The following is a 134,641-nucleotide window of genomic DNA, read 5'->3' as shown; positions in this document are numbered from 1 at the left end:
GTTTTGTATTTCCAAAGTAAAATTAAATGTTTGAAAAGCCAAAGTCAACTTACCAGTCCTGAAGAGAGAGAAAGAGGTTACAGCTTTGATGACTGAGGTTGAAGAGGCTATTGGAGAGAGTTTTTCTGTTGTGGCTCGCCTATTTTAGAATTCCAAAGTTGTTGAAGAGGTTGTTAGAGATGCTCTTAGTAACATGTCATGATCAAACGACATTGATAAATTAATGTCACGCCCCAACTCACGGATTTACGTAATCTTGAATTAAGACGTGATTCACACCTTAATTATATAATTTAATAAAAACTATAACTAAAATGTGAAGAACATTAAAGTAAATAAATAAATATTTCCCATAGAATTTTCAGCGGAAACAACAACATCCGAAATCTTACATTTTACAAGTTAGAAACTACTCAAGAGTTCACTAAAAGAGTAGCTCATTATTCAACTACAAGCTATGTACACAAATACACTATATAGACATGCCAAAATCATCACAAGTCCTAGATTTCAGGTTTAGTACCTGCAAAATCTGTTAGGGGATGAGCAAAACCACAGCTCAATAAGGGCATAAACCTTTTCATGGCAAATTGATATAACTAAATTAAGTGACATGCAATCACTCAGTCAATTATCATATCAATAATAATAATGCATGATTGACAGGACCCGACTCAAATTCCACTTTGGAATCCGAGCTGAACCCTGTGTGTGTCCAACATCTGGTAGGTGCCGAGCACAAATGACTAAAATGCCCTTCTAAAGCAAAATCCAATGAAATTCAAGCTTGACTTCTGCCGAAAATTCGGCAGAGTCTCCTCTGTAAATTGAACATTTCCCAAAAAATTTCCTCCTGTAAAACAAGCATATATATTTATATATAACCCAACTGCCAGAATGTATCAAATTATATCCAAAAGTCAAGCATCAGATCATTCTGGCCTCAAGCCTCAATAAATCGAATAAAACATTCTGCTAACAACATTCAATTCAATTTCTTAGAATATCCTCAGAACAATGTTAGATTTCATAATAACTTAACTGGACTACCTTTTTAATACTTGACCTCGCAGCTGCACCTATTAACTATAGGCTGTCTACGTACCCTTAGCAAGGGATCAAGCCACACGTAGTTCTTCCAAATATTCGTATCATTCATATACTGAATCTAAATATGCCATACACTGAACTCCCTTTATTTTAGTTTAAGAATATCTCAGAACTGCAACTCTCTCCACCTAGACATACCCCCATACTTGATCCTTCAATTCCATTAATTCTGTCAATTCCATCCTCGCAAGCCTCGGAGACACCAAGTCCACTCGAGCCGCAATCCTCGCAGGCCTCAGAGATACCACTTCTATCCGGGCCGCAATCCTCGCAGGCCTCGGAGATACCACTTCAATTCGAGCCACAACCCTTGCACCACACGGTTCAGGGGTCTTCGAAACACGTGGTGCATTATTTATAAAGGACATTGTTTCAAACATCTAGGGGGTACCCTTGTGATGAGTTTGAAAAACCGTATCCCAAACTTATCTCAATACCTTCCTTTATTTCACAATCTATTTCCTGGCCTTTATATCAACTTTCTGATAAATTGATTCAGATAACCCATTCCCGGTCAGGGCTCGTTTACATGGTCCTTCTAACCCTTCTCAAAGGATATAACTGCCTTGGAAGACTCACGGTCAACTGAGGGGTCAAACCGCCTAAACTTGGTCAACCGGGCAAGCGGGGCCCACGACCTCCTATCACAAATACGAGAGTCCCGAAAGTTTGGTCTCGATCGGACAGTCGGACTAATCACGATTGTACGATCGGACGGTTACTATAAACCTAGCCCTAGGGTTGGCGTTTCTGGCGTAACCGGGACTCCGTTTTATAATACGTCGAATCCTATACGATCCTGGAATTACCTAGATCAACATATATGAATTTGACCTTGATCCAATGGTTCAAACGTATCGAACCCGAAAATCGCACAATATGCGAGATTCGTTCAGGGTTCAAACGTTGTCCGAATTGAAATCCGAAAGTACCTACGCGCTCGTGAGGACCAGGGGATCATTCTGGAACCCTAGACTGGTCCAAGCCCTAACCCATGCGCTGCTGCACGCACCGGCAGCGCGTCGGTGCCCAAAGCGATACCACTCGATGGAAAATCTCAAAATTGAGGGCCAAGGTTCCTACCCTAGGTGTAAAATCTCATTTGGAGTAACTTTTGTTCTTGGACCTATCTCGAAAAATGGCGGGAAATGCAATCCCAAAATCGGCCAAAATCCAATTCGAATTTCAACCTATCAATGTGTTTGGGCCTAAATTTGGCACGCCCAGTTCAAAAGCAAAGGCCCACAATCATTTCTTCTAAAAGTCGCCTATTTGGGCCCAAAATTGGCACCTTCAATCCACCAAAAGCGCCCAGCCCGTTAAAACGAATAAAAAGATCAAAACAAAATGAACGCGGCCAAGAGGCCTGGGAACAGTGGGAATCAGGAAAGACTTGGGCCTCGAAGAAATTCAAATTAGGCTCAAAAGTAAACTAGACTCAAGCTGGTCTTCAAAGCAGAACAGTCCCACGTTACTCTGACTTGGAAAAGTCAATAAAATCGGCTCGAGTTAAAGTTCGAACAGAGGCAGGTATAAAGAAGAACGCTTCTGAAATAAAACTCTGCTGCCAGAGGATCAAATTCCGCTTAGTTTATCTAAAGATAATCTGATATTTTTGAAGGAACGCCATTTTCAAGGATAAACAGACTCTGCTTTCATAAAAAAAAGAGATAAGCGGGAAACAGGGAGTTGTTCAAAAGCTGAGAACTAGCTATCTCGAAACTCCAGATTCTTGCAAAAAGCAGTTGTAATGAAAGAACAGGCATGGCACCCCATCAAAAATACAGAAGCAGTCACCTCAGGAGCTGATCGTTGAGTGTTTATTTGCCAGAAAATGGATGGAACCCCTGTTTGTTTCAATTAAAAAATTAGAAAGATCTTTTGATCACTTGCCGCCCACTCTCAAAGAAAATTTCATATATATACAAGAGGGGGTGAACAAAAAAAGAATCAACCAACTCAACCAAAAAAACTCAGTCAAAAGACAAACACTCAAAATGATCACTTGATCACAAAAACTCCGAAGCTAAGCCCAACAAACCTGGAGTCTGAAGCATCTTAATCGCAAAAGCTTTTTCGACAAGCTTGCAGAATCATCCTATTTTCTCCCAGCAAAGACAGTTAGAATACTGTTTCGGATTTGAATCTCAGTTCACAAGTCAACAATAACGAGATTTCTCTCGTTACAAATTTGGTTCAGCAAAAGCCAAGACGAGCAGAGTTTGAGTTTTCTCAAATATGAAAACCTCAACAAATTTATGAAGAGCTCTGACTAAGCAGCACAGGTATTACAGCACATTTCCAGCTCAAGTCCAGCCACTTCTGCCCCTCTCAGACTGGAGAAGTCCCAATTCTGCCCATCCAAAAAGCCTTATAGGGCCTGAAATAGATTGAAGCTTTGCCAAACTCAAGCTTTGGTATCGATTTGCAGCCAAAACCTATCAGTTGAAGTTGTTCTAAAGTCCAGTCCAGCACAGGTGATCGGTTCATAATTGTATATCATTTTGTACCCTTCTAGCTTATGATTTGGTTACGTTTTTGAGTTAAACTTGTGCTTTTAATCCTTTTTGTGTTTATCTTTCAGTTCATTGAGCTTTAGGTAATAATGAGGGCTTTGGATAGTAAATGATGCAATCCATGCATGTTAGGGCCTAATTTGGATGAATGGATGAAGAGCTTAAAGACAAACTCAATTTTGGCTACAGCCCCCTGCCAGTCCAGTTCCGTAGGTCATATTGCAAGCTTTGTTTCAGCAACCTACACAGCTCGGATGAGGCAGCATTCTTCATGAAAGTTGTTCCAATGGGTGTGTACTATGACATATCCAAAATTCAGCCCCATTGGATAAATCTGGAGTCCGTTACCTAGCAAACACAGAACCATGCTCAGGATGGATCTTATCAGCGCGGAAAATGAGTTAGCAATTTGTTTCGGCCTTAACTTCTTCCTCCGACCTTGGATTGGCCCAAATAACATATGGCTGGAAAGAAGACATTCTGAACTTCAATTTCGAGTGCTTAAAGTCCTAATTTGATTAAGAGAAGCCCAAGTTGTAAGCCCTTGAAGTTGCTGGTCATGCTGACCTCAGCATGTGCTGGTTGGATGCTTGGTCATGGTGAGCTAGGTATGAGCTATCATTTCTGGTTGGAAGCTTGGTCATGGTGACATGAAGATGAGCTAGGGCTGCTGGTGGGATTTATTAGTGAAGTGCATCAACCATTTCAGATTTTATAATGGAAGTGTTGTATGCATTAGTGAAGTGCATCAACCATTTCAGATTTTATAAAACAAAGTGTTGTATGCATTAGCCATACTTAATTCAGATTTTCAGCTTCCTTAGGCCTATATATAGTGAGGTTTCCCAAGCTTGTAAAAACACCCCAAGGGGGGGAGCTCTCAAACACTTCTCTAGAGCTCCCTTCCCTTCTCTCCCTCAAATTCTCTTAGTTTCTCTTTCTAGTTTTCAATTGTTATAATGAGATCTTTGTGCTGAAATTCTCCTTAAGTTTTTCCAAGTTCTACTTAATTTTCATTGTTATGTAAATTCTTTTCTTTAGTTTCAAGTTTGATTAGTTTCCAAGTTTCAATTATGGTTTTTGTTCTTATTCATTATGCTTATAAGTTAATATGCTAGTTTGAATGATTGATCACCATTTAGGCTTGCATGTTAGCTATCTTGGTTTGAATTAAGAGTAGACACCATGCTTTAATTCGAATTGAACTATGAATAGGAAGAGTATGTATGGACATTCGACAACAGGGATTAGATACATACTTGGTTGTTTAAAATGTTCTTCTATGCTTAATGGGTTCCTAATGCTTAATTTTAGGTTAGACAACAAATGATCAAATTAGGGAATTAGGAACACAAGGTTATGACCACACACCATGGCTTAATCATACTTTAGCTAGAATCAATCCATTAATCTAATTGAACTTGGGAACTTATCTGCTTGAGTTAGTTATTTCTTTCTTCCTTGTTTTATTTATTTCCTTTCTTTTTCATTTCTGTTTTGTGTAGGAAAAATGAATTGGATCATTCAATCACCAATCCTCGTGGGATCGACCTCGCACTTACATATGCTATACTACCAAACGGCTCGTGCACTTGCGAGTATCACAAGTTGAGGATGCAACTGAATCCATTTTGGTGCAGCTGTATCTACGCAACAAGTTTTTGGCGCCGTTGCCGGGGATTGGCAACATAGTTTGGTTCTATTTCTTTTCCCTACTTGTTTTATTTTTATTTTTCATTTTCATGTTTTTCTAGACAATTTCAAGTTTTAAAGTTAATGACGTTAATGGACAAGTTGTGTTTGTAGTCCAACAGAAAAGGACAATTGCCCAACAAGCAAGAGAACTGGGTTTAAGTCCCAGCTTACACAACCCATTGGTGCTTGTTGCTTTGAAGCATGGAATTGGATGTGTGTTGATTTTCCTTTTCATTTTAGTTTTTATTTCCTAATCCTTTTAATTCCATTTCAAGTTTGTGTGTTTGTTTTAGCAATTTATGATAGCTTAATAAAAATGGAGAGAGATGGCAACCTCAATCATAAGAATGGGAAGTGTGGAGCAATGGGAGAAGTCGCGACCTCCAAGTGCATCACATTCGACCTAATCGCTTCAAGGGGGAGCATTTCAATCCTTTCTCTTCTTTGAATTATGTTTCTTTCCGTCATTGTTTTTACCTTTTGGTCCGCGTGGAGTTCTTTGTTTTTCTGTGCTGAATCCAACCATATAAAGAACGTAAAAGTTGGACTTACGGTTGGAAAGTTATAGCCTAAAAACTGAACAGAGGTCGAAGCTGAAAAACATAGAAACGAATCTGTCCAAATGGTGATAAACGGGTGATAGAAAGTGCTGTTTTTGTTTTTCTTTGGTTTATTGGTTTGTTTCTTTTAGTACAACAATTTATGTTGTTTGTTTGAATTTGTTTAGAGTACTTAGTTCATTTTCGTTTATGGTTTGTTGTTCCATTTTATCTTAATTTGTTTTTGTTTCTTATCTTAAAAATTTTAAAAAGATTTTTCATATGAGCCGACTTATGGTAACTCCAGTGAGCACTTCCGTCAATACAGTGTCTAGGAGTTCTATAGGCGACACCTTCGGTGTCTAAGAAGTTTGGGTTTTAAGCGGGACCATTGTGACCCCTCCAACCTTCCCGGATCCCCTGGCTGTGTTTTCTGAGGCCCTTAACTGGTCATCCATGAGTTGCTTGTATATTCGTGTGTTTTTAAATTAAGTTTTTTTTATTATTTTTTTTTTTTTTTTATTTTCTTTGTTTTCTTTTCTGTTAAGTCTTTTTTTTTGTTTTGTTAAGTTAGTTTATGTATTTATTTACGTGGTATGGTTAGTTAGTTTTTTTTTTTTCTCTGAGTGTTAAAAACAAACTTTATTTCAATTCAAACATTGCATAAAAACAAAAAAAAACAAAAAAACAAAATAACAACATCATCATCATCTTCATCATCATCTTCTTCATCTTCTTCATCTCCATCATCATCATGGCTTGCCTCTATTTTCTCGCACTTGTAGAATCTGCAGCAGCTCCACATGGTCCTCATTTTTTCTCTGCAGTGCTTCCACGTGCTGATTGGCACAGTAGAGCCGCTTCTGCAAGTCCGCCACCACAGCCTTCAAGGAAGCTATTTCCTCGCTCATCGCGGCACACTCCCTTGTCCTCGCCAGTAATCGCATGCCCAAATTGGTAGCGGAGACCGCGTGGAGCACAGTTAAATTGTGGGACTCCTCTACCGCTGCCTTATTAGACCTCTGTGCCACATGCAGATGATCTGTCGGAGTGAGCTTGCTGCTAATCATGCCTCCTAGCAGCACTGCTTTGTTCGACAAACCAAGATAAGGCATAATTTCATACATATACATTATTCATGAAAGTTGTTCCAATTGGTGTGTACTATAACATATCCAAAATTCAGCCCTATTGGATAAATCTGGAGTCCGTTACCTAGCAAACACAGAACCATGCTCAGGATGGATCTTATCAGCGCGGAAAATGAGTTAGCCATTTGTTTTGGCCTTAACTTCCTCCTCCGACCTTGGATTGGCCCAAATAACATATGGCTGGAAAGAAGACATTCTGAACTTCAATTTCGAGTGCTTAAAGTCCTAATTTGATTAAGAGAAGCCCAAGTTGTAAGCCCTTGAAGTTGCTGGTCATGCTGACCTCAGCATGTGCTGGTTGGATGCTTGGTCATGGTGAGCTAGGTATGAGCTATCATTTCTGGTTGGAAGCTTGGTCATGGTGACATGAAGATGAGCTAGGGCTGCTGGTGGGATCTATTGGTGAAGTGCATCAACCAATTCAAGATTTTCTAATACAAGTGCATCACCCAATTTAGATTTTCTAATACAAGTGCATCAACCATTTCAGATTTTATAAAACAAGTGTTGTATGCATTAGCCATATTGAATTCAGATTTTCACTTCCCCTAGGCCTATAAATAGGGAGGTTCTCTAAGCTTGTAAACACACCCCAAGGGGGGGAGCTCTCAAACACTTCTCTAGAGCTCCCTTCCCTTCTCTCCCTCAAATTCTCTTAGTTTTCCTTTCTAGTTCTCAATTCTAGCTTTCTTTAATGTTTTCTTAGTTGTAATTTATTTTTCTTGTAATGTACATTCTTTCTTAAGTATTCAAGTTTAATTAGTTTCCAAGTTTCAATTATGGTTTTTGTTCTTATTCATTATGCTTATAAGTTAATATGCTAGTTTGAATGATTGATCACCATTTAGGCTTGCATGTTAGCTATCTTGGTTTGAATTAAGAGTAGACACCATGCTTTAATTCGAATTGAACTATGAATAGGAAGAGTATGTATGGACATTCGACAACAGGGATTAGATACATGCTTGGTTGTTTAAAATGTTCTTCTATGCTTAATGAGTTCCTAATGCTTAATTTTAGGTTAGACAACAAATGATCAAATTAGGGAATTAGGAACACAAGGTTATGACCACACACCATGGCTTAATCATACTTTAGCTAGAATCAATCCATTAATCTAAATTGAACTTGGGAACTTATTTGCTTGAGTTACTTATTTCTTTCTTCCTTGTTTTATGTTCTTTGTTTTTGTTTCTATTTTGTGTAGGGAAACTAAATTGGATCATTCAATCACCAATCCCTGTGGAATCGACCTCGCACTTACATATGCTATACTACCAACGGTTCGTGCACTTGCGAGTATCACAAGTTGAGGATGCAGCTTAATCCATTTTGGTGCAGCTGTATCTGCACCAAAATGGATTCAGTTGCATCCTCAACTTGTGATACTCGCAAGTGCACGAACCGTTGGTAGTTTAGCGTATGTAAGTGCGAGGTCGATCCCACGAGGATTGGTGATTGAATGATTCAATTCATTTTTCCTACACAAAACAGAAACAAAAACAAAGAACATGAAAGAAGGAAGAAAATAAGAAAGTAACTCAAGCAAATAAGTTCCCAAGTTCAATTTAGATTAATGGATTGATTCTAGCTAAAGTATGATTAAGCCATGGTGTGTGGTCATAACCTTGTGTTCCTAATTCCCTAATTTGATCATTTGTTGTCTAACCTAAAATTAAGCATTAGGAACCCATTAAGTATAGAAGAACATTTTAAACAACCAAGCATGTATCTAATCCCTGTTTTCGAATGTCCATACATACTCTTCCTATTCATAGTTCAATTCGAATTAAAGCAGGGTGTATACTCTTAATTCAAACCAAGATAGCTAAAATGCAAGCCTAAATGGTGATCAATCATTCAAACTAGCATATTAACTTATAAGCATAATGAATAAGAACAAAAACCATAATTGAAACTTGGAAACTAATTAAACTTGAATACTTAAGAAAGAATGTACATTACAAGAAAAATAAATTACAACTAAGAAAACATTAAAGAAAGCTAGAATTGAGAACTAGAAAGCAAAACTAAGAGAATTTGAGGGAGAGAAGGGAAGGGAGCTCTAGAGAAGTGTTTGAGAGCTCCCCCCCTTGGGGTGTGTTTACAAGCTTGGGAAACCTCACTATATATAGGCCTAAGGAAGCTGAAAATCTGAATTAAGTATGGCTAATGCATACAACACTTGTTTTATAAAATCTGAAATGGTTGATGCACTTCACTAATGCATACAACACTTCCATTATAAAATCTGAAATGGTTGATGCACTTCACTAATAAATCCCACCAGCAGCCCTAGCTCATCTTCATGTCACCATGACCAAGCTTCCAACCAGAAATAATAGCTCATCCTGAGGTCAGCATGACCAGCAACTTCAAGGGCTTACGAATTGGGCTTCCCTTAAGCAAATTAAGACTTTAAGTACTCAAACTTGAAGTTCAGAATGTCTTCTTTCCAGCCATATATCATTTGGGCCAATCCAAGGTCGGAGGAGGAAGTTAAGGCCAAAACAAATTGCTAACTCATTTTGCGCGCTGATAAAATCCATCCTGAGCATGGCTCTGTGTTTGCTAGGTAACAGACTCCATATTTATCCAATGGGGCTGAATTTTGGATATGCTATAGTACACACCAATTGGAACAACTTTCATGAAGAATGTGGCCTCATTCGAGCTATGTAGGTTGTTGAAACAAAGCTTGCAATATGACCTACGGAACTGGACTGGCAGGGGGCTGTAGCCAAAATGAGTTTGTCATTAAGCTCTTCTTCCCTTCATCCAAATTAGGCCTTAACATGCTTGAATTGCATGAATTATGCTCTCTTGCTCTATTGGCCTACAAAACACACAAAGGGAGGCAAATCACTTAGAAATCTAGGAAACTAAGCAAAAGAAGTAAGTAAATAGGGCATGTATATGTATGAAATTATGAGCTTAACACACCCCCAAACTTAGATTTTGCTAGTCCTCGAGCAAAACAAAAGAAAAACAAAGATAAAAAAAATAAAAATAAAAAAAATAAAAAAATAAAAAAACAAGAAGTTAACTAGACCACTTTCGTAGGTAACTCGATTGCATTGAGCGTATGCAACAAGCCTTTAAACCTCTAGGCATCCCTAGTAGGAGGAGTTGTGTCTCCTGAGGGTTTAACAGATACGATACCCACAAACGTTTTACTGACTCTGTAAAACAAAGTAATTAGAAAACTTAAAAGATTTGTTAGTTCTTAAGAAAAACAAAAAAAACAAAAAAAACAAAAACGTTAACCTTCCAACCGGACAAAAATGTTAAACTTCATAGACATGGCTCAACAAGGAACAAAACAAGCACTAAGGAAGTTCTAAACATTATTCAAGTGCTACCACAATCTCACAAAAATCATGCTCAAGGTGTGTGTGTGTGAAGTAGCCATAAAGATACAACTCATGCTTCTCAAACAACGATATAAATTCTTGCAAGAATGAACTCAAGTTTGCCAAGCTAAACCAAAATCAATAGGACTTTACTCATGGATGTAATGTAATGGTTAGAAAAGGAATGGATATTGAAATACAAAGTCTAAGGAACAAAGTAGAGCATGTCATATAAACAAGATCATTGACATTTGAAATGTAAGGCACATAAATTGAAAAGCTCACAACACCAGATTTTGCAATTGAATCACTTCAAAATTTGATTTTGACATTTACACACTTTGTATAAAATTTGGCCCAATTTTGCGGCTCATTACCCTAGATCACCTTGATTTCTCCTTATATCACCCTAGGGTCGTGACTACATTGGCCACACTTCTTTTCTCTTTTTCTTTTGATTTTTATAGCTCATTTATTGCCTTGAATACATTACAATCTCAAATACAATCATACTCTACATGTCCCCTAGATGATAGGATATTTAATAGATGATAAGGTGATAGAAAGAAATGGCTAAGTGTTTGGGCACAAAAGGGTTTACAAGGGAATATGTACTGTATGGGTTGATGGAGGAAAAAGAAAGAGGCTTAACAAAGATGGCCTAAATCATATCTTAGTTATAAACTTGACATTCCAGTGAATCACACAAGCAAAAATGCATACAATTGGGTAAGACATGCAAGAGTTGTATAATCATGGCTAAAGTGCATAGAAAGCTCAAGCATAATTATGTGAGACTTAGCTAGCAAAAGAATAAGATTCAGACCTAACACAATGCTTATCAAATTCCTAAGAGCCATATTAGAAGTTAGACTCAAGATTTATCATTGGTGTGGGAAGGAAAACTGAAAATGACTCAAAGAAAAGAAACATAAAAGAAAAACGTGAGGTTTCAAATTGCTGTTCTGCTCAATTTCAACATATAATCTGTTTTGACATGTAACTTTCAAACCACTTGGTCAAATTTAACGTTCTTTATGTCGTTGGATTCAGCATGAAAAAATGAAGAACACAGCGTGGACCAAACTTTCAAAACAGTAGCAGAAAAAACAAATTGTAGCAATGAAGAAGCCTACGTTTTCAAACACAAACACACAAACTAAAAAAACTTTCCAGCAGTGTTAAGCTCATAATTTCATACATATACATGCCCTATTTACTTACTTCTTTTGCTTAGTTTCCTAGATTTCTAAGTGATTTGCCTCCCTTTGTGTGTTTTGTAGGCCAATAGAGCAAGAGAGCATAATTCATGCAATTCAAGCATGTTAAGGCCTAATTTGGATGAAGGGAAGAAGAGCTTAATGACAAACTCATTTTGGCTACAGCCCCCTGCCAGTCCAGTTCCGTAGGTCATATTGCAAGCTTTGTTTCAACAACCTACATAGCTCGAATGAGGCCACATTCTTCATGAAAGTTGTTCCAATTGGTGTGTACTATAGCATATCCAAAATTCAGCCCCATTGGATAAATATGGAGTCTGTTACCTAGCAAACACAGAGCCATGCTCAGGATGGATTTTATCAGCGCGCAAAATGAGTTAGCAATTTGTTTTGGCCTTAACTTCCTCCTCCGACCTTGGATTGGCCCAAATGATATATGGCTGGAAAGAAGACATTCTGAACTTCAAGTTTGAGTACTTAAAGTCTTAATTTGCTTAAGGGAAGCCCAATTCGTAAGCCCTTGAAGTTGCTGGTCATGCTGACCTCAGGATGAGCTATTATTTCTGGTTGGAAGCTTGGTCATGGTGACATGAAGATGAGCTAGGGCTGCTGGTGGGATTTATTAGTGAAGTGCATCAACCATTTCAGATTTTATAATGGAAGTGTTGTATGCATTAGTGAAGTGCATCAACCATTTCAGATTTTATAAAACAAGTGTTGTATGCATTAGCCATACTTAATTCAGATTTTCAGCTTCCTTAGGCCTATATATAGTGAGGTTTCCCAAGCTTGTAAACACACCCCAAGGGGGGGAGCTCTCAAACACTTCTCTAGAGCTCCCTTCCCTTCTCTCCCTCAAATTCTCTTAGTTTTGCTTTCTAGTTCTCAATTCTAGCTTTCTTTAATGTTTTCTTAGTTGTAATTTATTTTTCTTGTAATGTACATTCTTTCTTAAGTATTCAAGTTTAATTAGTTTCCAAGTTTCAATTATGGTTTTTGTTCTTATTCATTATGCTTATAAGTTAATATGCTAGTTTGAATGATTGATCACCATTTAGGCTTGCATTTTAGCTATCTTGGTTTGAATTAAGAGTATACACCCTGCTTTAATTCGAATTGAACTATGAATAGGAAGAGTATGTATGGACATTCGAAAACAGGGATTAGATACATGCTTGGTTGTTTAAAATGTTCTTCTATACTTAATGGGTTCCTAATGCTTAATTTTAGGTTAGACAACAAATGATCAAATTAGGGAATTAGGAACACAAGGTTATGACCACACACCATGGCTTAATCATACTTTAGCTAGAATCAATCCATTAATCTAAATTGAACTTGGGAACTTATTTGCTTGAGTTACTTTCTTATGGTGATCAATCATTCAAACAAGCATGTTAACTTATAAGCATAATGAATAAGAACATGAATCATGAATCAAACTTGAAACTCCAAACTTATAAACCCAGAATATTCATGTTAGGTTACATCGAAGCCCTAGTTATGGATTTAGCTACTCATAATGGAAAAGAGACTTGAACAGAAATGAGAAAACATAATGAATACAATAAGAGTAGAAAAACCCTTTTTCTGAAGTTCTTGTGGTGTCCAAGGCTTCTCCAAGTGCTTCTCCACTTCTAATGCTTCTCCAAGAGCTTCCCCACTTCTAGAAAGATGTATGAAGGATATGGAGGTGATTTGGGATGAGTTTGAGTGAGTGGTGATGGCTAAGGAAGATGAAATTCGTAGGGAAATGGAAGAGAGGTTTGCTGGAGTTGTTTTGGTGATTGTTGGAGTGTTTGGGATTTTGAGAGTGTTTGAGGATGGTTGGAGTGAATTGTGGGGGTTGTGAATCTCAGGATTTGTTGTGTCTTGAATGTGGAATGGATGTGGTATTTATAGGGAGAGGGGAGTGACAAATCTGAATTCAATATGGCTAATGCATACAACACTTGCATTATAAAAGATGAATTGGTTGATGCACTTCACTAATGCATACAACACTTGCATTATAAAATCTGAATTGGTTGATGCACTTCACCAATAGATCCCACCAGCAGCCCTAGCTCATCTTCATGTCACCATGACCAAGCTTCCAACCAGAAATGATAGCTCATACCTAGCTCACCATGACCAAGCATCCAACCAGCACATGCTGAGGTCAGCATAACCAGCAACTTCAAGGGCTTACAACTTGGGCTTCTCTTAATCAAATTAGGACTTTAAGCACTCGAAATTGAAGTTCAGAATGTCTTCTTTCCAGCCATATGTCATTTGGGCCAATCCAAGGTCGGAGGAGGAAGTTAAGGCCAAAACAAATTGCTAACTCATTTTGCGCGCTGATAAAATCCATCCTGAGCATGGCTCTGTGTTTGCTAGGTAACAGACTCCATATTTATCCAATGGGGCTGACTTTTGGATATGTTATAGTACACACCCATTGGAACAACTTTTATGAAGAATGCTGCCTCATCCGAGCTGTGTAGGTTGCTGAAACAAAGCTTGCAATATGACCTACGGAACTGGACTGGCAGGGGGCTGTAGCCAAAATGAGTTTGTCTTTTAAGCTCTTCTTCCATTCATCCAAATTAGGCCTTAACATGCTTGAATTGCATGAATTATGCTCTCTTGCTCTATTGGCCTACAAAACACACAAAGGGAGGGAAATAACTTAGAATTATAGGAACTAAGCAAAAGAAGTAAGTAAATTGGGCATGTATATGTATGAAATTATGAGCTTAACACACCCCCAAACTTAGATTTTGCTAGTCCTCGAGCAAAACAAAAGAGAAACAAAGATAAAAACAAAACAAGAAGTTAACTAGACCACTTTCGTAGGTAACTCGATTGCATTGAGCGTATGCAACAAGCCTTTAAACCTCTAGGCATCCCTAGTAGGAGGAGTTGTGTCTCCTGAGGGTTTAACAGATACGATACCCACAAACGTTTTTCTAACTCTACAAAACAAAATGGTTAGAAAAACAACTTTGAAATCAACTAATGAAAATGAAAGAAAGTTTTAGTCATACCTCCAACACCATAGAGTTGCCAAGATAGGTCATCAATCAGTGTGTACAAGTGGAAGCTATAGCTCAAAGGCACACAGTTTCAAAGCAAGCACACTCAAACCTTGAATAGAGAACATGCTTCGACTCTAATTCTCACAGATAACACTCAATCACTCAGAACCTATGTTTTAATTCTCTCAAGAAAGCATAAGTGAGTGTATGAAATAGAAGCACAAATTTGGTTAGATCTCATGAAAGGAATTAAATACTAAGAATAGAGATACACACATACTTACCAGCACCCATGAATACATCCTCAAAGATCAGCTAGGTCTTTCACAATGTTGTAATGAAAGGCTAAGGTTTAGGGGAAATGGAAGAATTGGAAGGAAAAACAAATAACTTAAGAACATACCAAGGTTGCATGCTTCATTAATCTGCAAGGCATCATTGATTTAGATTGGCATGGCAGCAAACTTCATGGTATCTCCTGGCATAGACTTTATTTTTCACACTTAGATCAAATCGAAACACTTTCATCTTCGTTGATTTGATCTGCATCTTCATTAACTTCATTGCACAGATTCACATCATCTTTATTTAGGTACATGGCTGCAACTTCCTTGCTTCAAACTTTATCTTGGCACACCTTGGTATATTTCTAAGCTATAGGGTATGGCTACAATAGGTCAAGTATCTCAGATTGAGATACAAAGGTAGGGAAATGATGAGGGTGATAGAAGAAAAGGCTTTAAGTGTTTGGCTTCAAGAGGGTTGATGGAACACACATATAGGTAGGGTGAAAAGAAAGCACATAGAATGGTTATGCACACATAGCCTAGCATCACTTCAATGAGTTCATTCATGAATGAGAGCAAGCACATGATATCTGCAAAAGAGAATCATCCTTAGTATTCAATCAAAATGGAATAATGAGATCAATTAGAGTGAATTGAAGAAAATAAGTATGGATGAGAAATAGAACACTTTAAACCCTCTCAAGAAAGCAATTAGGCTCGATATAGCTCACTAGGGTAGTCTCCACTATTTTCCTTCAAGAATTTGAGCGTGGTACTTTAGCCACCAGAATTCTAAGAGCAAAAGCTTTGTGAAGTGCAAAATTCTGATATGAAAACCTCAAATAGCAGCTCCATAGCATTGATTGTATGACATTCTTTAAAAAAAATAAAAAAAATAAAAAATAAAATTGTGACAAGAGAACGAAAATTGAAAACACAAATGGATAAGAAAATTGAAATTGAAAACCTTCCCCCCAGACCTGAATTGAACATTGTCCTCAATGTGAAAGCATACAAAAGATGATTGAGAACAAACAAATGATAAAGGGAAAAGTTTAGAAGAAGGTTTAGGAAAAATAAAAAATAAAAAAAATGAATATATAAGCAACTCATGGATGACCAGTTAAGGGCCTCAGAAAACACAGCCAGGGGATCCGGGAAGGTTGGAGGGGTCACAATGGTCCCGCTTAAAACCCAAACTTCTTAGACACCGAAGGTGTCGCCTAAAGAACTCCTAGACACTGTATTGACGGAAGTGCTCACTGGAGTTACCATAAGTTAGCTCATATGAAAAATCTTTTTAAATTTTTAAATTTTTAAATTTTTTTTAAATTTTTATAAAAAAAAAAAAAAAAAAAAAACCGAAATTTAAAATAATAACAAGTAAAGAGAAAGGATTGAAATGCTCCCCCTTGATGCGATTAGGTCGATTGCTACCAAGCACCTTCTTCTTGAACACATGGGTTGCCTCCCAAGAAGCGCCTTAGTTACTGTCTTGGCAAGACATTGTGCAATCAGCTAAGTTGATGGTACGAAGGGAAGTTGATCTACCACATGGCCAGTTTGGATGCCAGCTGAAACTCCCTCATAGAATGGCTTTAAACGTTGTCCATTTACTTTGAAAGTCGAGCCATCTTTAGGGTTTTGAATCTCCACAGCTCCATAGGGAGAAACATTGACCACGGTGAATGGGCCTTGCCATCTAGACTTCAATTTTCCTGGAAAGAGACGCAAACGTGAGTTAAACAAAAGAACTGACATACCTTTGGAGAACTCTTTCCGTTGAATGTTTCTGTCATGGTAACTCTTGGTTCGTTCTTTGTAAAGCTTTGCATTCTCATAAGACTCATGTCTAATTTCTTCCAATTCATTCAGCTGAAACTTTCTTGCATGGCCTGCCTTGTCTAGATCAAAATTTAACTTCTTGATGGCCCAAAAAGCATTGTGTTCAAGCTCCATTGGCAGGTGACAAGCTTTCCCAAACACAAGACGATAAGGGCTCATTCCAATGGGAGTCTTATATGCTGTCCTATAAGCCCATAATGCATCATTGAGCTTGGCTGCCCAATCTTTCCTTGTATTGTTCACCACCTTCTCCAGGATGTGCTTAATTTCTCTATTGCTTATTTCCACTTGACCAGAAGTTTGCGGATGATATGGTGTAGAGACTCGATGGGTGATGTTGTACTTCTTCATGAGTGCTTCGAATGGCTTGTTACAGAAGTGGCTGCCTCCATCACTAATGACAGCCCTTGGAGTACCAAACCTTGTGAAAATATTATCCTTCAAGAACTTCAGCACCACTTTATAATCATTGGTTTTGGTGGCTATGGCTTCCACCCATTTAGACACATAATCAACAGCAACAAGTATGTAAGTATAACCAAAGGAAGATGGGAATGGTCCCATGAAATCAATACCCCACACATCGAAGAGCTCCACAACAAGTATGTTATTCAATGGCATTTCATTCCTGCGACTTATGTTCCCCATCCTTTGGCACCTATCACACTTAACACAAAAATTAAATGCATCTTTAAATAGAGTGGGCCAAAAGAAACCAGATTGCAGAATTTTAAGTGCTGTTTTCTTAGCTCCAAAGTGACCTCCACAGGCCAATTCGTGGCTATGCCTAAGTATGCTTTCTTGCTCTTCTTCTGGAACACATCTTCTGATGAGTTGATCCGGGCAATGCTTGAATAAGAAAGGTTCATCCCATACATAATGTTTCACCATGGAAAAGAACTTCTTCTTATCCTGAGAAGTTAGATCATTTCTAAGAACACCACAAGCAAGATAATTAACAAAATCAGCATACCATGGCTCTTTGACTTGGGCAGCATATAGTTGTTCATCAGGGAAAGTCTCATTCAAGGGTAGCACAGCTCCTCCTTTTTCTTCAACCACAATTCTGCTCAAATGATCAGCTACCACATTCTCACATCCCTTCTTATCTCGAATCTCCAAATCGAATTCTTGCAGCAAGAGAATCCATCTAATCAAGCGTGGTTTGGCATCCTTCTTAGTGAGCAAGTATCTAAGGGCTGCATGGTCAGAATAAACAATTACTTTAGAACCAACAAGGTAAGAACGAAATTTTTCTAAAGCAAAAACCACAGCAAGCAACTCCTTCTCTGTTGTGGAGTAGTTGATTTGAGCATCATTCAAGGTCCGGCTAGCATAATGAATCACATGGGGCAGCTTGTTCTTCTTTTGACCTAAAACTGCACCAATAGCAAAGTCAGAGGCATCACACATTATTTCAAATGGTAAAGACCAATCCGGAGCTATGATAATAGGGGCTGAAGTTAGCTCCCTCTTCAAGGTAGAAAAAGCTTCCATGCAAGCTTCATTAAACTCAAAAACAGCATCCTTAGCAAGGAGATTACACAATGGCCTTGTAATGCTTGAGAAATTTTTGATGAACCTTCTATAGAATCCAGCATGACCTAGAAAGCTTCTAATTCCTTTAACAGAGGTAGGGGGTGGAAGATTTGAGATGAGGTCGATCTTGGCTTTATCCACTTCGATTCCCTTGCTTGAAATCACATGGCCTAGTACAATGCCTTGTCTCACCATGAAGTGACACTTCTCCCAATTCAAAATCAGATTTGTTTCCTGGCATCTTTTAAGCACTAGAGACAAGTGGTGAAGACAATTATCAAAAGAGGAACCAAAAACTGAAAAATCATCCATAAATACCTCAATGAATCGTTCCACCATATCTGAAAAGATTGACATCATGCATCTTTGGAAAGTTGCTGGGGCATTGCATAAACCGAATGGCATCCTTCTATAAGCAAACGTACCAAATGGGCATGTGAATGTGGTTTTCTCTTGGTCTTCCGGAGCAATGGGAATTTGATTATAACCTGAAAAACCATCAAGAAAACAATAGTAAGCATGGCCAGATAAACGTTCAAGCATTTGATCAATAAAAGGTAAGGGGAAATGATCTTTTCTAGTGGATGTGTTCAACTTCCTGTAATCAATGCAAACTCTCCAACCAGTGACAGTTCGTGTAGGAACTAGCTCATTCTTCTCATTCTTCACAACGGTGATTCCGGACTTCTTTGGAACAACTTGCACAGGGCTCACCCACTTAGAATCTGAAATTGGGTAGATGATTCCTACATCGAGTAGCTTTAAAACTTCAGCTCTAACCACCTCTTTCATGTTGGGATTTAGCCTCCTTTGGGCATCACGAGATGGTTTGCTGTCTTCTTCCATTCATCCAAATTAGGCCTTAACATGCTTGAATTGCATGAATTATGCTCTCTTGCTCTATTGGCCTACAAAACACACAAAGGGAGGGAAATAACTTAGAATTATAGGAACTAAGCAAAAGAAGTAAGTAAATTGGGCATGTATATGTATGAAATTATGATTGTTGAATTAGATTAATGGATTGATTCTAGCTAAAGTATGATTAAGCCATGGTGTGTGGTCATAACCTTGTGTTCCTAATTCCCTAATTTGATCATTTGTTGTCTAACCTAAAATTAAGCATTAGGAACCCATTAAGCATAGAAGAACAATTTAAACAACCAAGTATGTATCTAATCCCTGTTGTCGAATGTCCATACATACTCTTCCTATTCATAGTTCAATTCGAATTAAAGCATGGTGTATACTCTTAATTCAAACCAAGATAGCTAACATGCAAGCCTAAATGGTGATCAATCATTCAAACTAGCATATTAACTTATAAGCATAATGAATAAGAACAAAAACCATAATTGAAACTTGGAAACTAATCAAACTTGAAACTAAAGAAAAGAATTTACATAATGAAAAGTAAAGTGGAACTAAGAAAAACTTAAGGAGAATTTTAGCACAAAGATCTCATTATAACAATTGAAAACTAGAAAGGAAAACTAAGAGAATTTGAGGGAGAGAAGGGAAGGGAGCTCTAGAGAAGTGTTTGAGAGCTCCCCCCCTTGGGGTGTGTTTACAAGCTTGGGAAACCTCACTATATATAGGCCTAAGGAAGCTGAAAATCTGAATTAAGTATGGCTAATGCATACAACACTTGTTTTATAAAATCTGAAATGGTTGATGCACTTCACTAATGCATACAACACTTCCATTATAAAATCTGAAATGGTTGATGCACTTCACTAATAAATCCCACCAGCAGCCCTAGCTCATCTTCATGTCACCATGACCAAGCTTCCAACCAGAAATAATAGCTCATCCTGAGGTCAGCATGAACAGCAACTTCAAGGGCTTACGAATTGGGCTTCCCTTAAGCAAATTAAGACTTTAAACACTCAAACTTGAAGTTCAGAATGTCTTCTTTCCAGCCATATATCATTTGGGCCAATCCAAGGTCGGAGGAGGAAGTTAAGGCCAAAACAAATTGCTAACTCATTTTGCGCGCTGATAAAATCCATCCTGAGCATGGCTCTGTGTTTGCTAGGTAACAGACTCCATATTTATCCAATGGGGCTGAATTTTGGATATGTTATATTACACACCCATTGGAACAACTTTCATGAAGAATGTGGCCTCATCCGAGCTATGTAGGTTGCTGAAACAAAGCTTGCAATATGACCTACGAAACTGGGCTGGCAGGGGACTGTAGCCAAAATTGAGTTTGTCTTTAAGCTCTTCATCCATTCATCCAAATTAGGCCCTAACATGCATGGATTGCATCATTTACTATCCAAAGCCCTCATTATTACCTAAAGCTCAATGAACTGAAAGATAAACACAAAAAGGATTAAAAGCACAAGTTTAACTCAAAAACATAACCAAATCATAAGCTAGAAGGGTACAAAATGATATGTAAATATGCACCGATCAAATACCCCCAAACCTAGATTTTGCTAGTCCTCGAGCAAAACAAAAGGAAAACAAAGATAAAAACAAACAAGAAGTTAACTAGACCACTTTCGTAGGTAACTCGATTGCATTGAGCATATGCAACAAGCCTTTAAACCTCTAGGCATCCCTAGTAGGAGGAGTTGTGTCTCCTGAGGGTTTAACAGATACGATACCCACAAACGTTTTACTGACTCTGTAAAACAAGGTAATTAGAAAACTTAAAAGATTGTTAGTCCTTAAGCAAAAAAAAACAAAAACAAAAACAAAAAAAAAAACAAAAAAAAAAAAAAATTAATTACATTAACAAAAACAAAACAAAAAAAACAAAACAAAACAAAACAAAACAAAAAAATTACAAAAATAAAAAGAACTCAAAACAATCTTTCCGAACATTTTCTGAAGAGAAATGACTCATGCACATGACTCAAAAGTTTTAACAATAAAAGCTCAATTTTAAACATTATTCACAAAGCGGCAAAGTTCAAAACATAATATGCTCAAAGTGTGGTAGTGTGATAGCCAAATGCAACAAATTCCCCAATCTTAGTTTTCACACAATTTCAAAAATCATACAAAGCACAAGTTCAACTTCAAATCTCACCAAAGTTGTCCTCTCACAAAGGAATCACTCGGAAGAGGGCTATAATGCAACACTCAGTTATAAACATGAGATTAGAGTTAAACCATAAAGACTTAACTCGAAATAGAAAGATGAAGAACTTGCATTAATATGATCTCAAGAAGGATGCCAAACACTTAAAAGTAGAAAAATGAATGCAATTCAACCACATGACATTTAAGATCAATTTAGGTCTTTAACATAGGTTGTAATGGGGCCAAGGGTGTAAGGTGAGTAAGAAATGAAAGGTATGGATAAAACAAAGTCCAAGGAACTCAAAATATAAGAGCATAAAACAATTGTTTACAAGACTTCGAATCATCACAATGAGAATTTATTTTTCTTTTACATGATCAAAACTCCTTATACCTTCATTTACATTGATTCACTCATTTCCTTAAACACCAATTTATTTTGAAGGCCCAAAAATGAAACCCAAAAATGAAATTTCATTCAACCACCACTTAATCACAACTTTTCTCTTTTCTTTCACCAATTGTGTGATTTTTTTTTTTTTCCTTCAAAATGTAACACCAATTCCTAAACTTAGTATGAAAAACACATCCCAATTAAAGCTCATGAGTTCCTTAGAAAGGTAAATATTTGTTTTTCAGGCTAAGGCGAGGAAATATAATTGGTAAATGAAAGAAAAGGTTTACATGTAGGCTCAAAATGGTTAACAATGGAAAATCATGCTTAAGCATGCATAAGGTTAGCTTGAAAGTTACAAACGATCCAAAGAGGGCCTAATATCATTTCTTAAATGTCATGAAATCGAATTGCAAAAGAATGAATGACTTTTAAGTATTCAACCAAATCAATGAATAATGAGATCAAACAACAACTTTGATGACAAGAAAATAAGAGTATGTGTATAACACTCATGAAATGAAGCACAAGGCTCAAAAGCTCACATTTATGGTTATATAAGTCTAATTTATGCTTGATACAATTCTTTGGGTCATGCAAATCCTTTAATTGGAAAATTATGAAACAAATGGCAAGTGCAAAGAAGGTTTCGAACATATCATGCTAGAACGATGCCAAAATAATCAATTAATTAAATTTTTTTTTTTTACAATAAAAATTTACAAGGAAAAAAAATAAATAATAAATAAAATTCAATTTTCATTTAAGTCATGCAAACATTTATCACAATCTCATCAAATGTGTTCGGAAAGTGAATAAAATCAAAATCAAAATAAAAGCAAGACTTAACAAAATAAAATAAAAATAAAAACAAGCAAATAAAAAAAAAATTAAATAAAATTAAGGAAAAACCAATTTTACATGCTAAACTCCAATACCCCCAAACCTAGAAATGAACATTGTCCTCAATGTTTAAAAATTAGGAACAAGCAATGTCATAATAAGAAATGAAAGGTACTAAAGTAAATATAAACCACACAAAAAAAAAAAAAAAAACACAAATAAAATAATTACAAAAATAAAAATTACAAAACAAACAAACCAATAAACAAAAAAGAAAAAAAATGAAACAGTAAAACACTCGAAACAGAAAGCCCTAAACAGACAAAACAGTAAGCCCTAAACAGACAGTCTTACGCAAACCAAAACCCAAACAATTGAAAGCCCAACCCAAAAGAAAGTTAACCCACCTTGAAACCTAAACAACGGTGAAAACCCGACCCACAATGAAATCCGAAGCCCACACGTTTTTATTTTTTTATTTTTTATTTTTAAGAGAACATGGGTCATGATGTCTCGGTTCAGTGTAAGGGACCAACTGACAGGGCGAGACACGTGTTGACGCGTAGAGGCGCCGCAGACTCCACAAGCAAAAATTACGGGCTCATGGAAAGGCGCGAAGACTTTACTGAACGCGTTCGTTCAGAAAAGACACGTCGTGATAAATGAGTTGGGTATGGTTGGAAGGCGAGAAGGTTGTGGGACTCAAGGAATGCTGGAGATTCAGAAAATGCTCAGATGCTGTAATGGCTAGGGTTTGTCAAAGACTAAGTCTATAAGAAAGGGTGAAAAAAAAACGCAAACTCAGAAACACACAAAAGAGAAAAGAAAGAAAGAAAGAAAAGAGAGTGAGAAATCAAATGGCCTCTAACTACCCATTTTCGTTGGATCTCAACCTAGCTCCACCGACTCAGACACGAGGCCAAGCAGCGGCACCAGTATGGATGCCCTACTTTGCTTCCGCACGGGGGCCTGTGACAGTAACTGACTCAATACTCCTGGACAACGATGTTGCCATTGGAGTGGCTAGAAATTTAGTGACCCCTAAAGATATACGTGTTCTGGGGACAAGGGATGACAACCGGGTCGTGAGCGATGCCCTGGCACTGAGCGTGCAGAGTACAGCAACAGTCGCAAGTTTGGGTCATCGCCTACTTGCGAAGTCCCATGAGGTAGAGGTGCTGAAAGGTCAGTTGGCGGCGGAGCGAAGTATGGTTGAGGAGTGTCAGACTGCTATAAAAAGCTTGAAAAGGGAGAGGTCAAGGATAGTGGAGGTGAATCGACACCAGCTAGAAGTATTGCGGGACGAGAATAAAAACCTATCAAAAATGGTAGAGTTGTACTCTCGCGACATGCGAAAACAGCTGGAAGACCTAGACCGACCGGGTAAACGCAAACAAGCAGATCGCGAGAGTAGTTACGCTCAAGCTAAGATTGCGATCTTTGGGAGCTCAAGTGATGAGCCCCAAGAAGCTATGCGTGAAGCCCCGGAAGAGGACAGCCAGAGGGCCAAACTCAAAGCTCCAATGGTCGAGACACCAAGCATCGAGAAGAAATGATTTCCTACTGCATTATTGTTGTTTTTTTTTTTTTTTTTTAATTTTTTTTATTTATTTTATTCTTGTGTGTTTTGTGATTTATATTTACTTTAGTACCTTTCATTTCTTGTTATGACATTGTTTGTGGCTAATTTTTAAACATTGAGGACAATGTTCATTTCTAGGTTTGGGGGTATTAGAGTTTAGCATGTAAATTTGTTTTTTTTTCCTTAATTAAATTTTTTTTATTTTATTTTTTATTTGCTTGTTTTTATTTTTATTTTATTTTGTTTAAGTCTTGCTTTTATTTTTATTTTTATTTTGATTTTTTTTAGTCACTTTCCGAATACATATGATGAGATTGTGATAAATGTTTGCATGACTTAAATGAAAATTGGATTTCATATAAATAAATAATAAAATAAATAAAAAATTGGCATTGTTCTAGCATGATATGCTTGAAACCTTCTTTACACTTGCCATTTGTTTCATAATTTTCCAATTAAAGGATTTGCATGATCTAAAGAATTGTATGAAGCATAAATTAGACTTATATAACCAACCATATAAAGTGAGCTTTTGAGCCTTGTACTTCAATTCATGAGTGTTATACACATACTCTTAATTTCTTGTCATCTAAGTTGTTGTTTGATCTCATTATTCATTGATTTGGTTGAACACTTAAAAGTCATTCATTCTTATGCAATTTTACTTCACGACATTTAAGAAGTGATATTAAGGCCCTATTTGGATCGTTTGTGCCTTTCAAGCTAACCTTATGCATGCTTAAGCATGATTTTCCATTGTTAACCATTTTGAGCCTACATGTAAACCTTTTCTTTCATTTACCAATTATATTTCCTCGCCTTAGCCCGAAAAACAAATATTTACCTTTCTAAGGAACTCATAGGGAATGGGTGTTACATTTCGAAAGAAAAAAAAAATTATATTTATATCACACAATTGGTGAAAGAAAAGAGAAAAGTTGTGATTAAGTGGTGGTTGAATGAAATTTCATTTTTGGGTTTCATTTTTGGGCCTTCAAAATAAATTGGTGTTTGTTCAATTAAAGGAAAGGAGTATGAAATAATTGTAAATGAAGGTATAAGGAGTTTTGATCATGTAAAAGAAAAAATCTAATCGTGATGATTCGAAGTCTTGTAAACAATTGTTTTATGCTCTTATATTTTGAGTTTCTTGGACTTTGTTTTATCCATACCCTTCATTTCTTACTCACCTTACACCCTTGGCCCCATTACAACCTATGCTAAAGACCTAAATTGATCTTAAATGTCATGTGGTTGAATTGCATTTATTTTTCTACTTTTAAGTGTTTGGCATCCTTCTTGAGATCATATTAATGCAAGTTCTTCATCTTTCTATTGCGAGTTAAGTCCCTTATGGTTTAACTCTAATCTCATGTTTATAATTGAGTGTTGCATTGTAGCCCTCTTCCGAGTGATTCATTTGTGAGAGGACAATTTTGGTGAGATTTGAAGTTGAATTTGTGCTTTGTATGATTTTTGAAATTATGTGAAAACTAAGATTGGGGAATTTGTTGCATTTGGCTATCACACTACTACACTTTGAGCATATTATGTTTTGAACTTTGCCGCTTTGTGAATAATGTCTAAAATTGAGCTTTTATTGTCAAAACGTTTAAGTCATGTGCATGAGTCATTTCTCTTCACAAAATGTTCGGAAAGATTGTTTTGAGTTTTTATTTTGATTTTGTTTTTTTTGTTTTTTGTGTTTTGTTTTTATTTTTATGTTTGTTTTTGGTTTTGGTTTTGCTTAGGAACTAACAAATCTAATAAGTTTTCTAACCATTTTGTTTTGTAGAGTTAGAAAAACGTTTGTGGGTATCGTAACTGTTAAACCCTCAGGAGACACAACTCCTCCTACTAGGGATGCCTAGAGGTTTAAAGGCTTGTTGCATTCGCTCAATGCAATCGAGTTACCTACGAAAGTGGTCTAGTTAACTTCTTGTTTTGTTTTTAACTTTGTTTTGTGTTGTTTTGCTCGAGGACTAGCAAAATCTAGGTTTGGGGGTATTTGATCGGTTCATAATTGTATATCATTTTGTACCCTTCTAGCTTATGATTTGGTTACGTTTTTGAGTTAAACTTGTGCTTTTAATCCTTTTTGTGTTTATCTTTCAGTTCATTGAGCTTTAGGTAATAATGAGGGCTTTGGATAGTAAATGATGCAATCCATGCATGTTAGGGCCTAATTTGGATGAATGGATGAAGAGCTTAAAGACAAACTCAATTTTGGCTACAGTCCCCTGCCAGCCCAGTTTCGTAGGTCATATTGCAAGCTTTGTTTCAGCAACCTACATAGCTCGGATGAGGCCACATTCTTCATGAAAGTTGTTCCAATGGGTGTATACTATAACATATCCAAAATGCAGCCCCATTGGATAAATCTGTAGTCCGTTACCTAGCAAACACAGAACCATGCTCAGGATGGATCTTATCAGCGCGGAAAATGAGTTAGCAATTTGTTTCGGCCTTAACTTCTTCCTCCGACCTTGGATTGGCCCAAATAACATATGGCTGGAAAGAAGACATTCTGAACTTCAATTTTGAGTGCTTAAAGTCCTAATTTGATTAAGAGAAGCCCAAGTTGTAAGCCCTTGAAGTTGCTGGTCATGCTGACCTCAGCATGTGCTGGTTGGATGCTTGGTCATGGTGAGCTAGGTATGAGCTATCATTTCTGGTTGGAAGCTTGGTCATGGTGACATGAAGATGAGCTAGGGCTGCTGGTGGGATCTATTGGTGAAGTGCATCAACCAATTCAAGATTTTCTAATACAAGTGCATCACCCAATTTAGATTTTCTAATACAAGTGCATCAACCATTTCAGATTTTATAAAACAAGTGTTGTATGCATTAGCCATATTGAATTCAGATTTTCACTTCCCCTAGGCCTATAAATAGGGAGGTTCTCTAAGCTTGTAAAAACACCCCAAGGGGGGGAGCTCTCAAGCACTTCTCTAGAGCTCCCTTCCCTTCTCTCCCTCAAATTCTCTTAGTTTCCCTTTGTAGTTCTCAATTGTTGTAATAAGATCATTCTATTAAATTTTCTTTGTACTAAATATCAAACATCTCTCTACTTCCCTTCTCTTCCAAAAGTCTTCATGTCTCAAACACTTCACAAACACATTCCCTTCCAAAATCCTCAAAGCTCTCAAACACATGTTCTTCCAAAATTCTCTAAAGTTCCCAAACACTTTCTTCTCCCTCCTCAAAGTTCTCAAACACTTCCTTTCTTCCTCAAAGTTCTCTTAGTTTCCTTAATGTTTTCTTAGTTGTAATTTATTTTTCTTTGTTATGTAAATTCTTTTCTTAAGTTTTCAAGTTGAATTAGTTTCCAAGTTTCAATTATGGTTTTTGTTCTTATTCATTATGCTTATAAGTTAATATGCTAGTTTGAATGATTGATCACCATTTAGGCTTGCATGTTAGCTATCTTGGTTTGAATTAAGAGTATACACCATGCTTTAATTCGAATTGAACTATGAATAGGAAGAGTATGTATGGACATTCGACAACTGGGATTAGATACATGCTTGGTTGTTTAAATTGTTCTTCTATGCTTAATGGGTTCCTAATGCTTAATTTTAGGTTAGACAACAAATGATCAAATTAGGGAATTAGGAACACAAGGTTATGACCACACACCATGGCTTAATCATACATTAGCTAGAATCAATCCGTTAATCTAAATTGAACTTGGGAACTTATCTGCTTGAGTTAGTTATTTCTTTCTTCCTTGTTTTATTTATTTCCTTTCGTTTTCATTTATGTTTTGTGTAGGAAAATGAATTGAATCATTCAATCACCAATCCTCGTGGGATCGACCTCGCACTTACATACGCTATACTACCGAACGGCTCGTGCACTTGCGAGTATCACAAGTTGAGGATGCAGCTGAATCCATTTTGGTGCAGCTGTATCTACGCAACAACAGGCACATCCAGTCCAGCCCAGAGCAGAGGCAGCTATCCAGACAGAAATGGAAGCACAGCCCTCCTCTTGTCTCTGTATAGTCAGTTTTCCCTTTTTGAGTCTTGTAAAAGGGAGTTCTGCCTGAAATTAGTTCAATCGTTATCATTTATTCTGGCCAGAACTACCGGTTTTATATTGAGGAAAATTATAAAGTCCTTACCTGTCTAAGGCATAGAAAAGAACTTACTTGGGAGATATTCCTCACCCAAATTCACAATCGTTTGTTCAAATTCAATAGCTTGGGGCGCAAGTTATTTTTACTCTCGAGTCTGTTAGAATTGAAAAAGTTGCTAACAGTGGCACACTCAACACATAAAGAAAGTTAATTTATTGACCAAACAATGGTCTTTGAATTAATGGGGAACTTTGCCCTATTATTACCGGAAACAAATCAAAATGGGTAAACACAATGCTAGAAATTTCTCAAATCCTATCCACCCATAAGCTAGAGCTTGAAAAATAGGTGAGAAAGCATACCTCATTCGACTGAATTGGTGGCCGGAGGAGGGAGAACGACGTCGGCGAAGATTCTGTAAAAAACCGGTGGTTTTCGAGCTCCTTCCGGCGAAATCCGGCAGTGCCAGGGGCGGGGCTGGTCGGGACATGACGGGGAGGAGGTGGCGGAGCGATCCGGTCCGGTCCCGTGGCCGGTGGTTGCCGAAGATAGCGACTGCGAGGGTGGGGCTGCGGCTGGAAGGAATTGCGATGGGGGGGGAGGGGGGGGTTCTGCGACGGGGGAGAGAGAGAAAGTCAGATTTAAAAATCTGATTTTCCAAAATTACTATTTTGCCCCTCACCGTATTTCAATATGACTCGGATTTGAGCCCGCTACGTATCTCCAGACTCAACTCGATGTGCTCTACGCAACGGCACAATCGGAATTTCCAAATTCTTTCCCGAACTTAAAATGACATTTTTGCCCCTTTTTATATTAAATAATATCTTAAAATTTCATAAATCTTAATTAATTCAAATTATTTTATTTTGTGGTTTATTTCAATTTCTCATTTAAACTTATTTCCTCTTATTCTAATTATTTAATTTTCCCCGAATAAAAAGTTAACTCTTAAATCATTTAAATATTCCCGGGGTAAAATTGTCTTTTTCTTGAATAATTTAATATTTAACTACTAATTTAGGACCGGGTTGTTACATGAATGCTCTTCATCTAATGAGGTCTTTGGTCTTGCACAATGCCAAGAAAAAGACAACGGATTGGTTCGCAAAACAGTCTATTCGCAGATAATTATATATTCATATATAAAAAATTGATATATTTAGTCTAGGGTTAATTACTATAGACGTCCTTGAACTATGGCCCCAGTTGCAATTAGGTCCGTGAACTAATTTTTGAGGCAATTACATCCTATAATTAGATAATAAGTTGCAATTGGGTCCTGCTGTAACATAATCCGTCGAGATTGACCATGTGAGTGTCACGTGCTCTTGTTGTTCGGGGTATCTTCGACTTTTCGTCGTTTTGAATGAAACAAATCCAATTCAGCTCTGAAGAAAGGGGGAAAGCACGCAAACCATCCCTTCTGAGGCAGCCATTGGAGTTGCATTCGGTGAGCTATCCCTTTTGAGGCAGCCATTGGAGTTAAATTTGCTGCAGCAGTGACTGAGTTAGTGAGAAATTTTCTGTGTAAGCTTCGAAATTTGGGGTTGATCGGGGGTACAGTTAAAGGTTAGGGTTTCATTTTGGGGATAGTTGGGTTTTTCAACCTTTTGGCTGATAGTGATGGAAGAGTTTGACTTCCGTTGGGGTGGTGTTGCTCCTAAATACAGTAAGTGATTCTGCCTGTTTGAATACGTATGAGTTGGTTTTGTTTTCATCTGTGTGGTCCATAGCTTTTAAAGATTCCTTACACGCTTTGCTTTATACTGTCCTTGACTGCAACACTTAGGGGTTTTTTTTTATCCCTTATTGTCTTCTATCTATGCCTCACACTAAATGGACTGAAATTATTCCATAGCAATTAAAAAACTGAACGAAATGTGTACTGTATATTTTGGTTTTGGTGCAGAACATTGAATTAAAACATGGTTTTGTCTGATTTTATGATTCCAAAACAGGTGTGTGTGTTTTAGCATTGTTTTGACCCTTGTTTATTGTGCAGGTAACCATGAAAACTGTAGTTGAGAACTTCACCATGGGGGTGTGTTGGAAAGTGGGGAGTATAAAAATGGAAAAGTTTGTTACTTGGATAATGTTGTATAGGATTTTCTGTCATTGGTGGACTTAAGAAAGGTAGGGAAAGGGCTTGGTTACAATGTAGACATTTCCAACCCCAAACCAAATATGGAAATATGGCATAGGAAGGGTGGAACCCATGGTGTAGGTGGGCTTGAACTTATCAGCTCTGATGCTAAACTGGTTGACATGCTGGGCAAAATGCCATGTAATAGGATTGTTGTGTTGTACTATACTGAAGTGGGCAATTCTAATATAGTTTGGAGTCAAGCATCTTTTGGGTGCCAAGGTTTGGATGGTGCAGACAATTATGCAGAGGTGCAACACAATGTTCAGGTGGAAGATGAAACTGGGTGGAAGATAATGTTGATGTTGAAGATAAAGATGAAGCTGAGGTTGTAGACAGTGAAGAAGATGATGGAGAATTTGTTGATAGTGATTACGAGTTCAGTGAAGAAGAATTTGGGTTTAAGACAGTTGAAGTGCCTGTTCATGAAGGGGCAGAGGACACTATGAATGGTAGCAACAGGGGGCATGCTTTTGAAGCTCTTGGAGAGGTGTCATCAGATGGTGAGCACATCTCAGATTTTGATACTGAAAGTGAGGGTGATGGGGATGATATGGAAGGGGATAATGAAGGGACAAGTAAGGTGAGAAGGAAAAAAAAACTGCCTCAGTTTAAGCAGTATAGAAGGGAGGTGGACTTAAAGAATCCTGAGTTTCGACTTGGAATGCAATTTGAAAACAGACAGGTTCTTAAAGAGGCACTCAGGGAATATTCCATTTTTCATGGAAGGAAACTGTTCTTTGAAAAAAATGACAAGATGAGAGTAAAGGCAATTTGCAACGGAGGATTAAAATGTCCATTTGTGGTTTATGCTTCACAGATAAACCAGGATGTGCAAACATTTGCAATTAAGAAGTTGAGCTTAGAACACACATGTGGGAGGGTGGAGAAACTAAAGTTTGCTAATCCCAAATGGATTTGTGACAGATTTTCTAGCAAGATTAAGAGAAACACAGATTGGAATCTCAAAGCTTTCAAGGAGAAGTTTTGGAGTCCTATCATGTGAGGGTGTCCAAAACTCAAGTGTATAGGTCAAAGAGATTGGCTAAAGCATAAATTGAAGAAAACTACATACAGCAATATGCACGGTTGTGGGACTATGCAAAGCAAGTGAAGAATACCAACAAAGGTAGTACAGTGAAAATTAAGTGTGATATGGTTGGGGGTGAAGCAATATTTCAAAGAATTTATGTGTGTCTGGCTACTTGTAAAAAAGGGTTTTTAGAAGGGTGCAGGCCTGTAATTGGGGTTGATGCTTGCCATTTGAAAGGTCCTTATCCTAGGCAAATATTAACTGATGTAGGAGTTGATAGTAATAATGGTCTTTTCCCAATTGCATATGCTGTGGCTGAGATTGAAAACAAGGACTCGTGGATTTGGTTTCTGTCTTTGTTGATTGAAGATTTAGGTATTAGAAATGGTTTATCCTGGGCTTTCATAAGTGATAAGCAAAAAGGGCTCATACCTGCCATTGCACATGTACTACCAACTGCAGAGCATAAGATGTGCGTCCGGCATTTGTACAATAATTTCAGAGCAACACATCTTGGTCTCACTCTTAAACACATGTTGTGGGTAGCTGCCAGAGCCACTACTATTCCTTGGTGGGAAGCAGAAATGGAGAAGATGAAGGAAGAGGACTTGGAAGCTTGGAAATGGTTGGTGCAGAGACCACCCAATAATTGGACTAGATCTGATTTTCATCCAAGGTATAAGTGTGATCTTCTACTGAACAACCTTTGTGAGAGCTTTAATACAGCTATAATTGATGCCAGAGATAATTCCATTTTGATATGTTTGGAAAGTATTCGAATGTATGTGATGCCTAGGATGGCTAATCGAAGGGCTGCTTGTGGTAAATGGAAACACCCTGTTGGCCCAAGGATATTCAAAATAATTGAGAAGAACAAGATGGGAGCTTCTCAATGCATTCCTAGATTGGTTGGGGATAAAATGTATCAAGTCAGTCACATGTATGGTGGGGAGTTTGTTGTAGATCTTGCAGCAATGTCTTGTAGTTGTAGGAGATGGGATTTATGTGGCATACCCTGTGCACATGCTATTTCAGCTATATTCCACAGAGATGAAACCCTGTTGAATATGTACATGAGTGTTATAAGCCAAAGACATACATGAGGTCATATGCACCAATAGTTCACCCCATCCCTTCTTTGGATCAGTGGGTTAAGGGTGGCTTGCCTCCAATTAGACCTCCATTTCATAAGCGTCAACCAGGAAGACCCAAGAGAGTGAGGACAAAGGAGGCTGCTGAGGTTCAACTACCAGCCCCAAACCCACCAAACCCTTTGCCTCCAGGTTACACTACTCCAGTAGCAAAACTTAGAAGACTCTTCATTAAAATTAGATGTGGAGCATGTGGAAAAGAAGGCCACAATCAAAGAGGATGTGGAAGACAGGTTGTTTAATAAAAAAGGGTTTTGTTATGCATTTTAATTATTTGGGTTGTGGTCAGTTGTGGTTGTGATTCTGTATAGCTGTGCTTGTATGTTGTGCAGGCTGAGGCAGCCCAAAATGGGCATGTTGGCCAAAATGAAGTTCAAGCAGCTGACAATGGAAATGCAGGCCAAAATGATATTGCCCCAGCCCAAACTAATGCTGCCCCGGCCCAAACTGACACTGCCCCAATCCAAAAAAAAGCTGCCCCAACTCAAACTTACACTGCCCCAGCCCAAATTAATAGGGGCAGAGGAAGAGGAAGAGGAAGAGGAAGAGGAAGAGGAAGAGGCTTATGGAATCCAGCTGCAAGGATGTCATCTTCACAACCAGTTAGTTGCCTATTATTCTTGCACAACTAAGAATTTTTTATGTTTGCCTATATAGTAATATATTTTGTTTGTGGTTTTTATCTTAGGTGGTAAGTGATATCAGTCAAGGAAGGGCCAATCTGCCAATGACATACTCACAACAAGTGCCCTTGCAACCATCATCCTCTTCACTTACTCAACAAACCACACACCATAGAGGAAGATTCAAACACAGTGTCAAAAGAGGAGGACAAGTATAGACTGTGAAGACATATTTTGTGGACTTTTAAGACCTATTTTTGGACTCTTATGTACTTATTATGTGGATGTGTATTTTGGGTGAACAATTATAGACTCAAGTATGCTATTTGGTAATGTTATTTTGAAGACTCTTTTGCCTATTCTATGTAATGTTCAGGTGTATTTTGGATTGTATGTAATGTGCAGTTGGTAAATGTTAATTGGTAATTGAAGCCTTTTGGATTGTATGTAATGTGCCCCTGTTCATTTGGTATACACTACCAATTCAGCACAAAATCAGCTTATATAGCAAAACATCTGATACATTGCCAAAGAGGCACAAAATAACCTTAGCCCAGGTTTCTGCCCATTTCTATACTACCAATTCCTGCCCATTTCTACACTATGCCCATGCCATCAAAAGCTGTTCAAGAGTATATACAACATTATGCCCATTTTCTGCCATTTCTACACTACCAAATCATCCATATTGATGAACAATATCGCAATCATTAAACACAACAGAAAAACAACCCAGAACCACCTTTGTCTTTGTCGATAACTCAAAATTTCCCCTTATAGTACAACAACTTGTTGACCCATTCCCAGATTCTGCTTTTTCAAAATCTTGATTTCTTCTTCCTCTTCTCTCAGTTTTTGCTCTAATTTATTCTTCTCTTCTTCCATCAATCTGAAATTCTCCGCCGTTGCTCTCAATTCGTCCTCCATTCCTCTTACTCTTCTAAGCAACCCAGGCAAGATTTCCTTTCCTCATGGGCATGTTTCATTCTCCACCCATGCGAAAAAATGCAACCCCCTCTTACTGTTCTGCAATTCAAACAAAACGAAACACCAATTTCAGACCCAAAAAACCAGCAATTTCATTCTCCAACCATGCGAAAAAACAAAACACCAATTAACCCTTATGCAATTCAAACAAAAACTTACCCAATTATTGCAACATGCCTCAAATCTTCTTCCAGGATTCAGATCTGTCCATGAAGTCTGGCGTTTGATTTCCGACCCACACTCGCAGTAACGACGGCTGCAATTTGATTCTGTCGAACTCTCCGACATTTTTCCTTCCCTCGCAGCCCCTTCTCAGTTCTTCAGTTCTTCAGTCTTCATTTTGGGGTCGAAGCCAAGGGTTTAAAGCGAGTGTTTAGATTCGAAGGAGAGTCTTCAGGCTCAAAAGGACCTTTTTACCCCTCATTTTTCCTTCCCTCTATATGAAATGCTGGAGTTTGGGGAGAGTTCACTACTACATTTTTTAGTTTGCGCGACGCATACATATTCGTCGCAATTAGATGTTTTGCGCGATGAAAAAATGTATGCGTCGCCCAAACTTCCGAGGATAAAAATTTTATATTTTGTAAAGATAGCGACAAAAATATTTGTCACGCTAGTACACTTTGCGCGACAAATACTCCCACCGTCGCGCAAACAAAGGAAAAAAACCCCGGGAAAGTCGCATTTGGAGGCAAAACTTGCGCGACGCTTATATTCATCGCGCAAATATATTTAGCAAGGCCAAAAATGTACTTGTCGCTCTAAAAAACCGCGGGAAAACAAACAGTTGTTCAACTGCTTCGTGCCAATTTGATTGAGCGACGAAAGGGCTTAGTCGTCGCGTAAGGTGGATGTCGGCGCTGCATGCGTGTCAAAGAAGGGATTTGCGCGACGACACAGTGCATTTGCGCGACTAAACTTTGCGGTACGGATATAGGATCTTCGTCGCGCAAAGACGTGATGTCGGCACGTCTTTGCGCGTCGTTAAATTGGATTTTGAGCGATGGAATAGGTCTTTTGCACGACTAAGGTATTTTGCGGTACGGATATAAGCTATTCATCGCTCAAAGACGTGATGTCGGCACGTCTTTGTGCGTCGTTAAATTGGATTTTGCGCGACGGAAATTGTCTTTGCGCGAATAAGTTATTTTGTGCGACAAAAGAATGGATTCATCGTGCAAAAGGTGTCGTTTTTACCAGATTCAGTTTCAGCCATTGCAGAGGCAAACTGAAAAAATAGTTTTGCCTCTGCTTCTGCCCCTCTCTCTCTCCGTCTTCTCAGCCTGCAAATTTGAACCAAAGAGATTGGATTTCATTTCCTGCCTCTGCTACGTGCGTTGGGTAAGTTTTTTTGGTCGTTAGTGTAAAAGTATTATTGTAAATTCGTATTAATTTCGTTAATTTCGTTGTGTACAGGATATTATATGTGAATAACGCTTGGAACTGGACATATTGAAGAAGGTATGTTATTTGTTTTATATTTATTTAAAATATAAATTTAATTTCTTTATATATTGTTTTTGTGCCATTATATTTTTATTATGTTGTTAAATTATGCACGTTGATGTACGAAGTTAATTGAAATTAACTTCGTACATTTTTTTTTTTGTAAAGCTTAGTTCCCGTTCGAGATTAGTTGGATGTTGCGCATGGATGCATAAAGCATGACTGCGGTCCAATTAATTCTTAAATTGTCCCATATTTTGGACAGTGTGGAAATGCATAGTCGTGTCACGTAGTTTATAGCTACAGGATTAGGTTTCGATTGTGGAGATTTCGGTGTCATCTGGTACGTTTTTCGGGTGGTACGTAGGTATTTTATATCTACGGTACACCTCAAGAACTGTACCGAGATGCTGCCAAAATTCATCCACGTCGAAATCTAATCTCATGTAGCTGTAAATTACGTGACATGACTATGCATTTCCGAATGGGATAGGGCCCTTACCGGAGGCATAAGGAAAGATTTTGTACGAATACAACATAATTATTGTATTGTGATTGTGGTTCCAGGAATGATGAGCAGGAGGTGGATACAAAACCCGAATAGGTGCGCAGACGAATACTTGGATGGAATCGAGGATTTTATTGACTTTGTACGAATACACAACCCGGGTGCAACTAGAATCCGGTGTCCTTGTAGGAGGTGTAACAACGTGTTGTGGGATACAATTGAACATGTTCAATTTCATTTAGTAAGGAATGGAATGATTGAGACATTGCTTCGTCTTCAAGAGCCACAAGAGTGGACAATGTTAAACCTATTGTGGATCCTAATGAACAAGTCATGGATATTATAAATGATGTTTTTCCATTTGCATCGACCAGCAGCAATCAGGAAGGAGAAGATGACGTGCCTACACCAATGGATAGTGCAGAGTTTGAACAGTATGAAGAACTGTTAAGAAATGCCAACCAAGAGTTATATTCGGGGTGCGAGAGCTTTTCCGTTTTGACGGCGATTGTGGAGCTAATGCACGGAAAAATAAAGTATCGTATGTCGAACCTGTGTTTCGATTACTTCTTGGGGGTTTTCAAGAGAATGCTTCTGACGGACAATTGTTTGCCGAAAGACCACAGACAGGCGCAGAAGATGTTGAGTGGTCTTGGATTGGGTTATGAAAAAATCCACGCTTGCAAAAACAATTGCATGTTATTCTACAAAGAGTATGAAACATTGGATACATGCCCTATATGCAATGAGTCGAGGTTCAAACAGACGTCTCAGAATAGAATGACTAAGGTTCCACAAAAAGTCATGCGTTATCTGCCCCTGAAACCAAGATTGCAGCGATTGTATATGTCTACGCATACTACCACAGACATGAGATGGCATAAGGAAAAATGGGTAGACGACGATGTGATGCGGCATCCTGCCGATGGGGAGGCATGGAAAGAGTTCGATCGAACGTTCCCCGAGTTTACTGATGATCCCCGAAATGTTAGGTTGGGACTTGCCACTGACGGATTCAATCCGTACGGGGTTCTAACCCAACACCACAGCACTTTGGCCGATTTTCGTATTCCCATATAATTTGCCGCCTTTGAAATGCATGAAAAAAGAGTACATGATGATGACTGTTTTGATAACTGAGGATCCTGGCAGGTTAATCAATGTGTACTTAAGGCCGTTGGTTGATGAGCTCAAGGATTTATGGACAAACGGTGTGCGCACGTACGATAAATCCATTGGGAAAATGTTCACTTTGCGGGCGGCAGTTATGTGGACTGTGAATGATTTTCCCGCATAAGCAATGGTGTCGGGGTGGAGCACAAAGGGTTATATGGCATGCCCTGTATGCAAGGAAGATGTAACTTCTAGTTGGCACGCTGGAAAAGTGTGTTACCTTGGGCATCGAAGATGGTTGCCATGGGACCATGAGTGGCGGGAAAATGAGAAAGAGTTCAACGGGAACAAAGAGCGTCGCGCAAGACCTAGAGAATGGTCCGGTGATCAGATCTCAGAACAACTTAATCGTTTGGATTTTGCTCCGTTCGGGAAAACAGTTAGTCGGACAAGACCTGCTACACATATGAACTGGATGCACAAGTCTATGTTTTTTGAGCTCCTATATTGGTTGAAACTAAAATTGAGGCACAATCTCGACGTTATGCATGTTGAGAAAAATGTGTTTGACACATTGATGGGAACGATTCTAGATATCAAGGACAAGACCAAGGACACGATAAAAGCTCGTCTTGATTTGGAAAGAATGGACATACGAAGGGGTTTATGGCTAAAAAGGAGCAGTGATAAAGCTATAAGGGATCTTGCATTTTTTTCCATGAAACCGAATGACAAAAAGAGTTTCTACAGTTTGTATCGTCTGTAAATTTTCCTCATGAGTATGCTTCTAATATCGCACATTGCGTGAATGTTGACGGGGGTAAATTTACTGGACTCAAGAGCCATGACTGTCATGTGTTTATGCAACGCCTACTTCCTGTGGTGATTCGACACCTATTGCCGGAAGATGTAGTCAAGCCAATCATATTATTGTCCAGATTTTTTTTCCAACTGACGGCAAAAACATTGCGAAAGATAGATATTGATCAGTTGCGCCATGACATTGTCCAAGTCCTATGCAAGTTTGAGATGATATTCCCTCCAGCTTTCTTCACAAGTATGATTCACGTGATGGTTCACTTGCCAGAAGAGGCATTGCTTGCTGGTCCAGTCAACTATCGCTGTATGTATCAAATAGAAAGGTATATAATCCTCATCATTTATGTATGCATCTTTATCCCATGCTTGCTACTTGCTAATTTGCATCTTTTCGTCTTAATTTGGCAGACTTCTCGGAGAGCTGAAAAAAAGCGTACGCAACAGAGCGAAGCCCGAAGGATCAATTGTAGAGGCTTGGGTTCAATATGAGGCGCTTACTTTCTGTGAAATGTATTTAAAAGATGTGGACACGGCTTTCAATCGACCTCAGTGCAAGAATGAAGGAGGTGTGAGAAATGAGCAACTTTCTGTTTTTGCCTAAAGCGCACGACCCTTTGGAGATCCTGTACGAGGAGAGTTGTTTTCCAGAAATGACATGGAGGTAGCTCATTGGTTCGTATTGAACAATTGTGATGAGATAATGGCATACTTAGATGAGCATGAAGAGATGATGAAACGAGAACATCCATCACATTTGTGTTCCAAGAAACACCGTGAATTGTTTCCAAAATGGTTTTTGGAATATGTAAGTTATAAGTGTTTTATAAATGACATATATATTGTAGTATTTAATTTTTATAACCTAACATGTGAATGTTTTTGTATAATATTATGTGAATAAGTTGAAATCAGAGAATTCCCCCACTTACAGTGAAGAGTTATATAACTTGGCATTCGGCCCACTTCGGGTTGAATTGTTCTCGGGATGCCATGTTAACGGCGTCAAGTTTTTGGGGACTGCACGAGATGACAAGTTGTGTACGGACATTGATTTCTATGGCAAACTCACAACTGTCATGCAATTGCTTTAGAAAGACCGTTACCAAGTGATCATGTTTAAGTGTCGATGGTTTGATACGAACCCAAATAGGCAGGGAAGTGTTAAATTCGATCATGGGTTACTATCTGTGAACATGAACAGAACTTGGTATGATGAGGACCCTTACATTTTGGCAAACATGGCAAAACAGATTGTCTATCTAGATGACCCTAAAGTAGGGAGCGGGTGGAAAGTTGTTCAGCAGATGGATCAGAGGAATGTGTATGGTATACCAGAACTAGACCCATCTGACAACGACGTCGACGTCGCTGACCAACGTTTCGAATCTTCCATGGAAAATGATGCACAAACACTTCTAGTTACAAATGTTGTACAAGAACCTTTTCAGCTTGAAGGAGTGTCTTCAAGAGAAATACCGATTCAGTCAATTACAATTGACATCGGTTATCTTCGGCGATACGATCCAACAGTGGGCCCGAACAACGATGATGATGTACTTATGGAGGAGGAGGAGGATTGGGAGACCGAAAGTGATCATAGCGACAATAACGAAGATTATTATAGTTCAGATGATGAATAATGTAATTTATTTGCGACTTGCCATGTAAAACATAGTAAATGAAATTATTTGTAATTTAATAATGTGAGTGTAAAGATTTTGGCAAGTATGCTTGTTTGAATATATGTATCCAAACCTTATATATGTGGAGAAATGAAACATTGTTAAATAAATTGAGCTATATTTACTGAGACTTGCCTATTAAATTGTGTATTCTTTGGGATATATTTTTTTCATCAATATTCTGATGAAGGCAAAAACGTTTGTAGTAGTTGCATTTTTTGTCGTCAATATTGCGAGAATGCATTCCGACCATGATGTAGGGAACACTTAGAAGGTCTACGCCTTAGTTTTTTTTCCTATCTCTTGAACAATCTTGTTGATAAACTTTGACTCGTGTCTGAAAAGTTGCAATCCAAATGAAAAAAGAATTTAAACATCCTTGCAATAGTACAATCCGTCAACTAAGTTGATTTTTCCATCAATTTTGCACATCTTCTCATTTGAAAAACCAAACTTTCAGATTTGTTTGATTTGCTTAAAATGAGCTTGGGGTTTCTAAAAAACATTCTTATGGAATTCTAAATTTGTGTTCCATTCTGATTTCCATGGATTAGGCATTAAAACTTTCCTTGGATTTGATGTTGAAAATTTGGTAGTTTTTAAAATAAGCTTGATGCTTCATGCATATTTTGTGGTGCTTCGTAATTAAAATCCACAAATGTACACCTTTTTTTATAATCAATTGTACCTATCTTCAAATTTGAGCTTCCATTTATCTAATTTTAGTTATCTATCCTAAAAATATTTATTGGATAATTCAGAAGTATTATAACTAACACACCCTAATAGAGAAAAATCATATTAAATCTCCATTAACAAAAAAAATGTTGAAATAATAGAAAATCACCTTTGCACGACGAATAATGTTATGGCGTCGCTCAAGGGCAATTTGCGGGACGGAAATCTTCGTCACGTAGGGTAACAAATATGCAAAAAAATTTGAAGTAATAGAAGTAACCCTTGTGCGACGAATAAACTTATTTGTCGCGTATACATATTTTGCGCGACGACGATATTCGTCTCGCAAGAAATTTTGCCCTATAAAATCTGCAATTATAATTTCCATTTATTCCTATGCCTTAATTTGAATTTTGCCATGTAAATCATAAGCTTTTTAATGATTTTAGTTAAGCTCATCATTCATACCTTTTTAATTATGGGAGTGGTAGAAGAGAATCTTTTTGTAGGGTTATCAACTTCCCTACGAAGAGAAGTCATGGTTGAAGACTTGAAGATCAAAAGCGTTGTGATGTGTTTCAAAGTTGAGGGAAATTTGTAGTTTACTTCATTTGCAACTTTAAAACACAACTTAAACCTGTGAAAGATATCACGTCGCTGGCAAGAATGTAGATTTCAGTCAATTACATTTGAAATTGCATTTTGTTACAATTATTTCCATTATTTTACAAAATTTGGAGATTATGTGGGAAAATGTAAACCTTGCGCGACGAATACGATAACGTCGTCGCGCGACAACTACAGTTTTGGCACCGCTGAAGTACTCTTACGCGACGAGATTGTTTACGTCGCACATAAACTGTATGCGTGACGACGATATTCGTCTCGCAAAGATTTTCTCCCAAAAAATATGCAATTATTGCGAAATAATAGAAATCATCCTTGTGCGACGAATAAATATAGTGTCGTCGCACGTGTACTGTTTGCGCGACGAAGTTATTCGTCGCTCAAGGATTTTCCCCCCAAAAAATTTGCAATTATTGCGAAATAATATAAATCATCTTTGCGCGACGAAGTGACATATGGTCGTCGCAATTGTACTGTTTGTGCGACGACGTTAGTTGTCTCGTTATTTGTCTCGCAAGGATTTTTTCCGCAAAAAAATTGCAATTATTGCGAAATAATATAAATCATCTTTGCGCGACGAAGTGATATAGTGTCGTCGCACGTATACTGTTTGCGTGACGAATATAACGCCCTCGTCGCACAAAGTCGTTAAAAAATTAAATAATATCAAAATTTTGTTATTTTCTGTTTGACTTTGCGCGACGCAGTCATATAACTATTTGACATTGTTGGTCGCGCAAAGTCTTCACAAAATAAATTTAAGAAATTAAACGGGGGTATCCATTACTGTAAATATTTTAAAATGAACATCAAATTCAGTCATTGTATTCATATGGGGTCAAGGTGTGTAGACGTAAAAAATCATCAAATTTGGAGTTAAATTAACCGTTAAATTGTGATTTTTCGTTTATAACCGTCGAAAATTTTGGTCCCGTTACATCATCTATGAATGTATATTTTTTTCAATTTTTGGCGTGTAAGATCTCTAAGTATAAACGAACAAGTCTGCCGGTTGGATTGTTGAAACTACTTTCGTAGAATGCGTGTGTCATCAAAACAATATATTCAAAAAAGTGAAGAGTTTTTGTATACGTTTGTTAAATATAACATAAGATTTTGTGGTATCCACTAGTGTAAATATTTTTAAATGACGATTAAATCTCGTCATTGTATTCATATACAGTAAAGGAGTGCCCCCGTAAAAAATCATCAAAATCGGAGTTAAAAAAACCGTTAAATCATGATTTTTAGTTTATAACCGTCGAAAATTTTGGTCCCGTAACATCATCTATGAATGTATATTTTTTTCAATTTTGGCGTGTACGATCTCTAAGTATAAACAAACAAGTTTGACGGTTGGATCGGTGAAACTAGTATCGTACAATGCGTAGCCCCATTAAAACATTATATTCACTAACATTTCCATGCTTTTATATTGTTAACTTTTTATAACTTTAAACACGACTTGCGTGACGAACATATCACTATTCCGTCGCGCAATCAACCATAGCGCGACGCAAACAAATATTTCCGTCGCGCAATGTAATTCTCCACGGTTTAGGGTTTAGGGTTTAGAGGTGCGCGACGATTTAAGTTGTTTCATCGCGCAAGTCCTCAAATTTTTGGCGGTTTGTATCCCGCCTATTAAAATGTCTTTGAGCGACGCCGTTTATTTCCTCCGTCGCGCAAAGTGAGATATTTTAACTTTGCGCGACCGATTTTGTGTTCGTCGCGCAAGTCCGCAAACATTTTGTGAAAAAAAACGCCCAGTTTTGTTCTCTCTTCAACCTCTCTCACTCTCGAACCCTAAACCTCTCAGCCCCTCCTTCGAACCAGAACCAGAAAACTCGCAGCCGCTCTCTCTCCTTCATCCCCTCTCATCCCTCTCAGTCCCTCTCTCCTCCGTCCCTACTCATCCCTCTCAGTCCCTCTCTCCTTCGTCCCCTCTCATCTCTCTCAGTCCCTCGCTCCTCCATGCCGCTCTCTCTCCTTTATCTCCTCTCATCCCTCTCTGTCCCTCTCTCCTCCGTCCCCACTCATCCCTCTCAGTCCCTCTCTCCTCCGTCCCCTCTCATCCCTCTCAGTCCCTGCGCTCCTCTGTCTCCGCTCATCCCTGTCAGACGACGGCCCCCTTCTCTCTCTCTCGCTCGCCACCACCGGACTTGCGTGCTCTCCGGTCTCCCTCGAAACCCACTCGGTAAAATTCCCAACTCTAGCCCCGATTAATAATTTCAATTGTGAATTTTTATTTCTTAAATTTGTGGATTAAGTTTGGAATTGTATATTTGTATATTTGTTTTGGTGTTTCAATTTCTATATTTATTTTGTAAGTGTTTCAATTGCTTAGTCTGATGGTTGGTTAGGAAGCCTATGTTTCAATTTTGTTTTTGTATTGGATTTTTATTTTTGATTTCAGATTTGATTGGAGGTGTTGAAATTGCATTGTGGTGTTGGATTTGTGAATTTTTAGGTGTATTGCTGTTAGATTTCATATTTGATTGCACAATATTCTGTTTTTTGTATTCTGATTACTTTGTAAGTGTTTAAATTGCTTAGTCTGATGGTTGGTTAGGAAGCCTATGTTTCAATTTTGTTTTTGTGTTGGAATTTTATTTTTGATTTCAGATTTGATTGGAGGTGTTGAAATTGCATTGTGGTGTTGGATTTGTGAATTTTTAGGTGTATTGCTGTTAGATTTCAAATTTGATTGCACAATATTCTGTTTTTTGTATTTTGATTACTTTTCGGGGGCTTTAAACTATGTGCTACTAACCAATTTTTTTATTTTGCTTTGTTGAGATGAATATGTGATTTTTGTGGTCCGTGTATCGTGCTCGTATCTCTACACTGTGTATATGACAACAACTTTGATAGCTTGTTTAATAAAACATGCTATAGTTTACTTGTTTTTTTATGATTTTCATTAGGAGGTTTATCTATTCAACTATTTTTTTAATCACATACCGACTCTTTAAAAAATGGGCAGCAATTTGATTTTTCTTTATTATGTGCTTCTGTTTTTTTAATAAAGAATGCATGTTTCTGTTTTGTTTGCGAATGTGCTTATGTTTTTTTTTATATAAGAATATATGTTTCTGTTTTTTTAAATATTGAATTTGTTGTTGAATAGGTTTTGAGGTTTTTTTTTTTTAAAAAAAAAATTTAGCCAAGGATGTTTTAATTTTAAGACCTTATCAGTTGTGTAGATGTCAGACCTTATCAGACGTCGTAAGACGGTGACGACTCCACATAGTTCAGCTCCCCCGACTACGACCTTAGTTGCCACTGCTCCACCACAGGTCGACGCCATGCAGGTTTGTCCTGGGGTCTCCCATGCGCCGGTGTCATCAGAGTCATCAGTGTCGCAACCTGTTAGTGCCAGGCGGCGTCACCGCCCCCCCCCCCCCCCCCCAGCACGACCGACACCACGTCGACATCTGTTGCTGGTGCGTCGGGGTCACAACCAGGTAAAGATTTCCTTCAACTCCAGTTGTTTCGGACCAAGAATTTTAGTAGGATTTGTTATTTAACGTTAATTTTATATTTATTTGCAGGCAAGAAGAACACCCGAGGACCTTGTCGCTAGTTGAGGACAGCGAAAGTCACCCGGGTGACCAACAGTCGTATCAACATCAGATACGACGAGCTGCATCGGGCTGCACCAACGGCGGACTAGCATAGCTCCTTGGCCCACGACATTGGATTCGTCGTTCGGACTTATTGCCCGATGAAATGGAAGTCTTGGAAGGTCATGCCTGACGAGGTGCGAATGGAGGTGTTCGGACAGCTGTCGGTATGTATTCTATATCTTTTAATTGTTTTCCCATCAAATTTTATTTCTAATACTTAATGTATGTAATGAATTTATAGTCAAACAATATGGGTAGAATATTTTCAGATATGTTTCATTCTCCGAAAGGAGGTATTTATAATACAGGTTACAGACCCTAGTAGGGTTTAATTAGGAAATAAGTGGAATCCTAATTACATAATATCTATACAAAAGGAAAAATAAATAAAACCCAAATAGAATAGGATATATTCTACTTGCCAACACTCCCCCTCAAGTTGGAGCAAAGACGTCATGCATGCCCAACTTGCCAAGCGAGTTGAGAAAGATACTTGTAGAAACAACTTTCGTAAGAACATCAGCTAACTGATACTCTGAACGGATGAAGGGGAAGGACACAATCTCCGCATCCAACTTTTCTTTAATGAAATTTCGATCAACCTCCACATGTTTTGTACGGTCATGTTGTACAGGATTATGAGCAATTGCAATCGCAGCCGTATTGTCACAATATAAATCCATGGGTTTATTAGGCCCAAAACCAAGGTCTTTCAACAATCTCCTCAACCATAGTAACTCAGATACACCATGGGCCATTCCCCGATACTCGGCCTCAGCACTAGATCTAGACACCACCTTTTGTTTTTTGCTCCTCCACGTAACAAGATTGCCACCCACGAACGTAAAATACCCAGATGTCGAACGCCTATCTGTGGCTGAACCTGCCCAATCAGCATCTGTATACCCTTCCACATTCGTATGGCCATACTTGGAGAAAATTAATCCCTTGCCAGGAGTTACTTTCAGATACCTTAAAATACGAGTCACAGCCCCCATATGATCCACACTAGGAGAGTGCATAAACTGACTCACTATATTTACAGCATACGCAATGTCCGGACGGGTATGAGCTAAATAAATCAATTTCCCCACAAGTCGTTGATAACGTTCTTTATCAGTCGGAACTTGATCGGGATATATCCCCAACTTATGATTCTGCTCACTAGGGGTATCAATTGGTTTACAATCCAACATTCCAGTTTCTGCAAGTAAATCCAAAACATACTTTCTTTGGGATAGAAAAATACCATGTTTAGATCTGGCAACTTCAATCCCAAGAAAATACTTTAAATCACCCAATGATTTCATCTCGAACTCAGAAGCCAGATACTTCTGAAGACTCTGTATCTCTACATGATCATCTCCAGTCACAATCATATCATCAACATAAATAATTAAAGCCGTCAATTTACCTTTATGACGCTTCAGAAACAAAGTATGATCAGAGTTACTTTGCACATACCCAAACTTCTTCATGGATGCAGCAAATCTTCCAAACCACGCTCTTGGAGACTGCTTTAATCCATACAAGGATTTCCGTAGCTTGCACACCACACCCTCCTTAGAAGTCACAGGGATACCCGGCGGAGGATCCATATATATTTCTTCCTTGAGGTTACCATGGAGGAATGCATTTTTGACATCAAATTGTAGCAGCGGCCAGTCACGGTTAGCAGCTAAGGATAAGAGTACGCGTACAGTGTTGAGCTTAGCAACTGGAGCAAAAGTCTCTGTGTAATCCACTCCATATGTCTGAGTATACCCTTTTGCTACCAATCTTGCCTTGTAACGGTCAATGGAACCATCAGCCTTATGCTTCAAAGTAAACACCCATCTGCACCCAACTGCCTTTTTTCCTTTTGGTAAAGGAACTAACTCCCAAGTAGCATTCTTGTTCAAGGCTTCCATCTCAACATGCATTGCATCTACCCAATTTTGATCAGATAGAGCATTCTGCAACTTAGTTGGCACACATACACTAGATAATTGACACAAATATGATGCATATGACTTAGATAAACGATGAGTTGACATATAATGGTTAATGGGATATTTAGACTTGGCATGTATATCAGGAGAATATTGCACTTTAGGTTTCCCACGGGTAGTACGTGGGGGCAAAGAATAGGTAGGCACATCACTAGAAAGTACCTCATTATCACAACTTGATTGAGGCAATGGCAGGGCAGATGGGGGTCTATTATCAATTTCATATGTACGAGAGTCGCCAATATCATTGTTATGTCCTTCTGAGAGAGGCTCGAAAACACCAACAATTTCGTCTAGCGACCGGTCGTGGCTTTCCTCGCGATCGGTCGCGTCACTCATATCGGTACTGTTGTTGCTCTTCGACGCGAGCGACCGGTCGCTTCCTATGTGCGACCGGTCGTTTTCATCACAGAGTCGTTGGCGACCGGTTGCGTCTTCCCTGCGACCGGTCGCTTCCTGTTCGCCAGAAATTCCTTCTTCAGGTTCAAAAACTTCCATATTTTCCACTCCGAAACTCTTCAATTCACTCCCCCTCTCCCCCTGAATTGAAGAGGAGGGAGAGACATAGTAGGATACTTCTTCATGAAAAGTAACATCCAAAGTGACATGTACCTTCTGAGTAGGCGGGTGATAACACTTATAACCCTTCTGAGTAGTAGAATAACCAATGAAGACGTAGCGGAGAGCACAAGGATCAAGTTTACTCCGTTGATGGGAGTAGACATGAACATACGCAACACACCCAAACACCTTCGGAGGTAACTTAGAGACCGAAACCGGAGGAGTAAGAGCACACAACACATCAAGTGGAGTCTTGAAATCAAGAACCCGACTAGGAGTACGGTTAATCAAGTAGGCCGCGGCCAAGACACCACGTCCCCAAAGATGATGGGGAACAGACATATCCAACATAAGAGAGCGGGCAACTTCAAGTAACTGACGATTCTTCCTTTCAGACACGCCATTCTGTTGAGGAGTGAATGGAGTGGTAGTTTGGTGAATGATACCGTGATCACGAAAGAACTGATTCAATGTATGATTCACATATTCACCGCCATTATCGGTCCGAAAAACTTTAACATGAGCATGAAACTGAGTAGAAATCATGGCACAAAAATCAGGGAGAATAGAGGCAACATCATGTTTATTCTTCATCAAATACACCCATGTTAAGCGAGTGCAGTCATCAATAAACGTAACAAACCAACGGAAACCATTTGAAGTCACACGAGCAGGAACCCATATATCAGAATGGACTAACTCAAAAGGCAAGGCAGCTTTATTATTACTTAAGGGAAAAACAGTACGGTGACTCTTGGCCATTACACAAGTCTCACATTTGAAGCTAGATGTTGCGTCGATACAGCTGCACCAAAATGGATTCAGCTGCATCCTCAACTTGTGATACTCGCAAGTGCACGAACCGTTGGTAGTTTAGCGTATGTAAGTGCGAGGTCGATTCCACAGGGATTGGTGATTGAATGATCCAATTTAGTTTCCCTACACAAAACAGAAATGAAAAAGAAAGGAAATAAATAAAATAAGGAAGAAAGAAATAACTAACTCAAGCAAATAAGTTCCCAAGTTCAATTAGATTAATGGATTGGTTCTAGCTAAAATATGATTAAGCCATGGTGTGTGGTCATAACCTTGTGTTCCTAATTCCCTAATTTGATCATTTGTTGTCTAACCTAAAATTAAGCATTAGGAACCCATTAAGCATAGAAGAACAATTTAAACAACCAAGCATGTATCTAATCCCTGTTGTCGAATGTCCATACATACTCTTCCTATTCATAGTTCAATTCGAATTAAAGCATGGTGTCTACTCTTAATTCAAACCAAGATAGCTAACATGCAAGCCTAAATGGTGATCAATCATTCAAACTAGCATATTAACTTATAAGCATAATGAATAAGAACAAAAACCATAATTGAAACTTGGAAACTAATTCAACTTGAAAACTTAAGAAAAGAATTTACATAACAAGAAAAATAAATTACAACTAAGAAAACATTAAAGAAAGCTAGAATTGAGAACTAGAAAGGAAAACTAAGAGAATTTGAGGGAGAGAAGGGAAGGGAGCTCTAGAGAAGTGTTTGAGAGCTCCCCCCCTTGGGGTGTGTTTACAAGCTTAGAGAACTTCCCTATTTATAGGCCTAGGGGAAGTGAAAATCTGAATTCAATATGGCTAATGCATACAACACTTGTTTTATAAAATCTGAAATGGTTGATGCACTTGTATTAGAAAATCTAAATTGGGTGATGCACTTGTATTAGAAAATCTTGAATTGGTTGATGCACTTCACCAATAGATCCCACCAGCAGCCCTAGCTCATCTTCATGTCACCATGACCAAGCTTCCAACCAGAAATGATAGCTCATACCTAGCTCACCATGACCAAGCATCCAACCAGCACATGCTGAGGTCAGCATGACCAGCAACTTCAAGGGCTTACAACTTGGGCTTCTCTTAATCAAATTAGGACTTTAAGCACTCGAAATTGAAGTTCAGAATGTCTTCTTTCCAGCCATATGTTATTTGGGCCAATCTAAGGTCGGAGGAAGAAGTTAAGGCCGAAACAAATTGCTAACTCATTTTCCGCGCTGATAAGATCCATCCTGAGCATGGTTCTGTGTTTGCTAGGTAACGGACTCCATATTTATCCAATGGGGCTGAATTTTGGATATGTTATAGTACACACCAATTGGAACAACTTTTATGAAGAATGTGGCCTCATTCGAGCTATGTAGGTTGTTGAAACAAAGCTTGAAATATGACCTACGGAACTGGACTGGCAGGGGGCTGTAGCCAAAATGAGTTTGTCTTTAAGCTCTTCATCCATTCATCCAAATTAGGCCTTAACATGCTTGAATTGCATGAATTATGCTCTCTAAAGCCATCATTATTACCTAAAGCTCAATGAACTGAAAGATAAACACAAAAAGGATTAAAAGCACAAGTTTAACTCAAAAACATAACCAAATCATAAGCTAGAAGGGTACAAAATGATATACAATTATGAACCGATCACTAGACTCATCACAGGAGTGGAATAAAGATGGAAACAGACGCTTAAGGTAGCCAAATGACGGGTGTCCCAAGCGACAATGTCATAACCAAATTTGTTGTTTGTCTTTGACACTGCAACGTTGAACAGTATTAACGACACGATCACGAACTGGTGCAGAAGGTAATGTCAAATAATACAACCCCCCTATCCATTTACCATGCCCAATCACCTCGTGAGTCTTGAGATCCTGAAAAGAGCAATGTGTAGGATAGAAAGTAGCAGAAGCATTAAGTGTATCAAGTAAGCGACCAACAAAAAACAAGTTACAGTGGATATTGGGAACTAATAACGCACGAGACAAGGACAGAGCTGGGGTGAGAGAAATGGTGCCCTCGCCAGTAATTGGAGAAGGCAAACCATTAGCACTAGTTATGTATGGGTCACGGGTGTTACTAGACAACTCATCAAAAAATTTAGCATTATAAGTCATATGATCAGAAGCACCAGTGTCAATTATCCAAGTATTAGAGCCAGTACCTGGAATAGAGTCAGAAACACGCAAATTTGCAGAAGCAGCAGCAGCACCAACAATGGAATTATCACCCATGATTGTAGCAGAAACTCAACAAATCACGCAGGGTATACAACAGATCACAGCACAGACACAAATATGGCAGATGCACGAAGACAACAGAGGCACAAACACAGTAGAGGTAGATGCACGAACACAGTAGAGGCACGCAGTAAAGGCACGAACACGACAGAGCACAAGGCACAAACACAGTAACCCTAAAAGAAATTAGGGCACACAGTACAACACGGGTGGGCACAACACACACAGGTCACCAGAAACTAGGCTCTGATACCAAGTCAAACAATATGGGTATAATATTTTCATATATGTTTCATTCTCCGAAAGGAGGTATTTATAATACAGGTTACAAACCCTAGTAGGGTTTAATTAGGAAATAAGTGGAATCCTAATTACATAATATCTATACAAAAGGAAAAATAAATAAAACCCAAATAGAATAGGATATATTCTACTCGCCAACATTTATTGTAGACAAACTACAATTTAGAGAACGTCGACGACGAGTTGTTGGCATACGTCAACAGACTCTTTGCTGAGAGGTACAAGCAGTGGAAGAGCGACCTGCACCACCATTTTCAGGCATATGATGATCCGCAGGTTGCTCTTCAAGAGGGTTGCCCGAAGGAGCTTGAGGGCCGGGAGGATAGTTGGCAGTGGCTTTGCGGTCATTTTCAAAAGGCCGATTATGTGGTATTTTTTTATATTAAGTTGAAACTTATTACACGTTTCTTACTAATGTGTATTTAATTTTTTATATTTCATTTGACTTTCAACTAATACGTTTTATTTATTTTTATAACAGAAGAAGGCCAAAGCAAATAAGGGCAATAGGCAGATGAAGGCTCTTCTCCACCATTCAGGTTCCAAGCCCTTCTCCTATAGGATAGAGGCGCGGCGCCGGGTAATAATAAAGTCGTTTTTATTTATTTTTTAATATGTCATTAATATTAATTTGTTTTTTTCGTACTAACGTTTTTCTTCTCTTGTTCAATTTAAGGGGGGGGGGGGGGGGGGTCCAAATTCCCAGAGATTGACGTCTTTGGCGACGTTTATGTTCGACCTGGGAATGAGTTGGCGGAGTCCCTTCATGTAAGTAGCCTTTAATTTAAATTATTATCCTACGCGTTCAAGTTTTATGGTTATTATATGAATGTTTTAATTAATATTTTATGTTATGTTCAACAGACGACGATGATTGAGAAGAGCCAGTTGGTTCTTTAGGAGTCCGCCTCCCAGCTTCCTCCTGATACGCCACTCGAGTCTGTGGCTCTTCCACAGGATGCAGGGTTTCAAATCCTGACTGAAACTTTGGATCAGACTCTCGGGAGGCGCCCAGGGACATATTGTCGAGGGATGGGGAATGCCAGGCGGCCACCTAAACCCCGTGAATCATCGCAGTCAAACAGTCAGGTGACTGCTTTGACAACAGAGGTGGCCGAGCTCAAGGGTCATTTGTCACATCTTCTATAGTCCCTCGCTCAGTCCGGCATTCCAATCCCGCCTTTTCCTCCCTCGTCGACCTCCGAGCCCCGCCAACCCGAGCATGGCCACCACACCTCTCCCCCTGTCGACAATGTCCAGACCTCCGAGCTGCATTTGCTAGACGACAATGTAGATCTTGGAGGGTTGTTTGATTAGATTTTAACTTTCTTAATTACATTTTAAATATTTCTATTGTACTAAATATATTCTGTTATAACAAAAATATTTCTCTTCATTACATTTTTTTATTGCAATTTCATTTTATTATAAAATAAAATAAATGAAATTTATTTTTTATTACCAAAAAAATTAAATTAAATTAAATTAAATTATAATATATTTATTTTTGCACGACGATATTTTTTCGTCGTGCAAATTTCCTTTTTAGAAAATACAAAACCGTAAAAATAAATTTTAAACAATTTATTCTATTTTTGCGTGACGAAATTTTTTGTCTCGCTAAGTAAGTGCGACAAATATTTGAGTCACGAATATTCTCTCGTCCTGCTATGTTTGCGCGACGAAGATAAATCCTCGCGCTGTGTTCTTGCAACGACTGTACTTTCGTCGCGCAAATATTTGAGTCACGAATATTCCCTCGTCCCGCTATGTCTGCGCGACGAAGATCAATCCTCGCGCTGTGTTATTGCAACGACTGTATTTTCGTCGCGCAAACATTTGCGCGACGAAAAATCTCGCCGTCCTGAGACTTTTGGTGCAACGAAGGTTAACCGTCGCTCCATTTTGCGCGACTAATGCAATAAGTTTGTCGCGCAAAGTCATTCTTGACGATCTTTGCGCGACAGATTTTGCGCGACGAAGCTTTTGTCGCACTACTATTTGTGCGACTCAAATGTACTTTGCGTGACCAAAAATTCTTCGCCGCGCAAATAGTAAAATGTAGTAGTGGTTACAGCAACTTCGAGCCAAATTTGACTCGATGTGCTTAAGAAAATTCCCCTTCTCTTTTCTAACTTTGACAAACCAAAATAAACATTTTAACCTAGTGAAAGGAATTAGATAATAATTCGGTCAAGTCAAGATTTTTTTTTTTTTTGAGTCAATGGTCAAGTCAAGATTATAACAAGCGAACTAAACTGGTAATTATGAACTAATTTCGTGAACTCATTATTAATATTTAGGTTATTCGGTACAGTTGTGTTTATTCATATAATGTAATGGTTGGCTGGACTAAATTTATTCTCAACATTGCAATGGTACTTCAAATAATATACATTATCAAAATAATGATGTTGTCATCATTCTAAATCAGCCAATAAACATTAGCCAAACATGCTTCCTGCAGGTTAGAATTTCTTGACCTTGGATCAGCTCAAAGTTTGCTATCACAATCAGATATCTCTTAAAAAATTCAGTTCAAATCTCACATGTCTCCATCTGATGATTCTTATCTATCTTCTCTCTACTTCAAAATCAGTGAAACTTTCAAGAATTTTTTTAGTATTAATGAAATCTTTGAATTTCAACTACCATTATGAAGCAAAATTTGTTGGAAATTGGTACGTATGTTAGGAATTGTGAATTGAGTGGGGAATTGGCTCAATATAAGTTCGTCGCTATGCCTTCGATGAATAAATGACTTCAACAATTTAAAGTCTTCGATTTTAAAATAATAAGATGAACTAAAAATAGTATAGAAAACCAGCTCGAATCACTAATTAATATAGAGCAAATAGTGACATTGTTATGGAAAATGTAAAGTAATTGAATGAATTGTGGTTGAGGAAAATGTAAAGTAATTGTTCTAACCGAATGATATTGCAGCAAAACTTAAGGAATCATAGTTGGGAAATGATACATTAACCGGAAATCTTACTAACGCGTGGTTTGCCAAACGATCTACAATGTAATCTAGAATCTGAGTGGCTTCAAGAAGGCTTGAAATCTCTCAGGAAACTCCCTGGGAAATCTCCAAAATCTATGAAATCTGGATTGATATTTGTTTAGAATTTCAAATTCAAACACTTAGCATATACTACAATTTAACTCGTGACAAATTCAAACCCAAACACTTAGCATATACTACGATATTCAACACCATATGTTATTTAATATTACAGTGCATGATCTCATATCAAATCATGGTGACTGGTAGAACTCTTGATGTACGCAAATGTCCAGATGCCTTGCAGACAGTGTAGTTGTATTAATTCAATTCGAAGTAGAGCAGAAAGGATTGGGTGGTATGGTTAGATTGTCACCTTCTCTTTCTAACATTTGAACTACAACTTTCATTGGAGGACGATCTATTGGGTGCCATTGGACGCACCATAAACCCACAATGGCAAGTTTCTTTGCAATTTTAGCATCTCCTTCATCCTCAATATGGATCCTTAGGTCGTCCCCTTGTTCTAAAAGGTTATAAATCGATTCCGGGAAGTAGACTTGGCTGGTAGAGTCCTCCATGACCTTAAAGTTTTTTCTGCCACCAACCATTTCCAGCAACAACGTCCCGAAACTATAGACATCTGACTTGTAGGACACGCTACCGAAGTTCCTAGAGAACACTTCGGGTGCAATGTAGCCCATGGTCCCCCTGATGGTTGTCATGGATATTGCGCTTTGATCCCTTGCGCATAACTTGGCTAGACCAAAATCGGAAACTTTCGGAGTGAAATTCTGGTCTAGCGAAATGTTATGGGGTTTGATGTCAAAATGGAGGATTCGGTGGTCACACCCTTGGTGAAGATACTCAATTCCTTTGGCAATACCTAAAGCAATATCTTGCAACTTATCCCAACCAAGGAAAGAATTTTTATTATCTGCTGATGATAAAAAGTTTTGTAATGAGCCATTTGGTAAGAATTCATACACTACAAGAAAACATGCCTTTTGTGAGGAGGGGTAGTCGTCACTGAAACATGGAATTTCGTCACAATTGAGTATATGTGACGCAATTTTAGCGTCACAGCTTTCGTCACCTATACCCCGTCACCGATTCTCCCACGTGACGCTTTCTTCCTTCGTCACATATACCCGATATCTGTGACACATACCGCGTCACTATACGTTTGATTATGTGGCCGTCCGTTTGTCACTTCCTATAGCTATTAGTGATGCGTGATTTGGGTCACGGTTTAGCGGCATCTGTGAGAAGTAATTCCTCTCCTAAACTGGGTATAAAATGCTCCTTCCTATATAATACATGACCCTTTAGGCATCACATATTTATGTAATGTGTGATGATGCACGCATCACATATTTTTTTTAATGTGTGACGATGCACACGTCACATAATTTTGTAGTATGTGACGATGTATACATAAAATGTCTTTTTATCTGTGACGATGTTGGCCTCACATATTTCTTCAGATTGTGATGAGGTCTGTATCACACATGTTCCATACCAAGGTACCTAATTATGAAGAATATGTGCAAATTCAATCACAATTCTTTGTTCTCATCTTTTTCAATGTATAATATAAAAATAGATAATCGCATTTCCATTAATAAAAGTAGGTAATTACATTGTATGTTCCAAAATAAAGATCCCAAACTAAGTCTAGACTTTGTACAACCAAAAGTAAGTCTAGAGCAAGTGTGTTCCAAAATAAAGATCCCAAACTAATTCTAGACTTTGTACAACCAAAAGTAAGTGTAGAGCAACTGTGTTCCAAAATAAAGATCTCAAACTAATTCTAGACTTTGTACAACCAAAAGTAAGGCTAGAGAGTAAGTGTGTTCCAAAATAAAGATCCCAAACTAATTCTAGACTTTGTACAACCAAAAGTAAGTCTAGAGAGCAAGTGTATGTTCCATATGGATATAATCCCTAAATCAGTTCTCATCAAGATTCTGGTTTGCTAGTTCATCATAATAGTCATCATCAGAATGGACACCATTACTACCTCTAGAGCTGGTGCTGGTCTGGACATGAGCTGGTGCTGAGCTGGTGCTGGTCGGATGTGATAAGTCCACCTCAAACAATACCTATATCAAACATGCATAAAAATTAGTGTAGAAACCTTTTTATATCTCTGTAAAAGTATGATATCTCGAATTTCCCAAGCAATCATTTCTTTGAAACTCATAGCAATAATTACTAAAATTACTTGATTGATCCCATGCATTAGTTTTCGAGCTGTTTTTCATATGTATCTCAACATAATGGAGCAGAACAATTGAAGGGAAGAATATTCTAGTTTAATTTCGAATGCAGCATTGTGTTTCATTTAGAAACAAGTGCAACAGTAACAGTTTTCAGTTTTCCTTATAAGAAAATACCACTATAATGGAATTTTTATTTAGAATTATCTTGTAGAAGTATAATTAGATTTTCAGTTTTCTTTATCATTTTTGAACAAGGAATAACCAAGTTTGACAATGGAATATTAGTTGCATTGCCAATACAGAAATATTAGTTGAATATTCAACTCACTGTCAATGAGTCCCGCATTTTCCCCTTATCATCAGTTGAAACCTTCTTCCATCCCAAGTGGCATACTGGTGTACTAGTCCGAACAATGTTGCCTATCTCGGAACTAAATAAAGCTCCCACTTTATCATCACTGGGGACTTGGTGTTTCAAGTCAAAGATAACTGGCATTTTCTTTCCATCATTGGTCTCCAAAATATCATGGAGGCCTTTCCCACATGACTTACCACGCTTATGCTTTTTTCCAGAGAAGTCATAGGAACTCTCTGTATAGCCAAAAACAAATGTAACATTATTATGAATTGGTTCAAAATGTAAGAATAACCAAATTATAAATAAAAAGAGAAAATAGATAACCTGCGCTACTAGATCCTGGTTCTTCAGGTGGTGGCTGTGGGGGTGGGGGTGGTGGTGGTGGTGGTGCTGGTGTGGTGGTGATGCATGTGCATCACCTGGAGGAGGAGGTGTGCGATCCCTCAACCTTTTAACTCTCTTCACCCTCTTTCCTCGCTGCCCAGGAGTTGTCATCTATAAAATGAAATGATAAGAGTTAGAACAAAATTAATATCAGATATAATATTATAATAAAAGCATACCCAGTGCTAATAAACATAACATTCATAACATTATTACTCTAAAAGCTCACCAAAAACATCAATCTAAATCACTATATCCTTCACTTGTTACACTATTATCATAATTGCCAAGTTGCAATTCATCGTCGTCGTCATCATGAGTTCCACCAGTAGATTGTGTAAAAAGTCAACCTTGATCACAGTGCAAGGGGTTCCCGAGGCCACCAAGGTAAATTCAAAATTGTATTCTGCAATTCATAGTCAAAATGTAAATTCAAAGAGACAAAATCACCATCATCAAAACAAATAGAAAGTCTGTTGATAGTGATTGCTAGAATATGATTTGGTTGTTTCATCTCTTTTCCTTTTCTATTTCTATTTCATGTTTGAGTCCAAATAGGTTAGTAGATGACAGAAAAAAAATGGTGACTGAATGTAGACAATTAAGCTAAAAGCACGCAACTGGAATAGAAGTGTAGGTTTAAAGAAAATTGAGTTTTAACCATTATAAGGCACAGCTGTAATCTGTTTCAAAAGGGAAAATGGAGTTGGGCTACTTTGTAATCTGCCTAGAGTGAGTCAAGCCTATCATGGGTTGTGACACATGGGGGTAGTAATGACATGTTGTGTAGAAAAACATCATTTTATTCGAAAGAAACAATGTAATTGGTAAGCAGTGAACACCAGGATATATCAAAGATAATTTAATCTCGATTGCCATTAGTTAATCCTCAAACTTAATCATGAGAAAGCTTAAGCTAGAATGGCATTACCCTATGACTAACTGTAGATGATGTTGAGGAAAGAGATATATGAACTCTCTGTCTCTCTGCCTTTGGGTTTAAAACAAAGCTTCAAACCTTTTTTTTTTTTTTTGTATTTTTTGTATCAGAAAATATATTTGTTTCATGGGAAAGTTTATAATTAAGAAAAGAAAGAAAGGAGCAAAATTATTAAATCTGAAATGGAACTTTAATAAACTTAACTATTAATTTCTCTAAGTAGAAAAACAGAGAATTAATTCAAAAAATGGTGAATGCAAAGTCCAGGGCAACAACCAATTGAATATGACAACATTATCAAATATCAAATTGAATACTTGAGATATATAAGCCAAAATCTACACCATTGTCATTGAACATAAGAGTATGAAGTACTGAAAAAAATTTGCCCAAATTCATAGAAAAGTCAAATTGTCAAAATACAAATGACAAAAGTCCTAGTCAATTGTAGAATTAATTCAATCAATTGTCAAGATGAGAAATTGGTCACTAACAATATAATCAGGACAATTCATATTGGTCCCCTATTTTATCAAATCGGTGAGCTGCTGTGGAGTAGATATAGTCATTTTCTTTTTACTTTTTTCAGTTAAGATGACAGACTTGTAGTTTGGTTTTGTTGTTAATGAGATTTGTATCAAGATGATGGTGGAATATTAGTTCACCAAGTCTTTGTAACGCAAGGATGCATACAAGTGTGTTAGTTGAAATGAGATATAAAGTCATGTCTGCACTTACAGATAAGACATTCTTCAGCACATATGCAATATTTAACATCAGGTAGAGGGTTCATAACATTGCTATAAACGGGTAACTTCACAGAAGAGGTATTGTGATAATCTGCATATGGGAATCATGTGCCAGAAAAAAAAGAACCACAAAGGTAAAGAACAGTACAGGTCAGTAGGCATTACATCAAAACACATTTATCATGAAAAAAAAAAAATGCAGAAGCTACAACAATGCAAAGGGAGCAGGAGCTGAAAACTTACCCCTCCAATGCGAGAGGACCAAGAAGCCTTTCTACAAATGGGTATAGGGTGATTTCGAACACAAAAAGACCAAAACCTACAAGTTATTGTCAAAATAAGTTATTCTACAATTTCTCATCTAATCAAATTGTCAAAATACAATTTCTCATATTTGGCCATGTTCAGATTACAAATTAAAGCATGAATCAAAACAACACAAACCAGAAAGTAAAAGAAACTTACTTCGAACAGAACGAAAACTAGCAAAATTGACCAAGAGCATTGCAACACCCAGAAGAAATTTCTATTTTACCTCAAATATATAGAAAAAGCCAACGAATAGATATCAAATAATAATCAATGATTGAACAGGGAAATAACAATCAACAATTTAACAATCAATGTAGAAAGTTCTATTTACCTGTGGGTTTTTTAGAGTGGGGGTCAAGGGGATGAGAGATTACAAGTGGAAGGAGGACTTAATTAGCTGTGGTCATTATCGAGGGAATAGATTGAAATGAGAATTTGTTGGTGATTGAATGTGGGAGACAATGGGTCACCCGAAGGGGGAGATGATCGGTGCATATTTACATATCATTTTGTACCCTTCTAGCTTATGATTTGGTTATGTTTTTGAGTTAAACTTGTGCTTTTAATCCTTTTTGTGTTTATCTTTCAGTTCATTGAGCTTTAGGTAATAATGAGGGCTTTGGATAGTAAATGATGCAATCCATGCATGTTAGGGCCTAATTTGGATGAATGGATGAAGAGCTTAAAGACAAACTCAATTTTGGCTACAGTCCCCTGCCAGCCCAGTTTCGTAGGTCATATTGCAAGCTTTGTTTCAGCAACCTACATAGCTCGGATGAGGCCACATTCTTCATGAAAGTTGTTCCAATGGGTGTGTAATATAACATATCCAAAATTCAGCCCCATTGGATAAATATGGAGTCTGTTACCTAGCAAACACAGAGCCATGCTCAGGATGGATTTTATCAGCGCGTAAAATGAGTTAGCAATTTGTTTTGGCCTTAACTTCCTCCTCCGACCTTGGATTGGCCCAAATGATATATGGCTGGAAAGAAGACATTCTGAACTTCAATTTTGAGTGCTTAAAGTCTTAATTTGCTTAAGGGAAGCCCAATTCGTAAGCCCTTGAAGTTGCTGGTCATGCTGACCTCAGGATGAGCTATTATTTCTGGTTGGAAGCTTGGTCATGGTGACATGAAGATGAGCTAGGGCTGCTGGTGGGATTTATTAGTGAAGTGCATCAACCATTTCAGATTTTATAATGGAAGTGTTGTATGCATTAGTGAAGTGCATCAACCATTTCAGATTTTATAAAACAAGTGTTGTATGCATTAGCCATACTTAATTCAGATTTTCAGCTTCCTTAGGCCTATATATAGTGAGGTTTCCCAAGCTTGTAAACACACCCCAAGGGGGGGAGCTCTCAAACACTTCTCTAGAGCTCCCTTCCCTTCTCTCCCTCAAATTCTCTTAGTTTTGCTTTCTAGTTCTCAATTCTAGCTTTCTTTAATGTTTTCTTAGTTGTAATTTATTTTTCTTGTAATGTACATTCTTTCTTAAGTATTCAAGTTTGATTAGTTTCCAAGTTTCAATTATGGTTTTTGTTCTTATTCATTATGCTTATAAGTTAATATGCTAGTTTGAATGATTGATCACCATTTAGGCTTGCATGTTAGCTATCTTGGTTTGAATTAAGAGTAGACACCATGCTTTAATTCGAATTGAACTATGAATAGGAAGAGTATGTATGGACATTCGACAACAGGGATTAGATACATGCTTGGTTGTTTAAATTGTTCTTCTATGCTTAATGGGTTCCTAATGCTTAATTTTAGGTTAGACAACAAATGATCAAATTAGGGAATTAGGAACACAAGGTTATGACCACACACCATGGCTTAATCATACATTAGCTAGAATCAATCCGTTAATCTAATTGAACTTGGGAACTTATCTGCTTGAGTTAGTTATTTTCTTTCTTCCTTGTTTTATTTATTTCCCTTCTTTTTCATTTCTGTTTTGTGTAGGGAAAATGAATTGAATCATTCAATCACCAATCCTCGTGGGATCGACCTCGCACTTACATACGCTATACTACCGAACGGCTCGTGCACTTGCGAGTATCACAAGTTGAGGATGCAGCTGAATCCATTTTGGTGCAGCTGAAATCTACACAACAAGTTTTTGGCGCCGTTGCCGGGGATTGGCAACATAGTTTGGTTCTATTTCTTTTCCCTACTTGTTTTATTTTTATTTTTCATTTTCATGTTTTTCTAGACAATTTCAAGTTTTAAAGTTAATGACGTTAATGGACAAGTTGTGTTTGTAGTCCAACAGAAAAGGACAATTGCCCAACAAGCAAGAGAACTGGGTTTAAGTCCCAGCTTACACAACCCATTGGTGCTTGTTGCTTTGAAGCATGGAATTGGATGTGTGTTGATTTTCCTTTTCATTTTAGTTTTTATTTCATAATCCTTTTAATTCCATTTCAAGTTTGTGTGTTTGTTTTAGCAATTTATGACAGCTTAATAAAAATGGAGAGAGATGGCAACCTCAATCATAAGAATGGGAAGTGTGGAGCAATGGGAGAAGTCGCGACCTCCAAGTGCATCACATTCGACCTAATCGCTTCAAGGGGGAGCATTTCAATCCTTTCTCTTCTTTGAATTCTGTTTATTTCCGTAGTTGTTTTTGCCTTTTGGTCCGCGCTGAGTTCTTTGTTTTTCTATGCTGAATCCAACCATATAAAGAACGTAAAATTTGGACTTACGGTTGGAAAGTTATAGCCTAAAAACTGAACAGAGGTCGAAGCTGAAAAACATAGAAACGAATCTGTCCAAATGGTGATAAACGGGTGATAGAAAGTGCTGTTTGTTTTTTTTTTTTCTTTGGTTTCTTGGTTTGTTTCTTTTAGTACAACAATTTATGTTGTTTGTTTGAATTTGTTTAGAGTACTTAGTTCATTTTCGTTTATGGTTTGTTGTTCCATTTTATCTTAATTTGTTTTTGTTTCTTATCTTAAAAATTTTAAAAATATTTTTCATATGAGCTGACTTATGGTAACTCCAGTGAGCACTTCCGTCAATACAGTGTCTAGGAGTTCTATAGGCGACACCTTCGGTGTCTAAGAAGTTTGGGTTTTAAGCGGGACCATTGTGACCCCTCCAACCTTCCCGGATCCCCTGGCTGTGTTTTCTGAGGCCCTTAACTGGTCATCCGTGAGTTGCTTGTATATTTGTGTGTTTTAAAAACAATAATAATAAATATAAAAAAAAAAAAAAAAATTGAAAATTGAAAATTGGGTTTTTATTTTTCCTTGTAAATTGCAATTTGGAACTTCTTTGTTTTCTTTTATGTTTTTTTTGTTGTTTTATTAGGTTAGTTTATTTATTTACGTGGTGTGGTTAATTAGTTTATTTCTGAGTGTTAAAAACACATTTTTATTCAAACATTGCATTCAAAAAGATAAAAAGTTTAAAAAAAAAAAAAAAACAAAACAAAAAAAAACAACAACAAAAAAAAAAAAAAAAAAAAAAAAACATTCAAGTAAATTAAAAATAAAAACAACTTCTTCATCTTCATCTTCATCTTCATGGCATGCCTCTGTTTTCTCTTACTTGCAGAATCTGCAGCAACTCCACATGGTCCTCATTTTTTCTCTGCAGTGCTTCCACGTGCTGATTGGCACAATAGAGCCGCTTCTGCAAGTCCGCCACCATAGCCTTCAAGGAAGTTATTTCCTCGCTCATCGCGGCACACTCCCGTGTTCTCGCCAGCAATCGCATGCCCAAATTGGTAGCCGAGACCGCGTGGAGTACAGTTAAATTGTGGGACTCCTCCACCGCTGCCTTGTCAGACCTCTGTGCCACATGCAGATGATCTGTCGGTGTGAGCTTGTTACCAATCATGCCTCCCAGCAGCGCTGCTCTGTTCGGCATTGCCTCAGAAAAGTTCGGTATTATCTCAGCAAAGTTTGAGGCCGTACCGTGATGATATGTGGAGTTTGGGAAGACAGGAGTTGGAGGAGCCCTTGTCTGGGCATTTGGTGGTGCAAGTGAGAGCTCAAGGTTGAGATCATCAAGGTGAGTGCATGAGGATGCCATTTGTTTTGCTTCTAAATTTTTTGATGTTTTTCCTTGAGTTTGCAGGAAGAAATGCTGGGTATCATCCGCTTGCAGAGGTGTGGTTTAAATAGACATATGCTGATGAGAGAGAGCCAACACCATTTCGGATTTCCCGGGCATGCTCGACCTAATCGCTTCAAGGGGGAGCACCTTTACTTTTACTTTACTTTTCTTTTTTCCGTGTTTTCTGGTGTTTAATGTTTTTGCCCGTTACTTTCATTTTCTAGAGCTTTGTGTTTTTGCTTTTCCCTTTCGGCTATCATCTTTATCTTATTTTAGTTAGGGAAATGTGTTTTCTTTTCCGTTTGTCGTTTTTTTTTCTTTTTCTTTTTCTTTCTGCAACCTTACTCTTTTATTTCCGAAACAAAATAACGAAAATACAAAAACAACAAAATAAAATAAAAACAACAATAATGCAGTAGGAAATCATTTCTTCTCGATGCTTGGTGTCTCGACCATTGGAGCTTTGAGTTTGGCCCTCTGGCTGTCCTCTTCCGGGGCTTCACGCACAGCTTCTTGGGGCTCATCACTTGAGCTCCCAAAGATCGCAATCTTAGCTTGAGCGTAACTACTCTCGCGATCTGCTTGTTTGCGTTTACCCGGTCGGTCTAGGTCCTCCAGCTGCTTTCGCATGTCGCGAGAATACAACTCTACCATCTTTGATAGGTTTTTATTCTCGTCCCGCAATACTTCTAGCTGGTGTCGATTCACCTCCACTATCCTTGACCTTTCCCTTTTCAAGCTTTTTATAGCACTCTGACAATCTTCAACCATACTTCGCTCCGCCGCCAACTGAGCTTTGAGCACCTCTACCTCATGGGACTTCGCAAGTAGGCGATGACCCAAACTTGCGACTGTTGCTGTACTCTGCACGCTCAGTGCCAGGGCATCGCTCACGACCCGGTTGTCATCCCTTGTCCCCAGAACACGTATATCTTTAGGAGTCACTAAATTTCTAGCCACTCCAATGGCAACATCGTTGTCCAGGAGTATTGAGTCAGTTACTGTCACAGGCCCCCGTGCGGAAGCAAAGTAGGGCATCCATACTGGTGCCGCTGCTTGGCCTCGTGTCTGAGTCGGTGGAGCTAGGTTGAGATCCAACGAAAATGGGTAGTTAGAGGCCATTTGATTTCTCACTCTCTTTTCTTCTTTCTTTCTTTTCTCTTTTGTGTGTTTCTGAGTTTGCGTTTTTTTTTCACCCTTTCTTATAGACTTAGTCTTTGACAAACCCTAGCCATTACAGCATCTGAGCATTTTCTGAATCTCCAGCATTCCTTGAGTCCCACAACCTTCTCGCCTTCCAACCATACCCAACTCATTTATCACGACGTGTCTTTTCTGAACGAACGCGTTCAGTAAAGTCTTCGCGCCTTTCCATGAGCCCGTAATTTTTGCTTGTGGAGTCTGCGGCGCCTCTACGCGTCAACACGTGTCTCGCCCTGTCAGTTGGTCCCTTACACTGAACCGAGACATCATGACCCATGTTCTCTTAAAAATAAAAAATAATAAAAAAAAAACGTGTGGGCTTCGGATTTCATTGTGGGTCGGGTTTTCACCGTTGTTTAGGTTTCAAGGTGGGTTAACTTTCTTTTGGGTTGGGCTTTCAATTGTTTGGGTTTTGGTTTGCGTAAGACTGTCTGTTTAGGGCTTACTGTTTTGTCTGTTTAGGGCTTTCTGTTTCGAGTGTTTTACTGTTTCATTTTTTTTCTTTTTTGTTTATTTGTTTGTTTGTTTTGTAATTTTTATTTTTGTAATTATTTTATTTGTGTTTTTTATTTTTTTTTTGTGTGGTTTATATTTACTTTAGTACCTTTCATTTCTTATTATGACATTGCTTGTTCCTAATTTTTAAACATTGAGGACAATGTTCATTTCTAGGTTTGGGGGTATTGGAGTTTAGCATGTAAAATTGGTTTTTCCTTAATTTTATTTATTTTTTTTTTTATTTGCTTGTTTTTATTTTTATTTTATTTTGTTAAGTCTTGCTTTTATTTTGATTTTGATTTTATTCACTTTCCGAACACATTTGATGAGATTGTGATAAATGTTTGCATGACTTAAATGAAAATTGAATTTTATTTATTATTTATTTTTTTTTCCTTGTAAATTTTTATTGTAAAAAAAAAAATTTAATTAATTGATTAATTTGGCATCATTCTAGCATGATATGTTCGAAACCTTCTTCGCACTTGCCATTTGTTTCATAATTCTCCAATTAAAGGATTTGCATGACCCAAAGAATTGTATCAAGCATAAATTAGACTTATATAACCATAAATGTGAGCTTTTGAGCCTTGTGCTTCATTTCATGAGTGTTATACACATACTCTTATTTTCTTGTCATCAAAGTTGTTGTTTGATCTCATTATTCATTGATTTGGTTGAATACTTAAAAGTCATTCATTCTTTTGCAATTCGATTTCATGACATTTAAGAAATGATATTAGGCCCTCTTTGGATCGTTTGTACCTTTCAAGCTAACCTTATGCATGCTTAAGCATGATTTTCCATTGTTAACCATTTTGAGCCTACATGTAAACCTTTTCTTTCATTTACCAATTATATTTCCTCGCCTTAGCCTGAAAAACAAATATTTACCTTTCTAAGGAACTCATGAGCTTTAATTGGGATGTGTTTTTCATACTAAGTTTAGGAATTGGTGTTACATTTTGAAGAAAAAAAAAAAAAATCACACAATTGGTGAAAGAAAAGAGAAAAGTTGTGATTAAGTGGTGGTTGAATGAAATTTCATTTTTGGGTTTCATTTTTGGGCCTTCAAAATAAATTGGTGTTTAAGGAAAGGAGTGAATCAATGTAAATGAAGGTATAAGGAGTTTTGATCATGTAAAAGAAAAATAAATTCTCATTGTGATGATTCGAAGTCTTGTAAACAATTGTTTTATGCTCTTATATTTTGAGTTCCTTGGACTTTGTTTTATCCATACCTTTCATTTCTTACTCACCTTACACCCTTGGCCCCATTACAACCTATGTTAAAGACCTAAATTGATCTTAAATGTCATGTGGTTGAATTGCATTCATTTTTCTACTTTTAAGTGTTTGGCATCCTTCTTGAGATCATATTAATGCAAGTTCTTCATCTTTCTATTTCGAGTTAAGTCTTTATGGTTTAACTCTAATCTCATGTTTATAACTGAGTGTTGCATTATAGCCCTCTTCCGAGTGATTCCTTTGTGAGAGGACAACTTTGGTGAGATTTGAAGTTGAACTTGTGCTTTGTATGATTTTTGAAATTGTGTGAAAACTAAGATTGGGGAATTTGTTGCATTTGGCTATCACACTACCACACTTTGAGCATATTATGTTTTGAACTTTGCCGCTTTGTGAATAATGTTTAAAATTGAGCTTTTATTGTTAAAACTTTTGAGTCATGTGCATGAGTCATTTCTCTTCAGAAAATGTTCGGAAAGATTGTTTTGAGTTCTTTTTATTTTTGTAATTTTTTTTGTTTTGTTTTGTTTTGTTTTGTTTTTTTTGTTTTGTTTTTGTTAATGTAATTATTTTTTTTTGTTTTTGTTTTTTATTTTGCTTAAGGACTAACAATCTTTTAAGTTTTCTAATTACCTTGTTTTACAGAGTCAGTAAAACGTTTGTGGGTATCGTATCTGTTAAACCCTCAGGAGACACAACTCCTCCTACTAGGGATGCCTAGAGGTTTAAAGGCTTGTTGCATATGCTCAATGCAATCGAGTTACCTACGAAAGTGGTCTAGTTAACTTCTTGTTTGTTTTTATCTTTGTTTTCCTTTTGTTTTGCTCGAGGACTAGCAAAATCTAGGTTTGGGGGTATTTGATCGGTGCATATTTACATATCATTTTGTACCCTTCTAGCTTATGATTTGGTTATGTTTTTGAGTTAAACTTGTGCTTTTAATCCTTTTTGTGTTTATCTTTCAGTTCATTGAGCTTTAGGTAATAATGAGGGCTTTGGATAGTAAATGATGCAATCCATGCATGTTAGGGCCTAATTTGGATGAATGGATGAAGAGCTTAAAGACAAACTCAATTTTGGCTACAGTCCCCTGCCAGCCCAGTTTCGTAGGTCATATTGCAAGTTTTGTTTCAGCAACCTACATAGCTCGGATGAGGCCACATTCTTCATGAAAGTTGTTCCAATGGGTGTGTAATATAACATATCCAAAATTCAGCCCCATTGGATAAATATGGAGTCTGTTACCTAGCAAACACAGAGCCATGCTCAGGATGGATTTTATCAGCGCGTAAAATGAGTTAGCAATTTGTTTTGGCCTTAACTTCCTCCTCCGACCTTGGATTGGCCCAAATGATATATGGCTGGAAAGAAGACATTCTGAACTTCAAGTTTGAGTGCTTAAAGTCTTAATTTGCTTAAGGGAAGCCCAATTCGTAAGCCCTTGAAGTTGCTGGTCATGCTGACCTCAGGATGAGCTATTATTTCTGGTTGGAAGCTTGGTCATGGTGACATGAAGATGAGCTAGGGCTGCTGGTGGGATTTATTAGTGAAGTGCATCAACCATTTCAGATTTTATAATGGAAGTGTTGTATGCATTAGTGAAGTGCATCAACCATTTCAGATTTTATAAAACAAGTGTTGTATGCATTAGCCATACTTAATTCAGATTTTCAGCTTCCTTAGGCCTATATATAGTGAGGTTTCCCAAGCTTGTAAACACACCCCAAGGGGGGGAGCTCTCAAACACTTCTCTAGAGCTCCCTTCCCTTCTCTCCCTCAAATTCTCTTAGTTTTGCTTTCTAGTTCTCAATTCTAGCTTTCTTTAATGTTTTCTTAGTTGTAATTTATTTTTCTTGTAATGTACATTCTTTCTTAAGTATTCAAGTTTGATTAGTTTCCAAGTTTCAATTATGGTTTTTGTTCTTATTCATTATGCTTATAAGTTAATATGCTAGTTTGAATGATTGATCACCATTTAGGCTTGCATGTTAGCTATCTTGGTTTGAATTAAGAGTAGACACCATGCTTTAATTCGAATTGAACTATGAATAGGAAGAGTATGTATGGACATTCGACAACAGGGATTAGATACATGCTTGGTTGTTTAAATTGTTCTTCTATGCTTAATGGGTTCCTAATGCTTAATTTTAGGTTAGACAACAAATGATCAAATTAGGGAATTAGGAACACAAGGTTATGACCACACACCATGGCTTAATCATACATTAGCTAGAATCAATCCGTTAATCTAATTGAACTTGGGAACTTATCTGCTTGAGTTAGTTATTTTCTTTCTTCCTTGTTTTATTTATTTCCCTTCTTTTTCATTTCTGTTTTGTGTAGGGAAAATGAATTGAATCATTCAATCACCAATCCTCGTGGGATCGACCTCGCACTTACATACGCTATACTACCGAACGGCTCGTGCACTTGCGAGTATCACAAGTTGAGGATGCAGCTGAATCCATTTTGGTGCAGCTGAAATCTACACAACAAGTTTTTGGCGCCGTTGCCGGGGATTGGCAACATAGTTTGGTTCTATTTCTTTTCCCTACTTGTTTTATTTTTATTTTTCATTTTCATGTTTTTCTAGACAATTTCAAGTTTTAAAGTTAATGACGTTAATGGACAAGTTGTGTTTGTAGTCCAACAGAAAAGGACAATTGCCCAACAAGCAAGAGAACTGGGTTTAAGTCCCAGCTTACACAACCCATTGGTGCTTGTTGCTTTGAAGCATGGAATTGGATGTGTGTTGATTTTCCTTTTCATTTTAGTTTTTATTTCATAATCCTTTTAATTCCATTTCAAGTTTGTGTGTTTGTTTTAGCAATTTATGACAGCTTAATAAAAATGGAGAGAGATGGCAACCTCAATCATAAGAATGGGAAGTGTGGAGCAATGGGAGAAGTCGCGACCTCCAAGTGCATCACATTCGACCTAATCGCTTCAAGGGGGAGCATTTCAATCCTTTCTCTTCTTTGAATTCTGTTTATTTCCGTAGTTGTTTTTGCCTTTTGGTCCGCGCTGAGTTCTTTGTTTTTCTATGCTGAATCCAACCATATAAAGAACGTAAAATTTGGACTTACGGTTGGAAAGTTATAGCCTAAAAACTGAACAGAGGTCGAAGCTGAAAAACATAGAAACGAATCTGTCCAAATGGTGATAAACGGGTGATAGAAAGTGCTGTTTGTTTTTTTTTTTTCTTTGGTTTCTTGGTTTGTTTCTTTTAGTACAACAATTTATGTTGTTTGTTTGAATTTGTTTAGAGTACTTAGTTCATTTTCGTTTATGGTTTGTTGTTCCATTTTATCTTAATTTGTTTTTGTTTCTTATCTTAAAAATTTTAAAAATATTTTTCATATGAGCTGACTTATGGTAACTCCAGTGAGCACTTCCGTCAATACAGTGTCTAGGAGTTCTATAGGCGACACCTTCGGTGTCTAAGAAGTTTGGGTTTTAAGCGGGACCATTGTGACCCCTCCAACCTTCCCGGATCCCCTGGCTGTGTTTTCTGAGGCCCTTAACTGGTCATCCGTGAGTTGCTTGTATATTTGTGTGTTTTAAAAACAATAATAATAAATATAAAAAAAAAAAAAAAAATTGAAAATTGAAAATTGGGTTTTTATTTTTCCTTGTAAATTGCAATTTGGAACTTCTTTGTTTTCTTTTATGTTTTTTTTGTTGTTTTATTAGGTTAGTTTATTTATTTACGTGGTGTGGTTAATTAGTTTATTTCTGAGTGTTAAAAACACATTTTTATTCAAACATTGCATTCAAAAAGATAAAAAGTTTAAAAAAAAAAAAAAAACAAAACAAAAAAAAACAACAACAAAAAAAAAAAAAAAAAAAAAAAAACATTCAAGTAAATTAAAAATAAAAACAACTTCTTCATCTTCATCTTCATCTTCATGGCATGCCTCTGTTTTCTCTTACTTGCAGAATCTGCAGCAACTCCACATGGTCCTCATTTTTTCTCTGCAGTGCTTCCACGTGCTGATTGGCACAATAGAGCCGCTTCTGCAAGTCCGCCACCATAGCCTTCAAGGAAGTTATTTCCTCGCTCATCGCGGCACACTCCCGTGTTCTCGCCAGCAATCGCATGCCCAAATTGGTAGCCGAGACCGCGTGGAGTACAGTTAAATTGTGGGACTCCTCCACCGCTGCCTTGTCAGACCTCTGTGCCACATGCAGATGATCTGTCGGTGTGAGCTTGTTACCAATCATGCCTCCCAGCAGCGCTGCTCTGTTCGGCATTGCCTCAGAAAAGTTCGGTATTATCTCAGCAAAGTTTGAGGCCGTACCGTGATGATATGTGGAGTTTGGGAAGACAGGAGTTGGAGGAGCCCTTGTCTGGGCATTTGGTGGTGCAAGTGAGAGCTCAAGGTTGAGATCATCAAGGTGAGTGCATGAGGATGCCATTTGTTTTGCTTCTAAATTTTTTGATGTTTTTCCTTGAGTTTGCAGGAAGAAATGCTGGGTATCATCCGCTTGCAGAGGTGTGGTTTAAATAGACATATGCTGATGAGAGAGAGCCAACACCATTTCGGATTTCCCGGGCATGCTCGACCTAATCGCTTCAAGGGGGAGCACCTTTACTTTTACTTTACTTTTCTTTTTTCCGTGTTTTCTGGTGTTTAATGTTTTTGCCCGTTACTTTCATTTTCTAGAGCTTTGTGTTTTTGCTTTTCCCTTTCGGCTATCATCTTTATCTTATTTTAGTTAGGGAAATGTGTTTTCTTTTCCGTTTGTCGTTTTTTTTTCTTTTTCTTTTTCTTTCTGCAACCTTACTCTTTTATTTCCGAAACAAAATAACGAAAATACAAAAACAACAAAATAAAATAAAAACAACAATAATGCAGTAGGAAATCATTTCTTCTCGATGCTTGGTGTCTCGACCATTGGAGCTTTGAGTTTGGCCCTCTGGCTGTCCTCTTCCGGGGCTTCACGCACAGCTTCTTGGGGCTCATCACTTGAGCTCCCAAAGATCGCAATCTTAGCTTGAGCGTAACTACTCTCGCGATCTGCTTGTTTGCGTTTACCCGGTCGGTCTAGGTCCTCCAGCTGCTTTCGCATGTCGCGAGAATACAACTCTACCATCTTTGATAGGTTTTTATTCTCGTCCCGCAATACTTCTAGCTGGTGTCGATTCACCTCCACTATCCTTGACCTTTCCCTTTTCAAGCTTTTTATAGCACTCTGACAATCTTCAACCATACTTCGCTCCGCCGCCAACTGAGCTTTGAGCACCTCTACCTCATGGGACTTCGCAAGTAGGCGATGACCCAAACTTGCGACTGTTGCTGTACTCTGCACGCTCAGTGCCAGGGCATCGCTCACGACCCGGTTGTCATCCCTTGTCCCCAGAACACGTATATCTTTAGGAGTCACTAAATTTCTAGCCACTCCAATGGCAACATCGTTGTCCAGGAGTATTGAGTCAGTTACTGTCACAGGCCCCCGTGCGGAAGCAAAGTAGGGCATCCATACTGGTGCCGCTGCTTGGCCTCGTGTCTGAGTCGGTGGAGCTAGGTTGAGATCCAACGAAAATGGGTAGTTAGAGGCCATTTGATTTCTCACTCTCTTTTCTTCTTTCTTTCTTTTCTCTTTTGTGTGTTTCTGAGTTTGCGTTTTTTTTTCACCCTTTCTTATAGACTTAGTCTTTGACAAACCCTAGCCATTACAGCATCTGAGCATTTTCTGAATCTCCAGCATTCCTTGAGTCCCACAACCTTCTCGCCTTCCAACCATACCCAACTCATTTATCACGACGTGTCTTTTCTGAACGAACGCGTTCAGTAAAGTCTTCGCGCCTTTCCATGAGCCCGTAATTTTTGCTTGTGGAGTCTGCGGCGCCTCTACGCGTCAACACGTGTCTCGCCCTGTCAGTTGGTCCCTTACACTGAACCGAGACATCATGACCCATGTTCTCTTAAAAATAAAAAATAATAAAAAAAAAACGTGTGGGCTTCGGATTTCATTGTGGGTCGGGTTTTCACCGTTGTTTAGGTTTCAAGGTGGGTTAACTTTCTTTTGGGTTGGGCTTTCAATTGTTTGGGTTTTGGTTTGCGTAAGACTGTCTGTTTAGGGCTTACTGTTTTGTCTGTTTAGGGCTTTCTGTTTCGAGTGTTTTACTGTTTCATTTTTTTTCTTTTTTGTTTATTTGTTTGTTTGTTTTGTAATTTTTATTTTTGTAATTATTTTATTTGTGTTTTTTATTTTTTTTTTGTGTGGTTTATATTTACTTTAGTACCTTTCATTTCTTATTATGACATTGCTTGTTCCTAATTTTTAAACATTGAGGACAATGTTCATTTCTAGGTTTGGGGGTATTGGAGTTTAGCATGTAAAATTGGTTTTTCCTTAATTTTATTTATTTTTTTTTTTTATTTGCTTGTTTTTATTTTTATTTTATTTTGTTAAGTCTTGCTTTTATTTTGATTTTGATTTTATTCACTTTCCGAACACATTTGATGAGATTGTGATAAATGTTTGCATGACTTAAATGAAAATTGAATTTTATTTATTATTTATTTTTTTTTCCTTGTAAATTTTTATTGTAAAAAAAAAAATTTAATTAATTGATTAATTTGGCATCATTCTAGCATGATATGTTCGAAACCTTCTTCGCACTTGCCATTTGTTTCATAATTCTCCAATTAAAGGATTTGCATGACCCAAAGAATTGTATCAAGCATAAATTAGACTTATATAACCATAAATGTGAGCTTTTGAGCCTTGTGCTTCATTTCATGAGTGTTATACACATACTCTTATTTTCTTGTCATCAAAGTTGTTGTTTGATCTCATTATTCATTGATTTGGTTGAATACTTAAAAGTCATTCATTCTTTTGCAATTCGATTTCATGACATTTAAGAAATGATATTAGGCCCTCTTTGGATCGTTTGTACCTTTCAAGCTAACCTTATGCATGCTTAAGCATGATTTTCCATTGTTAACCATTTTGAGCCTACATGTAAACCTTTTCTTTCATTTACCAATTATATTTCCTCGCCTTAGCCTGAAAAACAAATATTTACCTTTCTAAGGAACTCATGAGCTTTAATTGGGATGTGTTTTTCATACTAAGTTTAGGAATTGGTGTTACATTTTGAAGAAAAAAAAAAAAAAAATCACACAATTGGTGAAAGAAAAGAGAAAAGTTGTGATTAAGTGGTGGTTGAATGAAATTTCATTTTTGGGTTTCATTTTTGGGCCTTCAAAATAAATTGGTGTTTAAGGAAAGGAGTGAATCAATGTAAATGAAGGTATAAGGAGTTTTGATCATGTAAAAGAAAAATAAATTCTCATTGTGATGATTCGAAGTCTTGTAAACAATTGTTTTATGCTCTTATATTTTGAGTTCCTTGGACTTTGTTTTATCCATACCTTTCATTTCTTACTCACCTTACACCCTTGGCCCCATTACAACCTATGTTAAAGACCTAAATTGATCTTAAATGTCATGTGGTTGAATTGCATTCATTTTTCTACTTTTAAGTGTTTGGCATCCTTCTTGAGATCATATTAATGCAAGTTCTTCATCTTTCTATTTCGAGTTAAGTCTTTATGGTTTAACTCTAATCTCATGTTTATAACTGAGTGTTGCATTATAGCCCTCTTCCGAGTGATTCCTTTGTGAGAGGACAACTTTGGTGAGATTTGAAGTTGAACTTGTGCTTTGTATGATTTTTGAAATTGTGTGAAAACTAAGATTGGGGAATTTGTTGCATTTGGCTATCACACTACCACACTTTGAGCATATTATGTTTTGAACTTTGCCGCTTTGTGAATAATGTTTAAAATTGAGCTTTTATTGTTAAAACTTTTGAGTCATGTGCATGAGTCATTTCTCTTCAGAAAATGTTCGGAAAGATTGTTTTGAGTTCTTTTTATTTTTGTAATTTTTTTTGTTTTGTTTTGTTTTGTTTTGTTTTTTTTGTTTTGTTTTTGTTAATGTAATTATTTTTTTTTGTTTTTGTTTTTTATTTTGCTTAAGGACTAACAATCTTTTAAGTTTTCTAATTACCTTGTTTTACAGAGTCAGTAAAACGTTTGTGGGTATCGTATCTGTTAAACCCTCAGGAGACACAACTCCTCCTACTAGGGATGCCTAGAGGTTTAAAGGCTTGTTGCATATGCTCAATGCAATCGAGTTACCTACGAAAGTGGTCTAGTTAACTTCTTGTTTGTTTTTATCTTTGTTTTCCTTTTGTTTTGCTCGAGGACTAGCAAAATCTAGGTTTGGGGGTATTTGATCGGTGCATATTTACATATCATTTTGTACCCTTCTAGCTTATGATTTGGTTATGTTTTTGAGTTAAACTTGTGCTTTTAATCCTTTTTGTGTTTATCTTTCAGTTCATTGAGCTTTAGGTAATAATGAGGGCTTTGGATAGTAAATGATGCAATCCATGCATGTTAGGGCCTAATTTGGATGAATGGATGAAGAGCTTAAAGACAAACTCAATTTTGGCTACAGTCCCCTGCCAGCCCAGTTTCGTAGGTCATATTGCAAGTTTTGTTTCAGCAACCTACATAGCTCGGATGAGGCCACATTCTTCATGAAAGTTGTTCCAATGGGTGTGTAATATAACATATCCAAAATTCAGCCCCATTGGATAAATATGGAGTCTGTTACCTAGCAAACACAGAGCCATGCTCAGGATGGATTTTATCAGCGCGTAAAATGAGTTAGCAATTTGTTTTGGCCTTAACTTCCTCCTCCGACCTTGGATTGGCCCAAATGATATATGGCTGGAAAGAAGACATTCTGAACTTCAAGTTTGAGTGCTTAAAGTCTTAATTTGCTTAAGGGAAGCCCAATTCGTAAGCCCTTGAAGTTGCTGGTCATGCTGACCTCAGGATGAGCTATTATTTCTGGTTGGAAGCTTGGTCATGGTGACATGAAGATGAGCTAGGGCTGCTGGTGGGATTTATTAGTGAAGTGCATCAACCATTTCAGATTTTATAATGGAAGTGTTGTATGCATTAGTGAAGTGCATCAACCATTTCAGATTTTATAAAACAAGTGTTGTATGCATTAGCCATACTTAATTCAGATTTTCAGCTTCCTTAGGCCTATATATAGTGAGGTTTCCCAAGCTTGTAAACACACCCCAAGGGGGGGAGCTCTCAAACACTTCTCTAGAGCTCCCTTCCCTTCTCTCCCTCAAATTCTCTTAGTTTTGCTTTCTAGTTCTCAATTCTAGCTTTCTTTAATGTTTTCTTAGTTGTAATTTATTTTTCTTGTAATGTACATTCTTTCTTAAGTATTCAAGTTTGATTAGTTTCCAAGTTTCAATTATGGTTTTTGTTCTTATTCATTATGCTTATAAGTTAATATGCTAGTTTGAATGATTGATCACCATTTAGGCTTGCATGTTAGCTATCTTGGTTTGAATTAAGAGTAGACACCATGCTTTAATTCGAATTGAACTATGAATAGGAAGAGTATGTATGGACATTCGACAACAGGGATTAGATACATGCTTGGTTGTTTAAATTGTTCTTCTATGCTTAATGGGTTCCTAATGCTTAATTTTAGGTTAGACAACAAATGATCAAATTAGGGAATTAGGAACACAAGGTTATGACCACACACCATGGCTTAATCATACATTAGCTAGAATCAATCCGTTAATCTAATTGAACTTGGGAACTTATCTGCTTGAGTTAGTTATTTTCTTTCTTCCTTGTTTTATTTATTTCCCTTCTTTTTCATTTCTGTTTTGTGTAGGGAAAATGAATTGAATCATTCAATCACCAATCCTCGTGGGATCGACCTCGCACTTACATACGCTATACTACCGAACGGCTCGTGCACTTGCGAGTATCACAAGTTGAGGATGCAGCTGAATCCATTTTGGTGCAGCTGAAATCTACACAACAGGAGACACAGAGAGAGAGAGAGAGAGAGAGAGAGAGAGAGAGAGAGAGAGAGAGAGAGAGAGGAGGAGGAGTGGTCGTCGTCGCCGGTGGTTTGTGGATGAGAGGGCAGCTAGTGATGACGATGAAGGGACTGAAGCTTTTTTTTTTTTATGAGCAAGTGACTGAAGCTTTAGCTTTTCTTTCTTTTTCTTTTGGGCCATAAGTGACGCTGCCAATCTTCACCCAATAAAATTTTCGGGCCTCACTTTCATGGTCTGTGACGAATGTGCATTATTCGTCACATTTAGTAAAAAAATTGGGCGCCAAGATTTCCCGCTATTTAATTTGTGACGACACCAAAATTATAACGTGACGAACATGGAGCGAAAATTTTGTTACATCTCTTCAAGACGTTTAGGTGACGACTTTCAAAATTTCCTCACTTATACAAGTCAAATATGACGGAATTTTCAGCGCCATGTAAAATTTGGTCACAGAAGGCCTGTTTTCTTGTAGTGATACACAAGAGCTCGTATAAACCCATCAGCACAAAAGCCAACCAAGCGAACCACATTGACATGGTACACTCGACCCATTGTTCCTATTTCATTTGTAAAATCTTCTCCATTATTTTCATTTGAATTGTTGAGGATTTTCACAGCAACAAGTAATTCAGAGGAAAGCTTCCCTTTAAAAACTGTTCCATAGGCTCCTTGCCCCAACTTGTCCTTGAATTGATTTGTTATCCTCTTAATATCAGCATAGGAATATCTGCTTGGCTTCTGAGCTACGTAATCTTCCAAAAATCTTTCAATTCTCAACTGATTTGTTTTCTCTGTTTTGTTGGAGCTATAGGCATGGTAGATGATGAGAGCCCCCACTGCGATAAGAGCCACAGAAACTGTGTAAACTGCAGATAGAGATGACAAAAATTAACCTAATTATATTTGATTCAGATTTATACATCAACACAAGTATTTTAATTTATAGAAATTTAGTGAAATACCCATTCCTAGACATAAAACTATAAATATACCCTATACCATTCATTATATATAAACATACCCAAAATAAACCCAAAAATCAACAATCGTATATTTTTTAATTTAATTAATAAGATGAAATATCTTTATTACCCTTTTATCATAAAATTGGAATTCAAATCCTTTATCTCGTGTTGAAGCCAGAGCAGAAACTCATTTCACGAGTTTTGGTCACTCATCTTCATCTTCAACCCCAAATTTCCGTTTTTGTTCTTCCACCTCAATTTTTGTTCAACCTCATCATTCTAAGCTTCGTTGGAGGGCTCGCCTGGGCCACCGAATCGAAGGTCTGTTTGATGCATGTTCTCTCTTTGCTACTTGATCTTTGTTTCTCTATGTTACTTGATCTTTCTCTCCCAAAGATTGAAGATCGATCGATTCCTTTTCATTTTTGTTTATGATTGTGTATTTGTTTGATTATACTCCGGCGTTTTGGTTTTGATGGACGGATCTGATTCGATTTGGTTTCTTTTTGTGTTTTCAGATCATGAACGACCGTGAGACGGGAGGTCCAGGGGCTTCGGCTTCGTCACCTTCAACAACGAGAATGCCATGAAGGATTCGATTGAAGGCATGAACGGCCAAAACCTCGACGGCCGTAACATCACCGTCAACGAGGTCTAGTCTCGTGGAAGCGTTAGGCGTTTTCTAATGCGTCTCGACTTCAACTCCTTCTTTGAGGTAAAATTCTATGCAAGATGCTGCTCTGTAGGTAGGGGAAAGCCATTTGAGAGCTACTCAAACTTGTTGAGTTTTTGTTTTTAGGCTTATCGTTCCACAGTTCTATTTATTTTTGTAGCTAGAGATCCTTGATTGCTGATTGTGATGATAGCTTGGAGCAGAAGAGCTCCATATAAATTGATGGCCAATAATTCACTAGGGAATCAAAAGGTCTTTTCGACACCTTGCCCACACTTGATAGGATATGTGGTTTCTTTTTTGAATATTACAAGGAAATTCATGTTTAGTCAACTATGAATTTTTGTGGACCTTTTTCAATCTATTAGAGGTTCATGTTGACTTTGTATTTCTGCCAAGCACATAACCGAAGCATGATTGTGCGTTGATTTTTTATTTTTTTTCTGTTCGTTTAATTAATTTGTTGAAGCACTTGTTACTGTTGCTCTTACATATTTTTAGTTATTCCTTGTATGTGCTTTGTCCATATTTTCTATAGCAGAACTCATGGAATTCTAAAATTTCCTATAGGTATTTATCATCTTTAATTTCACGATCCTTCTTGGACATTGGCTCTTTATCAAGGATACTGGACAGCATAATGAAACTTTGCCTTCAGTTTTGCTGAAACATTGAGAACTAGGAAAGCAATGGAAATACATATGAATTGGAACACTTTGTAGAGGTAAACATCATTGGTTTGCGAAAATATTCTATCTTCTTGCAATTATTGGCAAGAATAATTTCCACATTTTATACTGCTGCAACTGTCTTGGGAATTTACTCCTTTGTTTATGCCAAAGTTGATTTACCTGTCTGGTTGTCTCTCACAATTGACTAGCCCTGCATAATTCAAGGGTGTAGGTTATGTTGTTTGGCTTTCACAAGACTCCATAGCTGCTTGCATTATTTAACATGTTATATAATGTTGCAATATGTGGACTTCATCTTCAATTAGGTTTTGTTTTACTTTGTTCAGGAATTTAACAAGAAATCAAACTCGCTATACACGATATACTTTGTTTTTTCGATTCGGTTTTTATATTAATTGATGTATCCTTTTTCAGTTGAATCTGAGTTTATTTGTGTTGAAATGATGTTATTGCACTGTGATAATAGTACTAGTCACTGTTAATGCGGTCAGAAGTCATTGTTATCGCTAGTAGTTATTTTTGTTTTGGTGGTTGTTTTTTTGTAGATATATGGATGATTTGAGAGTGGCCAAGTGCACATATGGTGCTGGAACTTTAATGCTTATTTTGTCTCAAACTTCTTTTGATTGGGTGTCCAACTAGTTGTGTAGTAGGTTTAGGCTTAGGTTAGGTCATTTTGAGTTGAGGTACTCTTTTATGGATTTCACCAATTGCTTACTGGAATCTGATTATGATTTGAAAATCATGTTTATGGTATGTGGAGTGATGAATGATCAATTAATTATGAAAATGAAATGTAGTTGATTTTGAGTGGTATGGAGTTGTACACTTTTATTGTACCTATTATGCAAATAAAATGATGTAGTTGTTAACTTCCAGTAAGTGGTATGAACAGTTGTTATACTGTTCATACCCTGCAACTGAGTTAATTTCTATGACATAGTATTAACAATGTACTTCTATAACATAGTATTAAAAGAATTTTAGTAACAAAGCATGCTCTATATTTTGCTCTATATATAGCTGTGCACTTGAAGTTTATGATATGCATAATGTGATTTTTACAAGAAATATAGTTCTATGACATAGTATTAACAATGTACTTCTATGACGTAGTATTAACAGTGTACTTTTTTTTCTTGTAGATGTATTTCCTTTTGCCGTTGTGATTGTATATGGTGAAACTTTGGACAATTGGAGGTGGTTTCTACAAAGGATATCGGATGTCTTGCTCGACTTTTTTGGGTTTTTTGTATGAAATGATATTAAGAATGTTTTTTTTTGTATGAAATGGTATTAACAATGTTTTTTGTATGAAATGATATTAACAATGTTTTTTTGTATAAAATTGTATTAACAATGTTTTTGGTATGAAATGGTATTAACAATGTTTTTTTGTATGAAATGGTATTAATAATGTTTTTTTTTATGAAATGGTATTAACAATGTTTTTCTATGAAATGGTATTAACAATGTACTTCTATGACATGGTATTAACAGTGTACGGAGCTTCAATGGAGAAGGGTCGTACGGACATCTCCTTGATTTTTGTTATTTTTCTTTTTAGTTTGGGTTTTTTAAAAAAAAATTGGGCTGGGCTTGTTTTGGGTTTTTTTTGAGTTTTTTGTGCTGGGCTTGTTTTAAGTTAATTAATGGTAGAGATGTAATTTATAGGAACTTCAACACTCATTTCTTATGTACTAAATAGTTTTTGGGTATGTTTCTAAAGTGCATTCCATGTGGGGTTTTTTTTATAATTTCAGCCCCTATTTTGGGTATATTACTAAAGCTCCCTTTAATTTATGGACAACTCACTTGATATCTTTATGCGTGTCCCTCTACGGCTACTATCTGTAAAAGTTGCTATCAAACCAATATAATTCTTAGTCCTGACTAATCGGATCGAATGACTGAAAATAAATATATTTGCTTTCAAAGTACTGCAACAAAGCCAAGTTTAGTTAAATGATACCTTCAGGGAAATCTAAACATTCGCTTTCTGCAGTCTGAACATGTGCAAGACTATATTCACTAATCTTTGATCTACATGCCTTGCCCATCTCTTCGCAATGTCGACATGATGGTTTGGACCAATGCAACTTCATTGGAAAGGATGATATGTCTGGAATTGATGTATAGTCATGCAGCTTTGGTACAAGACTCTAGGCGGTCCTACCCTAAGGGCAGGGTAGGCAGCTGCCTACCCCATTTTTTAGCAAACTAACTATTTCTCAATACCCAATACAGCCAAACCAAATATTATTAAATACCCAATACAATCTGCCTACTCAACTACCTACCCCATTTTTTTAGCAAACTAAATATTATTTAATACCCACTACAGCCAAACCAAATATTATTCAATACCCAATACAATCTGCCTGCTAAAACCCAAACACTCAAATTTTTCTCTTTAAGAAAAGCAATAGCCCAGCCCACTCAAAAACAATAAAAAGCTTTGTCTACTCACATGCTCAGCCGACATTCTCCAACTCCATGGGCCATGCCCACATATATTATATTTCAAAAAAAAACAAAAAAGCAAAGCAAACCCCATATCAAGTGACGGTCCCCACTTTTTTTCTCCCCTTGAACAATTGGTTGGCTGCAACCCGACGGTCCCCACTTTTTTTCTCCTTGTCAGCAAGATCTTCAGCAGCTTCTTCTTATTTTTTGGGAACAAGTATTTCTCATTCTCTTCTCTTTAATTATCTTCTCTTTTGGGGGTTTTCCTAAAATACATGTATGCATCTTAATTTTAATTTTAATTTGAAATTGAGTATTCTAGGGTTTCATGTATGAGAATTATTAAGAATAGACTTCGGAGCACCATAGCTGATGAATTCCTTCCTGATTGCATGATTCTACACATTGAAAGAGAGTTTGCTAATAATATTGATAATGAAGAGATAATTGAGGAATTTAAGATTTCTAAGCCACGTAGGGTAAGGTTTTAGATTAAAATAGTTTAGTTTTGTGTTGCATTGCATTTACTTCGTGTTCTTTTGTTAAGCTTTTATTTACGTATAGATATGCATATTTGAGGGTAAGGCTCATTACATCCCCCTGACTAGGTGTATCTTTTTATTTTTATCAATAAAATTCACTCGTACCGTCGAGTTTTTAAGGTAAGTTTCGCCTACTTGGCTTTTGAATCCTGGATCCGCCACTGACTCTAGGGGCAGTGTATCAACAGAACATTGAGTGTTGACAGCATATTTACCGTTTTCAGGATTGTCCTGTAAGATAGTTTATTATCCCAATCCTTTCAGAATTGGTCTTCTATTCATTATCGGATTGCAAGACTCAAGATTGATCAAGAACTCAACATACCTCTCGACCTGCAGCCTCTGTATCAGTGTTCCATATGGATTACAAGGCTAAAGGGGTTTCTAGTTCTATGAGAATTAGGATTAACAGTTCTATAGCAATAAGGATACCTCAAGGAGTCATTTGATGGGCAAGACTCCTTGAGTGATGCATATAAATAGAGCAGCTCCCTCTAAGAGCCGATACACACAATCTCATAAAGTAATTCACCCCATCTGATATTTGAGAATAAAGGCAATCAGTTATCTCAGAGAAGAGCTGTCTCTCAAGTGTTCAATACTGTCTCTTAGGTGTTCGATAAAAGGCTTCAATGGCTGAACAAGGTTAGTGTTCAAGTTATAATAGCTTTAATGTTTACATGTCCAATTGCATCATACAAAAGGTTGTGTAGCTATTCCATTCATAAATTGGGTATGAACAACTAAATAGGGTATAATTATAGTTATTGTGTCCAGGCACAAATTGTAAGGGAGAAGAAGATAAACTGAAGTAAAAAATATTTCCCGATGGGTAATCGTTGTGGTAAGATATTTCAATCTCCTGAGATGTGTACTTAATCTTTTCAACGAAGAGGTTGTTAGATGAAGATGGCATCTCGAGCAGAGTCTGGTTGTCGTTAGGGCATGATAGATCAAAGCCATGGTAACCGCAATGGATTGACTGCTTACCTTTAAGTCGAAATGGGAATCGGATGGCTGGGCCGTCCGGTTTACATCTTGCTTCTCTGCAAATTTCAAGGCCTACTCCGCCATGGACTGCATCGACATCTACTACTATGAGCAACCAGCATAAGAAATTAATCAGAAGCATTATTCTAACAAAAAAATGGCTTGCAGCATTCCGGTCTCTTGCTCAGTTATTAATTGATTGTATACGACAGATATGGATATATAAGATTTAGCATTAACATATATATATGTGGACTGGTTCAAATGCATTTACTGAATTTTTTTTATCAACGACGGATTAATATTTCCATAAGGATTATTAATATTTAATTTTTTCTGTTTGGGTGACTTTGCTTTTGGTTGACTGAGCAGCTTATCGCTTGCCTTCAGGGGCTCCAAAATCCAAATGGTCATGTCTGAAGTACCTCCTTTCTTATCTACCATAGCCAGAACCTAAGTTGTCTAATTAATCTGTGCTCTTCCATAATTTTGATAAATTCCTATTGGATTGGATGCCTGTTCCCTTCCTCCTAATATTCTCTCTCATTATGTCTAGAGGAAGTCTCCTACTTGCTGCACACATAGCCCTTCTCCTTCTCCTTCTCCTTCTTCCTCCTTCCTTCTGTTTCCAGACATCCACCGTGGAAGATAGTGCCCTTTATTGTGGCAATATTAACATAAGGTCTCCATTCGATTTAAAAGGAGACCTTCAAAACTGTGGCAACAACACTTTTGAGCTATATTGTGAGGAAAATGTTACAGTAATATGCTTGTATTCGGGAAAGTATTTGTTGGTCTCTATTCCTGTCAAGTATTCTTTTCAACTATTTTCGCGGTAGGCGTGCTCGAAAGAACACAGGAACTGTTGGACCTACACCAATGCCCCGATTGTATCTTTTTGGCCCACACAGATGTTACTTCAATATTAAACGAAATTGAAAGTTGTATCAGGTTGATAAGAAATCCAGTCCAGCCCTATCTTGGGCCTAACCTCCGAAATTCTTCTGATCCATGGGTTCTGCTTTATAGGCATGCCACTGTTGGGTGTATGACCAGTCCAACAGACCTGGTATGAGCGAGTGTGGTTAATATCTTGTGGAGTCTGCGCCTTCTTCCTGAACCTCTGTTCAAGCCATTGTGCACCAGGTGGGGTACTGGCCTGGTTTGGTTCTTTTCTATGCCCCAATTAAGAGGACTTCAAAATTCTTTCTCTCGTGTACGTGTCGGCTGTGGTTGGTGCGAACAACACCTATCCAAGCAGGGGAAAAAGATAAAGTTCTTGGTCAACAAACACCTCGTGTGGGTTTACGGACCTAAGTCTGAATTTTAAATATATATATATATATATATATATATATAGATAATTTAACCACAATTTCGGGCCCAACTATGACTTTCGGGCCCAATTGGTTTGTATCCCTCGAGCCTGTGCGGCCCGATTCGGGCTGAAAACCTTACGTGATGAATATGTGTAAATAAAACGAAAGCGGGAAACGGCTTAAATACTGCAGATATAGAAATGGAAACAGACATAAGCATAACAGAGTTCTTTAGATATGGGTTCCATTGTTCTCATTTGCTTAACTTTTAAATTAATGACAGAAACAGTAGAGATCCATGCTTATCAGTTCCAAACTATGCAATACATTATCACGGTGATCTGAGGTTCATAGCCGACTAAATTATACAAATTCAAACTAAACATTTTCAGAAGTTAATCATACCATGGAAATGGCAGAGAAATAAAAAGATGAACACAGAGGTCGTCTGGCTATCTGGAGTCTGAACGAGATGACTGGAATGCCTTGAGTACTTTTTTGAGTGTTTTACAAGACGTTGCGTCTGGTTTTGGAGAGAGTGTCCACTTCTTCTGTGCTGGAAGCTCTCTATTTATAGGAGCAGAAGAGGTCTTAAGTGATGATGACTGGGCAAGGATATTTGGCTGTTGCCCAAAGTCAGCTTGTTGATTTGACGTCCTGAACTGGTCCATGGAGGGGAAGATCGATCTTTCTGACGAGAACTGCCGGTCCTTTGAATTGGTTTCCTGGTCTGAAGCGTCTTCGTCCTTGGCAATTTGATGTGCAAGTTGGCTTCTTATCTGGCTTGGTGGCTTTCTTTAGGCGGCTGGCTTTTCTTACTGGAAGAGAGAAAAGTCAAATCGTCATTAAATGTTGATGGTCCTTTTCACCTCCGCGTGGGTTTGGAACAACTTCCGATTTCCCATTTTTCAGTAGTCCAATCGCTTTGGGCCCTCTGCCCTTGGGCTTTGATTTTTGTCTTAGTGTTTATTTTAAACAAAAATCTTCTTGAAAAATTTAACCTATAGACAACTATTGGGCTTGGGCCCTTGCCATGCTCTTTTTTGGGGAGGTAACCAGTTTTGGTCCATTGACCAAAATTGGGTACAAACAGTATTACGTAAAGGCGATCAATTACAGTGACTGGACAATCAGAGTTGTTGATGCTGGTGTACAGAAGAAAAACAACTACTTCTCCAACCCACGTTACTCTTTAACCTCCTTCAACCTTAGTTATTATGGAGATCCTTTCATCCATGATCTTCAATATGGTTACACAGATGATATTCAAAAACTCCGAGTGTATAGTCTAGCGATACGTGAAGTGCCCATAATTTTTATCAGCTGTGCAAATCCAATCCATTCTCCTCGCCTTGTTGATACAGCTCCATGCATCAACAATTCTGCCAATTCTTCTTTGTCCAGTACTTTAAGAATGTTTTCTTATGTCATGATTGGCTTGAATGGCTCCATAATAAGTCCATTCGATTTGGGGGAGTCCTGCAAAATAACACAAATGGTTGTGGTGTCACCTTCAACATCTACAGATCTGCACCAGAACTTGTCATGTGAAGGTATATATAATGAAATAGCGCGAGGCTTTGAGCTCTCATGGTTTAACGCTTCATGTTACTTAAAATGTGGAATGTATAAGGAGAACTGCATGCTCGACAACGTGAGTAAAACCAAGTGCCCTTCAATAACCAAAGGTACTATAGTGCATCTGTTAATGATTTCACTTATTCAATAATGCTAGCGAGAGTTTACACATTGACAAGATTTTGTTGTCAAATAACATTTTATGCTGTTCTCATGTGTGGAAAGGACACATAGGCTTTTGCTTCCATCTGTGTACAGATTGATATATTACAGTCATCTACTACAGATATATTATATTAGAGATACTGATCAAAGGAATAGGAAGAGAGTTTTTGTCAACTAAGTACGGGAGGCTAATTTATGGTGTTTTCACTACAAATAATTTGGTGGTCAAAAGGAGACTGACATGTTGATTTCTAATATTATGATCTTTTTGTATGCAAATATGAATCTTATTTTATTTTGCAATGCAGAACATTGGTACCAGAAGATCTTATACTTCATACTCCTGATACCAGGCAAGTAACCGATTCTCTAATCCAACTTACATATAATTCAAATGTGTAGTACTTAGTTTCTTAATCCAGGCATTACATTCATCAAAGTATACTTAATTGAATTATGAATTTATGATCGAGTTTTTCACTTAATTGCAGCATATGTATTCGATTTGTATCTCTTTGCGCTCACCAACAAGTGCAACAGGGATATGTCCCTTGAGTGGCTTCCATTTGCTAAAATATGAATATGGGTTTTGAATATGTTAGGTTCTTATTTTTATTCTTCTCCATAAGGAGGTATATATATAAGAGTTTACATGAGAGTTTTACAAGGAATTAGATCCAGTAAAGGATTAGGAAAGTATCTCCTAATTATACAATGATTTGACAACTATATAAAATAGGAAAGTAAATCCTTTAATTAACCAAAGGAAATAAATCTATAAAATAGGAAAGTAAATCCCCTAATTAATCAAGGAAATAAATCTCCTTGATTAATTAGGAGACTCACTTCAACACTCCTCCTCAAGTTGGTGCATATACGTCACAAATGCCCAACTTGGTAAGTGAGTCAAGAAATTCGTAGCACCCAAGTCGATAATCCATGCAATTCAGGCAGAGTCTTTGGCGACCGATCGTTTGCTTTGGGCGTCCGGTCGTTCGCTTCGGGCGACCGGTAGCTTTCTTCGGGCGACCGGTCGCTTGCTTTGAGTCTGCAATAAGAGGGAGAATCGTAGGGATTCCTGACATCGCAGCGGAAGTAAGATGTGATATGAGAATGTGAGGGATTTTGATTTGAGGAATTTGATTTGAGGAATGTAAAGAACACAGAAACCCTGTGAACACGGCTAAGAACACAGAAACCCTGTGAATTCGGTTAAAGGACACAGAAACCCTGTGAACACGGCTAAAGGACACAGAAACTTCTCTTCAATTCTCTTCTCCCCCTGAAGAGAAGGGTATGTTGGAGTCAAGAAAGAGGCAAAATCTCCATGAGAAAGATAAACAGATCCTTTTTCACTCCCCCTCCCCCCCCCCTTGAAGAGGAGGGGAGGAGAAATTTTGATATGAGAAGTTAGAGACAACCGAGGATCGATTGCTCTGATACCATGCTAAAATATGAATATGGGTTTTGAATATGTTAGGTTCTTATTTTTATTCTTCTCCATAAGGAGGTATATATATAAGAGTTTACATGAGAGCTTTACAAGGAATTAGATCCAGTAAAGGATTAGGAAAGTATCTCCTAATTATACAATGATTTGACAACTATATAAAATAGGAAAGTAAATCCTTTAATTAACCAAAGAAAATAAATCTATAAAATAGGAAAGTAAATCCCCTAATTAATCAAGGAAATAATTCTCCTTGATTAATTAGGAGACTCACTTCAACACTCCTCCTCAAGTTGGTGCATATACGTCACAAATGCCCAACTTGGTAAGTGAGTCAAGAAATTCGTAGCACCCAAGTCGATAATCCATGCAATTCAGGAAATAAATCTCCTTGATTAATTAGGAGACTCACTTCAACACCATTAACCTGTGTAATCTCTTACCTAGGTAATGTGAACTACTTGAAATCAGTTACTGTGTAGCATTTTTCAGTTTTAACCCAAAAAAAAAATAAAAAAATAGATAACTGAAGAATAAAAGCATGAACCCGTTTGATAACCATTTTGGTTTTTTTATTTTCAATATTTGGTTTTTAAGTTAAAGAGATAGAGAGAAAAAATGAGAAAGAAAGGAGGAGAGGGAGAAAATGGAATGAAATGTTGCACAAAAAGAAAACTAATTAAAAGCAGTTTTAAATACCTTTTCTTTTCAAGTTTTTGTTCCCCATCTCTTATTTCTCCAATATTTCTCCATCTTTGCTAAAAGAAGTAACAACTAAAAACTAAACACGAGAAGGTTACCAGACGCCCTTCAATAATGAAAAATGTTGTACCAAGGAAAATGTTGATTGTATTGTAGCAATCAATTAATGTCTCTATTGAGTCCACTTTTTGTGAACTGCGCAGGAATATTGTACATAGTCATGTATGTGTTTGGCTTTCCCTGTGCAACTGCATTAATAATATACAAATGGAAAAGGAGGCACTTGTCAATGCATGACAATATAGAAGACTTTTTGCAGAACAATAAGCTCATGCCAGTAAGGTACTCTTACTCAAACATAAAAAAGATGGCCAAAGGTTTCAAGGAAAAATTGGGTGAAGGAGGCTATGGCTCTGTATACAAGGCAAAGCTTCGTAGCGGTCGCCTTGTAGCCATCAAGATGTTGGGTAAGTGATCGGTTCATAATTGTATATCATTTTGTACCCTTCTAGCTTATGATTTGGTTATGTTTTTGAGTTAAACTTGTGCTTTTAATCCTTTTTGTGTTTATCTTTCAGTTCATTGAGCTTTAGGTAATAATGATGGCTTTGGATAGTAAATGATGCAATCCATGCATGTTAGGGCCTAATTTGGATGAATGGATGAAGAGCTTAAAGACAAACTCAATTTTGGCTACAGTCCCCTGCCAGCCCAGTTTCGTAGGTCATATTGCAAGCTTTGTTTCAGCAACCTACATAGCTCGGATGAGGCCACATTCTTCATGAAAGTTGTTCCAATGGGTGTATACTATAACATATTCGAAATTCAGCCCCATTGGATAATTGTGGAGTCTGTTACCTAGCAAACACAGAGCCATGCTCAGGATGGATTTTATCAGCGCGCAAAATGAGTTAGCAATTTGTTTTGGCCTTAACTTCCTCCTCCGACCTTGGATTGGCCCAAATGATATATGGCTGGAAAGAAGACATTCTGAACTTCAAGTTTGAGTGCTTAAAGTCTTAATTTGCTTAAGGGAAGCCCAATTCGTAAGCCCTTGAAGTTGCTGGTCATGCTGACCTCAGGATGAGCTATTATTTCTGGTTGGAAGCTTGGTCATGGTGACAAGAAGATGAGCTAGGGCTGCTGGTGGGATTTATTAGTGAAGTGCATCAACCATTTCAGATTTTATAATGCAAGTGTTGTATGCATTAGTGAAGTGCATCAACCATTTCAGATTTTATAAAACAAGTGTTGTATGCATTAGCCATACTTAATTCAGATTTTCAGCTTCCTTAGGCCTATATATAGTGAGGTTTCCCAAGCTTGTAAACACACCCCAAGGGGGGGAGCTCTCAAACACTTCTCTAGAGCTCCCTTCCCTTCTCTCCCTCAAATTCTCTTAGTTTCTCTTTCTAGTTTTCAATTGTTGTAATGAAATCTTTTGTGTTGAAATTTTCCTTAAGTTTTTCTTAGTTCCACTTTACTTTTCATTATGTAAATTCTTTCTTAAGTATTCAAGTTTAATTAGTTTCCAAGTTTCAATTATGGTTTTTGTTCTTATTCATTATGCTTATAAGTTAATATGCTAGTTTGAATGATTGATCACCATTTAGGCTTGCGTGTTAGCTATCTTGGTTTGAATTAAGAGTATACACCATGCTTTAATTTGAATTGAACTATGAATAGGAAGAGTATGTATGGACATTCGACAACAGGGATTAGATACATGCTTGGTTGTTTAAAATGTTCTTCTATGCTTAATGGGTTCCTAATGCTTAATTTTAGGTTAGACAACAAATGATCAAATTAGGGAATTAGGAACACAAGGTTATGACCACACACCATGGCTTAATCATACTTTAGCTAGAATCAATCCATTAATCTAAATTGAACTTGGGAACTTATTTGCTTGAGTTACTTATTTCTTTCTTCCTTGTTTTATGTTCTTTGTTTTTGTTTCTATTTTGTGTAGGGAAACTAAATTGGATCATTCAATCACCAATCCCTGTGGAATCGACCTCGCACTTACATATGCTAAACTACCAACGGCTCGTGCACTTGCGAGTATCACAAGTTGAGGATGCAACTGAATCCATTTTGGTGCAGCTGTATCTACACAACAAGTTTTTGGCGCCGTTGCCGGGGATTGGCAACATAGTTTGGTTCTATTTCTTTTCCCTACTTGTTTTATTTTTATTTTTCATTTTCATGTTTTTCTAGACAATTTCTTGTTTTAAAGTTAATGATGTTAATGGACCAGTTGTGTTTGTAGTCCAACAGAAAAGGACAATTGCCCAACAAGCAAGAGAACTGGGTTTAAGTCCCAGCTTACACAACCCATTGGTGCTTGTTGCTTTGAAGCATGGAATTGGATGTGTGTTAATTTTCCTTTTCATTTTAGTTTTTATTTCCTAATCCTTTTAATTCCATTTCAAGTTTGTGTGTTTGTTTTAGCAATTTATGATAGCTTAATAAAAATGGAGAGAGATGGCAATCTCAATCACAAGAATGGGAAGTGTGGAGCAATGGGAGAAGTCGCGACCTCCAAGTGCATCACATTCGACCTAATCGCTTCAAGGGGGAGCATTTCAATCCTTTCTCTTCTTTGAATTCTGTTTATTTTTGTAGTTGTTTTTGCCTTTTTGTCCGCGTTGAGTTCTTTGTTTTTCTATGCTGAATCCAACCATATAAAGAACGTAAAATTTGGACTTACGGTTGGAAAGTTATAGCTTAAAAACTGAACAGAGGTCGAAGCTGAAAAACATAGAAACGAATCTGTCCAATGGTGATAAACGGGTGATAGAAAGTGTTGTTTGTTTTTTTTTTTTTTTTTTTTCTTTGGTTTCTTGGTTTGTTTCTTTTAGTACAACAATTTATGTTGTTTGTTTGAATTTGTTTACAGTACTTAGTTCATTTTCGTTTATGGTTTGTTGTTTCATTTTATCTTAATTTGTTTTTGTTTCTTATCTTAAAAATTTAAATAAAATAAAATTTTTTTAAAAAAAAAATTTCATATGAGCCGACTTATGGTAACCCCAGTGAGCACTTCCGTTAATACAGTGTCTAGGAGTTCTTTAGGCGACACCTTCGGTGTCTAAGAAGTTTGGGTTTTAAGCGGGACCATTGTGACCCCTCCAACCTTCCCGGATCCCCTGGCTGTGTTTTCTGAGGCCCTTAACTGGTCATCCGTGAGTTGCTTGTATATTGTGTGTTTTTAAATTAAGTTTTTTTTATTTTCTTTGTTTTCTTTTCTGTTGAGTCTTTGTTTTTGTTTTGTTTCTGTTTTTGTGTTGTTATGTTATTTATTTATTTATTTACGTGGTATGGTTAGTTAGTTTATTTCTGAGTGTTAAAACACATTTTTATTTCAAACATTGCAAAAACAAAAACAAAAACAAAACAAAAAACAAAACAAAACAAAAAAAAAAAACAATTAAAAATAAATAATAATAAATAAAAAACATCATCATCATCATCTTCATCATCATCTTCATCATCTTCTTCATCTTCATCATCATCATGGCTTGCCTCTATTTTCTCTTACTTGCAGAATCTGCAGCAGCTCGACATGGTCCTCATTTTTCCTCTGCAGTGCTTCCACGTGCTGATTGGCACAGTAGAGCCGCTTCTGCAAGTCCGCAACCATAGCCTTCAAGGAAGCTATTTCCTCGCTCATCGCGGCACACTCCCTTGTCCTCGCCAGTAATCGCATGCCCAAATTGGTAGCGGAGACCGCGTGGAGCACAGTTAAATTGTGGGACTCCTCTACCGCTGCCTTATCAGACCTCTGTGCCACATGCAGATGATCTGTCGGAGTGAGCTTGCTGCTAATCATGCCTCCTAGCAGCACTGCTCTGTTCGACAGTGCCTCAGAAAAGTTCGGTATTGCCTCAGCAAAGTTTGAGGCCGTGCCGTGATGATATGAAGAGTTTGGAAAGACAGTGTTTGGAGGAGCCCTTGTCTGGGCATTCGGTGGTGCAAGTGAGAGCTCAAGGTTGAGATCATCAAGGTGAGTGCATGAGGATGCCATTTGTTTTGCTTCTGAATTTTTTGATGTTTTTCCTTGAGTTTGCAGGAAGAAATGCTGGGTATCATCCGCTTGCAGAGGTGTGGTTTAAATAGAAATACGTTGATGAGAGAGAGCCAACACCATTTCGGATTTCCCGGGCATGCTCGACCTAATCGCTTCAAGGGGGAGCACCTTTAATTTTACTTTACTTTTCTTTTTTCCGTGTTTTCTGGTGTTTAATGTTTTTGCCCGTTACTTTCATTTTCTAGAGCTTTGTGTTTTTGCTTTTCCCTTTCGGCTATCATCTTTGTCTTATTTTAGTTAGGGAAATGTGTTTTCTTTTCCGTTTGTCGTCTTTGTTTTATTTTAGTTGGGAAGTGTGTTTTCTTTTTCTTTTTCTTTTTCTTTCTGCAACCTTACTCTTTTATTTCCGAAACAAAATAATGAAAATACAAAAACAACAAAATAAAATAAAAACAACAATAATGCAGTAGGAAATCATTTCTTCTCGGTGCTTAGTGTCTCGACCATTGGAGCTTTGAGTTTGGCCCTCTGGCTGTCCTCTTCCGGGGCTTCACGCACAGCTTCTTGGGGCTCATCACTTGAGCTCCCAAAGATCGCAATCTTAGCTTGAGCGTAACTACTCTCGCGATCTGCTTGTTTGCGTTTACCCGGTCGGTCTAGGTCCTCCAGCTGTTTTCGCATGTCGCGAGAGTACAACTCTACCATTTTTGATAGGTTTTTATTCTCGTCCCGCAATACTTCTAGTTGGTGTCGATTCACCTCCACTATCCTTGACCTCTCCCTTTTCAAGCTTTTTATAGCAGTCTGACACTCCTCAACCATACTTCGCTCTGCCGCCAACTGACCTTTCAGCACCTCTACCTCATGGGACTTCGCAAGTAGGCGATGACCCAAACTTGCGACTGTTGCTGTACTCTGCACGCTCAGTGCCAGGGCATCGCTCACGACCCGGTTGTCATCCCTTGTCCCCAGAACACGTATATCTTTAGGAGTCACTAAATTTCTAGCCACTCCAATGGCAACATCATTGTCTAGGAGTATTGAGTCAGTTACTGTCACAGGCCCCCGTGCGGAAGCAAAGTAGGGCATCCATACTGGTGCCGCTGCTTGGCCTCGTGTCTGAGTCGGTGGAGCTAGGTTGAGATCCAACGAAAATGGGTAGTTAGAGGCCATTTGATTTCTCACTCTCTTTTCTTCTTTCTTTCTTTTCTCTTTTGTGTGTTTCTGAGTTTGTATTTTTTTTTACCCTTTCTTTTTACCTTTTATAGACTTAGTTTTTGCTAACCCTAGCCATTGCGGTTCTGAGTTCTGTGCGGCCCTTACGGCTTATCTCTATATGTCGCCGCACCCGTTTCCCAACCCCCCTTAATTGCATTTTCACCTTTCACCACCTTCTAGTGAAAAAGTCGTCCCGCTTCACCCAAGAAGCCAATAATTCTGGCTTGGGGGATGTGACAGCTGCTTCTGCGCAGCGACACGTCCCTCACCCCTTTCACCCGTGACTTCCCAGGAACCAAGGCATCAGGGACCACACACTTTCTTTTCAGAAATTCCGCCTTTGCGCTCCCAATTCAAGTTTCATTTTATTTAAATAATAATAATAATAATAATAATAACAAACGTGTGGGCTTCAGATTTCATTGTGGGTTAGGTTTTCACCGTTGTTAGGTTTCAAGGTGGGTTAACTTTCTTTTGGGTTGGGCTTTCAATTGTTTGGGTTTTGGTTTGCGTAAGACTGTCTGTTTAGGGCTTACTGTTTTGTCTGTTTAGGGCTTTCTGTTTCGAGTGTTTTACTGTTTCATTTTTTTTCTTTTTTGTTTATTTGTTTGTTTGTTTTGTAATTTTTATTTTTGTAATTATTTTATTTTATTTGTGTTTTTTTTATTTTTTTTATTTTTATATTTACTTTAGTACCTTTCATTTCTTGTTATGACATTGCTTGTTCCTAATTTTTAAACATTGAGGACAATGTTCATTTCTAGGTTTGGGGGTATTGGAGTTTAGCATGTAAAATTGGTTTTTCCTTAATTTAATTTAATTTAATTTTTTTATTTGCTTGTTTTTATTTTTATTTTATTTTGTTAAGTCTTGCTTTAATTTTGATTTTGATTTTGATTTTGATTTTATTCACTTTCCGAACACATTTGATGAGATTGTGATAAATGTTTGCATGACTTAAATGAAAATTGAATTTTATTTATTTAATTTTTTTTTTCCTTGTAAATTTTTATTGTAAAAAAAAAAAATTAATTAATTGATTAATTTGGCATCGTTCTAGCATGATATGTTCGAAACCTTCTTTGCACTTGCCATTTGTTTCATAATTTTCCAATTAAAGGATTTGCATGACCCAAAGAATTGTATCAAGCATAAATTAGACTTATATAACCATATAATGTGAGCTTTTGAGCCTTGTGCTTCATTTCATGAGTGTTATACACATACTCTTATTTTCTTGTCATCAAAGTTGTTGTTTGATCTCATTATTCATTGATTTGGTTGAACACTTAAAAGTCATTCATTCTTATGCAATTTGATTTCATGACATTTAAAGAAGTGATATTAAGGCCTTCTTTGGATCGTTTGTGCCTTTCAAGCTAACCTTATGCATGCTTAAGCATGATTTTCCATTGTTTACCATTTTGAGCCTACATGTAAACCTTTTCTTTCATTTTACCAATTATATTTCCTCGCCTTAGCCCGAAAAACAAATATTTACCTTTCTAAGGAATTCATGAGCTCTAATTCGGATGTGTTTTTCAAGCTAAGTTTGGGAAGGGATATTACATAAAATAAAAAAATAAAAAAAATCACACAATTGGTGAAAGAAAAGAGAAAGTTGTGATTAAGTGGCGGTTGTTTGAAAATTCATTTTTGGGCCTTCAAAATAATTTGGTGTTTGGAAAGGAGTTTGAATCAATGTAAATGAAGGTATAAGGAGTTTTGATCTTGTAAAAGAAAAAAAAATCTAATCGTGATGATTCGAAGTCTTGTAAACAATTATTTTATGTTCTTACATTTTGAGTTCCTTGGACTTTGTATTATCCATACCCTTCATTTCTTACTCACCTTACACCCTTGGCCCCATTACAACCTATGCTAAAGACCTAAATTGATCTTAAATGTCATGTGGTTGAATTGCATTCATTTTTCTACTTTTAAGTGTTTGGCCTCCTTCTTGAGATCATATTAATGCAAGTTCTTCATCTTCCTATTTTTGAGTTAAGTACCTTATGATTTAACTCTAATCCCATGTCTATAACTGAGTGTTGCATTGTAGCCCTCTTCTGAGTGATTCATTTGTGAGAGGACAACTTTGGTGAGATTTGAAGTTGCATTTGTGCTTGGTATGATTTTTGAAATTATGTGGAAACTAAGATTGGGGAATTTGTTGCATTTGGCTATCACACTACTACACTTTGAGCATATTATGTTTTGAACTTTGCCGCTTTGTGAATAATGTCTAAAATTGAGCTTTTATTGTCAAAACGTTTAAGTCATGTGCATGAGTCATTTCTCTTCACAAAATGTTCGGAAAGATTGTTTTGAGTTTTTATTTTGATTTTTTTTTGTTTTTTTTGTTTTTTTGTTTTTTTGTGTTTTGTGTTTTGTTTTTATTTTTATGTTTGTTTTTGGTTTTGGTTTTGCTTAAGAACTAACAAATCTAATAAGTTTTCTAACCATTTTGTTTTGTAGAGTTAGAAAAACGTTTGTGGGTATAACTGTTAAACCCTCAGGAGACACAACTCCTCCTACTAGGGATGCCTAGAGGTTTAAAGGCTTGTTGCATTCGCTCAATGCAATCGAGTTACCTACGAAAGTGGTCTAGTTAACTTCTTGTTTTGTTTTTAACTTTGTTTTGTGTTGTTTTGCTCGAGGACTAGCAAAATCTAGGTTTGGGGGTATTTGATCGGTTCATAATTGTATATCATTTTGTACCCTTCTAGCTTATGATTTGGTTATGTTTTTGAGTTAAACTTGTGCTTTTAATCCTTTTTGTGTTTATCTTTCAGTTCATTGAGCTTTAGGTAATAATGATGGCTTTGGATAGTAAATGATGCAATCCATGCATGTTAGGGCCTAATTTGGATGAATGGATGAAGAGCTTAAAGACAAACTCAATTTTGGCTACAGTCCCCTGCCAGCCCAGTTTCGTAGGTCATATTGCAAGCTTTGTTTCAGCAACCTACATAGCTCGGATGAGGCCACATTCTTCATGAAAGTTGTTCCAATGGGTGTATACTATAACATATTCGAAATTCAGCCCCATTGGATAATTGTGGAGTCTGTTACCTAGCAAACACAGAGCCATGCTCAGGATGGATTTTATCAGCGCGCAAAATGAGTTAGCAATTTGTTTTGGCCTTAACTTCCTCCTCCGACCTTGGATTGGCCCAAATGATATATGGCTGGAAAGAAGACATTCTGAACTTCAAGTTTGAGTGCTTAAAGTCTTAATTTGCTTAAGGGAAGCCCAATTCGTAAGCCCTTGAAGTTGCTGGTCATGCTGACCTCAGGATGAGCTATTATTTCTGGTTGGAAGCTTGGTCATGGTGACAAGAAGATGAGCTAGGGCTGCTGGTGGGATTTATTAGTGAAGTGCATCAACCATTTCAGATTTTATAATGCAAGTGTTGTATGCATTAGTGAAGTGCATCAACCATTTCAGATTTTATAAAACAAGTGTTGTATGCATTAGCCATACTTAATTCAGATTTTCAGCTTCCTTAGGCCTATATATAGTGAGGTTTCCCAAGCTTGTAAACACACCCCAAGGGGGGGAGCTCTCAAACACTTCTCTAGAGCTCCCTTCCCTTCTCTCCCTCAAATTCTCTTAGTTTCTCTTTCTAGTTTTCAATTGTTGTAATGAAATCTTTTGTGTTGAAATTTTCCTTAAGTTTTTCTTAGTTCCACTTTACTTTTCATTATGTAAATTCTTTCTTAAGTATTCAAGTTTAATTAGTTTCCAAGTTTCAATTATGGTTTTTGTTCTTATTCATTATGCTTATAAGTTAATATGCTAGTTTGAATGATTGATCACCATTTAGGCTTGCGTGTTAGCTATCTTGGTTTGAATTAAGAGTATACACCATGCTTTAATTTGAATTGAACTATGAATAGGAAGAGTATGTATGGACATTCGACAACAGGGATTAGATACATGCTTGGTTGTTTAAAATGTTCTTCTATGCTTAATGGGTTCCTAATGCTTAATTTTAGGTTAGACAACAAATGATCAAATTAGGGAATTAGGAACACAAGGTTATGACCACACACCATGGCTTAATCATACTTTAGCTAGAATCAATCCATTAATCTAAATTGAACTTGGGAACTTATTTGCTTGAGTTACTTATTTCTTTCTTCCTTGTTTTATGTTCTTTGTTTTTGTTTCTATTTTGTGTAGGGAAACTAAATTGGATCATTCAATCACCAATCCCTGTGGAATCGACCTCGCACTTACATATGCTAAACTACCAACGGCTCGTGCACTTGCGAGTATCACAAGTTGAGGATGCAACTGAATCCATTTTGGTGCAGCTGTATCTACACAACAGTAAGTCCAAAGCTAATGGGCAAGACTTCATCAATGAAGTTGCAACCATTGGAAGGATTCACCATGTTAACGTGGTGCAACTCATTGGCTTCTGCGTTGAGGGTTCAAAGCGTGCTCTCGTATACGACTTCATGCCTAATGGATCTCTTGATAAATACTTATTTTCTCAACAGGGAGTTATCTCTTTGAATTGTGAGAAAATGTTTGAAATCGCGCTTGGAGTGGCTCGTGGTATTGAATATCTGCACAGAGGATGTGAAATGTAAATTCTGCACTTTGACATCAAACCTCATAACATTCTTCTTGACGAGAATTTTCTTCCCAAGGTGTCTGATTTTGGATTAGCAAGGCTATGCCCGCTCGATAATAGCATTGTATCTTTGACGGCAGCAAGAGGAACTATCGGATACATAGCACCAGAATGCTATAGTTTCGGAATGCTATTGATGGAAATGGCTGGCAGAAGAAAGAATTTAAATGCAACCATAGAGAAGTCAAGCCAAATATACTTTCCAACATGGGTTTTTGACCAATTGAGTGAAGGAAAGGACATAAAAGTTGGAGACGCCACAGAGGAGGAAGAGAAGATCATAAAGGAGATGATCATTGTGGCTTTGTGGTGCATACAAATGAAGCCTAGTGACCGTCCTTCTATGAATAAAGCAGTTGAGATGCTTGAAGGAGAAATAGAGAGCCTTGAAATGCCTCCAAAGCCTTTCTTGTATCCACAACAAATGCCAGAAGTGGTTCCCGGGGACCATTCAAGTACCACAAGTGCATCAACAGTTACAAATTCTACAGAAATCGTTTTGATTGCAGATGCGAATCAAACAATGTAATATATAGCAATCTTGATGTGCAAGGGAGATTACATACTGAATAAGCACTATTAGACTTCTGTTTGCTACCCTTGTTTACTACATTTGGACGGAAAGAAATTGTAGGATTTTCAGAAACGCTTCTTGCCGCCTTGCTGTAACACTCAAATTGTAGGATTTTCAATAATTGCAGAATTCTATTAGGTAGGCTATGTGTTGAACTAAAAAAATGCACAAAAAAAAAATAATTGGGACTGTGTTTGTCAAAGCCCACGGCCAGCAAAATGATAAGTGTTTCAAAAAAAAAAGTAAAGCCAATTATCCAATAAGCTTTTCAAGTTTCAAAGCCAAGGGATAAGGTGGGTTGATCCCACGTGCAAATCCAAAAGGAGTTTAAAAAAAATAGGAGTTTGGCCAACCAATGAAAACTCTCAAGAGAGTTGGGTGGTTCCTGTTTTGGTGGAGTGATTATTGCATGAAGAGTCCTTCACAAAAGGGATCCCTGATGGCTAGCCTACAAAAAGCACGGCTGTAAATAAAAAGGAGAGGCTGGAAAGAAAAAGGGGGGAGCTCACAAGGCCACAGAGGCAGAGAACGGAAGGAGCAGAAAGGAGGATAGCCGCAGGAAGAAAAGGAAGACAGCAAGCATACCAGAGAAAGCAAGAGCCATCTCAAGTCAGGGATCTCTAAGGCATGTCTCCACTCAAGCATTTCCAAGTATGCAATCTGCACCTAGCTTTTGATCAGTCCATAGAGATTTTTGGCTATGATGATTTCTATCATCATAAACCAAGTCAAGAATCTCTCCAAGGCTCGACTCGGCTCAAACGATTCCAACGATGTTTTCCAAGCGTCCAGTCCACAACCGACAGGAAAGATTGTCCTCTATGATGATTTCAATCATCATGTATCAGGGGATAATCTATTCCAACGGGCAGCTCCGCTCAAATATTTCCAAGTATACAATCTGCACCCATCTTTTGATCAGTCCAAAGAAAGATTCTTGGCTATGATGATAGAAATCATCATAAACAAGTCAAGAATCTCTCCAAGGCTTGGCTCCGCTCAAATAATTCCATCGATGTTTTCAGTCTACCACCAACAGGAAAGATCATCTTCCATGATGATTTCAATTATCATGTTTCCAGCAGGCAACTCCGAATATGTTTCCAAACGCAGGGGATGTCTCAAATGAGCAATGGTAAAAGTACAGCAATAGCAAACAAAAAAAGAGTTGGCAAAGCAAGTACCACAAGTTTTCTCTTTGGTTTCTGAAGCAAGAGGACAAATTGCAGCAGATGTCTCAGAGGGAAAGAAACAATTTGCTGCTTCTTTTGATGATGCAGCAGATGTCTTGGGGAAGTCTACGAGCTTGTCTGGAAAAGCAAATATATCAAAAGCTATCGCTTTGTTTGCTGGTTCCTTAAAGTTGCGGTGCACATGTCCTTTTAAAGGAAATTTCATAATGCCCAATCCTATATGGACAAGGGGCTTACTGCCTTCTTGGATGCTCAAGGGGTTCCAATGCGATAGGGAGGTTAATTCATACTTCACTTGGAGAAGGATTTTTATACTTGGGTGTCTTGATCAAATTAAAAGGCATTTGCTTAATTAAAGGCATGATCTCTCCAGGATGTGGCTTTGCTGCTCGAATGCTCCCAGCCCAGGATGCCTTTAGCAATCACATGGCAACAACAAAAAGAGAAACAACAAAAGGGGCTGGCTCATATAATCACCTAAGCCCTTGTGGCGCACAAAAGGATCTGTATAAGCCGAACTCTCTTTCTCTCTCTCAATGGTTAATGGAGCTTTTCTCTAAATAGAAAAATCATTAACTCCATGACAGAAAATTACATGGCTGCAACAACCACCCACCACCAACCAATTGGTTTGACGAACCAAGAAGAAAGCAAGTGTCTATTGTTTCTCTTGTGTGCAGCAAGCAGTGATCAATACCAAGTTTGTTTGGTCCTTGCGAGAACTTTTCTTTTTACAAGCAAAGGTACCTCAAAGTTCTCAAAATGGCTCACGACAAGGCATTAGGGGATCATGCATGGAGGTGCTACCTCGTGAAAGTAAGAAGAAAGTGGTTTTATTCCCTTTTGTTCCAACGCCACCTGCACAAAGATGAGACAAATAAATAAGCAAACAAAATAGCCAAAAGTCACAAAAGACCTCAGTTTGCAAGTGGAAAGACCATGTGGGTTGTTGCCTCGAGCTTAGAAAACGTGAGCAAGAAGGCTAAAAACTTGCGAAGGTTCAAGCTCGTTACCAAATCGTTGACAGCAATGGGCCCAATACGAAATTACAAGATTCGATGGCCCAAGACACAATGGTCTCATACTCATGGGGCTCGTCAAACATCTCAAGATCAGTCAATCAGCCACGAACTAGGTGGCCTCCAAGACCCGACGGTCTCAAATACAATGGAATTGCCATAAAAAGATCCCAATTGGTGAATAATTGGTACAAAGTCTCGAATTCACAAATTATGAATTAATGGACTCAAATAAAAAGGGTCCCGTTAATTCTCAAATCGCCAAGTGAAGACCCAAGTGGTACAAAACCACGCCAAGATCCAAGTGGCACAAAACCACGCCAAGACCCAAGTGGTACAAAACCACACCAAATCTCAAGTGCAAATGTCAATTTTATGAAAAATCAATGGGATAATTAAAATTACTCATTATTTTTCTTGGATATTGACAATAAGAAAAATGGTACAAAACCATCAAATTTCCCCATGGGTCATCTACCCATGAAAATTCCAATGGAATTAAATTCAAATATCTCAAACAGAAATCCTCAATTAATGGGCCACACTTACCCATTAATTTCCAGTCTTTCTCATAGGTCATCTACCTATGAAAATCTCTAAATTGTCTCAAAGACACAAATTCTAAATTATTGGGCCACACTTACCCATTAATTTCTAAATCTTTTTGGAACTACGCCGGTTTGATCCCATCAAGGGTACGTAGGCAGTCTAGCATACCAATAGACGCAACCGCAATCAAATTCCCACCAATCAAATCTCCATGCAAATCTTTTCGGAACTACGCCGGTTTGATCCCATCAAGGGTACGTAGGCAGTCTGGCATACCACTAGACGCAACCGCATCCACACCAAATCCCAAGTGGTACAAAACCACGCCAAATCCCAAGTGGTACAAAACCACGCAAATTAAACAATCATTTCCGAACTACGTTGGTTTGATCCCTTCAAAAGGGTACGTAGGCAATCTAGAGATCCAATCTAGATGCAACCGCCCAAATCTCAAATCCAAACAGAATCCATGGTTATTCTTAACCAAATTCACCCCAAACACACATCAAAATCGAATCCTTGGTTTATTCAACTAAATTCACTCAAACGCTTTTTCAATCAAATTCGTACAAATTTTCCCTTTTGCAATGAGTCATTCATTCATTGCAATTCTTCGAACTACGAGTGGCTTGATTCTCGCAAGAGATACGTAGGCACCCTGAGGTTCGACTTAGGGGCAGCCGCAAAACCAAACACACATTTTGTTTCTTTATGATGGAATCAAAGGGTTTTCCCTTGAAGCAAGGGATTGTAATTAAGAGACTTGCGTCTCGAATGGGTCGAACCTAAAATAATAAAACCCCATTATTTAATTAGTGGTGGTGAAATTGTGTTGGGAGGTTCACATTTATCTTCAACACTATGTTCTATGGTGTTTAAAACCTCACCTGCTAACTCATATCTTGTTGCAGATTGGAAGATCCCTATGAGCTAATTGCTATTAGGGTTTGTTGTATTGTTAGCTAGGGATTGCCTTCTATTGGTAGGACTGCCCCCTTGTGTTTTCTTGTTTGGTCTTATGACCCTGTTGTTATTTGCACCAAGGGATTTGCCCTCCTTTTTGTTAAAAAATTCATTTACTTACAAAAAGAATAAATAAAAAAACAAGTCCATTTCTTCTATCAAGTGCTTTCATAATTCTACACTCGAAGAAAACACTTTGAAGCTAGAATTACATTTAGATATGTGCAAGTAGCAGTTTCCCCAAGATATTGCAAATGGGGCAGCAGGTCAAAACCACTAACCCTCAAAGCTCAAGCTAAGCTGATTCACAATGGAATTCATACAAATAGTCTTAACCCCCCTACACCACTAAAGTTTGTCCACCTTCCCACCAAGCTAATTTGAACTACAATAGTTTATGTATCCATGCCTTCAAACACATTCATGAGAAACATGATAGAAGCAGCTCCCCTTTGCTGAAGGTCTGTCAGCTTAAGGATCTTCAGGTTCTTCATCCTTATCTTCTGCATCCACCCACCACGAAACAGGGCCCAAACCGTCAAAATCAATTGATCCCTGCAAAATAGGAAACTTAATTGGAGGTTCACAGAATTCATTAGAAATCTACTTGCCAAAAGAGAACCCTCATTTAATTTGAACAAAGATGTAACAAAAGAATTAGTGTTACTCTACATAAAGGAATTAGCACAGATTTTAAAGGGAACAGAAGTTTCACAAAGCAGCATTTTTGCAATAGTTACATTGCGTTTGGAGAATTGTAGAGAACTAGAGATCGAGTGATGCTACAGCTAGATGCAACCACCAGTCGTATGATAAGATTTAAAGCATAAACTTACTGTAACCACCATAGGGGCAAATGGTTTTGAGTCTTCTGGCTGCGCAATTGGAATTGGAGGAAAGTTCACACTGTGAACTTGGAATTTTATCTGCCATTTGGAACTAAAAGTTAGCATACACTTAGGCAACTGAAATTTGAGTACGTATGGATAAATCAAACCACAACAATATGAACCTCGTCTATCCCATCAATAACAAGTTCTTCATCTGAATCAGGAAACTTCCATATACGCATGACTCTATCCCTGTAATCCTCAGCAAATATTATAAACTACAAATTAAAGGGTGTTCAAAAATATATCAATATACAAGAATTCATGCAGGATTATAAATATAACGCTCTATTTGTACTTATATCAACCAGACATGGAAGGGATGGTCACCTCTTTCCTGGGTCAGTCACGGAATGGGATGGAACAGGCAAAAGATGAACAGGTACATAAATATCATCGAAAAATTCAAGGGACACTGCCATTTAAAGATTCAAAATCAGACTAAGGGTAAGACATAGATATGCTTCCTTATCAAAGAGGAGTCCATCAATGCATAGAGTGAGAATTGCTTGCACCAAAGAGAAACTAAGAAGGAAAAACTAAATGAGACGTAGAATTAAGCTACACTCAGTTCATCTCAGTAGAATACATACGACGTAAACCATTTGCAGTAGATTCTTTAAGTTTTGCAACAATTATCTCTCCCACAAATGGACGAAACATAATCAGTGTGAACTCCACCTGCCAATTGTTGAAAAAGGGGTAAAATAAAACAAGAAGCTTTAGAAAGGAAGAAGAAGAACATTGCATAGTGCATACTCAAATGAAGGGAGTATTCTGACATTAATTTAAGCTGAAAATCTTAATTAGTCTAAATGCCTAACAGTTACCCATTAAGTGTAAAAAACAAATACTCAGCCTATACCAGTGATACTCACTCTGAAGGTAATTAGGCACTTCAATTTCATAGAGAAGAAGACAGGACCTAGTTGTCAGTTTTGTCACCCACAGGGAATGAAGTAAATCAAGCTGAGAACCGAGAAGAAATCCAAGCGAAAAGATTTAAAGGAACCTATGTCATAGTAATGGGAAAGAGAGAAGAAGCTGTCCATTTCTTTCTTTGTTCCTTTTTTCTAGGGTAAGGGTAGCAGTGGGGTTAGATCTCAAGAGCTTGTTGCTCTGATTCCATGTTTCGGAAAAACAAAACAAACAAAATTAGGATATAGAGAAGAAGATCATTGTATATTACATATTATCATATCAAATGAAGGTAGAGTACATTAATTTATGTAGGATCCAGGGAATAAATTCTCCGCTAATCAGCAGCTCCCATTTAAGCTAACAATCAGCCATTAAGTAATCAATTTAACAATTAACAAATGGCTAGCTAGCAGGGAGGCACTGACTAACAAGTAATGAATTTAAGTGATGAATTCTAATTACACATAAGAGATATCAATCTTCTGCAGCCAGTGCACGAAGAACAATGATATGCTTCTTCGTTTCGAAATCATTTTAAGTCGAAAACTCTGACTCAAACAACCAAACAAAACTCATTTGTGTTTTCATACAACAAATAATCACATAACTCAAAGTCAGTCAAAAAATCAAAATCCAGTAGTTCGAAGCATTCCTTACAGAGAAGTATTTTATCAAATATGACAAATTTGATTAAAACCCATTAAATCCTGATAAGAGATAAAGTAAAAAATGCCAATCTTTCAATCAAGACCTGTACAAAACGACTAGACCACAATGGAAGACCAATCATCAAAATAGGTGCAATCACCAAATTTAATAATTATAAGTTAGAAAATCCACAATGGGCTCCCTAAACCACCTCCTTACACAAATTTTAGAGAGCAATTGGAAAAATACAACTCCAACCATGCTCCCTATCCACCTCCTAAAATAGAGAGAGATCTCTAGGAGCTCCTAAATCTGAGAAGAGAGAAAGGACTCCTAGTGGCTCCCTATAATTTAATGCTCAATTACTTTAATAGTATTTTAACCATTTATTTAATGCCAACTATTTTTTGTTGTTGCTTTTGTGTCTATACTTTATTCAAAAATTGAATTAAAATTTATTAAAAGCATTTATGACTATTTAAATTAGAGAGTATGGTTGGAGTTTGAAATTTTATAGAGACAAAAATAGTTTTATAGTGTTTTTAGCTAAATTTTAACTAAAAAATAGAAAGCATGATTGTGGATGCTCTTACAGATTGACACTTAATGCCAGTGCATTGAAAACTAAACAGGTATGCTCTAAAATCCATACCATTCTCCCTCAAAACTATTTGAGTGAAACATGTTACAAATGCAAATCCACAACTTTATTATAATCCAAAGCAGCTCCAACAAAATTTATTCCACTACATACCTAAAAGCACGATTATAGTTCTTATTAGAAAACTAAACCAATCATTAACCCCTACTGCGACCCAATACCCTCTCCGAAACCATTATTACCACCCATCAGCTAAAACACCAAAGTTTCCCAATTTTATTCGGAAACCAAAAACAAAAAACCAACAAAAGCAATCCACAAACAAGCGAAATTACCTGACCAAAACAAGCCTACTTAAGCACACCATTATCACCAATCAACAAACAAAATTTGGATATAGAGAAGATCACTGTCTATTGCATATTAAGCTAAAGGCCTAATAATCTGTATCAACGATACCAAGTATTTAGATTGGCAGTTCTCATGCACCGCATAGTTTAACCGGAAATAAATTGAGGTATCTTACAATTGAAAATTGGAAATAATATGAATAAGAATAATAAAACGAATTGAAGCAAGCAAGCTGATTCCACTTATACGAACTAAAACAACCTAAATTTGAACAAAACAGAATTTACCAAAAGCACTTTATAGTCATAAAATTGAGAAGAGTAAGGTAAACAAATATATACCCTAAAAGTTGGATGACCATCATTAGGTAAGATAAAGCCATCTTTAATGGATTGGATACTATGCACAGAAATGCAAAGTCCCAAGTTCGCGATAACCTACAAGGAACAACATCATAGTGAATCAAAGTAAAAACATTGTGAATAAGAAACAAAGGGCAAAATTCAAAATATGTATCAGGCCACAAACCTTATCTAAGAAAAGCTTCTCAAGCTCTCCCTAACTGCATCTTCTAGACGAAGGCTAAGAAGATGAGGAGGCAGCCGCAGAGTGTGCTCAATTCGGCTGAGGTAGAACATTTGGGTTGTCTTCTAAATTATATTCCAAAATCAAGTATGCACAGATTAAAGTCGCAGATTTTGGGCAAAGAATGCAATGTTAAATATCAACAAATTCAAGCATAATTGAAAAAAATTATCAGCCTTAGTTTCCAACAATAGCAACTCTCTCTCTCTCTCTTCTGCGCCGTGGACAGAGGTGCACTTGCTCTCTCTGTTCGATGTCCTGCTCTCTGGTTAGCGTTAACATATAAAACAAAAACAATAAGCCAAAATACAGCAGCAACCAAAATACAAATATTGCATGCTTCAATAACAAAAAAAACAATAAGCATTAACATATAAAACAAATTAATTGAAACAGCAACCAAAAAATGAAACAATAAGCATTAACATTGAAACAAATTAATTTTCAGACGGTTTTCTGTAAACTACAAATAAAACAAATAGCAACCAAAAATAAAAAAAATGAAACAGCAACCAAAAATACAAAATAAAACAGCAACTGAAAATAACAAATAAAAACAGCAACAAAAAATATAGAAAAATTACCAGAAATAAACACAGCCAGCAAGCCAATCCTTTCCTTAGCCTTCAAAATCAATTCCAGCCAGAATTTTTGATTCCCTAAATTACCAGAAATAAACACAGTCAGACAAATAAATAGTAAAAATACAAAGAGTCAAATCCCTAAATTTTTGAATTAGGGTTTCCACAATAACAATCAACAAGTGAGAACTAATAGAATGGTGACAATCAACAAGCATTGGCATAGAAAGTCTCAGTAGATCATGCAACGTGGTGGTATCACAAATAGAAAAAATAAATCATACCACACATGCTAATGATGAATTCCATACCAAAAATAACAAATAAAACAGGAACAATTTTCAATGGTAATGCAGCTCTTATTCAAACAGCAAACAAAAATAAATATAGCAACCGAAACAGCAACCAATCATACAAATTAAATTATTACTCAATATCTGCCAAATCACGTTATTGAATGATGCAATTCTTTCCAAAAAATAACAAAAATACAGCAAAAATAGCAAATAAAACAGCAACAATAGCAAATAAAACAGCAACAATTCCATACCAGAAATAAACACAGCCAGCAAGCCAATCTGGAAAAACTTTGCCTTCAAATCAATTCTGTCCAGAAAACATATATATACAAAGTCAGAATATATAAATAGAATTAACAGAAATCAACAAAAATCCCTAAATTTTGAATTAGGGTTTCAAAATATTAATACCTCAAACCAACAAAAATCGAGAGAGGGATACCTTTGATGACTAAGAGAGAGCGATAGTGGCTGAGAGAGTGACTGAGAGGAAGAACGGACAGAGGCAGAGACGAGAGACAGAGAGGCAGAGGCGAGCGAGAGCGGTTGAGAAAGAAACTGAGTGACTTAGAGAGAGCGGGTGAGAGAGAGAGAGAGAGAGAGAGTGATTGAGAGATCGTGATTCGTGTGAAATCTGGAGAGAGTCTGAGAGAGTGAGAGAGGCAGAGGCGAGAGAGAAAGAGTGACTGAGAGGAACAACGAAGAAGAAAGAAAGAGGCGGGAACCAAAAGAAAACGCTGCTGAGGACTTTTGACCCCTCAGTGTGTTACAGCATTTCTTCATTCAAAAGTACAACAAGGTGTTTTCTACAATATTGTGCTCGAGTTAAAAAACAAAAAATTAATTATTTAAAATGTAAAGTTAAAAAATTTGGCAAAAAAAAAAAGTTAAGTTAAAAAGGACTTATATGTTTCACAAAAAAAAAGGACTTATATGTGAAAAGCCCAAAAATTTAACTGAGGGAGAGAAGTGCGATTCAAGTATTATTGATCTATTTTTCTAACTATTGTCCACATGTGGTAGGCGAAAATTTTCAAAATCAACATCAGAAAGAAAAATTTGTTGCTTTTGAAACTTTTCGCGCATGTAGACAACACTTCAAGAAATAGAGAATAATACTTGGATCTCTTCCAACTTTGAAAAGAGAAATATCATTAGAATTTTCTTTAAACTATATTTGTACTTTTATTATTAAGGTGTCCAAGTTCTATCATTTACAATTTCTATAAATAAAAAAATTAAACTTCCTCATCCAAACACACTGTAAAGAAATTTCAATGCCAAAATTAGTAAAATTTCCAAGAAATTTATCTGTATTTCTTAAAGACTTGGAAAGTTTCAATCATACAACAAAATTGAATATATAAAAAATCTAAGAAACAACCATCCAAGTGCAGTTTCAGTTTATTTATTACCTTATTCAGTCAAGTGCTCAATCATTCTCCTTAATATATATATATATATATAGTAACTCTCAAGTACTAACTAATTATTGAATTAATACAAAACTATATGTTTCGCCAAAACCATGAACTTACGTTCGCATCAACTTTTTTTTTTCTTTTTGGCCAACGCTTCACATGAACTAGGAGAATAATCATTGGTCAACTTCTCAATTTGAAAGAAATGAAACTTGCGCCAATTGATTGATGCAAACTATATAGAAATGAAAAAAAAATCCCAAAAAGACTAAAAATTGAAAAGGAAGTGCAAGAAGCAAACAAAACCATCACATCTTATATATAATAACTAAAAAGTAAACATATTGGAATCAAAATGAGCACAAAGTCAATATGACAAAGATTGATACAAAGAAACCCGTTTGAAACTTATTTCAATTTTAGTTTTAAAATTTTATTTTATGTGCTAAAGTATAAAGTAAAACGAGGGGAGAATGGAAGTCAGAATGAGAATGGAGATGAGATTGGAGTGTAGATGAACTTTATTTATATACTAATTGTAGGGGCTTTTTCGTTCCGACAATTGCAGATTGGGCTGGGCTGCTGTAAAGAGCCTAATGTGTGAAAGTACCCCTTGTGTCTGAGTTCAAGAACTAGGCCTCATGAATGTTTCAAAAGGATAGCAAAGCCTTAGGAAACACCCTGGTTATCTTCACCAACAAAAATAACAACTGCTTACAGGTAGATTCCTAGCTTGGCATGAGAGGCTTGTGGCATTGAAGTAAAGTTGTCATGAGTTTGGCATTAAAGAGAGAAAAATGTGAGTTCCTGCGAGAAAGAGGGGTGTAAAGATATGGGGAGTAATGATTGTAAGAAAGTTTGGCTAAGAAGAGGGAAAGAGAAGGCAATGGGTTGTGGCATGGGAGCAAAATTGTCATGAGTTTAGCACTTAAAGAGAAAGAGCTGTGAGTTCCTATGAGAGATAGGGTTTCTACGGGAAAGAGGAAGAGATTCTAAGAAGGTTTGATGAAGAGGGAGAAAGATGAGGAAGAATGATGGGTGGCTTAAGTAATTTCCAGCAGCTTGACAGAGGCTCTGTTTAAATGCTATAACAGCCTGCCAGAAAGGGGGAAAATGAGGGAGAAGGGTGACTAGAGCACGAATTTGCTGGGTTTTGCAGGTGAGAAAGGAAGCTTGCTCTTCAGATGTGGATGATGCTTGTTGGGTTGAAGAGGCCTCATTTTATAGTCGCTGGAAGCTGTCCTTTCCAAAGAAACCCTAATGGTTCCTATCCAATTTTGGCCAAGCTTTTTCCCTCCTTTCTCCTCCCATCTTATTCTGGCAAAATCTTCTCTGCCCAATCCCACAAAATCAGGGATTTTTTGGGAGCTCAATGCTCTTCCTGCGGCTGCCACAGTGGAGAACTTCTTATTTCCAACCATTGCCTTTCCCCCTTTGTTTCCTTCTTCCATAGCCAGATCTGATAAGGGAGAGAAATGGGTATGCATGCTGGTTCAACGGGTGGTTCCTCTCCTGGCAGTCTGCACGCCAATATCCCTTGGTCCTTTGGATGTTTTTGCTGGAAACTTGTTCCTTCCCATGTGCTAAAGCCTCCCAGCAGCTCTGCGCACGTGGTCCTCCAAGCTCCCTTCATGGCTTTGTAGGAATTTCAAAATATTTTTCCAAAGTTCATTTGAATATTAAACATGCATTTAATCAAATTAATCGCAGCGGAAGTCTAAGGTGGTTGTTTAAATTCAAAAACAAAACTTCTTCCAAGTATCTTAAGCCATGAACATTGATATGTTTTTCATAAATGAAAATTCAAGAGAAAGGATAAGATCTAATTACCCTTGAAGCAATTATATGAACCAATTTGTGTTTGGTCTTCTCTTGATGATTTCCTCTTTGTTGATCTCCTCTTTGATCTTTGATCTTTGCTCCTTGATCTTTCTCCTCCATGTGAGCCACAAAAGTATATGGCCTCTAAGTCTCCACACCAATGGAACCTTGAGATGAGAATAAGTATCTTGAGAATACTTGGATGCTAGTGCAAGATTCTCAAGATTGGTTTCAATCTAAACCACTTTGAAAGATGAAAGTGTTTCACTCTTGAAAACTCTCTTTTTTTTCTCTCTTTGATCTTCCAAACCCATTTGGTTAATGTTGGATTGTGTTTGTGTGTCAATAAGCTTGTGGAAACAATTCCCATACATACTTACTTAAGCATTTTCGGCCAAAACCCATTGGGCTTCCAAAATTGGGCCTTATGACACTTAAACCATAATATTTAGGTGTCTTAAGCCCTTGGGCTTGATACCCAACCATTTGGGCTTCCCGTTAACTATTACCGAGGCCCAAATACGTTTTTACACGTAGTAAATCATCCACATCAAATCAATCAAATTGATTTCCTCATTCTCATTTGTATTACTCAAAGTTAACCATTTAAGGTGTGCGATCCATTAGGTTCTAATTAGCAAGGCAGTGGGAAAATATTAGAACTCTTTCTAACCAACTGGAATTAAAACCCCTTTTTAATTCTTCCTTTATTTGGATCGATCACAATCAATCCTAGGACTTCCACAAGCCAAGAGTGACATCTAGCAATATATCAAGGCTACCCAAGCTAACCAGAATAAATGAAGAACCTATTCAGTTGGAATTGCAATGCAATACGGTCCTTCTCTTATACAATGTTTCAAATCATATTATTAGGGTACGGATTGTTTATGTCAAACCCCTAATATGATTTATAACCTCATGTGATTCAAAAGAACATGATTAAGAACAACTTTCTAAATCAAGCTCAAAATACTTTGGCCAAAGATTTACTGAATCACATCTTGAAACATTCTCCTTCTTTATCGAAAGTAGAGATTCCTTATTGTACATTCACATGCCCTTATGATGAATTAAGAGATCCCAAAAACACTTAAGACAAATCTTTTACGGCTTGCCTTTAAGAGCTATCAAAGATCAATAACGCATCACAAGACAACCATGATGCCTCAGGTCTAAGGACTAATTTGCATTATTGCAACTATGAGTTCTCGTTTGACATATAGATAAATACTCCATACGAGAACTACGGTTGATCGCGTTCAGTGTACTCATTCACTAATGAGCACCCACATACTTGTATTAGTGTCAACTGTTGTGTAGATACAGCTTCACCAAAATGGATTCAGTTGCATCCTCAACTTGTGATACTCGCAAGTGCACGAACCGTTCGGTAGTATAGCGTATGTAAGTGCGAGGTCGATCCCACGAGGATTGGTGATTGAATGATTCAATTCATTTTCCCTACACAAAACAGAAATGAAAAATAAGGGAAATAAATAAAACAAGGAAGAAAGAAAATAACTAACTCAAGCAGATAAGTTCCCAAGTTCAATTAGATTAACGGATTGATTCTAGCTAATGTATGATTAAGCCATGGTGTGTGGTCATAACCTTGTGTTCCTAATTCCCTAATTTGATCATTTGTTGTCTAACCTAAAATTAAGCATTAGGAACCCATTAAGCATAGAAGAACAATTTAAACAACCAAGCATGTATCTAATCCCTGTTGTCGAATGTCCATACATACTCTTCCTATTCATAGTTCAATTCGAATTAAAGTATGGTGTCTACTCTTAATTCAAACCAAGATAGCTAACATGCAAGCCTAAATGGTGATCAATCATTCAAACTAGCATATTAACTTATAAGCATAATGAATAAGAACAAAAATCATAATTGAAACTTGGAAACTAATCAAACTTGAAACTAAAGAAAAGAATTTACATAACAATGAAAATTAAAGTAGAACTTGGAAAGACTTAAAGGAAAATTTCAGCACAAAGATCTCATTATAACAATTGAAAACTAGAAAGAGAAACTAAGAGAATTTGAGGGAGAGAAGGGAAGGGAGCTCTAGAGAAGTGTTTGAGAGCTCCCCCCCTTGGGGTGTGTTTACAAGCTTGGGAAACCTCACTATATATAGGCCTAAGGAAGCTGAAAATCTGAATTAAGTATGGCTAATGCATACAACACTTGTTTTATAAAATCTGAAATGGTTGATGCACTTCACTAATGCATACAACACTTCCATTATAAAATCTGAAATGGTTGATGCACTTGTATTAGAAAATCTTGAATTGGTTGATGCACCAATAGATCCCACCAGCAGCCCTAGCTCATCTTCATGTCACCATGACCAAGCTTCCAACCAGAAATGATAGCTCATACCTAGCTCACCATGACCAAGCATCCAACCAGCACATGCTGAGGTCAGCATGACCAGCAACTTCAAGGGCTTACAACTTGGGCTTCTCTTAATCAAATTAGGACTTTAAGCACTCAAACTTGAAGTTCAGAATGTCTTCTTTCCAGCCATATATCATTTGGGCCAATCCAAGGTCGGAGGAGGAAGTTAAGGCCAAAACAAATTGCTAACTCATTTTGCGCGCTGATAAAATCCATCATGAGCATGGCTCTGTGTTTGCTAGGTAACAGACTCCATATTTATCCAATGGGGCTGAATTTTGGATATGTTATATTACACACCCATTGGAACAACTTTCATGAAGAATGTGGCCTCATCCGAGCTATGTAGGTTGCTGAAACAAAGCTTGCAATATGACCTACGAAACTGGGCTGGCAGGGGACTGTAGCCAAAATTGAGTTTGTCTTTAAGCTCTTCATCCATTCATCCAAATTAGGCCATAACATGCATGGATTGCATCATTTACTATCCAAAGCCATCATTATTACCTAAAGCTCAATGAACTGAAAGATAAACACAAAAAGGATTAAAAGCACAAGTTTAACTCAAAAACATAACCAAATCATAAGCTAGAAGGGTACAAAATGATATGTAAATATGCACCGATCAAATACCCCCAAACCTAGATTTTGCTAGTCCTCGAGCAAAACAAAAGGAAAACAAAGATAAAAACAAACAAGAAGTTAACTAGACCACTTTCGTAGGTAACTCGATTGCATTGAGCATATGCAACAAGCCTTTAAACCTCTAGGCATCCCTAGTAGGAGGAGTTGTGTCTCCTGAGGGTTTAACAGATACGATACCCACAAACGTTTTACTGACTCTGTAAAACAAGGTAATTAGAAAACTTAAAAGATTGTTAGTCCTTAAGCAAAATAAAAAACAAAAACAAAAAAAATAATTACATTAACAAAAACAAAACAACAAAACAAAACAAAACAAAACAAAACAAAAAAAATTACAAAAATAAAAAGAACTCAAAACAATCTTTCCGAACATTTTCTGAAGAGAAATGACTCATGCACATGACTCAAAAGTTTTAACAATAAAAGCTCAATTTTAAACATTATTCACAAAGCGGCAAAGTTCAAAAACATAATATGCTCAAAATGTGGTAGTGTGATAGCCAAATGCAACAAATTCCCCAATCTTAGTTTTCACACAATTTCAAAAATCATACAAAGCACAAGTTCAACTTCAAATCTCACCAAAGTTGTCCTCTCACAAATGAATCACTCGGAAGATGGCTATAATGCAACACTCAGTTATAAACATGAGATTAGAGTTAAACCATAAAGACTTAACTCGAAATAGAAAGATGAAGAACTTGCATTAATATGATCTCAAGAAGGATGCCAAACACTTAAAAGTAGAAAAATGAATGCAATTCAACCACATGACATTTAAGATCAATTTAGGTCTTTAACATAGGTTGTAATGGGGCCAAGGGTGTAAGGTGAGTAAGAAATGAAAGGTATGGATAAAACAAAGTCCAAGGAACTCAAAATATAAGAGCATAAAACAATTGTTTACAAGACTTCGAATCATCACAATGAGAATTTATTTTTCTTTTACATGATCAAAACTCCTTATACCTTCATTTACATTGATTCACTCCTTTCCTGAACAACCACCAATTTATTTTGAAGGGCCAAAAATGAAACCCAAAAATGAAATTTCATTCAACCACCACTTAATCACAATTTTTCTCTTTTCTTTTCTTTTCTTTCACCAATTGAGTGAATTTTTTTTTTTTTTTATGTAATATCCCTTCCCAAACTTAGCATGAAAAACACATCCGAATTAGAGCTCATGAGTTCCTTAGAAAGGTAAATTCTTGTTTTTCGGGCTAAGGAGAGGAAATATAATTGGTAAAATGAAAGAAAAGGTTTACATGTAGGCTCAAAATGGTTAACAATGGAAAATCATGCTTAAGCATGCATAAGGTTAGCTTGAAAGGCACAAACGATCCAAAGAGGGCCTTAATATCACTTCTTAAATGTCATGAAATCAAATTGCATAAGAATGAATGACTTTTAAGTGTTCAACCAAATCAATGAATAATAAGATCAAACAACAACTTTGATGACAAGAAAATAAGAGTATGTATATAACACTCATGAATTGAAGTACAAGGCTCAAAAGCTCACATTATATGGTTATATAAGTCTAATTTATGCTTGATACAATTCTTTGGGTCATGCAAATCCTTTAATTGGAGAATTATGAAAAAAATGGCAAGTGCAAAGAAGGTTTCGAACATATCATGCTAGAACGATGCCAAATTAATTATATATATATATATATATTTTTACAATAAAAATTTACAAGGAAAAAAAATTAATAATAATAAATAAATAAAATTCAATTTTCATTTAAGTCATGCAAACATTTATCACAATCTCATCAAATGTGTTCGGAAAGTGAATAAAATCAAAATCAAGATAAAATAAAAATAAAAATAAAAATAAAAGCAAGAATTAAACAAAATAAAGTAAAAATAAAAACAAGCAAATAAAAAAATTTAAATTAAATTAAGGAAAAACCAATTTTACATGCTAAACTCCAATACCCCCAAACCTAGAAATGAACATTGTCCTCAATGTTTAAAAATTAGGAACAAGCAATGTCATAACAAGAAATGAAAGGTACTAAAGTAAATATAAACCACAAATAAAATAAAAAATAAAAAAAACACAAATAAAATAAAATAATTACAAAAATAAAAATTACAAAACAAACAAACAAATAAACAAAAAAAGAAAAAAAAATGAAACAGTAAAACACTCGAAACAGAAAGCCCTAAACAGACAAAACAGTAAGCCCTAAACAGACAGTCTTACGCAAACCAAAACCCAAACAATTGAAAGCCCAACCCAAAAGAAAGTTAGCTCACCTTGAAACCTAACAACGGTGAAAACCTAACCCACAATGAAATCTGAAGCCCACACGTTTGTTATTATTTTTATTTATTTATTTATTTTTATTAATTTTTTTTTTTAAATTAAAAAAAACGTGCAATGGGAGCGCAAAGAGTGTGATTTCTGAAAGGGAAGAGCGTGGTCCCTGATGCCTTGGTTCCTGGGAAGTCACGGGTGAAAGGGGTGAGGGACGTGTCGCCGCGCAGAAGCAGCTGTCACATCCCCCAAGCCAGAATTATTGGCTTCTTGGGTGAAGCGGGACGACTTTTTCACTAGAAGGTGGTGAAAGGTGAAAATGCAATTAAGGGGGGTTGGGAAACGGGTGCGGCGACATATAGAGATAAGCCGTAAGGGCCGCACAGAACTCAGAACCGCAGCGGCTAGGGTTTAGCAGACTAAGTCTATAAAAGGTAAAAAGAAAGGGTAAAAAAAACACAAACTCAGAAACACACAAAAGAGAAAAAAAAGAAAGAAGAAAAGAGAGTGAGAAATCAAATGGCCTCTAACTACCCATTTTCGTTGGATCTCAACCTAGCTCCACCGACTCAGACACGAGGCCAAGCAGCGGCACCAGTATGGATGCCCTACTTTGCTTCCGCACGGGGGCCTGTGACAGTAACTGACTCAATACTCCTGGACAACGATGTTGCCATTGGAGTGGCTAGAAATTTAGTGACTCCTAAAGATATACGTGTGCTGGGAACAAGGGATGACAACCGGGTCGTGAGCGATGCCCTGGCACTGAGCGTGCAAAGTACAGCATGTGTCGCAAGTTTGGGTCATCGCTTACTTGCGAAGTCCCATGAGGTAGAGGTGCTAAAGGGTCAATTGGCGGCGGAGCGAAGTATGGTTGAGGAGTGTCAGACTGCTATAAAAAGCTTGAAAAGGGAGAGGTCAAGGATAGTGGAGGTGAATCGACACCAGCTAGAAGTATTGCGGGACGAGAATAAAAACCTATCAAAAATGGTAGAGTTGTACTCTCGCGACATGAGAAAACAGCTGGAGGACTTAGACCGACCGGGTAAACGCAAACAAGCAGATCGCGAGAGTAGTTACACTCAAGCTAAGATTGCGATCTTTGGGAGCTCAAGTGATGAGCCCCAAGAAGCTGTGTGTGAAGCCCTGGAAGAGGACAGCCAGAGGGCCAAACTCAAAGCTCCAATGGTCGAGACACCAAGCACCGAGAAGAAATGATTTCCTACTGCATTATTGTTGTTTTTATTTTATTTTGTTGTTTTTGTATTTTCGTTATTTTGTTTCGGAAATAAAAGAGTAAGGTTGCAGAAAGAAAAAGAAAAAGAAAAAGAAAACAAAGACGACAAACGGAAAAGAAAACACATTTCCCTAACTAAAATAAGATAAAGATGATAGCCGAAAGGGAAAAGCAAAAACACAAAGCTCTAGAAAATGAAAGTAACGGGCAAAAACATTAAACACCAGAAAACACGGAAAAAAGAAAAGAAAAGTAAAAGTAAAGGTGCTCCCCCTTGAAGCGATTAGGTCGAGCATGCCCGGGAAATCCGAAATGGTGTTGGCTCTCTCTCATCAGCATATGTCTATTTAAACCACACCCCTGCAAGCGGATGATACCCAGCATTTCTTCCTGCAAACTCAAGGAAAAACATCAAAAAATTCAGAAGCAAAACAAATGGCATCCTCATGCACTCACCTTGATGATCTCAACCTTGAGCTCTCACTTGCACCACCGAATGCCCAGACAAGGGCTCCTCCAAACACTGTCTTTCCAAACTCTTCATATCATCACGGCACGGCCTCAAACTTTGCTGAGGCAATACCGAACTTTTCTGAGGCACTGTCAAACAAAGCAGTGCTGCTAGGAGGCATGATTAGCAGCAAGCTCACTCCGACAGATCATCTGCATGTGGCACAGAGGTCTGATAAGGCAGCGGTAGAGGAGTCCCACAATTTAACTGTGCTCCACGCGGTCTCCGCTACCAATTTGGGCATGCGATTACTGGCGAGGACAAGGGAGTGTGCCGCGATGAGCGAGGAAATAGCTTCCTTGAAGGCTATGGTGGCGGACTTGCAGAAGCGGCTCTACTGTGCCAATCAGCACGTGGAAGCACTGCAGAGAAAAAATGAGGACCATGTGGAGCTGCTGCAGATTCTACAAGTGCGAGAAAATAGAGGCAAGCCATGATGATGATGGAGATGAAGAAGATGAAGAAGATGATGAAGAAGATGATGATGTTGTTGTTTTTTTTATTTTTATTGTTTTTATTTTTGTTTTGTTTTTTTGTTTTTTGTTTTTATGCAATGTTTGAATTGAAATAAAGTTTGTTTTTAACACTCAGAGGAAAAAAAAAAAAAAAAAAAAAAAAAACTAACTAACCATACCACGTAAATAAATACATAAACTAACTTAACAAAACAAAAACAAAAACAAAGACTTAACAGAAAATAAAAATAAAAATAAAAAAAACTTAATTTAAAAACACACGAATATACAAGCAACTCATGGATGACCAGTTAAGGGCCTCAGAAAACACAGCCAGGGGATCCGGGAAGGTTGGAGGGGTCACAATGGTCCCGCTTAAAACCCAAACTTCTTAGACACCGAAGGTGTCGCCTAAAGAACTCCTAGACACTGTATTAACGGAAGTGCTCACTGGGGTTACCATAAGTCGGCTCATATGAAAAATCTTTTTTTTTTTTTTTTAATTTTAAAATTTTTAAGATAAGAAATAAAAACAAATTAAGATAAAATGAAACAACAAACCATAAACAAAAATGAACTAAGTACTGTAAACAAATTCAAACAAACAACATAAATTGTTGTACTAAAAGAAACAAACCAAGAAACCAAAGAAAAAAAAAAAAAAAAAAAAAAAAAAAAAAAAAAAAAAAAACACTTTCTATCACCCGTTTATCACCATTTGGACAGATTCGTTTCTATGTTTTTCAGCTTCGACCTATGTTCAGTTTTTAGGCTATAACTTTCCAACCGTAAGTCCAAATTTTACGTTCTTTATATGGTTGGATTCAGCATAGAAAAACAAAGACCTCAGCGCGGACCAAAAGGCAAAAACAACTACGGAAATAAACAGAATTCAAAGAAGAGAAAGGATTGAAATGCTCCCCCTTGAAGCGATTAGGTCGAGCGTGATGCACTTGGAGGTCGCGACTTCTCCCATTGCTCCACACTTCCCATTCTTTATGATTGAGGTTGCCATCTCTCTCCATTTATTATTGAGCTATAATAAATTGCTAAAACAAACGTAGAAAACTTGAAATAGAATTAAAAGGATGAGGAAATAAAAACTAAAATGAAAAGGAAAATCAACACACATCCAATTTCATGCTTCAAAGCAACAAGCACCAATGGGTTGTGTAAGCTGGGACTTAAACCCAGTTCTCTTGCTTGTTGGGCAATTGTCCTTTTCTGTTGGACTACAAACACAACTTGTCCATTAACGTCATTAACTTTAAAACAAGAAATTGTCCAGTTATATACAAAAAATAAAAAAAATCAAAAGTAGGAAAACCAAATAGAATCAAACAATGTTACCGATCCCCGGCAACGGCGCCAAAAACTTGTTGTGTAGATACAGCTTCACCAAAATGGATTCAGTTGCATCCTCAACTTGTGATACTCGCAAGTGCACGAACCGTTCGGTAGTATAGCGTATGTAAGTGCGAGGTCGATCCCACGAGGATTGGTGATTGAATGATTCAATTCATTTTCCCTACACAAAACAGAAATGAAAAATAAGGGAAATAAATAAAACAAGGAAGAAAGAAAATAACTAACTCAAGCAGATAAGTTCCCAAGTTCAATTAGATTAACGGATTGATTCTAGCTAATGTATGATTAAGCCATGGTGTGTGGTCATAACCTTGTGTTCCTAATTCCCTAATTTGATCATTTGTTGTCTAACCTAAAATTAAGCATTAGGAACCCATTAAGCATAGAAGAACAATTTAAACAACCAAGCATGTATCTAATCCCTGTTGTCGAATGTCCATACATACTCTTCCTATTCATAGTTCAATTCGAATTAAAGTATGGTGTCTACTCTTAATTCAAACCAAGATAGCTAACATGCAAGCCTAAATGGTGATCAATCATTCAAACTAGCATATTAACTTATAAGCATAATGAATAAGAACAAAAATCATAATTGAAACTTGGAAACTAATCAAACTTGAAACTAAAGAAAAGAATTTACATAACAATGAAAATTAAAGTAGAACTTGGAAAGACTTAAAGGAAAATTTCAGCACAAAGATCTCATTATAACAATTGAAAACTAGAAAGAGAAACTAAGAGAATTTGAGGGAGAGAAGGGAAGGGAGCTCTAGAGAAGTGTTTGAGAGCTCCCCCCCTTGGGGTGTGTTTACAAGCTTGGGAAACCTCACTATATATAGGCCTAAGGAAGCTGAAAATCTGAATTAAGTATGGCTAATGCATACAACACTTGTTTTATAAAATCTGAAATGGTTGATGCACTTCACTAATGCATACAACACTTCCATTATAAAATCTGAAATGGTTGATGCACTTGTATTAGAAAATCTTGAATTGGTTGATGCACCAATAGATCCCACCAGCAGCCCTAGCTCATCTTCATGTCACCATGACCAAGCTTCCAACCAGAAATGATAGCTCATACCTAGCTCACCATGACCAAGCATCCAACCAGCACATGCTGAGGTCAGCATGACCAGCAACTTCAAGGGCTTACAACTTGGGCTTCTCTTAATCAAATTAGGACTTTAAGCACTCAAACTTGAAGTTCAGAATGTCTTCTTTCCAGCCATATATCATTTGGGCCAATCCAAGGTCGGAGGAGGAAGTTAAGGCCAAAACAAATTGCTAACTCATTTTGCGCGCTGATAAAATCCATCATGAGCATGGCTCTGTGTTTGCTAGGTAACAGACTCCATATTTATCCAATGGGGCTGAATTTTGGATATGTTATATTACACACCCATTGGAACAACTTTCATGAAGAATGTGGCCTCATCCGAGCTATGTAGGTTGCTGAAACAAAGCTTGCAATATGACCTACGAAACTGGGCTGGCAGGGGACTGTAGCCAAAATTGAGTTTGTCTTTAAGCTCTTCATCCATTCATCCAAATTAGGCCATAACATGCATGGATTGCATCATTTACTATCCAAAGCCATCATTATTACCTAAAGCTCAATGAACTGAAAGATAAACACAAAAAGGATTAAAAGCACAAGTTTAACTCAAAAACATAACCAAATCATAAGCTAGAAGGGTACAAAATGATATGTAAATATGCACCGATCATCAACTACACAAATGGTTTGAGACTAACCATCCTCCCAATTGAGCATACATAATATGCGCTAATCTTGACGGTTTATCAATGCCCATTTGATAACCTATGATTAGGAACATTTTGGGATGCTACAGTTAGAGATTAAAGGTCTCCCGAATCTAATCTTCTTTAGATTACTTTATCTCTTATTTAGCATACCCTGGACATTTGTTTCTTTACTCGATGTAAAAGATAACAAATTAAGTTTGCCCTTTATATATCATATATGAAATGTATTCTAAGGAGATCACATCAAATGTATTGGCTCTTAGGGCACATTTCTAACAGGCTTTTGTTCTTTAGCCAAGTGCTGGGGCTTTTGCAGATCTTTATTTTAGTTATTTGGGCCTTCTGAGACAATAAGTTGGTTTATCAAATAAATGGCCCAACTTGTTGAGGTGAGGGGTTGATTTTTCTAGGACATTGGGCTATTTTATTTCTCTCTTGTGTTTACCCACGTTTGGGCCTAAGAAATGGGCTTGAGTCCCGAGGCTCCCAAGCAACCCGGGACCTCCATTTCTCGGCCCATCAATGGGCCTCATGACAACTTATTACCATCCATACCACAACCCACTCAAGCAAGTCCCGGGCATTTGAGTGGCTTAGGCCCACTTACGCTTGTAGTGTGTTTGGGTGTGAAATAATAATTTTCCGCTTGGCATGACATGTCGCTTGGGTCTTTTCTTAATATGGCGGGCTTTTGCGTGCTCCAAATTAGGTTTTTTCTTAATATGATGTCATATTGGGCCGGGAATTTATTTGGGCCAAACCCTGGATTTTTTGGACCTCAACAGAAGGGTACCTTGGCTCCTAACAACCTACGCACGCTAATACCCCTTAGTTCTTTGCGTGCTTGACCTTGGTGTTCGTTCTTTGCCCATGTGTTGGAGCCTCCCAGCAGCTCTATGACATAACACTTTGGCTTTCATTGTGGTTCACATTTCCCGCCAAGTGCTGGAGCTTTTGCAGATCTTTATTTTAGTTGTTTGGGTCTTCTAAGACAATCAGTTGGTTTATTAAATAAATGGGTGTGGGGGTCTTTTTCTTCAAGCAGCTAGACGAATGGGCTTGGGCTGCTGTAAAGGATGAACAGATGAGATTGCCCCTGTTTCTGAGTTCGAAGATCAAGCCCCAAGAATGTTTCGAAAGGGTAGTGAAGCCTTAGGAAATACCTTGGTTACCTTCATCAACGAAAATGACAACAACTTACAGATAAATTTTCTAGCTTTGCATGAGAGGCTTGTGGCATGGGAGCAAAATTTTCATGAGTTTAGCACTTAAACAGAGAGAGAGCTATGAGTTCCTATGCGAGACAGAGGTTCTAAGGAAAAGAGGAAGGGATTCTAAGAAAGTTTGATGAAGGGGGAGAAGGATGGGGAAGAATGATGGGTGTCTTTAGTAATTTCCGGCAGCTTGACAGAGACTCTGTCAAGGCTATAGCAAGCTGCCAGAAGAGGGGAAATAAGGGAGATGGGCAAGTAAAGCACGAAAATTACTGAGTTTGCAGGTGAAAGAGGAAGCTTGCTCTCTGAAGAGTGTGTTGCCTCTGATGGGTTGAAGATGACCCCTTTTATAGCCGCTGGAAGCCATCTTTTTCCAAGAAACCCTAATGGCTTCCATCCCATTTTGCCAAGTCTTTCCCTTCCTTTCTCCCCTCATCCCTTCAATCATCCTATTTTGGTGAAATCTGCTCTACTCCTTTGCGCAAAATCAGGGATTTTGGGAGCTCAAGGTCCCTTTCCCGCAGCTACCTTGGTGGAGAACTTCCATTTTCAGCTATCTTTCTTTCTTCTTTTCTCCCATTTTCCATCGCTAGATCTGATGGGGAGAAAGAAATGGGTATGCACGCTGGTTTGAAAGGTGCCTCCCCTCTTAGCAATCTGTGCGCCAATTACCTATTGATTCCTTGAATGTTTTTTGCTTGAAACTGGTTATTCCCATCTGTTGGAGCTTCCCAGCAGCTCTGCGTACGTGGACATCCCTGCTCCCTTTGTGTCTTTTGTTTTTCAGCCAGGTGCTAAGGCTTTTGCAGGTCTTTATTTTAGTTATATGGGCTTTCTAGGACAATGGGTTGGCTTATCAAATAAATGGGCTAACCTCACCAAGTGTTGGCCTATTTTGGTGAGGTGTTGGGCTAATTTGGTCAAGTTAATGTGCTACTTTTTGTTAGGCTTTTTGGTTGAGATATTTTGGTTGAGATATTTTCTCTCTTGTGCTTACCCACATGTGTGGGCCTAAAAATAGGCTTGAGTTCCAAGGCTCCCAAGCAACCCGGAACTTCCATTTTTCGGCCCATCAATGGGCCTCATGACAACTTATTACCATCCATACCACAACCCACTCAAGCAAGCCCCGGGCATTTGCGTGGCTTGGGCCCAGTTAAGCTTGTAGCCTGGCTAGGTGTAATAATAATGATTTTCGCTTGGCATTGCATGTCGCTTGGCATTTTGTCGCCTTTGAAAGGGATATGATGCTTGACAGGATAATTAGCATGGGCTTGCAAAGGCAGTGCATTTTATAGGCTTTAGCGTGACGGATTACATATTTATTTGGCATGGCACGTTGACTGTGGTTTGTATTGTTGTGTCGATTCAGCTGCACCAAAATGGATTCAGCTGCATCCTCAACTTGTGATACTCGCAAGTGCACGAGCCGTTGGTAGTTTAGCATATGTAAGTGCGAGGTCGATTCCACAGGGATTGGTGATTGAATGATCCAATTTAGTTTTCCTACACAAAATAGAAATGAAAACAAAAGAAACAAAACAAGAAGAAAGAATGTACATTACAAGAAAAATAAATTACAACTAAGAAAACATTAAGTAAACTAAGAGAACTTTGAGGAAGAAAGGAAGTGTTTGAGAACTTTGAGGAGGGAGAAGAAAGTGTTTGAGAAGTGTTCCCAGCTTTAGAGAAGGGAGAAGAAAGTATTTGAGAACTTGGATAAGAGAAAGGCTTGGAGAAGAGAAAGGTGTTTGGGAAGTGTTTGAGAACTTAGAGAATTTGGTGAAGGAATGGGAATTGTGTTTGAGAGATTTGGAGACTTTTGGAAGAAAATGTGTTTGAGAGCTTTGAGGATTTTGGAAGAGAAGAGACATGTGTTTGATGAATTGGAGAATGTTTGGAAGAGAATGTGTTTAAGAAGTGTTTCAAGAACATGGAGACTTTTGAAGAGAATAGAGAAATGTTTGGAAAGTGTTTGAAGATTTAGTAAAAAGATCATATTACAACAATTGAGAACTACAAAGGGAAACTAAAAGAATTTTAGGGAGATAAGGGAAGGGAGCTCTAGAGAAGTGCTTGAGAGCTCCCCCCCTTGGGGTATGTTTACAAGCTTAGAGAACTTCCCTATTTATAGGCCTAGGGGAAGTGAAAATCTGAATTATACAATAGAGTTCACTAACCACACTCACTTCACCAACTTACAACACTTAATTCACCTAACACACTATTGCATTTGAAAACAATTCTTCTTGTCATTAAGCTTAGTGTTGCATCATCCGCTTCAACTTCAATTAATTCATTTGGCTGCTGCAAAATTCCACTCAAAAATAGGTATTGAATATGCTTCACCAAACTTTCCCACAATCAACAACACTTCATCATGCATATGTCATGCATGACAATGCATTGCAGCTAGCTTGTGGGCTCGTTTTGGGCTTGTGGCTTCAATCTGAAAAATCTGGAAAAATATGGATCTTGAAGCTCTTTGAATTATATTTCCAAGCATATGCAGCCCAACTCAAGGAAAAATCAGGAAGGCCTTCAAATGTGATTTTTGGCCCAGTAACGCAGATGCTGCCGAATTTGACCTTAAGTTGCCAAAACATGTATAACTTTCTCTAGAAGACTCGGAATCATGAACCGTAAAATTATACAGAAACTAGACTTCCGTATTTTTCCAATGATGTATGGCTCATCATCTGGTTCTTCTTGAGAAAGTACAATCCAATCCGTGAAGTTGACTGATCTGCAGACACCGTTTTGAGCTAACTTGTCTCCAAAATGCAATTAGTGAGTCCTTAAGTTTATTACACTGAAACAAACACAAAACTTATTAAAAGCACAAGTTTAACTCAAAAACATAACCAAATCATAAATTAGAAGGGTACAAAATGATATGTAAATATGCACCGATCAAATACCCCCAAACCTAGATTTTGCTAGTCCTCGAGCAAAACAAAAGGAAAACAAATATAAAAACAAACAAGAAGTTAACTAGACCACTTTCGTAGGTAACTCGATTGCATTGAGCATATGCAACAAGCCTTTAAACCTCTAGGCATCCCTAGTAGGAGGAGTTGTGTCTCCTGAGGGTTTAACAGATACGATACATCATACAAATCTTTGATTGTCAATTTACTGTGTTCACAGTCCATGGTACACGAAAACACCCTTCATTGTCTCATTCAATTATCATAATAACATTGTACATTAATTTTTTTATTTGTAAGACATAAGAAATTATTGGAAATCCTACAGAGGACTTTTGACCCCTCCAGGTCTTTGGTCTTGCACAATCCCAAGAAAAAGAAAACGGATTGGTTGGCAATACAGTCTGTTCGCAGATGATTAAAATATTCATATATAAAAAATTGATATTTAGTCTATTATTGGAGTGCTTTTCGCGGATTGGTCGGCAAAACTATTTATATATTTTAGTCATTATTCACAGTTATAATAGTTTTATATTAAAATTTACCAAATGGTTTTGACACTGTTTTTTGTACTAACAACACTTTAAAAATATTATTTAGCAAACATGGAGCTGTTTTACTTTACAGCTCAAAACACAGCAGAAACAACTTTTTTTAAAATAACAGCAATTCCAAACTGGCCCTTAATCCAATGACCTTTATTAAATAGGACCTCACAAGATCTTATTTTTAGATCCTTAAATGAGCGGGACTATTTTATTAAATACGACTTATATTTTATAAAATTTTCATCTAAATTCTTTTGAAAATTTGGGTGATAAAATGGAAAATGCATTCACACCTTCATTCAAAACGAGTCTAAAGATAATGTGGTCCAGTCTGATTTAAGCAGCTGATACTGTGTCACATTGCTGTCGACTCATTTATGTCAGTCAGAAAGCACATGCTGGTCAAGTGTGAATGTAGAAAAAGCAGAACAATATAAGTTAGGAAAAAAAAAATCTTAAATATATGTTGACTGCAGACCCAGGTCTTGGTCTTGGTCTTGGTCTTCTTTCTACTTAATTAATATTCAATAATATTTAATCGTTGATATATTCATTTGAATATATAGTTTGGTAATTAACTAATTCGCCGCCTAACAAAAAATGATATTAAGTTTTGGAAACTTGTCACTTAAACTTCATTAACTACGCATGATAGGAAAATATAAATTAATTTATAATTTTCTATGATCATGTCATACTAATGATTGTGAATGCTTTCGTTTATTTATTATTTGGGGGTCAACAATACAGATTTTTCAATATTTTCTCAACAGTTACAAAAATTTAATATAAATTTTATATGAAATACTGGAGTTTGGGGAGAGTTACAGCAACTTCGAGGCAAAGTGTGACCCGGTGCTGAAGTAAATGCCCTTTTTCCTTTTTAACTTTGACAAACAAAAATCATTACATTTGATGAGTACGACAGATGAGGCTCCAGCATAGTATCCGACAATGGGACGTGTAATTCCTGCAGCATTGATAAAGTGAGAAAGCAAAGTTGATTGGCAGCATTATGTGCATATGGCTTTTTTCCTTTGGTCTACACGGGTGGGTAAGAAGCAATAATGAGAGTTTTATTGTTGAGTAATGTAAGGGTTGGAAGATTGGTAACCGTTAGCTACCTATGATTAGCTTGGTGGCTGCTAGCTGTGATTGGCTAGTGGTTGTCTCACTTCCTTATTTTAGGGGATGTGTTGTAATTAATAGTTTTTCCTATAATTATGGGTTAAAGTTAAGGGTTGGTGTGTGTTGGCAGACAGCCCCTAAACTGACCACGTGTGTGTGTTGGTAGACAGCCCCTAGAGTGGCCACACCAGCTTATGCATATATATACCTCTGTAACCGTGGAAACATAATATAATGAGAAATTACATTCTCTCTGTCATTTTCAATATGGTATCAGAGCAGGAACCTTAACAGGCCTGTCTCCATTTTCTTTTCCTTCGTTCCTTCTGTACATTCTATTCAATAATGGCAGAAGATAATCCTTTTGGCTCTGAAACTGAAAGCTTCACAGCACCTCGTTCTAGTTTTCCAGAAGCTGAAGTCAACCCAAACCAACGATTGTGCTCTGTGTTGTTAAATGAGTTTAACTATCTTCCATGGTCTAGAGCAGTATCTCTTGCCCTTGGAGGAAGATCCAAACTTGGATTTATTAATGGAAGCATTGAGGCACCTGACGCCTCATCTCCGAAGTATGAAGCATGGCTGTGCAAAGACCAATTGGTCATGTCATGGCTCCTCAACTCCATGGATCCTAAGCTGTCTGAAATCTTCAGTTTTTCAGAATCCTCTCTTTCTCTTTGGAAGGCAGTCAAAGATATGTATGGAAATCAAAACAATGCAGCTCGAGTGTTCCAACTTAAGAGGAATCTTGCAAGTCTCCAACAAGGTGATAAATCCTTTGTTCATCATCTCGGTTGCATGAGAAATATGTGGAACGAACTAGATATGTATCGACCACATACTATCGATGCTGACGTACTGTTAAAAAGGTCTGAGGAAGACAAAATCTTTCATTTGCTAGCAAGTTTGGGCTCTGAATATGAAGATCTTAGAAGCCATATTCTAATGAACCCCGAACTTCCATCATTTGCAAGTGTTTGCACTACTGTCCAGCGAGAAGAAGTACGTAGGAAAGTCATGAATGTTGACATAAATTCTAGTATGTCTGAGGCTAGAGCTTTTGTGACAAACCAAAAATCATATGGAGATAAAGTGTACAAGGGAAAAAGGCCAGATCTGAAGTGTTTACACTGCAATAATGTTGGACATCTAATAGATCGATGTTGGATATTACACCCTGAGTTGAAGCCAAAGTTTGAGAACAAGCCTTCAAGAGACTACAAGGGCTCACAAACCAGATCACATACAAACAAAAACCATGCTGCTGCTGCCACATCAATTAAAGGGCTGACAAACTTCACAGCCAATCCGGCTGACTTGATAAATGAGTTCTCAGCCTATCTTCAAACCAAAAGAGGAAGCACAGGTGAAGTATTGACTGGTGAAAATCAAACTGCTCTTCTTGGGCAGTTTGCAGGATTCTTAGCTGAGTCTAATCGTGTACCTCAAGGAAATATTCCAGGTATTATGTGTGCTCTTTCAACTGCTCTAAATGTTAGTCATTCTCATGATTTTTGGATTATAGACTCAGGTGCCACTGATCACATGACAAATCAATATTCAAAGCTATACAATTTTGAAAGCTACACTAAACCATCACTAGTTTCTGTAGCAAATGGTAGAGGTGTACCCGTTCTAGGTAGAGGGAAAGTTAAACTGATTTCAGATAGTGTTGAGTCCACAGCATTATATGTTCCATCCTTCCCTTTTCAATTGTTGTCAGTAGGAAGAATTACAAATTCTCTCAACTGTCGTGCAATTTTCTCTCCTCACAATGTTGTTTTTCAGGATCTAGCCACCAAGAAGCTGATTGGTGAAGGTCACTACCTAAATGGGCTGTACTATTTTTCAAAGGACCTTAATGTTCCAAAAGGGTTCCAAGTCAGTTCAAATCTAGAACATCAGTTGTGGCACCAACGTCTAGCACATCCCTCAGAATTTGTTTTGTCTACTTTGTTTCCTAGTTTATGCAAATCCTCACTTGTATGTGAAATTTGTCATTTGTCAAAATTTACTAGACTTCCATTTAACTCTTCCATATCTAGAGCTAGCAAGCTTTTTGAGATGGTGCACTCCGATGTTTGGGGACCTGCACCTCTAGAGTCTTTTGATGGTTATAGGTACTACGTTACTTTTGTTGATGATTTTTCAAGAGTCACTTGGTTGTACCTCCTAAAATTCAAAAGTGAAGTCATGGATGCTTTCAAGAATTTTCATAATCTTGTCATGAACCATTTTTCATCTCAAATTCACATACTAAGGTCTGATAATGGCACTGAATATACATCCAAAAATATGACTGACTATTTGAGCACACATGGAATTATACATCAAACAAGTTGTGTAGGTACTCCTCAGCAAAATGGAATTGCCGAAAGGAAGAATAGAGACCTACTTGAGAAAACCAGGGCCCTAATGTTACAAATGAATGTGCCTAAGAGGTTTTGGTCTCAAGGAGTTCTTGCAGCCACCTACCTCATCAACAGACTGCCTAGTCGTGTTCTGGATTCAAAATCACCATATGAGGTCATGCAAAACAAAAAAATTAACCTTTCCCATCTGAGAATCTTTGGATGTACGTGTTATGCTCATATTCAATCCCATCACCGAGACAAGCTGGATCCCAAGGCAGTTAAATGTGTTTTCATGGGTTACTCCTCCAGTCAAAAAGGTTACAAATGTTACAATCCATGTTCCAGGAAGCTATTTGTCTCAAGAGATGTAAGGTTTGATGAGATCAAACCTTATTTCAACAAACCATCAGATCAAAATCGTCAGGGGGAGCAATTACTAGATCTCTTTCCATTACCAAATTCAGGGGAAATAAGTGATTGTGTTCATTCAGTACCTCACGACAGTGACTCTCATGCAACCATTAATGACAACGTGATTATTGGAGATGAAACTGAAGCCTCAGAAGCACAAGTTGTTCCTCATGACAATGACACATCATCTATAGAGGAGAGTGGAGCTGAACCTACTATAATCCCATCTCAACCTCGAAGGAATCCAACTCGAGATAGGCATCCACCATCAAGGCTACAAGACTATGTAACGTACAATGCAAGGTACCCAATTCACAAGTATGTAAATTACTCCAAAGTCTCTCCCTCCCATGCAGCTTTTCTCAGTAAACTGTCAAATGAAAGTGAACCGAGGAATTTTCAAGAAGCCAATCTTCAAGATGTTTGGAGGCTAGCCATGGAAGAAGAACTCAAGGCTTTGGACGAAAATAAAACCTGGAGTGTAGTCCAACTTCCAAAGGGAAAGAAGGTGGTAGGCAGTAGGTGGATCTACAAAACCAAGTTTAATTCTGATGGCTCAATTGAAAGACACAAGGCAAGATTGGTGGCTCGCGGTTTCACTCAAACGTTTGGAGTTGATTATAAGGAGACATTTGCTCCCGTGGCTAAGATGAGTACAGTGAGGGTTTTGTTATCTGTTGCAGTTAATCATGAGTGGCCGTTGTACCAAATGGATGTAAAAAATGCCTTTTTGCATGGAGACCTTGAAGAGGAAGTTTACATGCAATTGCCTCCTGGTCATCCACAAGCACAAAATTCAGGTATGGTTTGCAAGCTTCACAAGTCAATTTATGGATTGAAACAATCTCCACGTGCTTGGTATGCCAAGCTGAGCTCAGTACTTGAAAAATTTGGTTTCAAGAGAAGTCATGCTGATTCATCCTTGTTTGTTCGAACTGGATTAGTTGGTAAACTAGTTGTTCTAATCTATGTTGATGATATTATCATCACAGGTGATAATATTGATGAGATTAACACTCTTAAGCATTCTCTTCATCAGAAATTTGCCATTAAAGACTTAGGAGTGTTAAAATACTTCCTTGGGATTGAAATGGCTACTTCTTACAAGGGAATGTTTTTAAGTCAACGGAAATATGTGATTGACTTGCTTCAAGAAGTGAAGATGATGGATTGCAAACCGGCTCGTACCCCTCTTGATAGCAAATTGAAGTTGGACTTGGAAGGAGAGCCTCTCAGTGATATAAGTTACTACCAAAGACTGGTGGGTAAGCTTATATATCTCACCATTACTAGACCGGATATAACTTACGCCGTCAGTCTTGTAAGCCAATTCATGCATGCACCCAGTGAGGCTCATTTAAATGTTGTTAAAAGAATTCTAAGATACCTCAAGGGCTCTATTGGTCGGGGAATTATCATGAAGAACAATGGTCATACTCAAATCATGGCATACACCGATGCTGACTGGGCAGGGAATGCTATTGATAGAAAATCCACTACTGGCTACTGCACGTTTGTTGGAGGAAACATCGTGACATGGAAGAGCAAAAAGCAAAATGTAATTGCTCGCTCAAGTGCCGAAGCAGAGTACAGAGCCATGGCTTCCACTGCATGTGAACTCATTTGGCTCAAGGGCCTTATCTCAGACTTGGGTTTTTCAAGCAACAAACCTATGTCTCTTTTTTGTGACAATCAGGCAGCTATGCATATTGCCTCCAATCCCGTGTTCCATGAACGCACCAAACACATTGAAGTTGACTGTCACTATGTTCGTGAACAAGTTCAGTCCAAGGTAATTCAAACCACATTCACTCGGAGCCATGATCAACTTGCTGACGTTTTCACCAAGTCTCTTGCTTCCACGCAGTTTCAACGTTTGCTCTCCAAGCTTGGATCAATTAACCTCCTTGATCCAGCTTGAGGGGGAGTATTGGAAGATTGGTAACCGTTAGCTACCTATGATTAGCTTGGTGGCTGCTAGCTGTGATTGGCTAGTGGTTGTCTCACTTCCTTATTTTAGGGGATGTGTTGTAATTAATAGTTTTTCCTATAATTATGGGTTAAAGTTAAGGGTTGGTGTGTGTTGGCAGACAGCCCCTAAACTGACCACGTGTGTGTGTTGGTAGACAGCCCCTAGAGTGGCCACACCAGCTTATGCATATATATACCTCTGTAACCGTGGAAACATAATATAATGAGAAATTACATTCTCTCTGTCATTTTCAATAATTTGGTACGTCGAATTGTATTGATTAATTTTTATCGAATAGTATTAATTTATTTTGGAGAGTATTGACTGTTTATTTATAATATTATAAGTCGTTTGGTATTATTCTGGATAAATAATCTAACTAAGTTATACGGTATTTGGTGCTATTCTAGATAACATCGGATCAGACTACTTTTTTTATAAAAAAAAATCTTTAATAATTTAAGTAGAAATTGAAATTCAAATGTCACCAAATTATTGAAAACCCTGCTAAGGACTTTTGACCCCTCAAAGTCTTCGGTCTTGCACAATGCCAAGAAAAAGAAAATGGATTGGTGGGCAAAATAGTCTATTTGCGGATGATTAAAATATTCATATATAAAAAATTGATATATTTAGTCTATCTATATATTTTAGTCATTATTCACAGTTATAACAGTTTTATATTAAAATTTATCAAACAGTTTTAACACTTTAAAAATATTGTTTACCAAACATAGAGCTATTTTATTTTACAACTAATTATTTTCAAAGCACAACAGAAGCAACTTTTTTAAAAAGTAACAGCGATTCCAAACTGGCTCTTAATCTAATGACCTTTATTAAATAAGACCTCACATGACCTTATTTTTAGGTCCTTAAGTCAGCGGGACTGTTTTATTAAATACGACTTATATTTTATTAATTTTTCATCTAAATTCTTTTGCAAAATTGGGTGATAAAATGGAAAATGCATTCACACTTTCATCGGATCAGACTACTTTTTTTATAAAAAAAAAGATCTTTGATAATTTAAGTAGAAATTGAAATTCAAATGTCACGAAATTATTGAAAACCCTGCTGAGGACTTTTGACCCCTCAAAGTCTTTGGTCTTGCACAATGCCAAGAAAAAGAAAACGGATTGGTGGGCAAAACAGTCTATTCGCAGATGATTAAAATATTCATATATAAAAAATTAATATATTTAGTCTATCTATATATTTTAGTCATTATTCACAATTATAATTTACCAAACATAGAGCTGTTTTATTTTACAGCTAATTATTTTCAAAGCACAACAGAAGCAACTTTTTTAAAAAGTAACAGCAATTCCAAATTGGCTCTTAACCTAGTGGCCTTTATTAAATAAGACATCACATGACCTTATTTTTAGGTCCTTACGTCAACGGGACTGTTTTATTAAATACGACTTATATTTTATTAAATTTTCATCTAAATTCTTTTGCAAAATTGGGTGATAAAATGGAAAATGCATTCACACTTTCATCACTGATTGAAAACGAGTCTAAAGATAATGTGGTCCAGTCTAGTTTAAGCATCACATTATTGTTGACTCATAAATGTCAATCCGAGAGCACATGCTGGCTAAATATCTGTTGACTGCAGACCCAGGTCTTGGTCTTCTTTCTACTTTGTAAAAAGGGGTCGAATGATATGATGGATTCTTTCTTTTTGTCTTTCTTTAAACATAAAGCGGTCCTCGACTTTTCATTACAAGACTATAAAGTTACCTTTTGAAAATATTTGATTTTAAAGTAGTCTTTTTTTGAATTTCAACTACCAATTATGAAGCAAAACTTGTTGGAAATGGGTATGTTGAGAAATGTGAATTGAGTGGGGAACTTACTCAATACAAATTCATCACTATGCCTTCGATGAATAAAGGACTGATGGAATTGAATTAAAAATCATTACATATGAAAATAACAATATGAACTGAAAATAGTGACTCAGCTCGAATCACTAATTAATATAGAGCGAATAGTGACTCATGACAAATTCAAACACAAACACTTAGCATATACTACAATTTGACTCGTGACAAATTCAAACCCAAACACTTAGCATATACTACGATATTCAACACCATATGTTATTTAATATTACAGTGCATGATCTCATATCAAATCATGGTGACTGGTAGAACTCTTGATGTACGCAAATGTCCAGATGCCTTGCAGACAGTGTAGTTGTATTAATTCAATTCGAAGTAGAGCAGAAAGGATTGGGTGGTATGGTTAGATTGTCACCTTCTCTTTCTAACATTTGAACTACAACTTTCATTGGAGGACGATCTATTGGGTGCCATTGGACGCACCATAAACCCACAATGGCAAGTTTCTTTGCAATTTTAGCATCTCCTTCATCCTCAATATGGATCCTTAGGTCGTCCCCTTGTTCTAAAAGGTTATAAATCGATTCCGGGAAGTAGACTTGGCTGGTAGAGTCCTCCATGACCTTAAAGTTTTTTCTGCCACCAACCATTTCCAGCAACAACGTCCCGAAACTATAGACATCTGACTTGTAGGACACGCTACCGAAGTTCCTAGAGAACACTTCGGGTGCAATGTAGCCCATGGTCCCCCTGATGGTTGTCATGGATATTGCGCTTTGATCCCTTGCGCATAACTTGGCTAGACCAAAATCGGAAACTTTCGGAGTGAAATTCTGGTCTAGCAAAATGTTATGGGGTTTGATGTCAAAATGGAGGATTCGGTGGTCACACCCTTGGTGAAGATACTCAATTCCTTTGGCAATACCTAAAGCAATATCTTGCAACTTATCCCAACCAAGGAAAGAATTTTTATTATCTGCTGATGATAAAAAGTTTTGTAATGAGCCATTTGGTAAGAATTCATACACAAGAGCTCGTATAAACCCATCAGCACAAAAGCCAACCAAGCGAACCACATTGACATGGTGCACGCGAGCCATTGTTCCCATTTCATTTGTAAAATCTTCTCCATTATTTTCATTTGAATTGTTGAGGATTTTCACAGCAACAAGAAATTCAGAGGAAAGCTTCCCTTTAAAAACTGTTCCATAGGCCCCTTGCCCCAACTTGTCCTTGAATTGATTTGTTATCCTCTTAATATCAGCATAGGAATATCTGCTTGGCTTCTGAGCTATGTAATCTTCCAAAAATCTTTCAATTCTCAACTGATTTGTTTTCTCTGTTTTGTTGGGGCTGTAGGCATGGTAGATGATGAGAGCCCCCACTGCAATAAAAGCCACAGAAACTGTGCAAACTGCAGATAGAGATGACACAAATTAACCTAATTATATTTTATTCAGATTTATACATCAACACAAGTATTTTAATTTGTGGACAACTCACCTGATATCTTTATGCGTGTCCCTCTATGGCTACTATCTGTAAAAGTTGTTATTTAAGCTAATAAGTACTTTTGCTATGAAATCGATAAAACTAATCAGATCGAATTTGAATGACTGAAAATAAATAATATTTGCTTGCAAAGTACTGCAACAAAGCCAAGTTTAGTTAAATGATACCTTCAGCGAAATCTAAACATTCTCTTTCTGCAGTCTTATTAACACGTGCAAGACTATATTCACTAATCTTTGATCTACATGCCTTGCCCATCTCTTCGCAATGTCGACATGATGGTTTGGACCAATGCAACTTCATTTGGGATGATATGTCTGGAATTGATGTATAGTCATGTAGCTTGGTACAAGACTCTAGGGGCAGTCTATCAATAGAACATTGAGACTTGACAGCATATGTCTGGTTTTCAGGATCTTTCTGCTCAAAGCGGTAAGATCCCAGTTCCATCCCACAAAAATCGCCGTAGTATCTTGCTTCAGAAAATGGGCAGCTAAATAGGGTATAATTATAGTTATTGTGTCCAGGCACAAATTGTAAGGGAGAAGAAGATAAACTGAAGTTTCTGACCAAAAAAAAAAAAGAAGATAAACTGAAGTTAAAAATATTTCCCAATGGGTCAGATATTTCAATCTCCTGAGATGCGTAGTTAATCTTTTCAACGAAGAGGTTGTTAGATGAAGATGGCATCTCGAGCAGAGTCTGGT

General features: G+C 37.4%; 1 protein-coding gene, 1 long non-coding RNA gene and 4 pseudogenes across 8 annotated transcripts in view; 2 read left to right on the top strand and 4 right to left on the bottom strand.

Annotated features, from left to right (window-relative positions):
- Positions 1-53,693: 53,693 nt before the first annotated feature.
- LOC148296776 (rust resistance kinase Lr10 pseudogene) lies at positions 53,694-54,754 on the bottom strand (annotated as a pseudogene).
- Positions 54,755-75,929: 21,175 nt separating this feature from the next.
- On the bottom strand, positions 75,930-76,448 carry LOC148296775 (rust resistance kinase Lr10 pseudogene; annotated as a pseudogene).
- Positions 76,449-76,595: 147 nt separating this feature from the next.
- LOC110747860 (uncharacterized) lies at positions 76,596-79,217 on the top strand. Of its 5 annotated transcripts, none has more exons than XR_015833617.1 (5): positions 76,596-76,768; positions 76,966-77,162; positions 77,263-77,372; positions 77,691-77,844; positions 78,139-78,254. It is a non-coding gene; the product is annotated as an uncharacterized LOC110747860 (long non-coding RNA). The 5 variants fall into 5 exon arrangements; XR_015833616.1 differs by lacking the exon at positions 78,139-78,254 and adding an exon at positions 78,958-79,217 and having other exon boundaries at positions 76,597-76,768; positions 77,281-77,372; XR_015833613.1 differs by lacking the exon at positions 78,139-78,254 and adding an exon at positions 78,958-79,217 and having other exon boundaries at positions 76,597-76,768.
- A 3,141-nt stretch (positions 79,218-82,358) lies between these two features.
- LOC110771041 (LEAF RUST 10 DISEASE-RESISTANCE LOCUS RECEPTOR-LIKE PROTEIN KINASE-like 2.2) lies at positions 82,359-97,476 on the top strand (annotated as a pseudogene). Its single transcript, XR_015833716.1, has 6 exons — positions 82,359-82,604; positions 84,223-84,833; positions 85,181-85,225; positions 86,726-86,769; positions 87,228-87,495; positions 96,616-97,476. The product of XR_015833716.1 is annotated as an LEAF RUST 10 DISEASE-RESISTANCE LOCUS RECEPTOR-LIKE PROTEIN KINASE-like 2.2 (transcript).
- A 3,875-nt stretch (positions 97,477-101,351) lies between these two features.
- Positions 101,352-106,869, bottom strand: LOC110771044 (uncharacterized; annotated as a pseudogene). The gene is made up of 10 exons (XR_015833397.1): positions 106,510-106,869; positions 106,350-106,405; positions 105,803-105,877; positions 105,162-105,483; positions 104,975-105,070; positions 102,706-102,793; positions 102,443-102,527; positions 102,235-102,304; positions 102,059-102,148; positions 101,352-101,777 (listed from the first exon to the last, which is right to left on the bottom strand). The product of XR_015833397.1 is annotated as an uncharacterized LOC110771044 (transcript).
- Positions 106,870-132,480: 25,611 nt separating this feature from the next.
- The window catches only part of LOC110771050 (rust resistance kinase Lr10-like), a 2,547-nt gene continuing 386 nt past the window's right edge, over positions 132,481-134,641 (bottom strand). The window contains exons 1-3 of the mRNA XM_021975285.2: positions 134,102-134,641; positions 133,926-133,961; positions 132,481-133,836 (exon numbers count right to left, since the gene is read on the bottom strand). The exon at positions 134,102-134,641 is cut by the window's right edge and continues 386 nt beyond it. Of these exons, the coding sequence (XP_021830977.2) occupies positions 132,788-133,836; positions 133,926-133,961; positions 134,102-134,641 (1,625 nt within the window). The 3' untranslated portion in view covers positions 132,481-132,787. The remainder of the gene's footprint in view (positions 133,837-133,925; positions 133,962-134,101) is intronic.

Source organism: Prunus avium, chromosome 2, assembly GCF_965620075.1.
Source record: "Prunus avium chromosome 2, drPruAviu1.hap1.1, whole genome shotgun sequence".
Taxonomy (NCBI): domain Eukaryota; kingdom Viridiplantae; phylum Streptophyta; class Magnoliopsida; order Rosales; family Rosaceae; genus Prunus; species Prunus avium.
The sequence above is the reverse complement of the archived record's forward strand: the minus strand, read 5'-3'. Positions and strand labels throughout refer to the sequence as shown.